The sequence below is a fragment of the Balaenoptera ricei genome, chromosome 3 (assembly GCF_028023285.1).
Source record: "Balaenoptera ricei isolate mBalRic1 chromosome 3, mBalRic1.hap2, whole genome shotgun sequence".
Lineage (NCBI taxonomy): Eukaryota > Metazoa > Chordata > Mammalia > Artiodactyla > Balaenopteridae > Balaenoptera > Balaenoptera ricei.
Window position 1 is genome coordinate 164,232,040 of NC_082641.1, and position 139,531 is coordinate 164,371,570.

Here is a 139,531-nt window from a genome sequence, read left to right on the forward strand (position 1 = left end):
TTCCACTCAGCTGGGAAGCACCCAGCTTGGCTCCTGAGAGAGCTAGGAACGCACTCCCCTAATGTTTACTTTATGAATAAAGTGACAGTGCTTTGTCCCCACCTACTAGAACCAAATGCTGCCTCAGGCCCTAAGCACCGGTGGCCCATGGGCCTGAGAGCACAGCCCAGGCTGGGTCCCTGCCATCAGCTCCCCAAGTCTCACCCCCAACCCCAGAAAGAGCCTATGACCACCTCCATCACAGACCACAGACGGGGACAGGACAAGAGGGGTTCAGTGTGCACCCAGGGTCACCTCCATGACTGAGTGCACTCCTGGACTCCAAGATCAGGGGGTTCTGAGCTAGGACCCTTACTTCAAGCCCTACCCAGAGAGATGAGCTCCACCCAGGAGAGTGTGGCAGGGCCTTGCCCTGGGATGTTTGTATGCCTTCCCTTCACAAGTGAGTGGCTGGCATAGAGGTGGCTTTAGATTGAGGTGTGACACTGGCCCTCTGGACACGACCTCAGCAGGCTTCCCAGGAGGGCCTAGCCCAGGAGCAGTCCCAGGGACTCAGGAAGGAAATCAGGCCATGTCACGTGGACCCAGCTGTCAGCACAGCACAGTGGGCACCTCACCCAAGAGAGCAGACAGAAGCCCAGCAAAGATCAGGAGCCAGAGGCCACTTTGTGGCCAGGCCCTGTGCCTGCCTGTTCAGGCCTCTCTCACTCCTCGGGCACCTGCTGTGTTGCCTATACCCCGCGGCTGCAATGCCCACTGTCCCGGCCTCGTTTTCACTTTCATGGGCAGAGTCCCTCCTGACAAAGGCAGCTTTTGGCGGTAGTGGGTTTGCTGTTATTTTTACCTCTATAATAATTCTAAATGTGAATACGGAAAAGACCCCCACTGAGTTTGGACATTTTAACTTTACAATATCACTGGTTGAATTTAACCACTTTCCCTTGGCGAATGTCTCAACCCAGGTGTCAGCCATCTGGATGCCTGCCTGTTCACCCAGCCCAAAGTGCACCCACATCTTGTGGGAACCAGTGCCCCCACTGTGCCCAGTTCCAAGTGGTGCTGCCCTTCTGGGCTACTCTGGTCCTGCCTGGGATGGATGCGCAGGGCTGCGCTGAATGTCCCCACCTGCCCTCACTCCCCAGAGCACCAGAGACTCCAGGTGTGAACAGGAACTCGGCCAGCGAGGGCACCATCCAGGAGCATCTTAACAGGCAACAGTGTATTCCCACCTCGGGGTCCCTCAGCCCCTCCCACGTCCCAGGAACCTTCTCTTCTCTCCTCCTCTCAGGCCCCAGCCCTTCACAGGGTGCCCACCCACCCCCTTGTCCCACCTCCCCTCCTCCCCAGTCTCACACTCCTATTCATTTCTACCAGAGAGCCATGAGTCGCCTCCTTTAGAAGGAATCAGGCCAAGGGAACACTTGAGTGTCCCTTGATTCTGTCCTAATGTCACCACTGCCCCTTGGCATCGGGCCCTGCTCTGAGCCACGCATTGTCCTAGGCCCTGGAACATGGCAGAGTCCCTGTCCCCACAATTCCCATTGTAAGGAGTGACATGTGGGTGGAGCTCTGTACAGGAGGAAGATTGGTGTGGAAGGCCTTGGGTCAGAAGGAAGGAGGGACCTGGTGGGGGGGTGGAGGTAAAGAGGAGAGGCTGGCAAGAGTCCTGGGAGCAAATTAGGAGTTGGTTTCTTGTTTTAAGGTGAAGCTTAGAGAAAGTGGTGATGAGCTCTGACTTACATTTATGCTCTGAGAAACACACCTCTTGAAGGAGCAGAACAGGACCTCCTGGGAGCCGGGTGAGGCCTGGGTGGGGAGAGTCTGGGCTGCACCAGGGTGGGCTGTGAGTCCCTGACCTTGATGTTCACTGTCAGTAGGGGGAACAGCTTCCAGCACAGACACTGGCCTCCCCCACCCCCATGGTGGATCCTCCAGGCCACTTGTCCCTAGGAGGCCTGGGCCAACTCTTGAGGCCGGGCACCTCAGCCCAGATAATCAGCTACAGAGAGTGTCCGAGGTGCTGGCCAGTGCCCATGTCATGGGGTCCACCCCACCAGATGTCCACATGCAAGTTCAAGTTCAGAGAGGGAACGTCAGCATCACCAAGAAGGAGGCCTGCCCTGTGGACCCCTGAGCGAGGCCTGGGTGCCGTGAGCCACCAGGAAGAGAGCCTGGGCCAGGCTGTGCTCTGAAGGCTGTTCGCAGCTGAGAGTGGAGAATGTGGCACCCTGAGGCTGGGTGGTGCTGGGCCAGGCACTGCCCCTTAGGGCCTTAGTTTCTCATTTGTGACTTGCCACCTTGCCACCTTGATTATGAGATAACAATTGAAATGCACCTAGGAGTGACCACACTAAGGAGGAAGCCCTGCCCTCACCAAGTCATGTCCTTCAAAAGCAACATTAAAAGTCAACTGGGAAAGACACTGTCTGCAGTGGTATCCAACCCCAACACCTCCCCTCCATGGACTCACCCACCTACCCATCCCCCAGATACCCACTGCTCCATCCACCCACACATCCATCCACCGACCTGTCCATCCATCCACCCACCCATGCATCCATCCATCTATCCATCTATCCATCCATACATCCATCCATTTCCCCACCCATCCATTCATCTGTGGCTGAATAAACGGGAACTCAACCCACCCACAAATGCCCCTTTCAGGAATCCCAGAGACCTTTTGGGGCTTCAGCCAGGGAGGATGGAGACAGAGTTATTCTCAGCTAATTGGTGAGGGCTTCAGTGAGGAGAACAGACAGGGGATTTGGAAAGCCTGTTTTTTTTGTTTTTTTTTTTAATTTTATTTATTTTTTATATTTTTATTTTTGGCTGTGTTGGGTCTTCGTTTCTGTGCAAGGGCTTTCTCTAGTTGCGGCAAGCGGGGGCCACTCTTCATTGCGGTGCGCGGGCCTCTTCACTATCGCGGCCTCTCTTGTTGCCGAGCACAGGCTCCAGACGCGCAGGCTCAGTAGTTGTGGCTCACGGGCCTAGTTGCTCCGCGGCATGTGGGATCTTCCCAGACCAGGGCTCGAACCCGTGTCTCCTGCATTGGCAGGCAGATTCTCAACCACTGCGCCACCAGGGAAGCCCGGAAAGCCTGTTTTTAGAAGGATTAGGGTCAACCTGATGTTGAAAGAAGAAAATGTATCTCTTGTATGAGACCAAACTGGGGAGTTCTAGAAGTCAATGAGCAGCCTCTGAAGATCTGCTGGAGCAACTGGCTGCAGGCACCACTGCAGGGCAAGTGAGTCGTTCCTGTTCTGGACCGCAGTGGAGTGGGTGCACCTCTGTCTCTTCAGAGCCAGATGGAAACCTCTTTACTTCCCAGCTGGAGCCATAGGTGGCAAAGTTTGTCATAAGCCAAATGTGGGAGGCAGGAGGGATAATGAAGGGGCTGAGGGAGGAACTCAGAGAGGTTGGGGACAGAGAATTGAGGGCTTTGGAAGGTGGTGGGGCAGCATCTTTGAAGGTCTTGGTCACCATCCATGGGACACGGGGTCCGGTTAGGCAGGTCAGAATGGCTCCCAGGGTGTTATCTCTGGGTTGCTCTGGGCTACTGCCAGAAGTCCATCAGAGCTGGTTTGACAGCCAGGTGTGGACCACCTGGAAGGAGGCTGCCCCCTCTCCCCAGAATGGAGGGCCTGGCCCCCTTGGGCACAGGTGGGTATCATGGTTCCCTCCATGGCCTGGAGAGATGGGATTAACAGAAGGGATTGCTATTAAACCCTTGGGTTTTAAGCTGTTGAATCAGCTTCAAAGAGTCCTCACTTTAGGATGGCAGGGAGCACTTCTGTCTGTGGGTGGGGCCTTGATCTGGAGTCTGGGCCGGGACATCCCCTGGGGTTTGATCCGCCAGCTCCCATTCCTCACCTGGCAGGCAGCTGCTCCCAGTCCCAGTGTGTGGAGGCAGCACAAGGTGCTGGTCAATGGGGGACCTTCCAGTCCTGAGGGGCAGTAGAAGGCATGGGAAGAGAGCCAGGTGTGCAGACACACCTGGAACTGGCCTGGGAACCCCTGGCAGGTCACTGACTTTCTCTGAGTTGCCTTTCTTCTGACTCTTGAGGGTGATACCATTCCATTTAAGGAACGACTGCTGGCTACACCTTCAGTCCATGGATCGTAGGGCCCCACTCTAGCCCAGGCTGAAACAGGTGGACTGGACTTAATTATCTAGGACACAACTTGGCCACAGCCACTGCAGTCAGCACAGCCACTTAGAGCAGTGCAGCCTGGAGGAACCTCATGGGAGACCCCTGGGGATAAGTGGCTTGTCCCCCGAGCCTGAAACAGTGTTTGAGGTTTGGTACTGCTGGCTGCCGGCTTGTCACCCCAGGGGGACACCTATCTGAAAAACCAGAATTTCAGGCTTTGCTTAAGCCATCACTTTCACCAATGCCGGGAACCCACACAGCAAAACCACATGGATGGCAGCTGACCCTGTCCACCCTACCCACAGCAGGGTTTTGTGGGGAGGAGTGCCGTGGACAGGAAAGGGGAAGAAGGAAGTAGTCGAGGGAGCCCAATCAATATTGACCCAAGGGGAGCTGCCCATGCAGATGGGAATAGACATGTTGGTAACACAGCTCAGAGCCTCAGGGCCCAGATGACTGAGCTATGAGGAAGAGAAAGGAGCCCAAAGTGGGTTGTTGGGACAGATTCATGGCATGACCATGGGCAGGACACCACAGCTCTGAGCCCAGCAACCCTCCTGCTCTGGCCCTGCCTCCAGCCTGCTTATCTTCAACCACCCCGACTTGTATAAGAGAAAGCCCCGAAGCCTTGCTGGGATGGCCTCATCTGGGCTCCCAGGAGAGCCCTGGACAAGTCCACATGAGTCATGGTGACTACTCGGGACAAGAGAAGGAGGGGTCTCCTGGTTGGCTGGTGTGGAAGTCCTGGCCCAGGAGGACTTCCCTGGGAGGGGACAGGGTGGCCATATGGACAGGGGGAGTCTCTGAGTCCAGGCTATGGCAAAGGGACCCCAGGATCCTGGGAAGCCCCTCAGGATTGCCCGTCCACGCCCAGCCTCTGTGGGAAAGGAGCACAGAGGAATGAGGAAGGGCACCATGAGAGCTGTTTCCAGGCTTGTGTGTGCATCGACTTCAGAGACTGACAGAGGAGAAGTTTATACTTGAGGAACATCACAGATACAAGGAGAGTACACCATAGTGAGTTATCGTTAAAAAAAAAAAAAAAAAGTGGGCATTAAGGACCCTCCAGTGATGTGCAGTAACCAAGGCACCAGCTGCCCACTGATGTGAAAGGCGCAGCTGGGTCCGCCCACCCAGAGCGGCCACACTCCTCACTGAGAGGTGGAATTGGTGTCCACAGTCCTTTCCAGTTTGCTTAATAATTTACTTAGCCAGGTTCTCAGACAGGGCTCAGAAACACAGATGCTGGTCTGACAGAAAGAGAATGAGAAGAGAATAAGAGAGCTCCTGGGGCCTCACAGGAAGGGGTTGCCTTGCAAGGTGGCCCCAGCCCAACGTGAAGGGGCTGCGGGTCTTGCTGCCTGTGGCACAGCACAGCAACAACTGCCAGACACCCTCCCCAGGTGTTTGCTGAAGTCAGAGCCACAGGGGAGGCCCAGGCAGATGCTGATGGCTTCTGCTCGCCTCTGCACCCTCGCCCTGTGCCAAGTGGGCTCCAACATCCCTCTGGGACCCTCTACTGACCTGGTGGGGAGGAGGTCATGCAGATCTTGGAGGATGTGGTGGCTTGAGAAGTACCCCCAAACTATCCAGGTCCTAATTCCTGAACTTTTGAATGTTACCTTATATGGAAAGATAGTCTTAGCAGACGTGATGAAGTTAATTACCTTGAGATGAGGAGATTATCCTGGAATATCCAGTGAGCCCTGAATGCAATCACATGAAATCTTATAAGAGGGAGGCAGAGATTTCACACACACACACATATAAAAGGAGGAGGCAATGTGACCATGAGGCAGAGATTGGAGTGGTGTGGCCACAAGCCAAGGAATGCTGGCAGCCACCAGAAGCTGGGAGAGGCCCACAGAGCCTCTGTGACAATGTGCTACGTGTCCTCCAGTTACTTCTACTCAGGGTCGATGGCTTCTCCGTGAGCTACACGATGCCCAGAGCTGAGGACCAGCGATGTACTTAGGGCCATGGAAAGGTTTTCATTTTAATTTCTCTTTAAATCAAAAAAATGTCAGAGTAATGAATACGTATATATAAAATAATGTATCCAGCCAGGATTATATTTTTTTATTGAAGCATAGTTGATTTACAATGCTGTGTTAATTACTGCTGTATAACAAAGTGATTCAGTTATACATATATATACATTATTTTTTAAATATTCTTTTCCATTATGGTTTATCATAGGATATTGAATACAGTTCTCTGAGGTATACAGTAGGAACTTGTGGTTTATCCACTCTATATATATAAAAGCTTACATCTGCTAACCCCAAACTCCCACTCCATCCCTCCCCCAACCCTCTTCCCCTTGGCAACCACAAGTCTGTTCTCTATGTCTGTGATTCTGTTTCTATTTCATAGACAGGTTCATTTATGTCATATTTTAGATTCCACATATAAGTGATATCATATGGTATTTGTCTTTTTCTTTCTGACTTCACTTAGTATGATAATCTCTAGGTGCATCCATGTTGCTGTAAGTGGCATTATTTCACTCTTTTTTATGGCTGAGTAGTATTCCATTGTATATATGTACCACATCTTCTTTATCCATTCATCTGTAGATGGACATTTATGTTGTTTCCATGTCTTGGTTATTGTGAATAGTGCTGCAATGAACATGGGGGTTCATGTATCTTTTTGAATTATAGTTTTGTCCAGATATATGCCCAGGAGTGGGATTGCTGGATCATATGGCAATTCTATTTTTAGTTTTCTGAGGAACCTTCATACTGTTTTCCACAATCAGCCTGGATTATATTCATCTTTATGCTAACACAGTCATAAACTGTATATTTTAAACAGTTTTTATGGAAGAAGACACCCACCTACTAAGGCAAAAGTGCCCGGGGCCCACAAAAGGCACAATGCAGGCCTTCTTCCTCTTATAAGTAATTGTCATGGGGGCTTCCCTGGTGGTGCAGTAGTTAAGAATCCGCCTGCCAATGCAGGGGACACAAGTTCAAGCCCTGGTCCGGGAAGATCCCACATGCCATGGAGCAACTAAGCCAGTGCACCACAACTACTGAACCTGTGCTCTAGAGCCCACAAGCCACAACAACTGAAGCCCGTGTGACACAACTGCTGAAGCCCACTCACCTAGAGCTCCTGTTGCTCTGCAAGAAGAGAAGCAACCACAATGAGAAGCCCATGCATTGCAACGAAGAGTAGCCCCCACTCACCGCAACTAGAGAAAGCCCGCATGCAGCAATGGAGACCCAACACAGCCAAAAATAAATAAAAATAAATGAATTTTTAAAAATTGTCATGGACGCTCCCATAGGGTATTTTTGTTGGCATGTCTGCTTATATTTGTAGGACTAATTTCTTTTTTTTTAATCACACACACACACTGTATTTTATTTTTACAAGAGATAAATAAACTGACACCAAGCATTGTAAATGGATGACCACAACAAAAGCAACAATGATTGCAATTACCAAACATGAAACACACTCATACTATGTCATAATATTGACATTCAGTCCAGTAATCCTCCACTGTAACAGCTCCTTTACCTTGCAGTGAAAATTGATTTGTATATTTTTTGCCTCTGAGTTCTTGTGAGATTTTTTTTTATTCAAACAGAAAGTCACAAAAATTATAATCATCCTCATCAGTTCACTCAATCACATGTAATTAATTTTCTTTTTCATCTTGATCTTTTGTTAGCACTTTTATGAATTCATCAGTTTTCCATTAGAGTTCTGAAAATGCTTATTCATTCAGTTCTGCAGTATAGTCAGTTAATAGACAACTGTACTTGTCAGAGTCTTTTCCATGAATTCCTTGAAGATGAAACACTTTTATAGGAACATTTTTGCAAAAGCATCAGAGTACACCCAGAACTGTCTGTAAATGACAAAAGACTTAAAAATGACCATGGTTAAAGATTTAATAAAAGCTCATAATAATGCAACTGACAAGGAAATTTAGTTATTTCTGAGATATACATTTTAAAGTAATAACTAGAATTATGACTTATAACATTATACCAGAACATATAAGAGTTTTAGAAATTTCATGTAATGTCTGAAACATTTATATTAACATATTTCCATACAAATAACCCAAAGAAAGTTTAGTATTAGTTGTTTTTTTGTTTGTTTGGTTGGTTGGTTTTTATACTGCAGGTTCTTATTAGTCATCAATTTTATACACATCAGTGTATACATGTCAATCCCAATCGCCCAATTCAGCACACCACCATCCCCACCCCACCACGGTTTTCCCCCCTTGGTGTCCATACGTTTGTTCTCTACATCTGTGTCTCCACTTCTGCCCTGCAAACCGGTTCATCTGTACCATTTTTCTAGGTTCCACATACATGCCTTAATATACGATATTTGTTTTACTCTTTCTGACTTACTTCACTCTGTATGACAGTCTCTAGATCCATCCACATCTCAACAAATGACTCAATTTCGTTCCTTTTATGGCTGAGTAATATTCCATTGTATATATGTACCACAACTTGTTTATCAATTTCTCTGTCAATGGGCATTTAGGTTGCTTCCATGACCTGGCTATTGTAAATAGTGCTGCAATGAACATTGGGGTGCATGTGTCTTTTTGAATTATGGTTTTCTCTGGGTATATGCCCAGTAGTGGGATTGCTGGATCATATGGTCATTCTCTTTTTAGTTTTTTAAGGAACCTCCATACTGTTCTCCATCGTGGCTGTATCAATTGACATTCTCACCAACAGTGCAGGAGGGTTCCCTTTTCTCCACACCCTCTCCAGCATTTGTTGTTTGTAGATTTGCTGATGATGCCCATTCTAACTGGTGTGAGGTGATAGCTCACTGTAGTTTTGATTTGCATTTCTCTAATAATTAGTGATGTTGAGCATCTTTTCATGTGCTTCTTGGCCATCTGTATGTCTTCTTTGGAGAAATGTCTATTTAGGTCTTCTGCCCATTTTTGGATTGGGTTGTTTGTTTTTTTAATATTGAGCTGAATGAAATGTTTATATATTTTGGAGATTAATCCTTTGTCCGTTGATTCGTTTGCAAATATTTTCTCCCATTCTGAGGGTTGTCTTTTCGTCTTCTTTATGGTTTCCTTTGCTGTGCAAAAGCTTTGAAGTTTCATTAGGTCCCATTAGCTTATTTTTCTTTTTATTTCCATTACTCTAGGAGGTGGGTCAAAAAAGATCTTGCTGTGATTTATGTCAAAGAGTGTTCTTCCTATGTTTTCCTCTAAGAGTTTTATAGTGTCCGGTCTTACATTTAGGTCTTTAATCCATTTTGAGTTTATTTTTGTGTATGGTGTTAGGGAGTGTTCTAATTTCATTCTTTTACATGTAGCTGTCCAGTTATCCCAGCACCACTTATTGAAGAGACTGTCTTTTCTCCGTTATATATCTTTGCCTCCTTTGTCATAGATTAGTTGACCATAGGTGCGTGGGTTTATCTCTGGGCTTTCTATCTTGTTCCATTGATCTATGTTTCTGTTTTTCTGCCAGTACTATATTGTCTTGATTACTGCAACTTTGTAGTATAGTCTGAAGTCAGAGAGTCTGATTCCTCCAGCTCCGTTTTTTGCCCTCAAGACTGCTTTGGCAATATGGGGTCTTTTGTGTCTCCATACAAATTTTGAGATGATTTGTTCTAGTTCCGTAAAAAATGCCATTGGTAATTTGATAGGGATTGCATTGAATCTGTAGATTGCTTTTGGTAGTATAGTCATTTTCACAATATTGATTCTTCCAATCGAAGAACATGGTATATCTCTCCATCTGTTGGTATCATCTTTAATTTCTTTCATCAGTGTCTTATAGTTTTCTGCATATAGGTCTTTTTTTCTATTATTCTATTATTCTATTATGTCATTTAAAGCTTCTGTTTCCTTATTTATTTTCATTTTGGATGATCTGTCCCTTGGTGTAAGTGAGGTGTTAAAGTCCCCCACTATTATTGTGTTACTGTCGATTTCCTCTTTTAGAGCTGTTAGCAGTTGCCTTACGTATTGAGGTGCTCCTATGTTGGGTGCATATATATTTATAATTGTTATATCTTCTTCTTGGGTTGATCCCTTGATCATTATGTAGTGTCCTTCCTTGTCTCTTGTAACATTCTTTATTTTAAAGTCTATTTGATCTGATATGAGTATAGCTCTTCCAGCTTTCTTTTGATTTCCATTTGCATGCAATATCTTTTTCCATCCCCTCACTTTCAGTCTGTATGTGTCCCTAGGTCTGAAGTGGGTCTCTTGTAGACAGCATATGTATGGATCTTGTTATTGTATCCATTCAGCAAGCCTGTGTCTTTTGGTAGGAGCATTTAATCCATTCACGTTTAAGGTAATTATCGATATGTATGTTCCTGTGACCATTTTCTTAATTGTTTTGGGTTTCTTTTGTAGATCCTTTTCTTCTCTTGTGTTTCCCACTTAGAGAAGTTCCTTTAGCATTTGTTGTAGAGCTGGTTTGGTGGTGCTGAATTCTCTTAGCCTTTGCTTGTCTGTAAAGCTTTTGATTTCTCCATTGAATCTGAATGAGATCCTTGCGGGGTAGAGTAATCTTGGTTGTAGGTTCTTCCCATTCATCACTTTAAATATATCATGCCACTCCCTTCTGGCTTGTAGTGCTTCTGCTAAGAAATCAGCTGTTAACCATATGGGCGTTCCCTTGTATGTTATTTGTCATTTTTCCCTTGCTGCTTTCAATAATTTGTCTTTAATTTTTGTCAAAATGATTACTATGTGTCTCAGCGTGTTTCTCCTTGGGTTTATACAGTATGGGACTCTCTGCACTTCCTGGACTTGGGTGGCTCTTTCCTTTCCCATGGTAGAGAAGTTTTCGACTATAATCTCTTCAAATATTTTCTCTGGTCCTTTCTCTCTCTCTTCTCTTTCTGGGACCCCTATAATGCAAATGTTGTTGCGTTTAATGTTGTTGCAGAGGTCTCTTAGGCTGTCTTCATTTCTTTTCATTCTTTTTTCTTTATTCTGTTCCACAGCAGTGAATTCCACCATTCTGTCTTCCAGGTCACTTATCTGTTCTTCTGCCTCAGTTATTCTGCAATTGATTCCTTCTAGTGTAGTTTTCATCTCAGTTATTGTATTGTTCATCTCTGTTTGTTTGTTCTTTAATTCTTCTAGGTCTTTGTTAAACATTTCTTCCATCTTCTTGATCTTTGCTTCCATTGTTTTTCCGAGGTCCTGGATCATCTTCACTATCATTATTCGGAATTCTTTTTCTGGAAGGTTGCCTATCTCTACTTCATTTAGTTGTTTTTCTGGGTTTTTTTCTTGTTCTTTCATCTGGTACATAGCCCTCTGCCTTTTCATCTTGTCTATCTTTCTGTGAATGTGGTTTTTGTTCACAGGCTGCAGGATTGTAGTTCTTCTTGCTTCTGCTCTCTGCCTTCTGGTGGATGAGGCTATCTAAGAGGCTTGATGGGAGGGACTGGTGGTGGGTAGAGCTGACTGTTGCTCTGGTGGGCAGAGCTCAGTAAAACTTTAATCCACTTGACTCTTGATGGGTGGGGCTGGGTTCCCTCCCTGTTGGTTGTTTGGCCTGAGGCAACCCAACACTGGAGCCTACCTGGGCTCTTTGGTGGGGCTAATGACAGACTCTGGGAGAGCTCAAGTCAAGGAGTACTTCCCAGAACTTCTGCTGCCAGTGTCCTTGTCCCCATGGTGAGCCACAGCCCACCCCCTGCCTCTGCAGGAGACCCTCCACACTAGCAGGTATGTCTGGTTCAGTCTCCCCTGGGGTCACTGCTCCTTCCCCTGGGTCCCAAATGAGCACACTACTTTGTGTGTGCCCTCCAGGAGTGGAGTCTCTGTTTCTCCCAGTCCTGTTGAAGTCCTGCAACCAATTCCTACTAGCCTTCAAAGTCTGATTCTCTAGGAATTCCTATTCCTGTTGCCAGACCCCCAGGGTGGCAAGCCTGACGTGGGGCTCAGAACCTTCACTCCAGTGGGTGGACTTCTGTGGTATAAGTGTTCTCCAGTTTTTGAGTCACCCACCCAGCAGTTATGGGATTTGATTTTATTGTGATTGTGCCCCTCCTACAATCTCATTGTGGCTTCTCCTTTGTCTTTGGATGTGGGGTATCTTTTTTGGTGAGTTCCAGTGTCTTCCTGTCGATGATTGTCCAGCAGCTAGTTGTGATTCTGGTGTTCTTGCAAGAGGGAGTGAGAGCACATCCTTCTACTTCGCCTTCTTGGTTCCTCCCCTAGGAGTAATTTCTTGAATTAGATTTGCACAGAGGGAGACTAACGAGGTCCAGATTTGAAGAGTTTAGACCCCTGAGGCCTCTTCAAATCCCACAAGGGATTTCTATTTTCTGAAGGCCTTTGTAAACTGGCAATTTTTTCCCCTAAAGTCTTTTCTTGTCTTCTATCAATAAATCATTGAAAATTTCAGAACAACTTTAGTCATTACTTGTTTGGGAAAACATGGGTCTTGCTTTATCTGTGCTTGATTTGACAGTGGTCATTAGAAGTGAAAAGCTTTGCTCCCATCAGTGAGAGGAGAGCAGGAGAATGGAGCTGCTAGGGAGACACCAGAGACCTTTTCAAATTTAATTCTTGTCATTTCCCGTTAAGCATAGTAAATTCAACACATGTATTCACTTTACTCTCTCCCAAAAATCTACTGAAAATGGACTTAACAATAATTTTTTTTAAGTTGTAAATCCACAAGGGCAAAGAAAATTGGAGATAAAACAGTGACAAAACATGCCAACAAATTCTTGAAAGATAAAAAGTGGATAGAGGTCTCTTCAATGAACTGATTATACACATGCAAAAGAATGAAGTTGGACATATATGGACGTGCACTCACTCCCTCTTGCGAGATCACCGGAATTACAACTAACTGCTGAACATTTGTTGACAGGAAGACAGTGGAACTCACCAAAAAAGATACCCCACCTCCAAAGACAAAGGAGAAGTTACAATGAGACGGTATGAGGGGCACAATGAGAATAAAATCAAATCCCATAACCACTGGGTGGGTGTCTCACAAACTGGAGAACAATTATACCACTGAAGACCACCCACTGGAGTGAAGTTTCTTAGCCCCACCAGAGAATCAGACTTTGAAGGCTAGTGGGATTTGATTGCAGGACTTCAACAGGACTGGGGGAAACAGAGACTCCATTCCAGGAGGGCAAACACAATGTAGTGTGCACATCAGGACCCAGGGTGAAGGAGCAGTGACCCCATAGGAGACTGAACCAGACCTACCTGCTAGTGTTGGAGGGTCTCCTGCAGAGGTGAGGGGTGGCTGTGGCTCACCGTGGAGACAAGAACACTGGCAACAGAAGTTCTGGGAAGTACTCCTTGACATGAGCCCTCCCAGAGTCGGCCATTAGCCCTACCAAAGAGCCTGTAGCCTCCAGTGCTGGGTCGCTTCAGGCAAAACAACCAACAGGGAGGAAACTCAGCCCCACCCATCAGCAAACAAGCGGATTAAAGTTTTACTGAGCTCTGCCAACCAGAGCAACACCCAGCTCTACCCCCCACCAGCCCCTCCCATCAGGAACCTTGCATAAGCCTCTTAGATAGCCTCATCCACCAGAGGGCAGACAGCAGAAACAAGAACTACAATCCTGCAGCGTGTGGAATGAAAACCACATTCACAGAAAGATAGACAAACTGAAAAGACAGAAGACTATGTACCAGATGAAGGAACAAGTTAAACACCAGACAAACAATTAAATGAAGTGGAGACAGGCAACCTTCCAGAAAAAGAATTCAGAGTGATGATAGTGAAGATAATCCAGGACCTCTGAAAAAGAATGAAGGCAAAGATCAAGAAGATGCAAGAAATGTTTAACAAAGACCTAGAAGAATTAAAGAGCAAACACCTTGAAGAATTAAAGAACAAACAAACAGAGATGAACAATACAATAACTGAAATGAAAAATACCCTAGAAGGAATCAATAGCAGAATAACTAAGGCAGTAGAATGGATCAGTGACCTGAAAGATAGAATGATGGAATTCACTGCCACAGAAGAGAATAAAGAAAAAAGAATGAAAAGAAATGAAGACAGCCTAAGAGACCTCTGGGACAACATTAAGTGCACCAACATTCTCATTATAGGGGTCCCAGAAGGAGAAGAGAGAGGGAAAGGACCGAGAAAATATTTGAAAAAGAGATTATAGTTGAAAACTTCCCGAATACGGGAAAGGAAATAACCACCCAAGTCCAGGAAGGGCAGAGAGTCCCAGGGAGGATAAACCCAAGGAGAAACATGCCGAGACACATAGTATTCAAATTGCCAAAAATTAAAGACGAAAAATTATTAAAAGCAACAAGGGAAAAATGACAAATAACATACAAGGGAACTCCCATAAGGTTAAGAGCTGATTTCTCAGCAGAAACTCTACAAGCCAGAAGGGAGTGGCACCATATATTTAAAGTGATGAAAGGGAAGAACCTACAACCAAGATTACTCTACCCGGCAAGGATCTCGTTCAGATTCAACGGAGAAATCAAAAGCTTTACAGACAAGCAAAAGCTAAGAGAATTCAGCAACACCAAACCAGCTCTACAACAAATGCTAAAGAAACTTCTCTAAGTGGGAAACACAAGAGAAGAAAAGGGCCTACAAAAACAAACCCAGAGCTTCCCTGGTGGCACAGTGGTTAAGAATCTGCCTGCCAATGCAGGAGACACGGGTTTGAGCCCTGGTCCAGGAAGATCCCACATGCCACAGAGCAACTAAGCCCATGCACCACAACTACTGAGCCTGCGATCTGGAGCCCCAGCCACAACTACTGAGCCCACTTGCTACAACTACTGAAGCCCATGTGCCTAGAGCCCGTGCTCCACAAGAAGAGAAGCCACTGCAATGAGTAGCCTGCTCACTGCAACAAAGTGTAGCCCCCACTCGCCACAACTAGAGAAACCCATGCACAGCAATGAAGACCCAATGCAGCCAAAAATGAATAAATAAAATAAATAAATTTATTTGTAAAAAAACCAAAACAATTAAGAAAATGGTAATAGGAACATACATATTGATAATTACCTTAAGTGTGAATGGATTAAATGCTCCAACCAAAAGACACAGGCTCACTGAATGGATACAAAAACAATACCCACTGTCTACAAGAGACCCACTTCAGACCTAGGGACACATACAGACTGAAAGTGAGGGGATGGAAAAAGATTTTCTATGCAAATGGAAACCAAAAGAAAGCTGGAGTAGCTATATTCATATCAGATAAAATAGACTTCAAAATAAAGAATGTTATAAGAGCAATCCAAGAAGAAGATATAACAATTATAAATATATATACACCAACATAGGACCACCTCAATACATACAGCAAATCCTAACAACTATAAAACAAGAAATTGAAAGTAAGACAATAATAGTGGGGGACTTTAAAACCTCACTTACACCAATGGACAGATCATCCAGACAGAAAATGAATAAGGAAACACAAGCTTTAAATGACACAATAGACGAGATATATTTAATTGATATTTATAGGACATTCCGTCTGTAAACAGCAGACTACACTTTCTTCTCAAGTGCACATGGAACGTTCTCCAGAATAGATCACATCTTGGGTCACAAATCAAGCCTTGGTAAATTTAAGAAAATTGAAATCATATCAAACATCTTTTCCGACGACTACGCTATGAGATTAGAAATCAATTAAAGGGAAACAACCGTAAAAAACACAAACACATGGAGGCTAAACAATACGTTACTGAATAACCAAGAGATCATTGACAAAATCAAGGAGGAAATCAAAAACTACCTAGAGACAAATGACAACAAAAACACAATGAGCCAAAACATATGGGATGCAGCAAAACCAGTTCTCAGAGGGAAGTTCATAACGATACAATCCTACCTCAAGAAACAAGAAAAATCTCAAATAAACTATCTAAACTTGCACCTAAAGGAACTAGAGGAACAAGCAAATCCCAAAGTTAGTAGAAGAAAAGAAATCATAAAGATCAGAGCAGAAATAAATGAAATAGAAACAAAGAAAACAATAACAAAGATCAATAAAACTAAAAGCTGGTTCTTTGAGACGATAAATAAAATTGACAAACCTTTAGCCAGACTCATCAAGAAAAGAGGGAGAGGACTCAAATCAATAAAATTAGAAATGAAAAAGGAGAAGTTACAATGGACACTGCAGAAATACAAGTATCCTAAGAGACTACTACAAGCAACTCTATGCCAATAAAATGGACAATCTTGAAGAAATGGACAAATTCTTAGAAAAGTATAACCTTCCAAGACTGAACCAGGAAGAAATAGAAAATATGAACAGACCAATCACAAGTAAGGAAATTGAAACTGCAATGAAAATCTTCCAACAAACAAAGTCCAGGACCAGATGGCTTCACAGGTGAATTCTATCAAACATTTCAAGAAGAGCTAATACCATCCTTCTCAAACTGTTGCAAAAACTGCAGAGGAAGGAACACTTCCAAACTCATTCTACAAGGTCACTATCACCCTGATACCAAAACCAAAGATACTACAAAAAAGAAAAAAATTACAGACCAATATCACTGATGAATATAGATGCAAATATCCTCCACAAAATACTAGCAAACAGAATCCACCAACACAGTAAAAGGATCATACACCATGATCAAGTGGGATTTATCCCAGTGATGCAACGATTCTTCAATATACACAAATCAATCAATGTGATACACCATATTAACAAACTGAAGAATAAAAACCATATGATCATCTCAATAGATGCAGAAAAAGCTTTTGACAAAATTCAACACCAATTTATGATAAAAACTCTCCAGAAAGTGGTCATAGACGGAACCTACCTCAACATAGTAAAGGCCATATACAACAAACCCACAGCAAAATTTTCATTCTCAATGGTGAAAAACTGAAAACATTTCCTCTAAGATCAGGAACAAGACAAGGATGTCCACTCTCGCCACTATTATTCAACATAGTTTTGGAAGTCCTAGCCACAGCAATCAGAGAAGAAAAAGAAATAAAAGGAATACAAATTGAAAAGAAGAAGTAAAACTGTCACTGTTTGCAGATGACATGATACTATACATAGAGAATCCTAAAGATGCCACGAGAAAACTACTAGAGCTAATCAATGAATTTGGTAAAGTTGCAGGATACAAAATTTACGCACAGGAATCTCTTGCATTCCTATACACTAACAGTGAAAGATCAGAAAGAGAAATTAAGGAAACAATCCTATTCACCACTGCAACAAAAAGAATAAAATACCTAGGAATAAACCTACCTAAGGAGGTAAAAGATCTGTACTCAGAAAACTATAAGACACTGATGAAAGAAATCAAAGATGACACAAACAGATGGAGAGATATACCATGTTCTTGGATTGGAAGAATCAATATTGTTAGAATGACTATACTACCCACAGCAATCTACAGATTCAATACAACCCCTATCAAATTACCAATGGCACTTTCCACAGAATGAGAACAAAAAATTTTACAATTTGTATGGAAACACAAAATACCCCAAATAGCCATAGCAATCTTGAGATAGAAAAATGGAGCTGGAGGAATCAGGCTCCCTGACTTCAGACTATACTACAAAGCTACAGTATTCAAGACAGCATGGTACTGGCAGGAAAACAGAAATACAGATCAATGGAACAGGATAGGAGGCCCAGAGATAAACACACGCACCTATGGTCACCTAATCTATGACAAAGGAGGCAAGAATATACAGTGGAGAAAAGGCAGTCTCTTCAATAAGTGGTGCTGGGAAAACTGGACAGCTACATGTAAAAGAATGAAATTAGAACACTCCCCAACACCATACACAAAGATAAACTCAAAATGGATTAAAGACCTAAATGTAAGACCAGACACTATAAAATTCTTAGAGGAAAACATAGGAAGAACACTCTTTGACATAAATCACAGCAAGATCTTTTTTGACCCACCTCCTAGAGTAATGGAAATAAAAATAAAAATAAACAAATGGGACCTAATGAAACTTAAAAGCATTTGTACAGCAAAGGAAACTATAAACAAGATGAAAAGACAACCCTCAGAATGGGAGAAAATATTTGCAAACGAATCAATGGACAAAGGATTAATCTCCAAAATATATAAACATTTCATTCAGCTCAATATTAAAAAAACAAACAACCCAATCCAAAAATGGGCAGAAGACCTAAATAGACATTTCTTCAAAGAAGACATACAGATGGCCAAGAGGCACACGAAAAACTGCTCAACATCACCTAATAATTAGAGAAATGCAAATCAAAACTACAGTAAGGTATCACCTCACGCCCATTAGAATTGGCATCATCAGAAAATCCACAAACAACATGCTGGAGAGGGTGTGGAGAAAAGGGAACCCTCTTGCACTGTTGGTGGGAATGTAAGTTGATACAGCCACTATGGAGCACATTACGGAGGTTCCTTAAAAACCTAAAAATAGAATTACCATATGACCCAGCAATCCCACTACTGAGCATATACCCAGAGAAAACCATAATTCAAAAAGACACATGCACCCCAATGTTCATTGCAGCACTATTTACAATAGCCAGCTCACGGAATAACCTAAAGGCCCATCGACAGACGAATGGATAAAGAAGATCTGGTACATATATACAATGGAACATTACTCAGCCATAAAACGGAACGAAATTAGGTCATTTGTAGAGACGTGGATGGACCTAGAGACTGTCATACAGAGTGAAATAAGTCAGAAAGAGAAAAACAAATATCGTATATTAATGCATATATGTGGAATCTAGAAAAATGGTGCAGATGAACCGGTTTGCAAGGCAGAAATAGAGACACAGATGTAGAGAACAAACATATGGACACCAAAGTGGGGAAGGGGTGGTGGTGGTGGTGGTGCTGGTGGGATGAACAGGGATATTGGGATTGACATATATACACTAATATGTATAAAATAGATAAATAATAAGAACCTGCTTATAAAAATTAAATTAAATTTTAAAAAATTAACTCAATAATGATCAGTGACCAGACATCCCTGGTGGTCCAGTGGTTAAGACTCCAGGCTTCCAATGCTGGGGGCACAGGTTCGATCCCTGGTCAGGGTAGTTCCGCATGCTGTGCAGCTCAGCCCAATAAAGAAAAAATTAAAACTGATCAGTGACCAATCAAAATTGATCAACATAAAGAACTCTAACACTCACAACAACAACAAAAAACAAACAATCCAATTAAAAATGTGCAAAGGACTTAAACAGAAATTTATCCAAAGAAGATAAAGAAATGGCCAATAAGAACATGAAAAGATGCTGATTGCCACCAGTCATTAGGGAAATGCAAATTAAAACTATAATAAAATACCATTTCATAGACATTAGGATGGCTACAATAGAAAAAAAAAAAAACCAAGAAATAACGACTGTTGGTGAGGGTGTGGAAAAATTGGAACCCTCATACATTGCTATATTTATATAGCAGTCCAGGCCCTCTGGAAAACAGTCCAGGATCTCTGGAAAAACAGTTAGGAAGTTCTTCAGTAAGTTAAACATAGAATAACCATGTGACCCAGCTATTCCACTCCTGGGTATATATCCCGATGAAGTGAAAACAGGTACTCAAATAAATAGTTGTACATACATGTTTATAGCAGCACTATTCACAATAGCCAAAAGGTGGAAACAGCTCCCATCAATGGATAAGTGGGTAAACAAATTGCAGTATATTCTTATAATAGAATGTTATTCAGCCATAAAAAGAAATGAAACACTGACATATGCTACAGCATGAACAAACCTCCAAAATACTATGCTAAGTGAGAGAAGCTGGCCAATACAAAAAATGTTGTATAATGTATGATTCCATTTATATGAGATATCCAGAATAAGCAAATTCATAGACAGACATAACCAATTGCCGGTTGCCAGGGGCCAGGGAGGAGGCCGGATTAGGGAGGGGTTGTTTAGTGGGTATGAAGTTTCCTTTTGGGGTGATGAGATGTTCTGGAGCTCAATAAAATTATGGTTGCACAACACTGTGCCGCTGAGTGGTTTGCTTTGAAATGGTTATTTTTATGTTATGTGAATCTCATCTCAACAATAATTTCTTAAAAACTTTATTAGATGAACAAAAGAACAATCATTTCCTGCGGGTTGGAAGGTGGATGGATTGGCAGCCCACAGTCTGCACAGGGACTGCCCCGTGCAGGGCTCAGGGAGGCCATGCAAGGGCTGGAAATGGACTGGCCAGTTGACGGTCCTATGAGGGGGGAGCAGCTGAAGGCCTGTGTCCCCTTCCCACCCCACACAGCCAGCTGACCTCCAGTGTCCCATCCTGGTTGGAGCCTGTGGTTGACTCTCTGGGGAAGTGGAGGGTAATGGGACTCACACAACCCAGGAGAGAGCAAAGGGAATTCCCAGGATGTGACAGCCATGAGAACCCCTTCACTGGAATGGAGCAGGACAGAAGTCTTGACAAAAGCATCTCCATAAAAAAATCTACATCCCATAGAGGACCCTGGTGATGAAGCTTTCCACTGGAGAGTTCGGGAAGAATCAGCAATTAGCAGCAGGGAAAACTCCACAAATAAAACATGAGGAACTTGTGTTTAATATCAGAAAAAAAAATTTACAAAAAATGTTTTTAATGTAACCTCATTAAGTACTTTAATTCCCCTTCTCATCGCAGATGTAACAAATATTTGCTTGCCCTGGCACCAAGAAGCAAAGGTGAGAGCCAGTTAGGTACACAGTGATGGTGGTGTGGCTCTGGTGAAGAAGGTCACGGAGGTTTAGATCCCAGCAGGCCCTGCCTCTGTAATTCCAGGTCAACTCTTCAACCATCTTCCCTGGCTGAGCCCTGGCCCTCATTAATTCATTTGATCCAGAAGGTCAGATAAAGCACTAGAAAAAGTCATCTGCCCCTAGTGAAGCCTCTTTTAGGATTGGGGTGCCATTAGATGGGTTTTGGCCAAGAACGCAAGGAATTCTGTCTTGCTTCAGCTGTCCATTTGGGACCCCCAAGGAAGCAGTGGCAAAAAAACCCAAAACACCAGTGTATTTTGGGTCCTGAACTCATAGGTCTGATATGCTGGATTGTAGCCCAGAGCCTAGATTGCAGGCCTAAGGAGCTGCTTCCCTGGTCCTGTAGCTGCGAGAGAGAAGAGCCAAGGCACAGAGAAGGCCAACACTGGATGAACGACATGCACCAGGAAAAAGAGGAAGAACAGCAGGCTGACTACTGAGGGGACCCACCATCAAACCATCCAAGGCAGGGAACTGGCTGGCAGGAGCCATCTTTTGGGGGAGGCAGTGGCTGGGGTGGGGGGCAGGGAAGCAGAGGGGCTGAGATCTCCTTCCCCTGTAGGAAACTTGGTCCATTTTTTCTTTCTTCTGTAAACCCAATCTTTCTCACAGCTAAGGGTGTGACTTACTGGGCCTTGGGGGTGTCAGGACCTACTGATCCTGGCCATTAGGGACATGGCTGTGGCTCCTGGTATCCTAAGGAAAGCTGCTTAGATGCAGCCCGAGAGCCGTGAAATGGGTCAGTAATTACGTCGATTCTGAGGACCCACTAACCCCGAATTCTGCCATGTTCCAGTTCTGATTGGGAATCATGCTCAGTTGTGTTGTCCAAGCTCTATAGACAGGGTTGCTCTTTGACCACCAGAGGACGAAGGGGTCTGGGTGAAGCCGACAATGCCACGACCTGCAGTGTGCCATTTGTAGGAGTGTAGTTCTCTCTGCAGTCCCCACAACAGAATGTCAGCTGAAGAAAGTCCTGACTCAAGTCCCCACGGCAAATGGCGGTCTGACCTCAGCCCTCCTCAGTCTTTCCATGTGGCTCTCCCAGACCAGAGACCCCCCCCCTATGCCCACCACTGCTGGCCAACAGTGGGTCTGGGGCACTTCACCTGTGGGTGGACCTGAGCAGTCGGGGGCCCCTGGGAACAACTGACACTTCTCCCCAACCCCAAGCTGGTATGAACCATACCTGCTCTTGCAAGACCCATGTCCCCAAGTCTCAAAGGGACAAGAGGGCATATAAGAACATTCCGGCACCAACCAGCACCACTCCCAACACACACACACACACACACACACACACACACATACAGTGAGGAAATTTTACTGACAATTCTCAGCTGCCCCAGCCACTTCTCCTTAGGGCAAATATTCTCCATCCCAAGCGGAGGTGGTGCTCCTGGGAGGGGACATAGTGCAGGGGACACCACGTCCCTGTCTTGGGCTGAGAAAATGGCAGGAGACTCATGTTGATATGGGGAAGAGGAAGGTGGGGAAAGACAGAATCTCCTCAGTTTGAAACTGGGAGAAACCTCTCAGCTGTGTCCACATTTTCCTTACCCGCCTTGTGCTATCGTCCCCACTTACCCCAGAACCAGTCTCCGCTTTGGGGAGCCCTCAGGCCTTGGTTCGTGGCACCTCGCCATGGGCCCCTGATGGTGGTTCTACTTGTCCCCCGCTTCCACTCCAGCCAGTCCTGACCCTGCTGCCTCCGCACCTTGGGCACCAGGCTCCTCATGCTGGTCCGTCCAGTGCCCTGGAGGAACCAGGACATTCCTCTGCTTACCACCTCCCAGGGCTCCCCATCCCTCTGCGCAGGAAGTCTTGCTCATCCCTAAGGTCTTCAAGCCCTCTGGGGTCTGCCCCACCTGAGCCCTCAGGCCTCCTCTCATGCCCCTGCCCACCCCAGTTTCTTTTCTTTACCCACCAACACCAGGCTCTCCCACCCTTAAGCTGGTGCAAGCACGGGCCCTAGTCTGGGAACATTCGTCTGCTCTCTGCTTCATTCTTTAAGGCACAGCCCAGATGTCTCTTCCTCTGGGAAGCCTACCCTTGCTTGCACAGAGTTCACCTCTCCCTCCACTCTTACGCCACCTCCTATGTCCTTCTGTCCAGCTACCTCCTTGCTGGGCCCCAGCTCTCTGCTTATACAGCTGCCTCTCCCAACCGGCCAGGTCTGCCTGGACTCAGCACAGGCCAGCTGTCAACGAGGGAGGGAGTGGGTGGCCAGGGGTGCTGGTTAGGCTGTAAAGGCACCCTGGGCACCTCCTGTAGGAGACACGCCTTCAGCAGGCCTCCTTGGGGCCCCAGGTCCCGGGGAGCAGTTCATCTTGTGGACTTAAAAAATTATTCACAATCTAAAAGTTGAGAGTTATGTTTTATTCAGCAGAAAGTTTTAGGACTTAAGCCCAGGAGGCAGCATCTCAAGTAACTCTGAGAAAACTGCTCTGAGGAGGCGAGGGGGGAAACCTGGTTATATAGAAGTTTTGCAACAAAGGGCAGGTGGTCGGGAACATCAAAAGTTTATTGTAAATTAAAGAAAACCAGATATCCCAAGTTAAGGAATTTAGCGCTTTTCTATATATGGGAAGATGCAAGAGTCTGGGCTCACTGAAATCATTCCTTTGATATGTGCCTCAGCTATCTGGAGCCAGTATCCTGTATTTTCACATTCTGAGTTTCCTCAGGGCTCATCGTAGGGAGTGGCTGCAGTCTGATGGCTGCTAAATGGCAGGTATTCTTTCCTTCCTGAGTTTCCTCAGGGCTCACCAGCTCACATTCCTAGAGGCTGCATTTGCTGATGACTATGACATCTTTTGTTTAATGATATGGCAGGAAATATTCCATTTCTCAATCTCTACTTGTGTTTGCAGCTGCTGCTTTCTTCGTGAACTTCATAGCCAAGCCTGTGGCCCCACCTTCGTCTGCCCTCGCCCCTGCCGTGGAGGCCAGGGCTGGGGCTGCAGCCAACCCCTTTCTCAAAGGCTTCAACCCTCTGAAGTTCATCCTGGCCAGCCTGGGAAACCCAGTGGAGCATCTCGCGGAGGGCTCCAGGAAGTGTATGGCTGAGCTGGGCCCTGAGGCCATGGGGGCCCTGAAGGCTCTGCTGGTAATGTGGGCACCCTCCCTGTGCCAGCAGCCCCCTCCAGCCATCCTCCAGCAGAGTGGAAGTACTTCACTCCTCAAAATCCTACAAGAGGCATCTGGGTCCTAAGTCAGGGAAACCTCATTTCCCACCCCCAGGAGGAGCTAGCTGTTCCTGGGCAGGAATCAGGATGATGGTCATATCTGAACGGCAGGGGGGCTGTGGAGGTCCGGAGGGGTAAGGTACTGGACGTACCTGTCACAGGGGTGCTGCCCATGACTGTCCCAGCACAAAGTATGTGTCATGACCCACCTGGGAACCCTCCCCAGAGTTGCAGCTGTACCTTCCTGCCTGAGGTCCTTCAGGTGTCTGTGGTCTCGCCTCACTCTCCCAGTGGCAGTGGCTGGAGGGGGAGCACACTCAAGCTTGGCTTTTCCTTTTCAGGGGGCCCTGACGTTCTCTGGCTGAGCTGAGGCTGGACTATCCCAGCCTGGGGACAAGATGCTGCCACCTACAGGCTGGGGACCTGCTGCCCAGCCCTGAGCATTCGTACTCTTCCCCTATTCTCTCAATAAACATGGATGAGAGCAGCTTTGGGGTTGATGTCTTCTCACCTTTATGCTAATTCCCGTTCCTCTCCCTGCTGTGAACAATAGTGAAGGAAGAGGGGCCTCAGCCTGGGGCTAAGGCTGGGTTGGTCCCTACACCTCAGGAGGTACACCATGCCTCAGATTATGTGTGAGAGAGAGAGAGAGTGTGTGTGTGTGTGTGTGTGTGTGTGTGTGTGAGAGAGAGAGAGAGAATTATAATTGACATGTGATAGGTGGCATAGAGCCAATAATGAAAGGTGACAGGGATCAGGCAAGCATCTGTGTTAAACTGGATTTGAAAATTAACTTGGAGCCTTTTTCCCTTTTAGGCTCATTATTTTTTAAATTAATTAATTTATTTTTATTGGAGTATAATTGTGTACAATGTTGCATTAGTCTCTGCTGTACAGTGAAGTGAATCAGCTATATGTATACATATGTCCCCTCCCTCTTGGGCCTCCATCCCACCCCACCCCACCCCGATCCCACCCATCTAGGTCGTCACAGAGCACCAAGCTGAGCTACCCATTCTTTATAGCAGGTTCCCACTAGCTATCTATTTTACACATGGTAGTGTATTTATGTCAAACCTAATCTCCCAATTCATCTCACCCTCCTCTTCCCCACTGTGTCCACAAGTCCATTCTCTACATCTGCGTCTCTATTCCTGCCCTGCAAACAGGTTCATCTGTACCATTTTTCTAGATTCCACATATATGCATTAATATACGATATTTGTTTTTCTCTTTCTGACTTACTTCACTCTGTATGACAGACTCTAGGTCCACCCACATCTCTAAAAATGACCCAATTTTGTTCCTTTTTAAGGCTGAGTAATATTCCATTGTATATATGTACAACATCTTTATCCATTCATCTGTCGATGGGCCTTTAGGTTATTCTGTGATCTGGCTATTGTAAATAGTGCTGCAATGAACATTGGGGTGCATGTGTCTTTTTGAATTATGGTTTTCTCTGGGTATATGCTCAGTAGTGGGATTGCTGGGTCATATGGTAATTCTATTTTTAGGTTTTTAAGGAACCTCCATAATGTGCTCCATAGTGGCTGTATCAATTTACATTCCCACCAACAGTGCAAGAGGGTTCCCTTTTCTCCACACCCTCTCCAGCATTTGTTGTTTGTGGATTTTCTGATGATGCCCATTCTAACGGGTGTGAGGTGATACCTCACTGTAGTTTTGATTTGCATTTCTCTAATTATTAGGTGATGTTGAGCAGCTTTTCGTGTGCCTCTTGGCCATCTGTATGTCTTCTTTGGAGAAATGTCTATTTAGGTCTTCTGCCCATTTTTGGATTGGGTTGTTTGTTTTCTTAATATTGAGCTGAATGAAATGTTTATATATTTTGGAGATTAATCCTTTGTCCGTTGATTCATTTGCAAATATTTTCTCCCATTCTGAGGGTTGTCTTTTCATCTTGTTTATAGTTTCCTTTGTTGTGCAAATGCTTTTAAGTTTCATTAGGTCCCATTTGTTTATTTTTATTTTTATTTCCATTACTCTAGGAGGTGGGTCAAAAAAGATCTTGCTGTGATTTATGTCAAAGAGTGTTCTTCCTATGTTTTCCTCTAAGAATTTTATAGTGTCTGGTCTTACATTTAGGTCTTTAATCCATTTTGAGTTTATCTTTGTGTATGGTGTTGGGGAGTGTTCTAATTTCATTCTTTTATATGTAGCTGTCCAGTTTTCCCAGCACCACTTATTGAAGAGACTGCCTTTTCTCCACTGTATATTCTTGCCTCCTTTGTCATAGATTAGGTGACCATAGGTGCGTGTGTTTATCTCTGGGCTTTCTATCCTGTTCCATTGATCTATATTTCTGTTCTCATGTCATACCATGCTGTCTTGCTTACTGTAGCTTTGTAGTATAGTCTGAAGTCAGGGAGCCTGATTCCTCCAGCTCCATTTTTCTTTCTCAATATTGCTTTGGCTATTCGTGGTCTTTTGTGTTTCCATACAAATTGTAAAATTTTTTGTTCTCATTCTGTGGAAAGTGCCATTGGTAATTTGATAGGGATTGTATTGAATCTGTAGATTGCTTTGGGTAGTATAATCATTTTCACAATATTGATTCTTCCAATCCAAGAACATGATATATCTGTCCATCTGTTTGTGTCATCTTTGATTTCTTTCATCAGTGTCTTATAGTTTTCTGAGTACAGGTCTTTTGCCTCCTTAGGTAGGTTTATTCCTAGATATTTTATTCTTTTTGTTGCAATGGTAAATGGGAGTGTTTCCTTAATTTCTCTTTCTGATCTTTTGTTTTTAGTGTATAGGAATGCAAGAGATTTCTGTGCACCAATTTTGTATCCTGCAACTTTACCAAATTCATTGATGAGTTCTAATAGTTTTCTGGTAGCATCTTTAGGATTTTCTATGTATAGTGTCATGTCATCTGCAAACAGTGACAGTTTAACTTCTTCTTTTCCAATTTTTATTTCTTTTTATCCTCTGATTGCCATAGCTAGGACTTCCAAAACTATGTTGAATAAAAGGGGCAAGAGTGGATATCCTTGTCTTGTTCCTGATCTTAGAGGAAATGCTTTCAGTTTTTCACCATTGCGAATGATGTTTGCTGTGGGTTTGTCATATATGGTGTTTCTTATGTTGAGCTAGTTTCCCTCATTGACCACTCTCTGGAGAGTTTTTAACATAGATGGGTGCTGGATTTTGTCAAAAGCTTTTTCTGCATCTATCGAGATGATCATAATGGTTTTTATTCTTTAATTTGTTAATATGATTTATCATATTGATTGATTTGTGTGTATTTAAGAATCCTTGCATCCCTGGGATAAATCCTACTTGATCATGGTGTATGATTCTTTTAATGTGTTGTTGGATTTTGTTTGCTAGTATTTTATTGAGGATTTTTCCATCTATGTTCAACAGTGATACTGGTCTGTAATTTTCTTTTTTTTGTAGTATCTTTGTCTGGTTTTTGTATCAGGGTAATTGTAGCCTCATAGAATGAGCTTGGGAGTGTTCCTTCAGCTGCAATTTTTTGGAAGAGTTTGAGAAGGATGGGTGTTAGCTCTTCTCTAAATGTTTGATAGAATTCACCTGTGAAGCCATCTGGTCTTGGACTTTTGTTTGTTGGAAGATTTTCAATGGCAGTTTCAATTTCATTACTTGTGATGTTTGCTCATATTTTGTATTTCTTCCTGGTGCAGTCTTGGAAGGTTATACCTTTCTAAGAATTTGTCCATTTCTTCCAGGTTGTCCATTTTATTGGCATGTAGTTGCTTGTAGTAGTCTCTTATGATCCTTTGTATTTCTGCAGTGTCCTTTATAATTTCTCCTTTTTCATTTCAAATTTTATTGATTTGAATCCTCTCCCCTTTTTTCTTGATGTGTCTGGCTAAAGGCTTATCAATTTTGTTTATCTTTTCAAAGAACCAGCTTTTAGTTTCATTGATTTTTGCTATTGCTTTCTTCATTTCTATTTCATTTATTTCTGCTTTGATTTTTATGTTTTCTTTCCTTCTACTAACTTTGGGTTTTGTTTGTTCTTCTTTCTCTAGTTGCTTTAGGTGTAAGGTTAGGTTGTTTATTTGAGATTTTTCTTGTTTCTTGAGGTAGGATTAAATTGCTATAATCTTCCCTCTTAGAACTGCTTTTGCTGCATCACATATGTTTTGGGTTGTTGTGTTTTTGTTGTCATTTGTTTCTATGTATTTTTTTGATTTCCTCTTTGATTTCTTCAGTGATCTCTTGGTTATTTAGTAGCATATTGTTTAGCCTCCATGTATTTATGTTTTTTACAGTTTTTTTTTCCTGTAATTGATTTCTAATCTCATAGTGTTTGTTGTTGTCAGAAAAGATGTTTGATATGATTTCAATTTTCTTAAATTTACTGAGGCTTGATTGTGACCCAGGATGTAACCTGTCCTAGAGAATGTTTCATGTCCACTTGAGAAGAAAGTGTATTCTAATGCTTTTGGATGGAATGTCCTATAAATATCAATTAAGTCTATCTGGTCTAATGTGTCTTTTAAGGCTTGTGTTTCCTTATTAATTTTCTGTCTGAATGATCTATCCATTGGTGTAAAGTGGAGTGTTAAAGTCTCCCACTATTATTGTGTTACTGTTGATTTCCCCTTTTATGGCTGTCAGCATTTGCCTTATGTATTGAGGCTCTCCGCTGTTGGGTGCATAAATATTTACAATTGTTTTGTTTTTCTTGGACTGATCCTTTGATCATTATGTAGTGTCCTTTCTTGCCTCTTCTAATGGTTATTTTAAAGTCTGTCTTGTCTGATATGAGTATTGCTAGTCCAACTTTCTTTTGATTCCCATTTGCATGGAAAATCTTTTTCCATCCCCTCACTTTCAGTCTGTATGTGTTCCTAGGTCTGAAGTGGACAGAATATATATGAGTCTTGTTTTTGTATCTATTCAGTTAGTCTGTGTCTTTTGGCTGGAGCATTTAATCCATCTACATTTAAGGTAACTATCAATATGTATGTTCCTATAACCATTTTCTTAATTGTTTTGGGCTTGTTTTTGTAGATCTTTTTCATCTCTTGTGTTTCCCACCTAGAGAAGTTCCTTTAGGATTTGTTTTAAAGCTGGTTTTGTGGTGATGAATTCTCTTAGCTTTTGCTTGTCTGTAATGCTTTTGATTTCTCCATCCAATCGGAATGAGATCCTTGCTGGGTAATCTTGGTTGTAGCTTTTTCCCTTTCATCACTTTAAATATGTCCTGCCACTCCCTTCTGGCTTGCAGAGTTTCTGCTGAAAAGTCAGCTGATAACCTTTTGGGGATTCCTTTGTATGTTATTTGTGCCTTTTCCCTTGCAGCTTTTAATATTTTTTCTTTGTATTTAATTTTTGTTAGTTTGATTAACATGTGTCTCAGCATGTTTCTCCTTGGGTTTATCCTGTATGGGACTGTCTGTGTTTCCTGGACTTGATTGACTACTTCCTTTCCCATGTTAGGGAAATTTTCAACCATAATCTCTTCAAATATTTTCTCAGGCACATTCCCTTTCTCTTCTTCTTCTGGGACCCCTATAATTCAAATGTTGGTGCATTTCACGTTGTCCCAGAGCTGAGACTGTCCTCATTTCTTTTTATTCTTTTTTCTTTTTTTGCTCCACAGTTTTTTCCACCATTATATCTTCCAGCTCACTTATTGGTTCTTCTTTCTCAGTTATTCTGCTATTGTTTCCTTCTAGTGTATTTTTCATTTCAGTTATTGTGTTGTTCATCACTGTTTGTTTGTTCTTTAGTTCTCTAGGTCCTTGTTAAACATTTCTTGTATCTTCTCGAGCAGTGCCTCCATGCTATTTCCGAGATCTTGGATCATCTTTACTATCATTACTCTGAATTCTTTTTCAGGTAGATTGCCTATTTCCTCTTCATTTATTTGACCTTGTGGGATTTTACCTTGCTCCTTCATCTGGAACATATTTCTCTGTTGTCTCATTTTGTCTAACCTACTGTGTTTATGTTCTCCTTTCTGCAGGCTGCTGAGTCATGGTTCCTCTTGCTTCTGTTGTCTGCCCCCTGGTGAGTGAGGTTGGTTCAGGGGCTTGTGTAGGCTTCCTGGTGTGAGGGACTTGTGCCCATGCTCTGGTGGGTGGAGCTGAGTCTTTTCCCTCTGATGGGCAGGGCCACGTCAAGTGGTGTGATTTCAGGTGTCAGTGAGCTTAGTACGACTTTAGGCAGCCTGTCTGCTGATGGGTGGGGCTGTGTTCCTGTCTTGCTTGTTGTTTGGCCTGAGGCGTCCAGCACTGGAGTTTGCAGGCAGTTGGGTGGAGTTGGTTCTTGATGTCGAGATGAGGACCTCCAGGAGACCTCACGTTGATTAATATTCCCTGGGACCTGAAGTTCTCTGTTAGTCCAGTGGCTTGGACCTGACACTCCCACCACAGATACTCAGGCAGAAAGAAAAAAAAAAAAAGCAACAAACAGAAAAGAGCAGAACAATAACGAAGAATAAAAAGTAAAATAAAATTAGAAAAATAAAAAATGTTAGGAAAAATAACAATAAAAATGGAACAACAACAAAACAGAGCCACAACAGCAAAAAAATTAAAAAGAAAATAAAGAAAATTTTAAAATAAAAAATAAATAAATTAAAAGATAAGAATAAAAAAAGAAAAAGAAAAGATAAAAAAATTTAAAACTCCCTGGTGCCTCCTGTATCAGTGTCCTTGCCCCCACAGTGAGCTACAGCCAACCAACCCCTGACTCCTCAGTAGGCCTCCAAGACCTCTAGGTGGGTCTCTGGACCCGCTGTGTCAGCCCCACCTCTGCATGTGTTTCTCTCACCAGCGTCTATTCCTGAAGTTGGACTGGAGCACATGTGCCTGTGCAGGACAGCTGGGATGCAGGCCTCCACAGTCATGCCTGCAGGGGCTGGTGCAGCTGGACTAGGACTTGGAGGGGGACAGCCTTCAGCCTGCCGGGACCCACATGGCCAGAGACCCTGTCAGGGGCATCACTCGGGCTGCCAGTTCCCACAAAGCCAGAGGAGGCTTTGGTGGGGCTGGGGCTCAGGCCCAGGATCCACTCTGCCAGAAGAGGCTGTGTCAGGGTGGTGTGTGGGCTCTTGGGACCTGCACAGCCCACAGCAGCTTTGTGGGGGCTGGTACTCAGGTCCACCAGGACCCATGTGGCTGGAGGAGGCCCCAGCTGGTGCAGGGTTCAGGCCTGGGACCCACGCAGCTGGAGGGGACCTGGGGGGCGGGGTTCCAGCCAGAAGAGGCCTTGTGGGGGTGGGGCTCAGACCTGGGATTCATGTGGCTGGAAGTGGCCTTAGTGGGGCAGGGGGCGGGGGGGGTGTGTTCAGGCCCTGGACTCCATCAGGCTCACCAGGGCCCGAGTGGGCAGGGGAGATGCTGGCTGCATCCTCTCAGATCCCCCAGTCCCCCAAAGATCCCTCTCCATCCCCGCTGATACCCCATTATGAGTGGGCCCCTCCGATCATGGGAACTTCTCCTCTCCCCCAGTGCCACCTCAGGGGTGCAGGTCTTGTCCTGCCTCCACTTTTCTTCCCCTCCTCCTTCTCTCCCACATCCTACCTGGTCACACATGGATTCCTCCCATCCCCTAGGATGTCCGAGGTCCCCCACCAGCACCTAGTAGGTGCTCTACTTGTGAGGAGACACGAACTCCACATCCTCTTACTCCACCATTTTGACTGTACCCCTGCATTCTGTAATAACTTTAAATGTAATAACTTTAAAACTTCAACTTTTATAATCTATAAAAATATTGCATCACAATTTCTGTACACCTGAAACTAATATTTATAATATTGTTAATCAACTATACTTCAATTAAAAATTTTTTTTAAAGAAACATATAAACCAAACTTTGTTTTCAGTGATGGTATAATCAGCAGAGAGGAACTATTTCAAGTAACACAAAAACGTAGTAATTTGGAACTCTGCATCCTGTACCCCAAGGACAAGAAGAACTGTAAAAACAATGAAAGTTTTCTGATTGGTGTCATTGCCATACTGAGGTCATTCTTTGCATATTCTAAGTCAAATGAGTAATTATGTTAGTGTCATTGAAACCTGAGATTTCTGGCAAAGTTGAAAGAAGATGTTGATATGAGATGATTAGAGTAAAAACCTTATAGCTCAAGATTTGAACTGGAAGTATAATTATAATTGCCTGATGTATTTTATCCTTAGGGGGAAAAAACCCCTCTTATCTCTGTCTCCTAAAAGGACCAAGAAACTGACTAATCCCATAACATGACTAATGAGAATTGTGGCCTCTAGATAACATTTCCCACTAAAGGAACCAAGAATCTTTGGAGGAATGCCTGGTTCGAGGCCGGAAGCAGGAAATGTGAAAGATGAACCTGGAACATCTTTCCATACAGAATAGAAGGAGGCTACCAAACACTATTGGGATTGTGCCAAAAATACACAGGGACCAGTTTGACTAAAGCTTCCACTGGCCAAAGATGGGGTAACTTGAACCTCAGTAATGGTAGTAAAAACAATGGATGAAATTCACTAAATATGTTCAAATCCATATGATTTTGATACAGGGGAAAATAGTCTATGTGGCAACCATTAGAGACACAAGGAAATTAACTCAATATTCTGAAAACTGATAAATATTTTTAAAAGAATGCTTATCACTTTGAAATATATACTGAAATATTTACAGATTAAATGATGTGATGTCTGGACTTTGCTTTTAAATAACCTAGGGTGTGCACAACATGTGGGATAGTTGAAACAAGATTAGCTATGTAATGGTAATCAAAGCTTGGTGATGGGTGAATTGAGTTCATTCAGTTGTTCTCTGGACTTCAGTATACGTTGGAAACATTTCAAAATACAAAGTCAAAAAATGAAAAGATTAAAAGTGAGAGAATATACACAACACATATAACTGATAAAAGGTAAGTATCCTGAGTATGTAAAGAATTACGTATCAGTCAGAAAAGGACAAAATCCTCAATAGGCATAAAATCATAAGAGGAATCTGAAATATAATTGAAACCACAATGAAATATTATTATATCCACCAGACTGCCAAAAATTAAAAATCAGACAAAAACAAGCATAGGCTAAGTTGTGGAACAATGAAAAATACTCACAAAGTGCTCGTGGGAGAGTAAATGGGAACAAACACTTTGAACAGAGTTAAGCATACCTAGTAAGTCAAACATGTGCATGCTCTATCAGCTAACAATTCCAACCCTCAAGTTTATACTCCAGAGAAGCTCTTGTACTCCAGCAACTACCAGAATGTTCAGAGCAGAATGATTTGTACAGGTGGGGGGAACGTGGAAGAAAACTAGAAACAACTCAAAGACACTTGCAGAGAAGAATGAATAAATATATTTTGGAATATTCACACAATACAATATCATACTACAGGGAGAACAAATTAACTACAGCTATTACAACTGCATGCATTAGCATGAATTAATCTCAAAAACATAGTGACCAAAGAATTCAAGTTGCAGAAGAAATCATACAAAATGAATTCATTTATGTATTATTTTTGAGATAATTAATATACCATAAAATTCACCCCTTTAAAGTGAATTCAGAGGTTTTAGAATATTCAGTGTAGTGCAGTCATCACCACTACCTAATCTCAGGACATTTATATCAGCCCCAAAAGAAACTATACCCATTAGAAGTCACTCTTCATTGGAGAAATATTTATTCAAATCCTTTAACCATTTCTAGATTGGGTTGTCTTTTCACTGTTGAGTTGTAAGAGTTCTTTATATATGCTTGAGACTAGACTCATACATGATTTGCAAATATTGGGTTGTCTTTTTTTTCCCTTTGAAGCACAAAAGTTTTTAATTTTTTAAAATTTATTTTATTTATTTATTTTTGGCTGCGTTGGGTCTTCTTTGCTGCTCACGGGCTTTCTCTAGCTGTGGCGAGCAGGGGCTACTCTTTGTTGTGGTGCGCAGCCTTCTCATTGTGGTGGCTTCTCTCGTTGTGGAGCTCAGGCTCTAGGCACGTGGGCTTCAGTAGTTGTGGGGGGCGGGCTCAATAGTTGTGGCTCGCAGGCTCTAGAGCACAGGTTCAGTAGTTGTGGCACACAGGCTTAGTTGCTCCGCAGCATGTGGGATCTTCCCAGACCAGGGCTCAAACCCGTGTTCCCTGCATTGGCAGAGGGATTCTTAACCTCTGTGCCACCAGGGAAGCCCAAAATTTTTTAATTTTGATAAAGTCCAGGTAATCTATTTTTATCTTTGGTTGCTTGTGTTTTAAAAGGTGTCTTATCTAAGTTAATTATTGCCTAATCTAAGGTCATGAAGATTTTTACCTGTCTTTTCCCAAGGGTTTTTGTAGTTTTAGCTTTTACATTTAGATTTTTTGATTAATTTTGAGTTAACTGTATATGGTGTGTGGTAGAGGTTCAACTTCATTCTTTTACTTGTACATATTCAGTGGTCTAGCACCATTTGCTGGAGACACAACTCTTTTCCCTATTGAGGTGTCTTGGCACCTTTGTTCAAAATCAATTGAACAACGTAAGAGTTTATTTCTAGGCTCTCAATTCAATTCCATTGATCTATATGCTTTCCTTATGCCAATACCACACTGTGTTGATTACTGTAGCTTTGTAATAAGTTTTGAAATCAGGACGTTTGAGTCTTCCAAATTTGTTCTTTTTCAAGATTAGCTGTTGGGGTCCCTTAGGTTTCCGTATGAATTTTTAAGATCAGTTTGTAAATTTCTGCAACAAACAAAAAGCCAATGGGATTTTGTTAGGGATTGCATTGACTCTGTAGATCAATTTTGGGAGTATTGCCATCCTAACAGTATCAAGTTTTTCAATCCATAAAAATGAAATGTCTTTCCATTTACTTAGGTCTTTTTTCAATGTTTTCAGTGTACAAGTCTTGCATTTCTTTTGTTAAACTTATTCCTAAGTATTTTATTGCTTAACGCTATTGTAAATGAAATTGTTTTCTTAATTTGGAATTGTTCATGGCTAGTGAGTAGAAATACAATTGATTTTTGTATACTGATCTTATTATCCTGTAATCTTGCTGAACTTACCTGTTAACTGTAACAGCTTCTAAGATTTTCTATGTACATTATGTCACCTCCAAATATAGTTTTACTTTTTCCTCTCCAATCAATTTCACTGTTATCTGATTCATCAGCATACAATTGTTCATGGTATTCCATAATAATCCTTTTTGTTCTGTAGGGTTGGTAGTAATGTATCCTTTTCATTTCTGATTTTAGTAAATTGAGTGTTTTTTTCTGTACAGTATGGTTAAAGGCCCATCAATTTTGCTGATCTTTCCAAAGAACAAATGCCATATGGTTTTACAAACAATAAAAAATGCCTTTTATTTCACTTTCTTGCCTAATTTCCCTGGCTAGAACATCTAGTAGAATGTTGAATATAAGTCGTAAGAGTGGACATTTTTTTTTTTTTTCTTCCTGATCTTAGGGGGAAAGTCTTCAGTCTTTCACCATTAAGTAGGATGTTAGCTGTGGGTTCTTTGTAAATGCCTTTATCAGGTTGAGGAAGTTCTCTTCCATTCCTAGTTTGGCAAGTGGGTTTTTGTTATTTTTAAATGATGTGTTGTAGAATTTTGTCAAATACCTTTTCCATGCCTAATCTGATAATCCTGTCATTTTGTCCTTTAAACTATTGATATAGTGTATTACATTAATTGGGGATATTAAGCCAAGCTTGCATTCCTGGGATAAGTCCCACTTGGTCATAGTGTCTGATCCTTTAACATTTTGCTGGATTGTTTTGCTAGTTTCTTAAGAATTTTGCATCTATATTCATAAGTGATGTTAGTGTGTGGTTTTCTTTCCTTATGATAGCTTTGTCTGGTTTTGATATTAGGGTAATACTGGCCTCATAGAATGAGTTAAGAAGTGTTCCTTCTTCAGGTTTTTGGAAGTTTGTGAAGAATTGATATTCTTCTTAGAATTCCACCAGTGAAGCCATCTGGGCCTGAGCTTTTCTTTCCATAGTTATTTTCATTACTAATTCAACCTCTTTACTTGTTTTAAGTTTATGCAATTTTTTCTATTTCTTCTTGAGTCAGTTTTGGTAGTATGTGTCTTTCTAGGTATTTGTCTATGTTATTTAATTCATTAGCATAGTATTTCATAATAACACTTCTTCTGTAAAGTTAGTAGTAATGTCCCCCTTTAATTCCTGATTTTAGTAATTTGAGTGTTCTTTGATCAATTTTGCTGATCTTTCCAAAGAACTAACTCTTGTTTTGCTCCTTTCTCAATTGTGTTCCTGTTCTCCACTTCATTATTTTCTTTCTTCTGGTTGCTTTGGGTTTACTTTGCTCTTTGTTTTCCAGTGTCTTAAATTGGAAGGTTAGGTTGTTCTTGTTTTAATAAATCTATGTATTTATAGCTATAAATTTCCCTTTAAGCAGTTTTTGCTGCATCCCACCAGGTTTGGTATGCCTTTTCATTTATTTCAAAGTATTTTCTAATTTCTCTTTTGAGTTTTTAGACCCATTGGTTTTAGGAGTGTATTGTTTAATTTCCACATATTTCCAAAGTTCTCAACTTTACATCTAACTTCATTATGATTGGAGAATACACTCTATATGATTTTAGTTCTTTTAAATTTTGAAGCTTGTTTTATGATGTAGCCTATGGAATACTGAATAATGTCCCATGTGCACTTGAGAAGAATGTGTATTCTGGTGTTGTTACGTGGAGTGCTCTACACATATCTGTTAGGTCTAGTTGCCTTATAGTGTTGTTCAAGTCTCTTATTTTGTTGATCTGCCCAGTTGTTCTATCTACTGAGAGCAGGGTATTAGTGTCCAACTGTCATTGCTGAATTGTCCATCATTCCCTTCCAGTTAGTTTTTGTTTCATGTAGCTTGGGGTTGCTTATCATTGGTGTTGCTCATCATTACAGACTGCCCCCTTTTATTTCTAATAACATATTTTGTTTTCAAGTCTATTTTATTAGTATAGCCACTCCAACTTTCTGATAGTTTAGTCACATCCTTTTCCATCCTTTTACTTTCACTACTTGTATCTTTAAATCTAAAGTGTCTCCTGTACACAGCATATAGTTGGATCATGTTTATTTTTATCCAGTCTGATCCCTTATTTTTTGACTGGATTAATCCATTCACATTTAATGTTATTATTGGACTTTTGCCTACCATTTAACTTCTTTGTTTCAGTGTCTCACGTCTTTTTTGTTCCTTTATTCCTTATTTACTTTTTTGCATTGACTATTTTCTAGTGTAACATTTTCTTTCATAATTTTTGCAATTTCATAATTGAGTTCATAGTTGAAAAAGTAGACTCAAATATCCAAATTGCTCCAAATATACTTCTTTTCCCATAACTGAATCAACTACTCAAAAAATCATTAAAACATTTTTTGGATCCATATCAACAAAATGTTTTTATATGAACCTATTTAACATTTTAGCAAAAGGTTATCAATTTCTCTCCAAGTTAAGAACTTTTCTGCTCAAGTAGTAATTCTTGTGTCAACTCTAGATTAAATCAAATTCAAAGGGAGGGGTATTTGCATAATTTCAAAAGCAACTCTAAGCTTATTCAGTGTCAACTAAGTGTTTTTCAAATTTTCCTGGTAGCTTTTGCAGCAAATTTACAAAATGCTAATTACAATGAAAATTTATAATGTCAGAAACTATGCAAAATCAGCATTTCTTGATCCGCATCATGATGCTTCAATTTCAACATAAAGTTTTGTACCTGTGAAGGTCACAAATAAGCTTTTCCTTTCCTTGGAGTTTTAATTTTGGTTTACTCATATACAGTGTGGTATCAGCAAGAAAGTGTGTATTACACTGACATGTTTTGCTCTTGATTACTGAATACTTGGCATTCCTTTTGTTGCAAGAAAATCTGAAACTGGAATAGAAATGTAAACCATTGTTAAAAATTCTTAATAATTCAACCAATGAGCATTAGTAAGGAAGACAAGATTGTTAAATTGTCTTTTATCACAAACTGGTTATGGTTCCTGGATTTGAACCTATATATACTGATCAATTTTAACAATGGTGACACTTTTCAGAGTCTGTTTCAGAAAACTTATTTGCAATAAGCATCTAGGTGAAACAAAACAGTAAGGGAAATCCAGGCTCATTAAAAAATTCCAAGAGATCCAGATTTTTGCCCTAACATAGCAGAAGCACTTTCTGTAGTGATAATTTTTTCTTTGTAACTAGCAAAATTCTTCTGCAGATGTCAAAGATGCAAAAACATGCCACAAGTGATTTTTTTTTAGGCTGAGAATTCATATTTTTTTGTAAAATTGGAACTCCTTTAATACAAAGCATACAAAGTATTAACTGGGCAGTGTCTTTTACATCACAGCTCATCTAAAGATAACATAGTTTGTTTTTCAATTTTGAATCAACTAATCTTTAGTACTATTAGAAAGGTCTTATATTCTATAGGTAATTGCTGGCTTAACAGAAGATATTTTTGTAAAACACTTTCTTTTCCTCATAATTTTCTAACAAAATTTCCATAATAGAAACCATAAATCCAACAGAAAAATTGTTTTCTGTGCATGAATACAAGCTCTTTTATAGCTGGCCAAGTATATAAGCTCTTATCCTGTTATAAACTGTTTAAAAACTTTCTGTTGGACTTTTAATTCTGATTTCAGGTGATTAATTTCATCTATTCTTTTTTGACTGTTGAAACATTAAATTCAATATACATTTGAAGAAAATGTATCTTAATATTGTTCACTTAATTTTTTTTACACGAAGTTTTTCTTCTGCTCTGGTGCAGCATATTGCAATAATCATTCATCATAAAATTCATGGTATTATCTTCCAGTCTTTTCCAGTTGTGGTACTAGCTCAGTTCTATATCAGTAGAACTGATTTTAAATTTAATAATTTGTTCATATTTTTTGAACTAGAAAACATAATTTAATTATATTAAAATGAATATAGGTATCTCAATTTAATTACTAATTGTGACTTACATAGGCACAGTAACTCATGCTGTTTGAATAAAATATTCAAATGAACACATTACTTTGGTTAGTAAATCATTGTTAGAATGGAACCAATTCTTTGACATCAACTGATGTGTTTATGCATAATACAAACAAGCAATACACTGGTTCCTTATCTTACACAATGCAACAGATAAAGGGAAATATGGTCCTATCAAAATTAATAGTTTCATTTAACAAAAACCACTTTACAGTTCCATTCACACTAGCCATATTTCAAGTGCTCAAAAGCTATGTGGTTAGAGGGTACCATATTGAACAACACAGTCTAATTCATTGCATGAGGGGAAACTTAAGTGGGTTTAGAATTGCTGGATTCCTTCCATTTATGTACTTCTCTATTGAAGCATCTTCTAATGAATAATCTTACCTAGTGATCTCTGACAGGCAGTCTTTTTACACATAAGGCATTTTCAAGAATACAAAAAAGCCTAAAGGAAACAGGCTGAAATAATCAAATTAGCATCAAGTGCTTTTATTATTTTCCAGAATTACTTAACTGTCTTAGTAGGGGCACATTGGATCTCTCTTGCAGACTAAAATCTGAATGAATTATAATGGGAAATGAAGTCAAATGCAGTTTGAGAAACAAATTTGTTTGACTAAATGTTTTGGTGAGGTCAGTAAAGGAAAAACAAGGCCCTTGGTGATAAAGACATGAGATGTTGAGTCAGGATTTGCCTAATGGAAATAATGAATGAATGAACAAAACTCACTTACCTGTCTTTTCTCCCATGAATGAGGCAGGAATCAAGGTTTTTATTGATTCTATTTCCTAAATGTGTCAAGTTTCCCTTCATTTCTACTCTTACTGCTCTGCAAGCTGTCCTCAGCTTATCATCTGTCAACTGGACCACATCAGAAACCAGCTAATTAGTCACTGTTTTAATCCACTCTCCACAACACTGCTAGAATGACCTTTCTAAACACAAACTACTCCCATTTAAAACCCTGTGTGGTTCTTTACCACCACCTACAGGATGAAGTTCATACTTCAGTACATGGTTCAAAGTTCAAAGGTGCCCACTGTGTTCCAGACACTCCACTAGTGCACTTCCCACTGAAAGACCTTCATCATGTTCAAAATCCATTCCATTCATAGCTATACACATTTCACAAAGGCACTTAATACAGCTCCTATTACTCATCCAGTAAACAAGTTCTTAGTCCTTCAAAACCAGTTCTACAGTCACCTGGAAGGCTTTATAGACCCATGTAGACAGAGATTTGCTCCCTCCATACCTGGTGTATCTTTAGCACATTATAACACTAGATTATAATGACCAATGAACAACCTGAAGTCAGAGAACGTCTGATAAATCTCTATTTCCAATCTAAACATCGTATCTGACAAGAAGAAATTCTAAATAAGTACTGATCAGTATGGTGACTAGGAAAAGTAGATTAAGGACAACTCTGATTCATCGCAATGGACTAATTACATATAGTCCTCCCACTCATCAGGTCTGTTCAAAGTCACCACTAGCAAGCATCTTGTTAATGGGGAGGGGAGATGGTAACTCCCTATATAAAGCTCAGAATGTGAGCATATACCCCTCACACCTACATCATTGCTCTGAGAAGCAGCCACCTGCATCAGTATGAATATTAAAAGGAAAGCAAGTCCTGCATTTTGCAGCTTTCTTCTGCCTGAATTTGATCACACCAGCGTCCCTTTTCAATGTCTTTCATGGATCAGGCTTTCAAGAATTACACAAAGCTTGGAAAAAAATAGCACTAGCAGGACTGCCATGAAGGGGAGATACTGAAATCACCAGGGCTATAGGGTTGGCAGTCAAAAGTCATTAATAAATTAATGAAGCAGTCATGCTGAGTTGGCTCTCTGGGACCCCACAGCTTAAATTCACTTTGCTAGTAAGCCTGAAAAGTATCTGGCAGTAGGAGCTCTTGAGACCACCACCTCTAGTAGTCAGTCACATTGGTGTAGTGAACAAAGTTTCTCACAATGGGCCCAAAATAATTTAATAGCTTTTGAGTAGATTAGAGTGAACAGAAGTGTGCAGTTCAAAGAAAATGAGAAAATGGACATCTCCCTATTCATTTGATTTATTAAACTGTCAATGTTGCTAAAGTAACTGTAGAAACTGGTCTTCAAGTCACCTGGTAATCCAGCAGTCTTCTCAATTCCTAGCTATAGACTAGTTGGTTAGACTCATTTGAGGAACAATCTATTTAGAACATTTTTTATTATTTGGAGCAAATTATTAACTTATAGAAATAGCCTAAAATTCTTGTAAAATTCTAGTAAAAACTATCTTCTATAGGATTCTTATAATATATAACCTGTATATTAAAATTGCCTTTAAAGTATTTATGAAAGCTTATTTTAAACTCAATTTAAATTTGAATACATAAATAATACTCAAAGAAGGGAATTCTCAATATATATAAAATTGTTACCTAAAACCTAAAAACTTTATTGCATATATTTCAGTTCATGTTTCCTTAGACACTTGTTCCTCTACAGAACATTAACTAGAATTTATAAATATGGGCATATTTCATTAATTTCTACAACATTTTTTTGGCAATCATAAGGAAGAACAAGACTTCTGTTATAGAGATAAAATTATATATTAAGGATTAGGTAGAAAATGCCTACTTTAAAAACTGGACATCTCAGCAAACGTTCATTTTATCTAATTGTGCTGTGATTTTAAAGGATTTTTTTCCCAGCATCTATATAAAAATTTACATTTATTTGTTAAAGAAGTAGTTTCTAAAAATGGACTCAATGCTCTGAAGAGTTGGGAAGTCAGACAATTTTAAAGTTTATATATACAACAAACTATACATGTAACAATTAAAACATTTAATGAATTAATATAACCCCACCAATACAATGTTTGCTACTGTATTAAAAGCATTTATTCAAAATATGTCAACCTCCTTCCAAAGGATGAAAGACACATGAGCCCATTTCTTATACTATGAGGTATATGGTAACAAAAACAAAATTCCTAAATACAAAAGGATCATCAGTTGCCTAAATATAAAATTGAACTTTGGCAAACATATGAGTGTTATGCAGAATAACACAGCCAATTAGGAGATCCTTAAGTTTGCACCATCTCCCTATATATATCATGGCACTGTCCCCATTCACTCTTCCCTTTCAAAGGGTGAGTTATAACCCTGTCCCAGATGACTCAGAATTTTAAATAGGTGGTCTGCTGATTAACACATATTTTCTCAAACCTCAATACTACAGCTATACAAATTACACTTTAAAAATATTTGAAACAGATAATTGAATTTATTGGTTGACTATGAGTAGGAAAATACATCGGTAAAGAAAAGAGACCCTGTATATAAATATAATACTAGCTAGTTACAATTTGACCAAGAAGGTTCCACTGAAAAGAAGAGTAAAAGCCCTTGTTACCACCAGTCCATAGGTCATATTCAGTTTCCCACTACCCTTATCAAAGAGCTGCCTAGGCAAATGGGACATTCTTTGAGCTTAGTGCAGATAATGTGCTGGGTTTTGTTACATGAATGGTAAACAAAACTTAGTCCAGTGCATTACACAATTTAATGTACTGTAAATAAAGACTAGATATTCTATTTTAAACACTACTTCAACATACTGGTTACTAAAATTTATGTAACCAAAAAGAAGAGCAAAGTGAACATCTCAAAATACTGTTTACAAGTAGGGGAGAAACACTTGCTAAAGGTTTTCTTTGAATTATCTGCAGCATTTGTACCGGGTATTCTTATTGGTTCATTAAAAGAGCAAATTGCTATAACTGTTTTGCTTAGGTTGGCTTTTATACTTATATAGCATGACCCCAAAACCTTAAAAGTCACTATGGAAACTAATTCCATAAGTTTAAATAGTAAAAAGTGGAATACTAAAATTGGAATTTATTATTGAAAACCAGAAATCTTTTAAGAGCTTTGAAATTTTAATTTCAACATTTAGAAGTGCATTCCACCCAATTTAATAATGTCCTTAGGTTTCCAAGTGCTAACTCAAAATAAGTTTTCCTGGCTGTCACCAAATCAAGTAAAAATAAAAGCACATTTCTTGGAGATGTTCCCTGCCTATCTTCTAGGACTATTAAAGTTGCAATCAACAATTTATTTCTACAACTTTAGTTTAAATTATGCCATAAATTAATTTTGATGAACATTGTTTAAATTCTTAAAGCATAAATAATTATCACTAATACAGTAAACTGTACTTCAAGAGATTTACAAGGAACTGATCGCCTCCAAATTTCTGATCATTAAAAACAGAAAATATACCCCAAATTTTCTGTAAAACATTCATAAAATGGATTTATCCAGAAAGAATACTGAAATTACATTATGGCAACACCACATTAAATGTATTTGTTACAGAATTTTTGAAGAAAACCTATACTGTGAAAACATACTAGTTTTTATTGCATTTTAGGGAGTATGGATTATTGGAAATTATTCAGGACACAGAAAATATTTAAAACACAACTGCTTGCTTAACAGTCTATTTTGGTGTGACCATTTATTCCCTATAGACTTAAAATATTTTTCTCTCTTTTAAAGGTTACAATTGTAGATCTACACTCTTGGTTCAATTTATCACTATCTAATAAGGTGGAGAAGCTGTTCAAACTGACCCACAGAAGGTAGTCTGCCACAGAATGCAGTCTGCCTAGAAGAGGCAAGAACAAATATTTTCAAGACGTAACAGGCCATTATATCTTACTATGCTGCCACCAAATTCAAATATTTTGTAGACAATAACAAACACAGATGAAAACATTTTGTGTAAAGCTCAAACCTTTAGCATCTAACAAGTGCACTCTAGTTCCAGCATCTATGAAAAGAATATATCCTCCATAAACAGAGTAAGTGCTTCTCCCCTTCCCCTTCCATAAAGCTCTCTGGACCTGTTATTACATAATGCAGATCATAGGAAAAGCAGTTTCCTTCATCTCATCAGTCCAACCAGCTCCAGCTTGCCCTTGCTGGAAATTGTCATGATGCACATTACCAACACAGTGTTTAGGATAAATGAGTAAACACACCTTTTATTCACACTTTACAAACAAAACAAAAAACCCAAAAAGAAACCCCATAAAAGTTATGCATTGGTTCTATATCAGTAATACCAACTTTCCAATGTACTGACTATAGACTGGATGTGTTCGGTGCCAGCACAACTTAAAACAAAAAGCAAAAAATAAAAAACCATCACAACAAAATGTTAAAAAAAAAAAAAAAAAAAAAAAAAAAAACCTTCAAAGGAAAAACCAGGTCCCAGACAAAGATTCAAGATCAAAACCTTTTGGAGAATTTTTTCTTTTTTTTAAAGAAAAAGAAAAAAAAAAAAAAAAAAAAGAATCATTTACTTAAACAGTATGTGATTTTATTTTCTCTTAAAAACAGAATAAGCACATTTAAGTGCTAAACATTTTCATAAAATTTTAAGTCATTATCCAAAATGACTCACTCTCTGTATAAAAACTGTTATTAACATTCAACAATTTCTTTTCTTAATGCTCACATACATGGTGTCCTTTTGCTCCCCTGCCTGCAGTTGAAACAAAAGCAGTTAGATCAAGTTCCCTGTGAATTCATTTGATTTTTTTGAGAGAACGAATGAATGAGAACAGAACATATAGGAGTTAACTTTGCAAAGTTAAAGCTGGCTTTAATCTCTACTAACAGCACTATGGGCAAAATACAAGGTATAATATAACTTTTATCTTGGTTGACATGTTAAAATGACTTAGTCACTTTTAAAATGATCTGAAGTATTGTCTTAGGGACCTGTTTTGAAAGTACATCTCATTTATTTTATACTGCTTCATAAACGGAAAATTACTTTTTTTTTTAAAGGAATGATTTCTAAAAAACAAGGAAACTAAGGAATACATGGAAAACAAAAAGAATTCACATGATAGTAGTACTCTGGGTGATGAACAGCACTGTGCAATGACACCAAGAAGCAGTGCTTGGGTCTGGTGAGTAAAGACCCAGGGACCCACCCTATGAACATGTTCCAAAATGTGATATTCAATGCTTCACAATGGAAAAAAAGCCACAGCCCATACAAAAGCATTTTCATAAAACTCTGACAAATGTTAAACAGTATTTAAAAATATAAAAGAGGATGCACAGATTTTCTCTGCATGCACAGGCAGTGCTTGGTGAGAACAAATTCAGGCAGGCACAGTGGAGATAGGACAGGAAATGTCTCAAAAAGGAGTTAAGAAGCTGTCCCTAAGCAGCTGTAATTCTGTAACTTAAAAAAGCTGAGGATTTAAAAATATCAGAATGTACATATATCAACCATTACATTCAGTCCATAATGCCTACAGATCATTCACTGCTCAGCTTATCTGTCCTGGTAGATAGTTTTTTGTAAAAACCCAGGAATTCATGGGTAAGTTGCCTCTGGTCCAAGAAAATGTCCTAAACTTTAAACAGATTTAGATTTAAAGAGCAATGTTCTCAATTTAAAAACAAAGTAGTACAAAAGGGCTAACAAAACCCTAACAGTGCAAATCATCAGCAGAGAAAGTCTGTTGCAACTTCTTTTACAAGCTGGCCTTTATAACACATGAAACAGGTAAAAAAAACTTAGCCTTAGATTACAATACAATCATTTCCAAATCTGATTTTTTTAGTACAAAATTTCATAAATCAGGTCTTCTATGGATCATATACAATCATAAAGGCTAAATTTAAATTCTATATTTTACAAACAAGTCTGAAAAAGGAGGGAGTAAAGTATGGAAGAATGATCTCTGGATGTTATTACTGGCCTCAAAAAAGTAGTGCTACAGATTTCTGTGCAAAGAGAATATGCTGTTCAAACATTTTCCTATTTCAAGGCATGAAAATATTATATTGGATAGAAGAAACAGGAAAATTACTTGTAACAAATTAAAGATAGGTGCAAACACACCAGTCCCTGTCTAACAGTATATAAAGCATATCGGGCTCAGAATTTGTCTGTTTGCTAGCACCTGGCTTTCATACTATATCCTTATCAAATAATCAGATTGAAAACTCAAATTATCATAAAGAAAAAAAAAATCCCTAGTGGCCATACCTCACTCCCCTATATTCAGATTTTTTACGAGTTTATGAGTGAAACTGAGGTCATCCTCTGAAGGTACTTGACTACCTCCTGCCAGGAAGGTGAATGCCGTTAACTTGGGGCAGGAAAGGCAGTAAGAGCTCCAGTTGTGCAAAAAGTGAGAAGTGGTCAGAGGGGATGAGTGGGTGTGGGCAGCCGCTGATATTGTTCTCAACTAGCCAATGGTGGTCCAGAGGTCCCAGGATGCCTAAAGTGTTCAGCTGAGGTTTAGAATAGAAGATGTAGTCAATTATACCCTGAAAAACAGAAGGTAAAAAGAAAAAAAAGACAAGGCCCCACATAAGATAACACTTGAATACTGAGAACTTTCAAGACATATCCTTAGAGTCAAACAAAGAAACTTATTACCCTGTAGGAAAAGGCAATACTACCTAAACCAAATGGCATCCCCAAATGTGAGAATGAAGAAAGTTTAGGGATGATAATCATTCTTCCTCCTATCTGGATCTTTTCAAAATCTTTAACAAGACCTAAAGAATCCTTCATGACAGGGCCTCTGCTTCTCTTTCCTAACTTAATTTGTGACACTTTTCCTTGCTCACTACTCCATTGCCATACTAGCCCTTTTTGGGGAGTAGGGAGGTATGTGTGAAGTAGGGTACATTCCTTGTAGGCACCAAGCTCTTTCCTGCCCCAGGGCCTCCACACATGTCTGGAACACTATCTTCTACTTGTCAACTGGCTAACTCCTTCTCAACCTTCAAGTGCCAAGTTTAATCACTTTCCCAAGGCCTTCCTGAATCCTGCCCTCACCCACTTAATAGTTCCTACCACCTCTGATTCTTTTCCCTTGCTAACGCACACCCCAAGGTGTAACTATATACTCATTTGTGTGGTTGAGACCTATCTCTCCCACCAGATCATGATTCCACGAGGGCCAGGCTGTCTCTGCTCTTAACACCCTCAACAGTACCCTGGCACAGCATCTGGCACACAGCTAGGTTACTCCTGGTTTGCTCCTTTCCTCCCTATAACTGCCTCCCTATAACTTCAGACTCTCCTTTACATGCTCTTGGCCAAGAGCATTTAAGCATGTTCAAGAGTCTTCTTCCTAACTTTCTATCAGGAGCAGGAACAAGAGGAAAAAAAAAAATCCCTAATCTCTCCCACCTTTTAATTATCACCCTCACCTCCTCTTCAATCAACCTGCTTGAAATAAGAATCTAAAAGTTGGTTTTTCCTACAGCATTGCTCAGTTATTCTCCAACTCATCATATTCTAGTTTCTCTGACTAGCTCTCCAGCGAAACAACTCTTATCAATATCTTTCTGAAGCTTAACACTCACACCTCTTTCCCTAGAAAGGCTTTCTTTCCTTGGCATTTAAGTTCCTATACTGTCCTGGTTTTCCACCTCTCTGGTTACTGTCATTTACATGTTAGTTTTCCCCAGTCTACTCCAGTCTCTCTTCAACTCTACACACTCATCTGTTCCCAGGGTTAAATCATTATCTACAGTACTGTGGATCCTCCAAAGCCAAATAAAAAAAAATTGTCAGTTTTCAACAGTTTCTCAAAGGAGTCTAAACAACCTCCCCTCTAAAATTAAGAACCAGTTAACACAAGTATTTACACTATTCTAATAGACAATCTAACCCGAATGATTATTTTCTCAGCAGGTTAGAAATGGAAAACTAGGATTTTAGAGAGCATAAATGCAAAAGGTAGCTAAAAAGGACAGTTGAACTCAAGTCCTAAACAACCACAGATAATAAAAATGAGGAGAATTACTAAGGAAAAGGCTCCATGTTGTAACAAGGCATATAAATAATATATATACTAGAAATTTAAAAATGGCTAATAATAAACGACATTTGGGTTCTCAAGCAGTACAGTTTCAGTTAAACTGAAATAGAGATGGAACACCTCATCTCAACTGACAGCAAATTAAATATGATGGTCCTGCATATCCAGCTGTTAGTAATGAGCCTATATAAAAAAAAAAAATTGTCCCAAAAAGGTGACAGTTAACTCAGGATTTACTATCATTATTTCATCTGATTTCTCACCTTGGAAATGATTCTAATAGGTATCTATAAAGTAGGGATGGGACTCTAATCACATGGAATTCTACATTAAGAGTAATAAAAGAATGCTGCTGTCAACTAATTCGAGATGGCTTAATCCCATTCTGAGCATTAACATTTAAAGCCATCATAAAGTTACAATACACTTTAAAAAAATGAAGGCTTTAAAAGTTTATTATCTCTGAACTCACCTTAAAATCAAACGTGTAATTCGTGTAAGGCATCAGGCCACTCTCATAGGCACTCTTCAACTTGAAACCATGAGTGATCCTTCCATTGGTTGTCCCATTTTTCCCATTACAGCTGAATTTTGTAAGACTTTCATTATATCTCAGTTCCTTAAAGTCTTTATGATTTGTTTCTACTCCACCAGTGCTCAAATATTCCACAACACCTATAATGAAAATAAATGTACTTTTTGCACTGTCAAGTATAATACACAGTGTACAACACATAACTAAAAACAATTCTGTAGTAAAGTTTTAAATCATACATAGTCCCACTTTCTAAAATGTTTCACTGTTTTTCACATTTGCCAAAACTTGTATAAACCCATTTTTACATGGTTTTAATCACAGTATACTGAATATTCTATACTGTATCACATGAACTTATGTTCATATGTCTTCTCAATTATTTTTTTTAATGATTGCATAATACAACTGGGCTGATGTATAGTATTTAAGCTAGTTCCTTATTTTTTTTTAATTCATGTTATTTCTACCTTAAAATACAAAATGAATACTATAATCAACATCTTAGTATGTAGGTTTCTGCTATGCTTAGTATAAAATACCAAGATTAGGATTCATTGTGCCTAAATATACATTGGGTTGGCCAAAAAGTTCTTTCAGTGTTTTCTGTAAGATGGCTCCAGTAGCACTTAACTTCATTCGAAACGATTTTGTTAGATTGTATGTGACAGCTGTCATATCAGCGTGCATTTAAAAAAAAACTTCTCAAAATTGGTGAATTTTTGTGTAGCCATTTTAATATTGAAGATGGAAGAAAAAAAGCAACATTTTCAGCATATTATGCCTTATTATTTCAACAAAGGTAAAAATGCAACTGAAACGCAAAAAAATGATTTGTGCAGTGTATGTATGGAGAACGTGCTGTGATTGACTGAACGTGTCAAAAGTGGTTTGCAAAGTTTCGTGCTGCAGATTTCTCACTGGATAATGCTCCACAGTCGGGTAGATCGGTTGAAGTTGATAGCGATCAAATAGAGGCATTAACTGAGAACAATCAACATTGTACCATGAGGGAGACAGCCAACATACTCAAAATATCCAAATCAAGCGTTGAAAATCATCTGCACCAGCTTGGTTATGTTAATCGCTTTGATTTTTGGGCTCCACATAAGTGAAAAAAACCTTCTTGACCAATTTCCACGAGTGATTCTCTACCGAAATATAATGAAAATGTTCCGTTTTTGAAACAAATTGTGACGGCTGATGAAAAGTGGATACTGTACAACCATGTGGAATGGAAAAGATCATGGGGCAAGCAAAATGAACCACCACCAACCACACCAAAGGCCGGTCTTCATTCAAAGAAGATGATATTGTATATATGGTGGGACTGGAAGGAAGTCCTCTATTATAAGCTCCTTCCGGAAAACCAAACGATTAAATTCCAACAAGTACTGTTCCCAATCAGACCAACTGAAAGCAGCACTCGACAAAAAGCGTCTGGAATTAGTCAACAGAAAACGCATAATCTTCCATCAGGATAATGCAAGACTGCATGTTTCTTTGATGACCAGGCAAAAACTGTTACAGCTTGGCTGGGAAGTTCTGATTCATCGGCCGTATTCACTAGACATTGCACCTTCGGATTTCCATTGATTTCAGTCTTTACAAAATTCTCTTAATGGAAAAAATTTCAATTCCCTGGAAGACTGTAAAAGGCACCTGGAACAGTTCTTTGCTCAAAAAGATAAAAAGTTTTGGGAAGATGGAATTATGAAGTTGCCTGAAAAATGGCAGAAGGTAGTGGAACAAAACGGTGAATATGCTGTTCAATAAAGTTCTTGGTGAAAATGAAAAATGTATACACACACACACAGCCAACTCTGAAAGAGTTACAGAACAACTTCACCATCCCTGGACACTATTTTTCCAATATGCGAAGCATAAGATGGGTTCTGCAAATATTTAACTTTCATTTAATTAGTTAACAAGACTGGACATTTTCCCATGTGTTTGCTATTAAAATACTATATTTTGTAACATGGAAATAGGTCCTAAGATCTGCATTATTTGACAAGAGTCTCTCTTGGCCCCTCAGATACTTTGTAGCTAAAAAGAGGATGCAAAGCATGTAGAGAAATTGCCGGTAATCCCCAGCTGGCTTTGAAAGAAGAATTATGGATCTTAGACACCTTTATTTCCCCTGAAAATGAATTTTAACATAGTTTCTAACTTATTATCTATTCTCTCATCTATTGTGATAGCAGTGATGTGCTACTGAATTTAACCACTCCAAGGGTGTGAATGTGTGTGTGTGTGTGTGTATGTGTGAATGTGCGCATTCTTGCATGCATGTAAGTCCAAGGAAAAGTATTCTTATGCATGTGAGAAAGTATAAACAAGGAGCTAAAAGACAAAAAGAAATACTCAGTTTGATATTACAAGGACTATGGTTTTTACTCACTGTACTATCTATGGAAAAGTATTTAAGAATAAGGCTTTCTGTAATCTTCTACTTTGTGATTAAAAATCAAGATTCTTGATCTTTTTTTGTTAAAATCACTTGCCTGATCTGTGTAAATAAAAAACTCTCAATTTCCACCTAAGGTGTATTTTTCTAATCAAGCCCACCAAAACTGGAGATCCTTTAATATATGGTCAAATTTAAACTGGATTTTATTACCACATGCTGGAATCCCAAAGAGTCTGTCTTAATAACCTTTTCAGAGTGTGCATTACATATAACCTGGGGATAATGAAATACAATTATATGTTCTTTAATAAGTTACTTCAAGTTATCACCTACATGTTTACTGAAGATGATTAACATCCTTCCTCCTGAGGTTTTTCATAATACCATTTCATTTTCAAAATGGTTCCCCTACTCCACAACACATTTTTTTTAACCTGATTCATAGCTGCCACTATAAATTGAATTTTCATTTTGACTAAATTTGTAATTATCAGAAACAACACATTACAAAAACATTTTAAGTCAGTAAGTATTCTATATAAAATAGAATTGTTTTGTTTTGTTTTTACCAGAGTCCGGCAAAGAATTAAGATCTGCACACAACACCAGTGGAATAGTTCCAAATTCTCCCAATGCACTGGACTGGAGGCTTCTCGAGGCTTTATCAATGATGTTCTTCACTTCTGAGAGGAACATCATTGTTTGAACCAACTTCACATCAGAGTATTCAGGGTCCCAGTGCATATGAGCATTAGCCACGAGAATAAGTTGTTTTTCTGTTCCAAGATGTGGCTTTCCAGCTATATTAGATAAAAAGAAAACAAACAAACAAAACCTGTCCATAACCCCATATATGCTCACAGGGTCTGAAAGCAAGTAATATCTCAGAATCTTGGGAATAATAAAGAAGGCTAAAATTTAGTTAACAATCTCCCACCTGATGACTGATCTACCCTACAACAAACCTGAGAAATAGACATCTAACCTCTCGGTTGAGTACTTCCAGCATAGGGTATTCACTACTTGAACAGAGACAGCCCATTCTATTTGGGACAGCTTGATTTTTAAATAGTTCCATCTCCTTAAAACTTCTGGTCTTCTAGATGTCCTAAATTGAGCATCATAAAATTAAATTGACACCCTTTTTCTTAAGATATATTTAAGATAGTCACTAAGTTCCATCTTTCATCTTTTCTATCCCTCAGATTAAATATCCCCATTTCCAGCTGTTCCTCAAGTGACAGAAGTTTTCAGTTCTTAGCATCATGGTCACTCTAAATATACATTTAATTTGAAATAAGTGGTCCATTTCTCCAAAACTCAAGACCTTTAAAATAATGACTAAAAGGTCAGGAAGAGAAGAAGTCAGCATACAGAATATTCTTGTTGCCAAGAAATTATATAAGTGTATGGAGTTTTTCTCTCTGAGCAGTCATTTTAACTAATATTTACTTCAGCATTTTATGTGAAAAATTCTTGAGGAGAAAAGAAAGCTGTTTTTTTCCTTTGGCTTTACCCCTTTTAAGATTTGAAATACTTTTCTGGGCAATGCTTCCTCATCTTGAGCTTTGTGGTAAAGATAAATGGATATAAGGTTTTAGAATCTAAGATTTAAATTCTGAGTTTCTTCAGGTGTTAGACAAGACTATTAATATGTAACAAATTTTCTGTTTTCTATTAAATTTTGGAGGTCAATTTCATAGGAAGTGGAAAGGTCACTCACATGACATTTCAATCAATTCTTTTCGAAGTTCTAGCAGTACAGCAACTCCAATGTTATCTTTTGTCATGACTCTGTTCAGCATAGCTTCAGACCCTTCTGAATTTGCCATTGCTAGCTGATTAAATTCAACAGTGTGTTTCTGAACCAAAGTAAATCTAAAACAAAAACAAAAATAAAAACACACACATAAATATAAAATTGAGAATACCAAGACATTAGCTTTGTGGAAAATGCAATCTTCCCAAACTTCCTTAACAGATATGATGGCATGTAAATTACATTATGGAAAATCCTCCACACTTAACACCAAGCTTCCCATGTCCATTTAAGTTGTTCTCAGTCTGTTACGGATACAAATAACATTTTGATAAACTTTTACAACTTAAGATAAGATAATGTAGTCATCTTCTGTTTAGGTTTCACATTGGAAAATTCCATCTTATAATTTTAAAATAATTCTCTTCCTAAGTACAGGCTTAAGAATCTCTCCACCATCCCAGAGGGAATGCAATTACAAGGTGTTTCAAGTAACAGTTGGAGTTAAACCCTAGCAAACACCTGAAGAAACAGCAGCACTTTCAACATGTCCTCCAAAACACTATTTCTGATGAATCAAAACAAAACCCTCTAAGTCAACAGTACTGTTTTCTTGAGTAATAATGTAACGCCTCATTCTCTTACTTGCCAACTAATTTCCATTCCCTTGGCCCCCACCCTGCAAACAGAGAAAGTTTTCTTTTTAAGAAATAAGATGACTGGGAATTCCCTGGCAGTCCAGTAGTTAGGATTCTGCACTTCCACTGCAGGAGGCAAGGTTCGATGCCTGGTCTGGGAACTAAGATCCTGCATGCCATGTGGCTCAGCCAAAAAAAAGAAAAGAAAGAAAGAAAGAAGACGACTTACTTTTCTGTCTTAAAGAATATTGCACAGCCATCAACATGTTTTCTTTCTTGTTCTGACATTGTCCTAGCTCTAGATTTAGGACTAAAGAATCCATTATAGCCACGTTCTTTCAGTTCTACCAGAAAAAAACTGTAATACTGTTCTGTTTCAACCTCCTGAAAAATTGTAAATAGCAGAGTTATTTCATAAGACAAAAATCAGTCCTATGCATTACCTTTATATGTACAGTTTGAGAGCTTAAAATAATTTCAAAGGACTGATCTGCAGAATGAAGAATTACATTTTTTTGATGTAATTTACCTGAAACCAATCAGAACACCTACTTGTCATTTTACAGGTACCAGTTGATAAGGTCAATTCTTTGTTTAGGAGTAAAGAATAGAAAGACATACACCCCTGTACATATATATTTCCTTATATTTTAGAATTGGCGTAGAACAAAAATCAGAGAGGTAACAGGAACTCCACAGATCAAATTTCATGCCACAAGGAGAGTGACTTGCCCAAGGTCATCTAAGTTATTATGAGAGTTGGACTGAGAACCCAGTTACTGTGCACCAGGTTCAATGCCCTTTCCACTTTGACCTAACTATTCAATTACCACTGGTAGTAAAGCAAAATTATACCTTGATAGTGCCACAATTTCAGTAACATTGCCACCCAATTAAAAAATAGTGTACAGGGGCATCAGGGAGGAAAAAGTAAACATTTAGCTGTCATAGCAAACACTTAAAACCCAGCTTAACCCATTTGCTTAATTTGGCAGCACACTGCTACAAAGCACAGCAGGCAGTGAATGCTCCCAGAATTCACTAAATACAGAAAAAGTCCATATTTTAAGAACTGCTAAAGCTAGGACTTCAAATGTGTCAGTGTAATGCGTTCCCAAGCTGTTCCTTGCTTGATCAATGTTGGGGCATTTCTGCAATTTAAACAAGTGCTCTTCTGATGACTCACCTGAAGACTTATGACATCAGCATTGCAACTCAAGATTTCTTGAATAATGGCCTTTTTCCTGTAGTCCCAATTTAGTGCCCATGATGGACAGTAGCCATATAACTGCCGGGTCGCATATTTATCACAAAGAACATTATAGCACATGACAGAAAACAAGGCTGTAGGAAAGATAACTTTACTTATTCACACACGTGGCAGAAAAAAAAAAACATAATTAATTTCAATAGTTTTCACTTAAATGCTAAGTTTGACTTTATTCATTCAATATATATTCACTGAAAAGCTACTATATGCCAGACATGGCATAAGTAATGTTAGAAAATAAATGAAGGACAGGTATGTGAACAAATTATAATATAAATAAATAATGTGTCTCCTGCTACAGAGGTACACACAGAAGGTTCAAAAACTAACAGAATACGATCTTAAGTCCTTCAGCCTCTAAGACCAGGGCTCCTCATTTCTATGTTCCCTCCACCACTTCAACAATTGTTAATGTAGAATGTGGAAATCTGACAGGTAGTTTTCTTAACAGGCATCTCTACTTTTCTTCTACAGAGCAACTACTATTAATTCACATGAAAGAAAAGGGGTATTATAGACCAAATCCTGTTGCACACATCACAGAAGTGCTCAAACTATTTTCATAGAATTTTAAAAGGAGATTAGAGGTCATTAGTTCGATTTCTCTTTCAAGTAGGTGTTTTGGCTATCTTAAACTTTTGTATTATCAAATACATCTGGAACACAGTACAGTTTGGAAACTTACAGTATAGAAAGATTTTGGTGTATTTATTATAACTGAATTTGATCAATACTTTAGAGCAGAGTTCCTCAACAGCAGCACCTCTGATCTCTAGCCACAAGATGCCAAGAGCACTTCTACCAGTTGTTAACAATCAGAAAATATCTCCAGGCATTGCCAAATGTCTTCGGGGGGATAAAATTGCCTCTGGTTGAGAAGTACTGCTTTATACCAAACTTTCCGTACCATAGTATAGAGGCCAGGTAAACAAGTCTTCGTTATTATCTCCCAAACCAAATCAACCTTAAGCATTCTACTGTAACACTGCCCCAAATCTAAAGCATACCAACAATACTATTAGGTTTACAAAGAAAAAGTAAAAATAAGATTTAAAAAATTAGGCTACCAACCAGTTGGCCGTGTTCTGTCTGGTTCTTGTAACATAATCCAAGATCTTGGAGGTGGTTGTTCTGTTGAAACTAGTTGAATATAAAACACAAAATTAAACAATATTCTTACATGTCTTTCTAAAAAAAATGGTTTAATCAAATGACCACTTACTTCTTTTTGCAGTACCTGCCAAATTATCAAGCAAATAGTTCAGTAGCCTTCTTGTTCCATCTGGTTCCAGATAGAGGTTCAATATATCCTGGGTAAGTGGATTTCCTGGAAATGTTTTTTAAATAGGTAAAATGAAACCAAGACAAATACTAAAATATTTCAAAACTGAAAAATATACCAAAATTATCAGATCATCTATAACAATGTATATTAACTATATATATTAACCATATATATAACTGTATATAAAAAACTATATATTAACTCAACATACCAAACTAGAATATTATTTTTTTCAGCTTTTGATGTGAAGAATAAAAATGATTCATACCACATTCTATAGAAGTATCCAAAAAATGATTATTAATAGACTGATGTCAATATAGAAGATATCTAATAGTGCTCTGCATCTGACCCTGCCTCATCAACACTTTCATAATGATCAAAAGAGAGTAAAACTGGATTGGGGAAGAGGTGGAAGAAGGATTAGGCAAAGGAAAGGTGAGAGCCAATATAATGAATCACAGAATCAAAATTTAAGAACGCTACAAAGTTAATAAGAAAACAGCCTAATGACAAATGCAGTCTAGCACTTAGAATTTTTAAAATTCTAATGAATAAAGTAACAGGATGGGACAGACTTGGTTTAAGATTAAGCCACTAATGAAGGGGAAAACCCCAGGGCAGTGATCCAACAGTAAATTCAATCACTGTTTCATAAGTGCCAAAAATGAAAGCAAATGCAATGATTTACATGTATTGTTAATAGTCTCAAATTCTCTCAGAAGGACTTCTTATGTACAAGTAACAGCACAGTACACTGTTTCAAAAGCAAAGTTCCTATCCATGCTCCATTTTAAGAAAGACTAATAAATTCTATAGATGGAAGATAGGTAAAATGATGAGAGATCTTAGCCATTCCAAATTAAAAAAAAAAAAAAAAAAAAAGGTATGGAATATAAGAATGATCACCACACAGAGAAAAAAGCGTTTTTTTCCTTTTCTCTTGTGAAAGAGTAGACTCAAAAGGCAGAATGAGGACCAAGCTCAGAATAGAAGTGTTTGTTAAACATTAGAATTATTTAAGATGAAATGCCCTGACCTGTGAGGTAGTGGAGTATCCTTCATTAAAAGCTGGATTACACGGATGGGAAGAATCCTAAGTTAGGATTTTAAGAACTGTAAAGGTAAAAACATGCTCCTATAAGTGCAAAGTATATATTTGTAGGAAGACAAGTAACAATAGTATCATTCCCCATATGTGTACAGTTCTTTACAGCTACCAGAGTCCTGAAATTTTCATTTAGTCACAATCCTTTGAGACAGGTAGCTATAACCTGAAAGTTACCAGGACCTTGTTAAGGATATCTCGAGAAAATGAAGTCAACCAAAAAACTTCTCAGTACCAGGTAAGCATACCATTCTAACTAGACCCACATTACTGCTGTATTTTTACTACTTTCTAGTGCAAAAGTATTTAAAGGTAACTGCTGAGTACTTATAACTATGTGATGATCCTCCCTTCTAAGATCTTTCTATAAAATTAAAAACGATCCCCAAACCCAAACATCTATTTTTGACTCTCTAATAAATGCATGAAGCCAAATGGTATATTTCCTCCAACATCTGCTTGTTCTTTGGAATTCCTTTAAATTTAAAATTAATCTACTTTTCATTGCCTAGAAAAATAATACACATAGGGTAAACTTAACAAGTACAATACAATTCTGGAATTAAAACATGATATTGAGTCTCAGAACTAAGGAACAAAAGTGAATGAGAGAAGTCGTTTCTGGAAAGATGAAGTAAACATACTTTTCCCTATTTCTCCTGCTGAATACAACTAAAATCCCATTAATTATGTGTAAAGAAATGTAAGACTCTGAAATGCGGTAAGAAGGCAGAATGTTCAGAGACCTCAGGACCTGAGGAACAACACAGTGGTGAATTCCTTGGGTTTACTCTTTGTCTCATATATCCCAGACACAGAGCTAAGAAGCCAGCAACACAGACACACCAATGGGTACAGAAAAAAAAATTCCAACAAAAGCCAAAGGGCCAGGAAAGGGCAGCCTAACAAAACAAAACTTTTAGATAGTAACAGCTCTACTACAGCTAAACAAAAAGAAACATACATGGCATCCTCTCTACTCATGCCAGCAAAGACCAAGCAGGGAGCTTAGACTTCCACCCTTATGAGGAAGTAAGGAGGTACTCCAACACCCCTAGCAGGGTAGGGTCAGAGAAGGCCAAGAAGGTAGCTGGGACTTTTATCCCCTCCAGGCAGTAACAAGCACCTCCTCCTCTGCCCTGTGGTGTCAGCAGAGACCAAGAAGGGAAGCCTGGACTTCCACCCCAACCCGCAGTAATGAGGTGCTCTTCCGCCTCCTTTCTGGGGATGACATCAGAGGAGGCTGAGGAGAGTCAAAACTTTTACCATCTCCCACCAGTAATGAGGTCACCCCAATGCAGTGACTATGGAGACCACATAAGGAGCCAAAACTGCCACCTGCACCCAGCTGACCCTCAGGTGTCAACAAAGGCTAAGTGGAATCTTAACTCCTGCCTCCCCTGGCAGTAAGGAGATGGTGTTCTCCATTTTCCCTGCCACAGCAGTGTTAGAGAAAGCCAGCAAAAAGGTTTAAATAAGATCCAGAGTCTTATAACATAATGTGAATATGTCCAGCTTCAAATGAAAATCACTAATCATACCAAGAACCAGGAAAATTTCAAACTGAATGAAAAAGATAATAGATTCCAACACTGAGATAATAGAAACATTAGAATGATCTGAGCAAAACAGAGAAGGCATGATAAAAATACTTCAATGAAAAATTACAAACATGCCTGAAATAAAACGACAAAAAAACAAGAAGACTCAGTAAACAAAAAGAAAGTTTTGGTAAACAAATGAAATGTAAAAAACCAAATGGAAATATTAAAACTGTAAAATAGGATAAATGAAGTAAAAAACTCAGTTGGATGGGTTCAACAGCAGAATGGAGGGTCAGAGGAAAGAATCAGTGAACTGGAAGATATAACACTAGAATTACGCAATCTGAACAACAGAAACAGATTGAAAAAAATAAATGAACAGAGAGCCTCAGGGACCAGTGGAACTACAACAGAAAATTTAGCATTCATGTCCTCAGAGCAACAGAAGCAGAAGAGCACAGGGCTGAAGAAGTACTAAAGAAATGGTGAAAGCTCCCCCAATTTGGCAAGAAACCTAAACCTATAGATTCAAGAAATTCAAACAGGACAAACCCAAAGGAATCTATACCAAGCAACATCATAATTAAACTTCTGAAAACTAAAGACAAAGGAAAAAATCTTGAAGGCAGCCAGAGAAAAACAACCTTATCTGTAGGGGAAAAACAATATGAATAACCACAAATTTCTCATCACAAACCAGAAGAAAGTGGCATGGTATTTTTCAAGTGCTGAAAGAAAAGAACTGTCAACCCAGAATCCTATATCCAGTGAAAATATCCTTTGGGAATGAAGGAGAAACAAAGACACTTTCAGATGACAGAGAACTAAGAGACTCTGTTGCCAGCAGACCCTCCCCTAAGAGAACCATTAATGAAAGTTCTCTAAATGGAAAGGAAATGATAATAGAAGGAACCCTGGAATATCAGGAAGGAAGAAAAAAGATTATGGTTTAATAAAGGGGGGGGGCAAATATAATAGGCTTTCCTTCTCTTAAGTTTTCTAAATCATGTTTGGCAGCTAATTGGGGGAGCAGGCAAATAAAAGGTCATAAAAAGAGTTATGGTTTTTATACGTCACTCAAACTGGTAAAGTAGTAACACCAGAAGACTGATAAATTAAGTTTATACACTGAAATACCTAGAGCAACCACTGAAAAAGATAATTCAAACACATCACAGACAAATTAAAATGGAAATGTAAAAAGATGCTCAAGTAACCCATAGGAAAGCAAGAAAAAAACCAGAAAAACAAAAGGAGAACAAACAGAAAACAAAAAATAAAGTGGCAGATGTAAGCCCCAATAAATCAATAATTATAGTAAATGTAAATGGTCTAAATAAACCAATTAAAAGACAGAAAATTGGCAGAGTGGATTTAAAAACATGACCCAACTATATGCTATCAACAAGAAACTCACTTCAAATATAACAATATAAGCAGGTTGAAAGGAAAAGGATGGAAAAAAATCATGCAAACATTAGTCAGAGGAAAGCAGGAGTGACTATATTAATATCAGATCAAGTAGATTTCAGAGAAAATCACTACACTGCGAGTGGCCTTATATAACGATAAAGGGCCAATCCTCCAAGAAGAATTAGCAATTCTAAATGTGTATCTATCAAACAACAAAACTGCAAACTATTTTAAGCAAAAACAGTTCCATCCAAAAACTGATGGAACTGAAAGGACAATAGAGAACTCTACAATTACAGTTGAAGATGTCAACACCCCTCTCTCAAAAATTGATAGAACCAGACAAAAGTCCACAATACCATCAATCTAATAGATACTAGACAAATATATTGGTTCTAATTGCTATTTATACATCATCTACACAATAACAGCAGAATACAAAACTCTTGTCCAATGCCAAGGGACAAATACTAGGACAGATCATATCCTGGGCCATAAAACCAAACGTCCACAAATTTAAAAGAACTGAAATTATGTAGAATGTATTCTTCAACCACAATGGAATGACACTAAAAATCAATAACTGAAAGACAACAGGAAAATCTGCAAACACTTGGAAAATTCTGAATGATCCATGGGTCAAAGAGGAAGTCTGAAGGGAAATTTCAAAATGCACTGAGCTAGTGAAAATAAAATTTGTTGCTGGACACAGCTAAAGCAGGGCCAAGAGGGAGAGTTACAGCACTAAATGCATACATCAGAAGAAAAAAGTCCCAATTCAATAATCTAAGCTTCTACCCTAAGAACCAAGAGAAAAAGAGTAAAACAAACCCAAAGAAAAAGCAGCGTAGAAATACTAAAGAGCAGAAATCAGTGAAAATGAAAACAGAAAAATGGAGGAAAAATATTTTAAAGCTGTTTCTTTGAAAAGATCAATAAAACTGACGAACCTTTAACCAAGACTGATAAAGAAAAAGAGAGACAAAAATTACCAATATCAACAACGAAAGGGGGATAAGGCTATCACTACAGACCCTACAGAAATCAGAAGGATAAGGGAATACTATAAACAACTCTACATACATAAATTTAACAACACAGATGATATGGGCCACTTCCCTGAAAAACACAACCATCACAACTCACCCAGTAGATAATTTAATAGCACTACACCTAGTAAAGGAAATGAATTCATAATTTTAAAACTACCAGAAAAGAAATCTCCAACCCAGACTGCTGCACTGAAAAATTCTACTAAACATTTAAAAAAGGATTAACTCTAATTCTACAGAATCTCTTCTGGAAAACAGAAGATGAGGGAACACTTTCAAATTCATTTCATAAAGCTAGTATCACCTTGATACCAAAACCAGGCAAAGTGAGTATAAAACAAACAAAAAACAAAACTACAGACAAATATCTCTCATGAATACAGTCAAAAATCATTAAAACATTAGCATACACTTATCAGCAATAAACAAATTATACACCATGATCAAGCGGATTTTATTCCAGGAATGCAAGCCTGGTTCAATATTCAAAAATTAATTACCAGGCTAAAGAAGAAAAATTATATATCACATCATATCAACTGATGGAGACCAAACATTTGACAAAATTAAATACCCATTCATGATTTAAAACTCTCAGAAAAAGAAGGATAGAAGGAAAAATCCTCAAATTGATAGGGCATCTACAAAATACCCATGCTAACATTATACTCAATAATGAAGACAGAATACTTTCTAAGATCAGGGAAAAGGGGGGATGTCTGCTCTCACAACTCTTATTCAACACCGTGCTGCAAGTTCTGGTCAGTGCCATAAGGCAAGAAAAAGGAAAGAAAAACATACATATTGGAAAGAAATAAACTTCTCCCTATTTGCAGGTGACCAATTTTCTACATAGAAAAAAATTTTTTAATTACCAAAAAATCTACAAAAAATAGAAAAACCAACTCCTAGAACTAGAATTGGGTTCAACAAAGTAGAAGGATACAAAATAAAAATACAAAAATCCATTATATTTCTATATACTGGGAATGAAAACATGGACAGCAAAATTTAAAATACATTATCAAGTATAAATCTAACAAAACATTTACAGGACTTTTATACCAAAAACTACACAACAGTGATGAAAAAAATCAAAATCTAAATAGATGGAGAGACATAACACGTTCATTGACTCGAAGACTCTACATACTAAAGACGTCAGTTCTCCCCAATTTGACATACAAGTTATCAAAACCCCAGTAATATTTTTTTGTAACTATAGATAAGATTATTCTAAAATGTATATGGAAAGGCCAAAGAATTAGAATAGCTAAAACCATTCTGAAGAAGTAGGCTATAGAGGAGGAATCAGTGTATCTATTTCAAGAATTATTACCCTATTTCAAGTTCCAAAAACTACGTGATATTGGCAGAAACACAGACACACAGATCAATGAAAAGAACAGAGAATCCACACAGATTTGTCCAATTGTCCAGTGCAAAAGCAATTCAGTGGAGGACAGACTTTTCAACAAATCTTGCTGGAGCAACTGGACATGCACGAGCAAAAAACAAACCTTGAATTAATCCTCACGTCTTTTCACTCAAAATGGATTACAGACTTAAATGTAAAACAAAATCATAAATCTTTTAGTACAAAAAACTGGAGAAAATCTTTGGGATCTAGAGCTATTTCAAAGAGTTCTTAGACTTGACATCAAAAGCAAGAGCCATAAAAGGAAAAACTGAAAAACTGGATTTCGTCAAAATTAAAATTTTCCTACATAAAAGACCCTGTGTGGTATTGTGATTTATATTAAGAAATATATATTTGGTTTTCATCCACTGTTCCTGGCACACATATCCTAAAACCTCTGATATTTCCTAAGTGATCAGAGTGATAAAGATGCCTCGTTATGTTAATGAGGTGACTTTTGGCCTTACCTGAAAGACGGGGCTGGTTGCCAAGAGAACCCACTATGTGATTAGAGAGTTGGAACTTTCAGTCCCACCCTGCTAAAGGGAGAGAGGCTGGAGGTTAAACCAATCACCATCAATGGCCAATGATCTAATCAATTATGCCTATGTAATGAAGCCTCCATAAAAACCTGAAAGGATGGGGCTCAGAGACCTCTGGGTTGGTGAACATGTGGAGATTCAGGGAGAGTGGTGTGCCTGGAAGACGGCATGGAAGCTCTGTGCCCTTTCCCCATAACTTGGCCTATGCATTTCTCCAATTTGGCTATTCCTGAGTTATATCCTTTCACAATAAACAGGTAATCTAGTGAGTAAATGGGTTATCTGAGTTCTGTGAGTCACTCTAGCAAGTTAATCAAACCCAAGGAGGGGGTCATGGGAACCTCCAATCTGTAGCTGGTTGGTCAGACACACAAGCACAGATGACAACCTGGGTTGTGACTGGCATCTGAAGTTGGAAGGAAAGGGGAAAGGGGCAGTCTTGTAGGACTGAGCCCTTTACCTATGGAAACTGATGCTATCTCTAGGTAAGTAGTGTCAGAACTGAGTTGAATTGTAGGACACCCAGCTAGTGTCCTAGAATTGTTTGTTGGTGTTGGGGGAAATCACCCACCCACCCTCCCACCCTATTAAGTGGATGAAAAGACAGGCTATATACTGGGAGAAAATATTTGCAAATCACATATTTGACAAAACCATAGTATCGAAAATATATAAAGGACTCCCAAACTTCAACAGCAAAAAAGTAAACAATCCAATTAGTGCATGGGCAAAGGAATAAGAAATATTTCACATACAATGCTATACAGAGGACAAATAAGCACATGCAAAGATGTTCAGTACCTTTAACTGTTGGGGAAATGCAAATTACAACTACAATGAGATATCACTATCCAGCTATCAGAAAGGCCAGAATAAAAACAGTGACAAAATCAAGCCTTGGTAAATTTAAGAAAATTGAAATAGTATCAAGTATCTTTTCCGACTACAATGCTATGAGACTAGATATCAATTACAGGAAAAAAATCTGTAAAAACCACAAACACATGAGGCTAAACAATACACTACTAAATAACCAAGAGATCACTTAAGAAATCAAAGAGGAAACCAAAAAATACCTAGAAACAAATGACAATGAAAACACAACGACCCAAAACCTATGGGATGTAGCAAAAGCAGTTCTAAGAGGGAAGTTTACAGCAATACAATCCTACCTCAAGAAACAACAAACATCTCAAATAAACATACTAACCCTACACCTAAAGCATTAGAGAGAAGAAGAACAAAAAAACCCCAAAGTTAGCAGAAGGAAAAGAAATCATAAAGATCAGATCAGAAAGAAATGAAAAAGAAATGGAGGAAACGATAGCAAAGATCAATAAAACTAAAAGCTGGTTCTTTGAGAAGATAAACATAATTGATAAACCATTAGCCAGACTCATCAAGAAAAAAAGGGAGAAGACTCAAATTAATAGAATTAGAAATGAAAACGGAGAAGTAACCACTGACACTGCAGAAATACAAACGATCATGAGAGATTACTACAAGCAACTCTATGCCAATAAAATGGACAACCTGGAAGAAATGGACAAATTCTTAGAAAAGCACAACCTTCTGACATTGAACCAGGAAACTGAAAATATAAACAGACCAATCACAAGCACTGAAATTGAAACTGTGATTAAAAATCTTCCAAAAAATAAAAGCCCAGGACCAGTTGGCTTCAGAGGCAAATTCTATCAAACATTTAGAGAAGAGCTAACACCTATACTTCTCAAACTCTTCCAAAATATAGTGGAGGAAGGAACAATCCCAAACTCATTCTACGAGGCCACTATCACCCTGATACCAAAACCAGACAAAGATGTCACAAAAAAAAGAAAACTACAGGTCAATATCACGGACGAACATAGATGCAAAAATCCTCAACAAAATACTAGCAAACAGAATCCAACAGCACATTAAAAGGATCATACACTATGATCAGGTGGGGTTTATCCCAGGAATGCAAGGATTCTTCAATATACACAAATCAATGTGATAAACCATATTAACAAACTGAAGGAGAAAAACTACGTGATCATCTCAATAGATGCAGAAAAAGCTTTCGACAAAATTCAATACCCATTTATGATAAAAACCCTCCAGAAAGCAGGCATAGAGGGAACTTACTTCAACATAAGAAAGGCCATATATGACAAACCCACAGCCAACACCGTTCTCAGTGGTGACAAACTGAAACCATTTCCACTAAGATCAGGAACAAGACAAGGTTGCCCACTCTCACCACTATTATTCAACATAGTGTTGGAAATTTTAGCCACAGCAATCAGAGAAGAAAAAGAAATAAAAGGAATCCAAATCGGAAAAGAAGTAAAACTGTCACTGTTTGCAGATGACATACTATACATACAGAATCCTAAAGATGCTACCAGACAACTACTAGAGGTAAGCAATGAATCTGATAAAGTAGCAAGATACAAAATTAATGCACAGAAATCTCTTGCATTCCTATACACTAATGATGAAAAATCTGAAAGAGAAATTAAGGAAACACTCCCATTTACCATTGCAACAAAAAGAATAAAATACCTAGGAATAAACCTACCTAAGGAGACAAAAGACCTGTATGCAGAAAACTGTAAGACACTGATGAAAGAAATTAAAGATGATACCAATAAATGGAGAGATATACCAAGTTCTTGGATTGGAAGAATCAACATTGTGAAAATGACTATACTACCTAAAGCAATCTACAGATTCAATGCAATCCCTATCAAACGATCAATGGCATTTTTCACAGAACTAGAACAAAAAATTTCACAATTTGTACAGAAACACAAAAGACCACGAATAGCCAAAGCAATCTGGAGAAGGAAAAACGGAGCTGGAGGAATCAGGCTCCCTGACTTCAGACTATACTACAAAGCTACAGTAATCAAGATAGTATGGTACTGGCACAAAAACAGAAATATAGATCAATGGAACAGGATAGAAACCCATGCACGTATGGTCACCGTATCTTTGATAAAGGAGGCAAGAATATACAATGGAGAAAAGGCAGCCTCTTCAATAAGTGGTGCTGGAAAAATGGACAGCTACTTGTACAAGAATGAAATTGGAACACTCCCTAACACCATACACAAAAATAAACTCAAAATGGATTAAAGACCTAAATGTAAGGCCAGACACCATCAAACTCTTAGAGGAAAACCTAGGCAGAACACTCTATGACATAAATCACAGCAAGATCCTTTTTGGCCCACCTCCTAGAGAAATGGAAATAAAAACAAACAAATGCAACCTAATGAAACTTAAAAGCTTTTGCACAGCAAAGGAAACAATAAACAAGACAAAAAGACAACCCTCAGAATGGGAGAAAATATTTGCAAATGAAGCAACTGACAAAGGATTAATCTCCAAAACATACAAGCAGCTCATGCAGCTCAGTATCAAAAAAACAAACAACCCAATCCAAAAATGGGCAGAAGACCTAAACAGACATTTCTCCAAAGAAGATATACAGATAGCCAACAAACACATGAAAGGATGCTCAACATCACTAATCATTAGAGAAATGCAAATCAAAACTAGTGAGGTATCATCTCACACCGGTCAGAATGGCCATCATCAAAAAGTCTACAAACAATAAATGCGGGAGAGGGTGTGGAGAAAAGGGAACCCTCTTGCACTGTTGGTGGGAGTGTAAATTGATACAGCCACTATGGAGAACAGTATGGAGGTTCCTTAAAAAACTAAAAATAGAACTACCATACGACCCAGCAATCCCACTACCAGGCATATACCCTGAGAAAACCATAATTCAAAGAGTCATGTACCACAATGTTCACTGCAGCTCTATTTACAATAGCCAGGACATGGAAGCAACCTAAGTGTCCATCAACAGATGAATGGATAAAGAAGATGTGGCACATATATACAATGGAATATTATTACTCAGCCATAAAGAGAAACAAAATTGAGTTATTTGTAGGGAGGTGGATGGACCTAGAGACCGTCACACAGAGTGAAGTAAGTCAGAAAGAGAAAAATAAATACCGTATGCTAACACATATATATGGAATCTAAAAAAATAAAAAATGGTCCTGAAGAACCTAGGGGCAGGACAGGAATAAAGACACAGATGTAGAAAATGGACTTGAGTACACCGGGAGGGGGAAGGGTAAGCTGGGACAAAGGGAGAGAGTGGCATGGACATATATACACTACCAAATGTAAAACAGAAAGCTAGTGGGAAGCAGCCACATAGCACAGGGAGATCAGCTCAGTGCTTTGTGTCCACCTAGAGGAGTGGGATAGGGAGGATGGAGGGAGGCGCAAGAGGGAGGAGATACGGGGATATATGTATATGTATTGCTGATTCACTTTGTTATACAGCAGAAAATAACACACCATTGTAAAGCAATTTTACTCCAATAAAGATGTTAAAAAAAAAAAACCAACAGTGACAATACCAAACGCCAATAAGGATGCAAAGAAACTGGATCACTCATTTATTACTGGTGAAAATGTAAAATAGTACAGCCACTCTGGAAAACAACCTGGCAGTTTCTTTAAAAAACTGACCATGAAACTAACCTATGACCCAGCAACTGCACTCCTGGGCATTTATCTTAGAGAAATGAAGACTTACATTCACACAATAACCTGCTCACAGAATGTTAACAGCAGCTTCATCTGTAACAGCAAAATACTGGAAACCACCCAGATGTCCTTAAATAGGTCAATGGTTAAACAACCTGTGATACATCCATACCAAGGAATACTACTCATCAATATAAAGGAGCAAACACCCAACAACCTGGGTGAATCTCCAAAGAATTAACCTTGGGTGGGGGGAGGGGAACCCAATCTCAAAAGGTTACACACAGCATGATTCTATGTATATATTATTTTTGAAATAACAAAATTATAGAAATGGATAACATATCAGTGGTTGTCAGAAGTTAAGGAGTGAACTGGGGCAAGAGGAAAGCAAGTGTGGCTATCAAAGGGCAACATAAGGGATCCTTCGGTGATGGAACTGTTCTGTACCTTGACTGTATCAATGTCAATATCCTGGTTGTGATGCTGTACTACAGTTTTTGTTTTGTTTTGTTTTGGTTTTGTTTTGTGTTTTCTGGCTGCGGTGGGTCTTCGTTACTGCGTGCAGGCTTTCTCTAGTTGCAGTGAGCGGGGGCTACTTTTTGTTGTGGTGCGCGGGCTTCTCATTGCGGTGGCTTCTCTTGTTGCGGAGCACAGGCTCTAGGTGCGTGGGCTCGGTAGTTGTGGCTCACGGGCTCTAGAGTGCAGGCTCAGTAGTTGTGGCACATGGGTTTAGTAGCTCCTCAGCATGTGGGATCTTCCCGGACCAGGGCTTGAACCTGTGTGTCCTGCATTGGCAGGCGGATTCTTAACCACTGTGCCACCAGGGAAGTCTATGTACTATAGTTTTGAAAGATGTTATCACTGGGGGGAAATTGGTAAAAGGCACATGGATTGTTCCCTGCATTATTTCTTACAGGTTCATGTAAATCTCTTATCTCAAAATAAAAAAAATGAATACACTATCTAAGGTTCTAGTCCTATCTTTCACAGTAGAACAATTTTGAAGAACATGGAAAAATGTAAAAAAATAAAAATAAAAGGGACGCATGCTAGCCCTATGCAATCAACTTTAAAGAAAATGATATGAACTGATTCACGAGGCAGAAATACTTTGGCTCTGTACAAATGGATAATATAGCAAATAGATGTGATTTCTGAACTAAGTGATACATTTTCTCTTCCAAATAATTAAGTGGTGCCATGAGAAATCATGAAAGAAGTTTTCAGAGAGCAAGGAAAATGTAACTGTTTTAAGAAGTAGCTAGCACAGCATTAAAGTGTAAGTTGCAAAGCTCAGGAAAATAACATAGGATTTATCTTAAAAAGGTGAAATCAAGTGAAAAGACTGCTATTGTAGACAGACGTGTAACAATGTCCAACAGAATAGCTGAGATAAACAAATTATCTCGGTGAAACTATACTTCCAAGAAAGAAACATAAAGGCATAAATGTCCAACAGTAAAGGATCTTTCTGAAGTGGAAGACCAAGGACTAATCAAAAACAAATGTGCCATAAAGACTTCCCTACCTGGCCCCAGCGTTTACTTAAATCAGTGTGAAAATTTGTGAACAATGACCCTAACTTCAAATAAAGTTTGTAAATCCTTAGAGAAATGAATACAGATTAAGGTTTATAAAATATATACTATAAGATTACAAAACCTTGAACCAGAAGGACATACAACAGTAGCTGCCTCTGGGACAAGAAAGAGACTAGAAGAGGAACAAAGAGGGCCTTAATGTTCTGTAATGTTCTATTTCTTTTGCATTAAAAAACAGACACAAAAGTGACAAAATATTAATTGTTAATTCTGGTAGTCTGTATATGAATTACACTTTGCTACATTTTATATTTTTGTTTTTCAAATTTAAAAATAGGAAAATAAGAATAAATTAGACTTATCATGGGGAGATACAACAGAAAAGGCATTTATTTGCAGCTCACATTTCCCTGACTTCCATTTTAAGAGGCCTCAGCCAGTATAGCCCATACAGACAAAAACTTTCCAAAGAATGATTTATAAAGCTGATGTTTGTTGAACATGGTTTTACATATATTTGTAAATGTATTATTTGCATTTTTCCATTTGTTTTTGTGAACAATACCATTACTTTTATAATATGAAATGGATTTACAGAAATAAAACCTCACTTTATAACTGTATTTTTAAGAAATAAAAGTACACTTCTTGAAGACTTCATCACGTGATTTTTTTTTTTGGGCCACACCACATAGCATGTGGGATCTTAGTTCTCCCACCAGGGATCAAACCCATGCCCCCTGCAGCGAAGGGCAGAGTCATAACCACTGGACTGCCAGGGAAGTCCCCCTGTGATCTTTTTTAAGGAATCAATTATAGAGTAAGCTGGATACATCTACAAGACTGGTGAAGAACCACAATGTGATAAAAAAATTTATAGGTTTTGACATATTATTAAAATGGGACTTTTAACCTTGCTGGTTTAAAAAAATATTTCCCAATAGTTCTTACTAGGTTAATTATGTCCCCGAGTTCTAACATATTAGTAAAGTCCTTATAAATCAATTTTATTTTTGATTTTTAAAGAAGTGCTTAAATACTGGTCTTTATTAGAGGATCCAAATAGATCAAAATTTTCTACTTGCTTTCTGCATTTTGTGAGAATCTCCATTTTTGAGATTTGAACATAAAACAAAAAAGCTGTTTTACAGCATGATGAAATAAAGTCTGACGTCAGGAATGTATCACCAAAACACAGAGGTGACTAAAAGAAAGGCTAGAAAAGCAAGGCTGGGCTAGGAGCAAAAAATAATAAGAAGACTAGCAGACCATCTATAGGTGAAAAAGAAAGAAAACCATTGGACTGTATCTAACAAAATGATGAACTCTGGGGAAGAGTGAACCTGCCAAATCCCTGGCAAAAGGATTCCCTTTTATGGCTTCTTTAGACTCAAAGACATACATACAAACCACAAGAAGCACAAATATGGGAAGTCATACCTTTCAGGCCTAAAGTCTGCAACTGAAACAGTTTTCCCAGCTCAAAAGGTAGAACTCGTAACAGGTTGTTATTTAAATGGAGTTCCCTGTTGATGTAAAAATTCCAGGAAGTCAGAAGATATATTAACCTTTAACTAACAGCTAAAATCAACAATATAATTTCTAGGAATATAAGATATAAGTTCCTAAGAATACAAAATTTAGTATTATATGCCAATGTCTAGTATAGTGCTTCTTAAATCATATGTGGTTAAAAAAACAAACAAAAAAAAAAGACACAACAAAAAACCCCAAACTGCCACAGACCAATACATTTGTAAAACACAGGAAAAAAATCAATTACTATAAAAATGTGATGAGAAAAAAAAAAGACCAACAAAATATAAGCCTCAATTTTTTTAAGGGTATTGGATTCAAAAGACACTTGCTGTGTATCTCACTGCAGGCTGGTGACACAGTTTGAAAATGGCACAGTCCAGATACCACCCTGAGAGCAGAACTGGTCTAGCATACATGGAGGTCTACTACACATGTTTAAGAAAGTGGAAATGATAAAACAGCCTAACATGTGAATTGTTAAAAGAAAATTTAAATGATCATACAGTACCAAATCAAAATAGTTTATGGCAGCTGCACAATACGTTTATGATTAATAATACTAAAGTTTCACTTTAGAAATAATGGCAGCTATATTAATAACTACTGATTATTTTAATGATTTGTTTTGTATAGAAAATATAACTATGAAAGGAATCTTCAGTAGGAAAAAAAGAAAGACCCAATATTAAGATACTGGCAATGTCCTATGATAAGTTTTATTTGTCAATTTTTACATGTGAATGAGAACTACTGATACTTCTATAGCCCTTGGTTCTTGGAATTTAAATGAAGCTTGGTTACCACTGAGTAAACCAGAGGTTGGTGAGGCCATAAACTGAGTAAGAAAAACTCACTCTGAATACTTGGTTCCTGTTTATTTCCAAATATATCACACAGGAGAGGAGGTCCTTTAAGTAAATTTGGTTCAGGGGATTAAAAATAGTCATGGTATATACCCAATAATTAAGCCTAAAAAATGTCAAAGGGCTGGAATGGAAGCAATAGAGGTAAAGAAACTCTCACAAGGTCCTTATTCCTTTTTATTATGCAGCAAATGATAGAAGGCAGCAGAAAAGCCAGTGGAATTTAAAAAAAAAAAGGGGGGGGGGTAATACGAAATGGGGCAAGATTTTCTATTGGGATTAACATAATAGCTGGAAATTGGCTTTATATTCAACCTGGGTAGATCTCATCTATCTTACAAAACAGAGGTTACAGCAATTACCATCTACTAACACCATATGTACCAAGCAGTGTTGCTAGTAGTTTCTTAGCCATTATCTCAAATATCTCTAATCTCAGCCTTAGTTAGGTCATTATCATAGCAACTTCACGGATGAAGAAACACTCCACAAGGTTGTAAGAAGCTTGCCCAAAATCACACAACTTGTAAATGACTGAGTCAGGTTTCTAACCTGAACTCTGTGTGACTCCACATCCTATCCACCTCCTATAGTCCACACTATAGGCCTCCATATTCAATCACTAATTCTAGCTTCTTTCAAGTCCTGGCTTTGTTACTATCATGCATACAAGCCCTGGGATGGCCAAAATGGGATCATTAATTGACAATGGCTTCCTGGATCCCATATTAAGGATGGTATAGGGCCCCAGAATTTAGTGGGGGAAAAGCATCTGAACTGTCTGTCACAGGTGAGTGCATAAATGGGATAACACAAGTGCCTTCTATTTGTTTGCCCCACTTTGTCCAAAATATTTGTTTCAAAAATAAAGTATATTACACAAAACAGCAATAAAATAAATTTTAGGCAATGGATCTATTAGCTGACATTCAATTTTCCCAGAAAACTTTACCTGAAGAACATAGTCATGTTTAACTATGTTCAAATATCATTAAATTGACAATGTCATTTCCCAACAAAGTGGTGTTTCCTAACAATATAATAATATATTCTTTTACGGGGTATATAGCTATGTACTAAGTTGAATCTGTATACCTGAGTGATACCATGTTTCCGAGTTCTGCCGGTAAACTCCGGATTTTATTAGAGGACAGGTCCAGATACACCAGATTGTGAAGCTTGGCAATGTCTGAAGGAATGCGGGACAGGGAATTGTCACTTAGATATAAAGCTGTCAAGTGAGTTAGTGACCACAAAGATGAGCTTAAGCTTCTTACTTTTCCTGTAAAAGAAGAAAAAAATGGGGTAAGAATTATATAGTGTTCTATACCAAACGTAAAATAGATAGCTAGTGGGAAGAAGCTGCATAGCACAGGGAGATCAGCTTGGTGCTTTGCATCCACCTAGAGGGGTGGGATAGGGAAGATGGGAGGGAGACGCAAGAGGGAGGAGATATGGGGATATATGTATATGTATAGCTGATTCACTTTGTTATACAGCAGAAACTAACACACCATTGTAAAGCAATTATACTCCAATAAAGATGTTTAAAAAAAAAAGAATTATATAGTGTTCTCTACAATTTGGTCCCTGGATTAAGTAACATTTTAGATATTTTATTGAGTAATAATTTTTTTTTAATAAATTTATTTATTTTTGGCTGTGTTGGGTCTTCGTTGCTGCACACGGGCTCTCTCTAGTTGTGGCGAGTGGGGGCTACTCTTCATTGTGCTGTGCGGGCTTCTCATTGTGGTGGCTTCTCTTGTTGCAGAGCACGGGCTCTAGGCGCGCAGGCTTCAGTAGTGGAGAGGGGGCTTCAGTAGTTGCGGCTTGCGGGCTCTAGAGCGCAGGCTCAGTAGTTGTGGCGCACAGACTTAGTTGCTCCGCAGCATGTGGGATCTTCCTGGACCAGGGCTCAACCCGTATCCCCTGCATTTGCAGGTGGATTCTTAACCACTGCCGCCACCAGGGAAGTCCCATATTGAGTAATAATTTATCACACAAAAAATTGTGAGAAAGGGGTCAATAGTAGAAACCTTACCGATTCTAGAACAATTCACTGCTATGATTAAGTTATAAACTCTCCACTTGGCAGACTAAAAAAAAAAAAAACCCATTTAAGGCAATATATCAATATTTAGATTCCATTGTTATTTTTAAGAATACAATAGTTAAGACTTTATCCTTTAAATTAGCCTCAGCTATGACAAGAAAAAGCATGAATAATTTATAGTAATGATAAGTCCAATATTTCAACATGATTTGGACTTATACAAAAAAAAAATCAAATCTAGTATCTCAGAGGCTATTCATATCTATACTCCAGAAAACAAGAATTTTGCCTAAATACAGAAGGTACATGAGATATTCTCAGCTTAGCAAACTTTTAAAACCAAGAGTACCAAAGTAATAATTTCATCAATAATCATGTAATTAGACAAATCTGTACTGTATAATTAAAAGGAAAAATACCTGCACAGAAGCATTTCAGATATTAAGTCATAACTATACATAATCAAACAGTAACAGACACAGGATTCAAGAGTCAAAAGTAGTGACTAGAAACAGAATAATTTCTTTCAATGCAATATTAAATCTGTACTTTGACAGTTCTTGATAAGATGACAACTGTTTCTAAATTCACCTAAGAATTTTCCCCATAATATCTTTAATAGTGCAGGTTATAGTCTGAGAGAGAATGAAACAAATGGATGTAATGAAAATATAAGTCTTTGAAAACTGATTTTCTATTGGCTGAAAAAGCAGTCTAGAGACTTCTAATCAAAATGGAATAACAGGGACCAAATTTACTATCCCACCTGAACAATTATAAAACCAGACAATATACATGAATCAACAAATATCAGAGATCAGACACCAATCAGCACAGGAGAGTGATCCCTGAAGGATGGAAAACAAACAAGACAGGCCAACAGCAGCACAGGGAGGGGATTCCAGGGAAAGAACACTGATCTCCCACAAGTTCAGGACACAGAGCAAATGTCCAGGGAAGCCAGGATGACTAGAATTTACAAAGGCAGAGTACCAGAGAGGAGAGAGATGAACAGAAAGGTCTGGAGATTTGAGGTTCCCCTCAAGCTGTCAACTGAGTACTGATCACCATATGCATGTGAGAAATTGCCTGACCCAAAGGGAAAAAACACCCAAAAGGAGTAAAGGTCACAACCCCTAGGTTCACACATCACCCAGGTTCACACATCACTCAGTAAAGTAAAATTCACAATATCTGGCATCCAATTAAAAATTACTAGGTATGTAAAGCAACAGGAAAATATCCATAATGAAAAGTCAGTCAATTAAGACCAGTCCAGAAAAGATAATGATGATAAAATTAGTAGACAGACATTAAAAGTTACTTTAATTATACTCTATATGGTCAGAAGCTAGAAGGCTAAACATAGTAACTAGTGATACAAGATAGCACGCTCAAATTGAACTTCTAAAGTTGAACACCATGGTTAAGAGAAAATGGGGAATGACTGCTAATGTGTTGAGGGTTGCTTTTGAGGACAGTGAAAATGTTCTCAAATTGACTATGGTAATGGGTGCACAACTCTGTAAATATATAAAAACTACTGAATTTGCACCTTAAATGGGTGAATTGTGTGAATTATACTGTTACCAAAAGAGAGGCAGACAGACACACACACACAGAGGTAGAAAAATTTCCACATTAACGCACTGAAGGAAAAAAGTCCTATCGACCTAGCAACCCAGAAAAAAACTTTCAAGAGTGATGGCAAATTGCAAGATGAAAAGAGCTATGGAGATGGATGGTAGTGATGGATGCACAACATTATGAATGTATCTGATAAAAAAACCTTCCCACAAAGAATATTCTAGAGCCAGAAGAGTTCATTGGCAAATACTACCAAACATTTAAGGAAGAATTAATATCAATTCTACACAAATTCATCCAGAAAACTGAAGAGGACACTCTCCAACTCATTCTATAAGGTCATCATCATCCTGACACCAAAACCAGACATAACTAGTACAAGAAAACTACAAAATGACATCCTCATGAACATAAATGTAATCTGACAAAACAGATCCAACAATATATTAAAAGGATAATGACCAAGTAAGATTTGTGCCAGAAAAATGCTAGGTTTGTTGAACATTCAAAAAATATAATTTAAAAAATGTTTTCTCAGAAAAGAAAATCATCTAAATAAATGCAGGAAGAGCGTTTGACAAAATCAGCATCCATTCCTGATTTTTAAAAATCTCTCATACCAGCTGATTTTTCAGCAGAAACTCTACAGGCCAGAGGGAAGTGGCACAATATATTTAAAGTAATGAAAGGGAAAAACCTGCAACCAAGAATATTCTATCCAGCAAGGCTCTCATTCAAATTTGGAGAAATCAAAAGCTTTACAGACAAGCAAAAGCTAAGCTTTACAACAAACCAGCTTTACAACAAATGTTAAGGGAGCTTCTCTAGGTGAAAAATAAAAGACCACAACTAGAAAGAAAGTTATGAAAATGAAAAAGCTCACCAGTAAAGGCAAGCATACAGTAAACGTAGGAAATCATACACACACACAATCCTAGTAGGGAGGCTAAAAAACAAAAAGTAGTAAAATCACTATGTCCACAATAAGCAGTTAACAGATATGCAAAAAACTAAGATGTAAAATGTGATATCAAAAACAGTAATTGTAAGGGGAGGAGAGTGAAAATGCAGGGTTTTTAGAATGCATATACACTGCTATACAAACCTCATGGTAACCACAAACCAAGTATCTATAATAGATATACACACAAAAAAGAAAAAGGAATCCAAACATAACACTAAAGACAGTCATCAAATCACAAGAGAACAAAAGAAGAAAAGGGAAAAAAGACCTAAAAAACCAAATCTAAAACAATTAACAAAATGGCAAAAAGAATATACATATCAATAATTACCTTAAACGTAAATAGACTAAATGCTCCAACCAAAAGACACAGAGTAGCTGAATGGATGCAAAAACAATACCCTATATATGCTACCTACAAAACACTCACTTCAGAACTAAAGACACACACAAAGTGAGTGAATGGAAAAAAGGAATTCTACCCAAATGGAAACCAAAAGAAAGCCAGAGTAGCAATACTTGTATCAGACAAAACAGACTTTAAAATAAACATTGTTACAAAAGACCAAGAAGGACACTACATAAGGACCAAAGGATCAATCCAGGAAGAAGATATAACAACTGTAAATATATACGCACCCAACATAGAAGCACCTAAATATATAAGGCAAATATTAACATACATAAAAGGAGAAATCAACAATAACACAATAATAGTAGGGGACTTAACACCCCACTTACATCAACGGACAAGTCATCAGAGAGAAAATCAATAAGGAAACAGAGACCTTAAATGACACATTAGACAAAATAGACTTAATTGATAAATATATAGAGAATTCCATCCAAAAGCAGCAGAATAAACATTCTTTTCAAATGCACAGGGAACATTCTCCAGGACAGATCACAGGCCAGGCCACAAAACAAGCCTCGGTAAATTTAAGATAATTGAAATCATATCAAGCATCTTTTCTGACCACAATGCTACGAGATCAGAAATCAACTACAAGGAAAAAAAATGCAAAAAACACAAACAATATGCTATTAAACAGTCAATGCACCACTGAAGAAATCAAAGAGGAAATCAAAAAAACCTAGAGACAAGTGAAAATGAAAATGAAACTGAAAACACAATGATCCAAAACCTATGGGACACAGCAAAAGCAGTTCTAAGAGGGAAATTTATAGTGATACAAGCTAACCTCAGGAAACAAGAAAAATCTCATATAAACAACCTAACCTTACACCTAAAGCAACTAGAGAAAGAACAAACAAAACCCAAAGTTAGTAGAAGGAAAGAAATCATGAAGATCAAAGCAGAAATAAATGAAATGGAGACTAAAAAAATAATAAAGATCAATAAAACTAAAAGTTGGTTCTTTGAAAAGATAAACAAAATTGATAAACCTTTAGCCAGACTCATCAAGAAAAAAGGGGAGAAGGCCCAAATCAATAAAATCAGAAATGAAAAAAGGAGAAGTTACAACCGATACCACAGTACCACAGAAATACAACAGATCATAAGAGACTACTATGAACAACTATATACCAATAAAATGGACAATGTATAAGAAATGGACAAATTCTTAGAAAGGTATAATCTCCCAAGATGAACCAGGAAGAAATAGAAAACATGAACAGACCAATTACCAGTATTGATTTTGAATCAATAATTTTAAAACTCCCAAGAAACAAAGTCCAGGACCAGATGGCTTCACTGGTGAATTTTACTAAATTTTTAGAGAAGAGTTAACATCTAACCTTCTAAAACTATTCCAAAAAATTATAGAGGAAGGAACATTTTTAATCTCGTTCTATGAGGCCAGCATCACCCTGATACCAAAATCAGACAAAGATATAACAAAAAAAAGAAAATTACAGGCCAATATCACTGATGAACACAGATGCAAAAATCCTCAACAGAATAATAGCAAATTGAATCCAACAACACATTAAAAGGATCATACACCATGATCAAGTAGGATTTATCCCAGGGATGCAAGGATTTTTCAATATCCACAAACCCATCAATGGGATACACCACATTAACAAATTGAAGAATAAAAACCATAAGATCATCTCAATAGATACAGAAAACACTTCTGAAAAAAACCAACATACATTTATGATAAAAAAACTCTCCAGAGATTGTGGATATAGAGGGAACTTACCTCAACACAATAAAGGTCATATATGACAAACCCACAGCTAGCATCATACTCAATGGTGAAAAGCTGAAAGCATTCCCTCTAAGATCAGGAACAAGACAAGGATGCCCACTCTTGCCACTTTTATTCAACATAGTTTGGAAGGCTTAGCCACAGCAATCAGACGAGAAATAAAAGGAACCAAATTAGAAAGGAAGAAGTAAAACTGTCACTGCTTGCAGATGACATGATACTATACATAGAAAATCCTAAGGATGCCACCAGAAAACTACTAGAGCTCATCAATGAATTCGGTAAAGTTGCAGGATACAAAATTAATATACAGAAATCTGTTGCATTTCTATACACTAACAACAAACTACCAGAAAGAAATGAAAGAAACAAAGTCATTTTGCATCACATCAAAAAGAATAAAATACCTAGGAATAAACCTACCTAAAGAGGCAAAAGACCTGTACTCCAAACAACTATTAGACCCTGATGAAAGAAAATGAAGACGACAAAAACAGATGGAAAGATATATCATGTTCTTGGATTGGAAGAATCAATAATGTTAAAATGACCATACTATCCAAGGCAATCTACAGATTCAATGCAATCCCTATCAAATTACCAATGGCATTTTTCACAGAACTAGAACAACAAATTTTAAATTTGTATCAAAAGAGAAAAGACCCCGAACAGCCAAAACAATCTTGAGAAAGAAAACCAGAGTGGGAGGAATTATACCCCCTGACTTCAGACTATACTACAAGCTACAGTACTCAAAACAGTATGGTACTGGCACAAAAACAGACACACAGATCAGTGGAACAGGACAGAAAGCCCAGAAATAAACCTACACACTTATGGTCAATTAATCTATGACAAAGGAGGTAAGACTATACAACAGAGAAAAGATGATCTCTTCAAAAAGTGGTGTTGGGAAAACTGGACAGCTATATGTAAATGAGTGAAATTCTCTAATACCATGTACAAAAATAAACTCAAAATGGATTTAAGACCTAAATGTAAGACCAGACACTAAAAAACTCCGAGAGGAAAACATAGGCAGAACAATCTTTGACATAAATCGCAGCAATATTTTTTTGGGATCTGTCTCCTAAAGTAAAGGAAATAAAAGCAAAAATAAACAAATGCAACCTAATTAAACTTAAAAGCTTTTGCACTGCAAAGGAAACCATCAACAAAACAAAAAGACAACCTACTCAATGGGGAGTAAATATTTGCAAATGATATGACCTATAAGGGATTAATATCCAACATATATAAAAAGCTCATACAACTCAATATCAAAAACAACCAACCTGATTAAAAAATGGGCAGAACTGATTAGTTTTCCAAAGAGGAAATGCAGATGGCCAACAGGCACAGGAAAAGATGCTCAACATCTATCATTGGGAAATGCAAATCAAAACCACAATGAGATACCCCTCACACCTGTCAGAATGGCTATCACCAAAAAGAACACTAATAACAAATGTTGGTGAGGATGTAGAGGAAAGGGAACCCTCCTACACTGTTGGTGGGAATGTAAACTGGTGCAGCCACTGTGGAAAATAGTATGAGGTTTCTCAAAAAACGAAAAATAGAATTACCATATGACGCAGCAATTCCAGTCTTTAAACACTAATTCCAAAAGATACATGCGTCTCAATGTTTACAGCAGCATTATTTGCAATTGCTAAGACATGGAAGCAACCTAAGTGTCCATCAACAGATGAATGGATAAAGATGTGGTATATAGATACAATGAAATACTACTCGGCCATAAAAAGGAATGAAATTTTGCCATTTGCAGCAACATGGATGGACTTGGAAGGCATTATGCTAAAGTGAATAAGTCAGACAGAGAAAGACAAATGTTGTATGATATCATTTATATGTGGAATCTAAAAAATATAACTAGTGAATATAACAAAAAGGAGGTACACACTCATAGATATAGAGAACAGCCTAGTAGTTACCGGTGGTGGGAGGGCGGGGGCGATATACGGGTGGGAGGTACAAACTACTGGGTGAAAGACAGGCCACAAGGATGTACTGTACAACACGGAGAATATAGCAAATATTCTATAATAACTGTAAATGGAGTGTAACCTCTAAAGATTGTATAAGAAATTTGAAAAAATTTTTTAATAAAATGAAACTTCTTGTACACTAAAAAAAAAATTTTAAACTCTCAGTAAGCTAAGAATAGAGAGCTTCCTCAATCTTGATAAAGGGCATCTACAAAAAGCTTAGTGGTTAAGGGATAAATCCTTTCCCTAAGGTCAGAAACAAAGCAAGAATATCTACTCTCACCACTACCATTCAACATTATACCAGAGGTCCTAGCCATTCCAAGAAGACAAGAAAAATTAAAAACTGAAAAGGGAGAAGTAAAGCTCTTTATTTGCAAATACCAAATAATCTATTTAAAAATCCTATGGAATCTATAAAAATTCTACCAATATGTGAGTTTAGCAAAGCCGAAGAACGAAAGATCGATATACAAAAATACCGTATTTCTGTATGCTAGCAATGAACAATCAGAAATTGAAATTTAAAAATCACAACATTTACAATTATTTACTGAATATCAAAATTATGAAACATTTAGGGGTAAATCTGACCAAAAAATGTGCAGAACCCGTGTGTACTAAGAACTACAAAACGATGCTGAGAGAAATGAAAGAAGTCCTAAGTAAGTGAAGAGAGATACAGTGTTCACAGATCAGAAGATTCAATATTGTTAAGACGTTAGATGTCCCCAAAGTGGTTTACAGAGTCAACACAATCCCAATGAAAATATCAACAAGTTTGAAACTGGCATGCTGATTTTAAAATTCATATGAAAATTCAAAGGACTTAGAAAAGCCAAAGCAACTCTGAAAAAGAACAAAGCTAAAAGACCAACATTACCTGATTTCAGGACTAATTACATAAAGAACTCTCAAAACTCAATAAAAAGAAAACAACCTAAAACAGGTAAATGACGTGAACAGACACTTCACCAAAGACGACATAGAGATGGCAAATAATCACATGAAAAGATGCTCAACATGAGTAGTCATTCGGGAAATGCAAATTAAAACCACAATGAGATACCACTGCACACCCAGAAGAATGGCTGAAATTAAAAAGACTTGCCTTGCCAAGCCTTGGTGAGGGTATGGATCAAAGACATGTAACAGGAATGTAAAATGAGACAACCTCTTTGCAAAACAGTCTGTCAGTATTTTTAAAAGTTAGACATACACCTACCATATGACCAGTTCCATTCTTAGGTATTTGCCCAAGAGAAACAAAGCTATGCCCACACAAAGACTTACACATAAAATGTTCACAGTAGCTTAATTTGTAATAGACAAATACTAGAAATCATCCAAATATGTTCATCAACAAGTGAATGATAAACAAATGTTGGCATATCCAAATAATGGAATAATACTCGATAATAAAAAGAATGAACTACTGACCAACAAAAATGGGTAAATCTCAAATTAAGTAGATAAAAATAAAAGAGTACATACCTTATGACTTCACTTACATAAAAATTCTACAAAATGTAAAGTAATCTATGGTTATAGAAATCAGAACAGTGGTTGCCTGCATATCGGAGAGGGGATGAAGAAATGAGGGTGGCAGGGAAGGATGGATTACAAATTTAGGGGAATGATGGGTATGTTCATTCTTGAATGTGGTGATGGCTTCAAAGATGTACACGCAGATCAAAATACATCACATTACTCAATTATTACATGTCAACTATACCTCAATAAAGTTGTGTAATAAAATCTATCGTGATCTAAGAAGGTGTTTTTCCTTACTGTATAATAATTAAGAGTAGAATATGTGACACAGACTATTTGTAAACTCAATTTGATTTACTTAATTTTCAGGTCATAAAACTGAAACACACAGCTAATATTCAATATGAATAAAGCACTTAAAATATAATAAACTATTTACTGAGAGCCTACCACGTGTTTCAGCCCCCTACACTCAAGGTACTACTTAAGAAGAAAAGGTAAAAGGACTTGAGAAATGTATTTTTATACTTCAACTTAATTGGAAGGATATAAAATTCTCAAACAATAAGGTAGACAAAAAGAAAACCAGAAAGTCTGTGAAGAAGGGAAGGGAAAAAAAAGTCAAGTATAAGGAATCATGTATAAATACATCAATCATACAGGGGTTGGAGACAGAAGGGAAGGGAAGACTCAGATCTCTACCATACGCCAAAAAGAAAAATTCTGGAATAAATTTATAAACACCAAAACCCAGAAAAGAAATGGAAGAGAATATATCTAAGCATAACTCATATCCTAGAATCCAACAATGAAAGCACTGTCAGGTTTGAATTCATTAAAATTTAAAACCTCTACAGTTGACCTTTGAACAATGTCGAGGCTCCACACGTAACCTGCAGTAAGTCCTCCGTATCTGCAGTTCTGCATCCTCGGATTCAACCAACCTTGGATCGTGTAGTACTACAGTGTGCATTTACTGAAAAAAACCTGCATATAAGAGAGCCTATGCAGTTCAAACTGGTAATTTCAAGGGTCAGCTGTATATGGTGGAGATGCCAACATGTTTGGCAGCCAAAGAGATAACATCCATTAACTCAGCCAACTTTCAGTGACTAGTATACTGGTGTGGGGACAGAATGGTAAATAAGACAAAGTTCCTACCCTCAGGATTTTTTATGTGAGCTCCATAATAAAAAATAAAACAAAAAGTATGGGCTTCCCTGGTGGCACAGTGGTTAAGAATCCACCTGCCAATGCAGGGGACATAGGTTTGACCCCTGGTCTGGGAAGATCCCACATGCCGTGGAGCAACTAAGCCTGTGCGCCACAACTACTGAGCTTGTGCTCTAGAGCCTGAGAGCCACAACTACTGAGCCTATGCGCCTAGAGCCCATGCTCTGCAACAAGAGAAGCCACCGCAAATGAGAAGCCTGCGCACCGCAACGAAGAGTAGCCCCTGCTCGCCACAGCTAGAGAAAGCCGCGCGAAGCAACAGAGACCCAAGGCAGCCAAAAATAAATAAATGAAAGAAATTTTTAAACAATAAAAAATAAAACATAAAACAAAAAATTAAGCAATCAGCAATAGGAAAATGAACAACAGATAAGAACAAGTAAATCAATCAATAAAAAACAAAGGATCAGTAATTTTAAAAAGTTCATTTCAGTAATGAAAGAGATGCAAATTTAAATAAAACACTTCTACCTATGCACGTAGCGAAATAAGAGGATTAATACCCAGTAATGACAAGGCTAAGGGGGAAACAGATGCACTCATGCATTATGGGAAAAATACAACCATATTTTAATCCTGTAGTAATAGCTACTAAAATTTTAAATCTGAATATTCTTTGCCCCACCACAATTCCACAATTAGAGGTTTACCTTATGAAAATGCTATTCAAGTATCCCAAGATATATACTGTTAGTAGTAGGGAAAAATTTGGAATAACATAAATGATAATTAATAGGGCATACTTAAATTTTGGATCACATATACAATGCAATTCTGCAGCCATTAAAGAGGATGCAGTAGAGCTATATACATTGATACGGAAAGATGTTTTTTTAAAAAAAAGAAAGTAGGAAAAAAGCAAATTTCAAAGCATTATATTATAGTACTCCATTTTTGAAAAAATTTTGGTTTAAAAGATCAAAGGTTAGGGGCTTCCCTGGTGGCGCAGTGGTTGAGAATCCGCCTGCCAATGCAGGGGACACGGGTTCGAGCCCTGGTCTGGGAAGATCCCACATGCCGCGGAGCAGCTGGGCCCGTGAGCCATAATTACTGAGCCTGCGCGTCTGGAGCCTGTGCTCCACAGCAAGAGAGGCCGCGATAGTAAGAGGCCCGCGCACCGCGATGAAGAGTGGCCCCCGCTTGCCACAACTAGAGAAAGCCCTCGCACAGAAACGAAGACCCAACACAGCCATAAAAAAAAAAAAAAAAAAAGATAAGGCAAGAACCATCCACGATGCCTCACTCAGAAGCAACACTTAATATTAAAAAAAAAAAAAAATCAAAGGTTATAGAAGCAAAAGAATGTAACATACTGTAGAGAAAGATAAATCTCTACTGGTAGAACTAGGTAATCCAAGAAATTAAGGTTCCTAATTTTCTGGTAGAGGTCAATGAACAAGGAAGACAACTTTTGAGGTTCTGATGACATCTATTTACTTCTCCATAAACTGAACATATTCCTGAGCACTCAAAAATTTGCATTCAATTTTAAGCAGTTTAGTGACTTGAGAAAAGCTGGGATTATCCTGGTCTAGGTTAAGAGCCCTGTTTTGATAAGTAATTTCATTCTAAAGTGCCCAGAATCCTTTATTGCTAAATATCAGGAGACAGAAAGAATCTAATTAGTGCTCCCTGAAATGAGAGGGGTGATTAGCAAACACTAAAGAGATTAGGTGTAATCAGGGTTACCTACAGAGAGATCACTACCTCCACATTTGCAGATACAAAAAAACTCCGAAATCTTGACTAAATCTCTAAAACTCTGACATTGTAGAAGAAATAAGAATTACAGCTGATCTTCATTACTCCTGGATTCTGTATTTGCAATTTGCCCACTCCCTCAAATTTATATGTAATTCCCAAATCAATTCTTACAACGATTTCACAGTCATTCACAAATATGCGCAGAGTAGTAAAAATTGGAGTTGCTCAAGTTTCCAACTGAGGTCCAACAAGGCAACACTCCTTCTTCTTGTTGCAGCTCTCACAATGTAAACAAGTATCTTTTTCACTATTTAGTGCCACAGTTTTTGCATTTTTGTGCTTTCTGAGTGATTCTGATGAATAAAATGGCCCTCAAGTGTAGTGCTGAATGCAAGGCTGTGTGATGTGCCTTTAGATAAAGTTTCCTTCAGGCACAAGTTACACGGCTGCTGGCCATGAGTTTAATTTTAATGAGTGACAATATGCATTAAACAAGGTGTCTTTAAATAGAAACACACAAAACAGCTTAAGTACTGATCAGCTGACAAAAATGTTACTACCAGAGGTTCATAGGAACCTAACTCTTTATTTCCTCTGGGAGTAATGGTTCAGTATTTGCTAACTCAGGTAGTTATACAGAACATAACTACAGCGAATAATGAGAATCAACTATAATTGGAAAAGGTGGTAATTTGAATTTTTCTGCAGTCACAACTCCTGATGAAGTCCAAGACTAGGATTTCAGGCTCCTAGCAAGGGAAACTGCAACCTCACAAAAGAAAGACTCTGTTGTAAGATTTGGAAAGAAACTAGATTAAATTACACAAAGGGTGCTAAGGAAAACATTTGGCAGATTAAATACAGCAATAATGCTTAGTTTAAAAATAGCAGCGTTGACAAGGGAGGAAATGAACTTAATGCACCAAGTGTTAAGTTCGTATGAGCTAACAAATGGAAGTTTCGATCCATAAAGGAAAACACAATTGCAAAGGTACATACACATCGTTGAACTGTGGTGGGAAGGAATTCATGTCCTCATAGCAACAGAGAGATGCAGCTTGTACAAATTAAACAGATCTAATTTAAGTAAAAGATTATACCTGAAGGTAGTAAGCCTAGAACCTGAGAATGGAAAGACTAAGGCCAAATATTTAGGAAGAAGACAAAAAGTGAGAGAAAGGGGAGAATGTTAGTTCAAAATAAAATGACCACCACAGTGTGATGTAGAAAAGAATGATGCATTCAAAGTCAGGGGACTTACATTTTACAGTTCTGTGCTCTACCACTAAGTAGCTCTACCAATTAACAACTGCCCTTAAGAAAAGAAGATGTTTTTTGCAAAGCTGAGTCACTAACATCTAAACTAGTTAATCTCCTCACACTTTTCTTAAAAACATAACATTTTTTAGATGAACATGCTTATTAAATAATACAGCACCATTAAAAAACAAAATTCTATCACCCAGCATAACTACCATTATATCACATTCATATTGTTAATATAAAAAATAAATAGGAATCAAAATGGACTGAACTATACATGCTTCTTCAATTTGATTTAATAAAAGAAAAAATGAAAAACTAATGGAACTATATAGACCTTCAAACTTTTTTTTCTTTTTCTTTTGCTACAAAAGATTTTCTAAAATCCCTCTAAGGTTAAGAGAAGTTCTAAAAAACATTAAAGGTTAGAGTCTTTATAGTTTTAACTGCATGTTCCACTTTTAAACTTGACTCCCTAAAATAAAACAGAAAGAGATCATCGCTTTACATTTCTTCCCACCGAGTCATTACATTACTTCTGTCAAAATTACAAATGCATATACCATTTGATCTACAAATATATCAGCAGAAATACAAAATAACCTACAAGGTTATTCACTACAACACTGTTCGTCACAGACTGACCATCAGTACTGTATCACTGAAATAAATTACAGTACACATGTGATAGAATATTATGGAGCTTAAAACATACAGGAAAGCTATCTATATACTTATTTAGAAATCGCTCCAAAACATGTTACATTAAAAAAAAGAGCACAGTGCAGAAATATGTATATACTACCTTTTGAATTAAAAATAAGGTATGGAATAAGAATCTATTTTGTATATGCACAGAAGGACTCCAAAGGGATGCAAAAGAAATTAATAAAGCTGTATGTGAATGGCCACATGCCTGTGCATGCTAGGAGGTATAAGACGGGGATGAGAGACTTCCACTGTATACTTTTTTATATTCTCACATGTCCCCTCTTCCTGAGATGTGGTTAACTCTGCTTTCCCCTGACTAATATCATTAACTCAGGAGTCAGCTATTCTAAGGATGCTTTCCATGATTCCCCCTGGTTCAGACAATCTTAAAGATGATAAATGGTTCAAGCTTTCTCCCCTGTATTTATCATGGTTTGATAATTACCTTATTGTGGGAATTTCCTCCTATAGCCTGCTGGATTCGTGAAATCTTATGTCCCATCAGAAGTTTCAGAATAAATGAATGAATGAGTGACATGTAAGTGACTCCAATGAGTTCATGATGGCCTCAGAGCCACCATTCAGTACCTGTTGCCTCTACTTGGGTTTCCCTCCTCCCCTGTTTACCCACCCCCACTATGAACTTCCATATAGCAGACACCAGGGTTGTCCAGGGGGTGAGCAGATGCACAAGCTGATAACACAATGAAAGCTACCTGGCTCTGGAGCTATACTTCTCACATTACCAAGACAGAGCCAAATATAATATTTAAATTTCTTTTTAAATCAGAAGTATTTGATCCAGAATTTGAGAGACATGGTCTATCACTCTCCAATGGAAAAACAGTAAGTGTGAATACAGGTTACTTTCATGATAAACTCAAGCTTTCAAAATGTTGGAAAATGTCACAAAGTAGAAAAGACTAATAGGCAGCCTACAGCCAGGGCACCTGATTCAAAGATCATTTAATGACTACCAAGGAGTCCAGACCCAAGCCCCTATTTCCTGGAAGGTTCCTGGATGTGGCTCTGGTTAGTACATTCTCCTTGCCCTACACTGCTACTTCAAGAGGCTGGAACAAGTAGTTGTTCTGGGATACAGATGTATCTCAAAAACAGGGAACCAGTGTTGCCCCCATACAATGAAAAAACAATTAAGACCACCACCAAATGAGGAACCTGAGAGTTGTCTGGTATCTGCAGATTCTTTAAGCAGAATTTTCAAATCTGTGCACATCTAGATTTCAGTTTCCTATAACAAGAGAGTAATTTGTTGTTGACCAATCATCCCACTGGGGGGAAAGAAAAACTAGGTAAAAATAGAGGAAAACCCCCCCAAAAATGAGCTCAAAAGCAATGGAGGACTACAGAGGCAGCAAAGACATGAGAGACAAAGAACCTGGAGGAAAGGGAAGCAAATAGAAGTAATGAGCGAGACACATCCCACCACATTACTTCTGGAAGAATATGTTAAATCACAAGCAGTAACGAGCGAGACACATCCCACCACGTTACTTCCGGAAGAATATGTTGAATCACAAGCAGCAGAAGCAAGTAGATGAGGTGAAAGCTGGGGCTGAAAGGCTGAGGTGTTGAGCACAACTTCAAGTCCTCTTACAAATTTGGGAAGACAAAATGGGAACTGAAGAACCACCAAAGTATTAGACTCTGTTAACCATCAAGATTGCAGTTGGCATCTATAAATGAAATAGGGGTGACCCTGAAGTAAGTCAACTCTTATAACCACTGAACACCAGGCTTAAATGAGATGAATGAATCCCTGATTAGATTAAGGTCACCCACCCATTCCTATCACAACTGCCTGACAAACACAGAAGCAAATTCACTCCTAAGAAAGAGAATACCATCCAGACCATCAAATTATTCTACCAATTCATATATAATTGCTAGTATTTAATAAAAATTACCAGACCAAGGGAGTGAAAAACAGAAGAAAAAGAGAAACAACAAAACAGAACCCCCAGGAGATTCAGATACTGGAGTTACCAAACACAATTTAAAAAAAAAAAAAAATTGATAGACTTACATTTTCAGCAAGATAGAGTAATATGGACTGGATTTACCCTCCCCCCTAAAACAACGAAAAAACCGGACAAGTAAATGAAAAACTGAGTTTCGGACACTGGACACCAGGCAGCACAGGACAGTGATCGTCGATAGATGGGGAACAAACAAGGTGAGCCCTTAAGACTGTTCCAGTTTACTGCTACAGTTTCCAAAAAGTAATGCAGGTAGACAGAAACCAGGTGGCGTCTGCTGATATTATGTAAGTTGAGGAGATAAAGCTGCGAGTCCAAAGATGCCAAGGTGGCTACAGTTCACAGGGCAGAGGGCCAGAAAGGAGAGACTAAACAGACAGAAAGCTCTGGAGATCAGAAGAGAATACTCCCACCCACCCACCCACCCAGCCACATTATCACAACTGGGAGGAATTTAGTGCAATTCAGTAACGAGTGCAAAGTGTCCACAGTAAGTCTGAAAGTAGTCTGGGACCCAGAGATTCTCCAAACTGACCAGCCAAGGCCCCACACTGGAAAAAAAAGCTCCAAAAATGGAAATAAAATTAAATAGGACAGGTATAAAAAGAGAAGAAGGGAAAAAAAGGTCCAGATAAAAATGAGAGACGGGAACAGAACCAGAAAGTTTCAGAAAACAATTTCCCACATTGCGAACACTCTGCAAACAAACAAAACACAGAAGAGGGAGCTCGGAAGTTAGAAAAAGTATCCTGAATCACAACTAGAAGTTCAGAAAAACTAAATTTAAATAAAAATGAACAACAGAAAAGTTTTAAGGTCAAATCCCATAAAAGTAGTTACATATTTTTAAAAGATAGTATAAGAAAAAAGAGTGTAAGGACTAGAGTAACTCCCTATAGACAACAAAAACATAACACAAACACACCCCAAAAACTATCACCTACAATTTCAAAATGAGCTGAAAGGTATTAAGAAATGATAAAGCAATAAAAGAACATATATTAGATTTAGAAAAACTCAGTAAAGGAAAACTACACTACAAAGAACTTAATAATGAATAACCACACAAGAGAACACTTTTAGAAAAGAGAAAAATTGTTTTAAATCACAAAGGAAAAAATAAGAAAGGATTAAAAAACCAATCACTTTCTTATATACCAGAGATAAACAAATGGAATTTGACATTAAAAACACAATACCATTAGCACCTCCCAAAATGAAATATTTAGTTATAAATCTAACTCAGAATATTGTTCCCATGAGCCCTTTCTAAGGAAACATCTAGAGAACAAGCTTCCAGAAAACCAAAATAGGAGGTACTGAATATAGAGTTACTTGCAAAACTAATTCTAAAGAGGAGGGTTTATGCAAGTTAAATGGGAAAGCTGATAGCATGTAACGGCTACATACTATGACAATGTAGACTGAATACACCTATTTAATTGGGGGCGATAAAACTCATATTACTGGCGGTATTGTAAGATTATGATGTGTGTAATATGGGATAAAGCAATTAAGTAATTATGGGATACTCAAACTCCAGCATCCCATGACCCTGAGAACTAGGACTCTCAGTATGAAAGAAGATATAGATGTAATTATAAAAAAGGTTAGTTAAAACTCCTGTTATTCTGAATTTGAGTCAAAAATAGTATATTTTCTTAAGATATTTTAATTTTAAATATACAAATATATTTTATAGCTTTAAAGATATTTTATCATAAAAGTACGTATATATTTTTTATCACATCTTTCATCATAAATGTATATAACCACATACACATATGTCAAATTTCCTAGCACAGTCCAGTGAAAAGACCTACAAACAACGACCAACCCAGTAGCAACGAGCACTCCTAGCAGTAGATATTATGGTCTTGAAATAGCATTTCCAAGTAAAACAACCAATTCTTCCTTGGGAAAAAATGACATACTTCATGTTTGAGGCAGGAAATACAAGATGAGGCAAGAAAATCTTGCCATTTAATCTTTCCAGATAGCAAGGAAACCACCAAAGACAACTAAGGTTATGTCAAAGAACCCAGAAGTCATTTAAAGAATCTCTCCCATTTGCCAACAACAGGACAATTTTAAGCAACAAAGTAAGAGTAATCGTGACAACTCATGGCATAAGTTTGAAACCAAATATACTAGTTAATAATGATACTTTAAAAATCTAACTGGTCACCCTCAAAGGACAATAGTTTATCCTGAAAACTAGTAAATAAAAGGAAAGAAATAAGCATTCTTTTCTGCCTTTCCTATACAAATTGTACCTTGAGTAATCAATTAATAAATGAGGGATTAAATCAACAATACTCCAATATAAAATAAAAATTAAATTTTAAAAAAATGAAGGAAAGTATCTCTTTACAGATGCAGCTCACTTAATTTAAAAAAAGACAGAATATCGCTATTTTGCAACCCTCAAAGAATTAATGGCTCTAGGCACTGCACTGAACATCAGTAGGAAAGGCGGCCTTTTTACCTTATGTGCCTCCTGAAGTAAAAGGACAATACCACATACACAACACAACCTTCAGTCCTGTCAAGGGTCTTAAATTCTGAGTCTGATCAAGCCTCTGCATCCTGCTGCCCATATGGATGAGAAACATGTTGAAATGCATGCAGCAAAATATAGACTGTGGAGTAACAACAGGTCAAACTGCTCAGGTTCAACAGATAAATTGTAAAGGAAAGGATGGAGGGGGAACATGTAAACTAAGACATATCAAATAAAAAAGGGGGGGACTAAACTAAAATGCTTAGGTGTACATAACTTGGTGTTAAAACTATAAGGAAACAAAAGAAGTGATTACTATAAAAGTCAGGGTAACAGTTACTTTTGGGGAGCAGGGAAGGACTTGTGATTGGCTGTGGTGTGGAAGGGGTTCTGGGATAAGTGAAAAACTTCTAATTCTTGACCTGCGTATCATAAGGCTTCTGGCCTTATAATAATTCACTAATATATCTGTGTGGTTTTCTTGAGGATTTTTTTTTTTTTTTTTTTTGACCGCAGCACGCAGCTTTGTGGGGGGAATCTTCATTCCCCAACCAGGGACTGAACCCGGGCCCTCGGCAGTGAGAGCTCAGAGTCCTAACCACTGGACAGCCAGGGAATTCCCAGTTTTCTTTATCTCTGTTTCATTTTACAATAAACAAGGCTTTCTTTAAACAGTAAATGATTAATAGTAATTTGGCTTATCTGGTTACCTCCAAATGGCACAAGGATCTAACCACCCATCTCCCTAGAACCAGAAGAGTATATTAGATTACTGCAGGTCCAGGATTCAATGACCTCAGATCCCTGGAACTTTGTATCACAGGATCTGAAGGAACTGATGCTAGAGCATATTCATGAAATAACTGTCTTAGCGTGAAATGAATTCAGCCTTGAAAATTTCTACACACAGGAGTTTATGTATTAGGGATTGACTTAAGACAATAAAGTGGCCTTCCTGATAGTGGCTTTGTTAATTATAAGGTCTTGTTCCACAGACCTATTCAATCAATAGTTTATCCTCCATGATACTTGGTAAAGATAAGACTTTGTTAAGAATGTTACTTTAGAGGAATCTTTCCTCTTCCTTCCTATCTTGTACACAGATTTCTTCCCAAAGTTTAGAGTAAGCAGAGAACAGTGACTCAAAATTGCCAAGGAGTTGCCAACATGAGGTAGAGGGAGGAGAGAGTGAAGAATCCCCTTAACCTCAGACATACAATCTCACTGACCTAAGTGAGCACTTTCTAGATTACCCAAACTTTCTAGAAGCAAAGGACTTGTAATTCAAAAACTGCTAATACAGACTGAAAAAAAGAAAAATATAGTTAAATACCAATCCGGCAGAAATTAAAAGGGGAAGTTGGAGTGGTGACCGCCTGTGCTTCAAAGGCTCCCCTGACACAGAAAATCAAATTTGACAGGAGAGGCAAAAGAAGAGAGAAATTTCACTCTCCATCACACCATACCAGCTCTCCAAAAATCGAAGAGGGAGAAAAGGAGAGACCCATGTGGGCACCGACCTCTACCATGGCTGCAGAGGAGGGTGTTTAGGTTTACTCAATAGATTAATCAGAACTCTTGAGCTGACAAGGGAGAAATACTATCATCATTACTTCCTTTTTGCTTTCTGTATAGCACCCTTCTGCTTAGACTTGGCAGTTATATTTTGTCTATTAGTTATTTACACTGGTATATTCCCTTCTTCTCACTCCCTAATATGCCATAAGCTTCAGAATGAAAGGGAATATGTTTTTTTCATCTATATATTTTCCATATGCCTAGTATAGCACCTGGCAAAATGTTTTACACATAGCATATACTCAGTATGTTTGCTGCATTAAATTAAAAAAAAAAAAAATCAAGGGCAATCAGGTGAAAGAAGAGAAAACTTGCTCTGTATTATTTCAGAAGGCAAAAACCAAGACAAACTAGAAGGAAAGTATGGGGAGGCCAACATGAACACAAACTTTCTTTAGCACTGGTTGCCTTGAGAAGTAATAATGTCCCTTTGCCACTTTTGAAGACTACATTAAAGGTAGAAGGGAACTTTGAGAGCTGCTCCAATCACTTTTAAGATTTTGTTTCTGAATAAGTCTGTCCCCAGAGACTAAGACTGAAAAGCAAATGAAGAAAATAAGGAGAAACAAATCTATCCCAGAACCTATAATAGAACCGGCATTTCCCACCTCATCGGAAACCTGTAATTTGATAATGTAAAAGCTCTATCCTACTTTATTAGAGAATTAAGTATCAGAACAAACCTTTGTACACTAGGCATTTCACATGTGTTATTTTCATTCCATCCTTGATATTATTATCCCCATTTTATAAAAGGACACTGATAGTGAGAGAATAAGCAATGAATGGGTTTTGAACTTTGATTCAAACCATGGTCTTTCTACTGAACCTTCCAGCTTCTAAGATAAATTAGCACTGGTAAAATACAACACTGCTTTCCTTGCGTATTAGCATTAGAAAACAATTTTCTACCATATCTTAACTTCCATACCATAAATTTTTGCTTGCATGTCTTACCACTTATTTCAAGCTCCACCCAATGTGATTTCTTTCCATTCGCTGCTTCCTCAGAGGACATAATTGTGTACATCCTCCGAGGGTCAGGGGGCTCATATTTTTCTTTGGGCATGCCTGCTGAATTAAGAAAAGAAACCAATCAATACTCAGAAGAATCAAATAACTGAAAATAACATCTTTTTAAAAAGTAGACACCCATATTATATCTCTAAACACAATTTCCCACTAAAAGGAACTAGGAGCTCCTTGGAGAAATGGAGGATTTCAGGTCTGAGATCGGAAAAATACAAACAAGCCTGGACACTAAGAAAGATGCTGTGGCTGTGAAGGACACAGGAGCCAGCTTGCAGCGGTCCCACTGGCCACAGATATGACAATCTGAACATCAAAAGAAAGACTACGAGTCATTTCAAACTGCATGAATCCAAAACTTTAACAAGAAAAAAAAACAAAAAAAATGCAGTCACCCGAAAATTGGAAAATAAAGGGAAAGAATCAAGCATTTATCCTGCATTTCTGGCAGAAACTAGATGAGGAAATGTTCTTAACAGAATTCTAGCTAATAAATGTAAAAAGAGTTACATAATTAGAAAAAACACTATTTCACAATCTCTAATGAAAAAATGGATGACCATCCATGGTTAATAAAAGCATTAGGTGAAAAAAGTCCAATGAAAAAATTTTAAATAGATCAGGCTGTAAGACCTCAACCCAAGGATCGATCTCAGTATTAGGACAACTAGACTTAACATGCCAACACTATGTATGCTCTTGCCCCTTCATCCAAAAAATTAAAAGTAAAATTGAACCTGAATCAAATCAGCCTCTCTAGATCTGGTACCAGTTTACACTAAGTAAGGGAGACAGAGGAACATGTTAAAAATAACACGAGACACAACAATGTGAATATACTTAACACTACTGAACTGTACACTTAAAATGATTATTAAGATAGTAAATTTTGTTATAATTTTACCATGATTAAAAAATTTTTTCTTAATTTAAAATAATGCCACAAGAATACCGCCAGCCAGACACAGACCATGGAAAGTTCAACATGACAGAAGACCCAGTTTCTTCCACAAATGAATGACATGAAAAAGGGGGAGTAAGAGGAAGTTGATATTAAATGACTTAAGAGGCACAACAATCAAATGCAATGTATAGACCTTGTTTGGGTCTGATCTGACCAAATCAAGTGTAAAAAACATTTTTGAGAATTGGACAAATTTGAAGAAGAACTAAACCTAAGTTGATATTGGGACTATTGTTCATTTTGCTTGTGGTTATTTTTAAAATTCTTATTCTTATAGAAACATTCTGAAATATTCAGGTGAAATGAAATCTCACTTCCTTGCATATTCTCCCAAACTCCTTGCCCCAGTCTCACTTCACCTTATGTGTTTGGATGAGCCATAATCTGCTCTAACCAAGTCTCTACCTACTCTGGATACCTACACAGCTAAACAAAGTTGGAGAAAAACCTAGCATCATGTGAATTTAAAGTAAGCCAGTCAGCAATCACTTACGTCAAATGGACTTACTGTTGAACGGGTTCGAGGTTTTAGTTTTACAAGAAGAAAAGAGTTATGGAGATGGATGATGGCGATGGCTGCACAACATTATGAATGTATTTAATACCACTGAATGTTACACTTAAAAATGGTTAAGATGGTAAATTTTACATTATGTATATTTTCTACAATAAAAAAAATGGAAAAAAGTTAAAGCAACTTTCATTATGCTATGCTGCTCCCCTAATGATGAGAAGTAGAGCTATCTTTCAAACATAGAAATGGTTTTGACCATGTAGTCAAAACACAGAAGGAGATAAGTAATCCTAAAAAGCTTTTTGAAGAAGGTAAAAATATAAATGGTGAGACTAATCATCTGCACAAGAAACAGCACATTTTTTTGTTTTCTCAAATATTGTTAATAAAACTGTTCTCCTACATGTTAATTTCTCTAAAACAGAAATACAGTGCCTGAAGTTTTTAGACTAATACAAAAAATACCTAACAGAGAGAGCTACACAGTCAAGAATTGTTCCTGTTCCATCTAGAGGACAATCTGGTGAAGCAAGTGCCCATTCTGAATCATATGAATATACCAATAATAACAGAATGCTGTGTACGGCTACCAGAGCTTGATGACAACATCCCTTAAGATTCCTTAAGATCACCCAAATGCCACTATTCTGACTAGATTTTACTTACGACCGAGTGATCTTCACTGGCTTTTCCAAATAGAATTTAATAATGGTAAGCTGCTCTCTCCAGCTGAGGTTAGTATTTTGAGTTACTATTAATTATTAATCATTTGACTTCTTAGTGAAAGTTCAGAAGTCTGATTTAGCACTCTCATGTGAGCTTATTTAGTGTGAATCAATGTCCGGAATTTGATCACGCTTCAGAGAATAAATAAAAGTATTACTGAACTGAAATCTGAAATCCAAGCCCTAGACCTGGGGTCATTCCATCAAAGAGTCATGATTTCTGCCTAAGCAGCCAACCACTCCCTCTCTTGGTTTTCATGACATATGATGTGTTGCCTTAAAATTTAAGAGACAGCTCATTACTTGAAAGCAGTGAGATCATCTTATTTTCCGAATCCCTGACAGTGCAGATTAGGAAGTGGGGGGAAAAAAGAATATGATAGAATAAAAGAAACGGCAGCAAATTGGACAATCAAGCCCTTCTGAGGAGCATATCTGCCCAGTGAGCAACCCTACCCATTTTTCTTGGAGTCCAACTGAACGTAGTATTGGAAACTAGGTAGAGAAAAGGATATAAGAATACAAACAGGGGCTTCCCTGGTGGCGCAGTGGTTAAGAGTCTGCCTGCCGGTGCAGGGGACACGGGTTTGAGCCCTGGTCTGGGAGGATCCTGCGTGCCGCGGAGCAACTAAGCCCGTGAGCCACAATTGCTGAGCCTGCGCATCTGGAGCCTGTGCTCCGCAACAAGAGAGGCCGCGACAGTGAGAGGCCCGCGCACCGCAATGAAGAGTGGCCCCCACTTGCCACAACTAGAGAAAGCCCTCGCACAGAAACTGAGACCCAACACAGCCATAAATAAATAAATAAAGACTTTCTTAAAAAAAAAAAAAAAAAAAAAAAAGAATACAAACAATTTAGGATTTTTCCCAAGGCTTGAAATCAACAAGCAGATCTTACTCTCTAAAAAATACAGTATGTCACTGCAGATTACTATCTAAAAAGAATAAAACGTTTCCAAAATAGGCTTGAAAACTGTCAAGTAGAATTAAAAGACTTTTAAAAAATAGCTAGGCCAGAGTCAGCAGGTATACAGCCCCTGACTAGTCAATCTCTAACTCCTCCAATCCAGTGCCAAACATCACTACTGATCCTGGCAGCATAAAATCTGTCCCTGATCTAGATCTCAGAGAAACCGTTTTTCAGTATCTTAGAATAATTATTTACCTTAAAGAAATACAGGACATTATTTACCAGCATAGAAAGATATGCTTTCATTATTAAACATTTTATGAAATGGCTTAAAAAATACACAGGGGAGGGGGGTAAGAGGGAAGAAGCAGGGGGGCGCAGGGCAGGGGAGAGACCATAAGTGCAAGTCAGCCACCATTTGAGGCAGCTTTTAAACTAAGAAAATTGGTACTAAATAGAAAGATTTAAGTCTTTATCCTTTCAGTGGGTACTGTATTTCAGAGTCATCAAATAGCCCCAGGTGAAAAAAAGTCCTATTTTACAAAAGAATAAATGAAGAATGAAAGAATTAATAAAAAACAAAAACATCATCATTTCATAATTCCTAATGAGCCTTTTTAAAACAAAGATTTATAAACTGGGTTAAAACCATTAGATGAATCATTGGCACTGGCATAATGCTAAGGTTAACACCACCACCCAGATTGCTTTTTGATTATAAGGTAGAAAATGTTCAAGAGAGGAATAAACTGTTACCCCCTTCATCAATCTTCCCAACACTAATGGGGGTAGAACCAGATACTGTGGGTCTTCGGATCTGACAGAATATGAAATACACACCAACAATGTTTACCTTGATTAAGAACTAGAGGAACTAGCCAGATGACACCAAAGAAGCAACTGGAATGCAGGACTTTCTGCAGGGTAACTGGTCTGCTACCTTTAACAAGCTGGTGTCAGGACTATTCTAGACTTAAAGAGAATTAAGGGATATATAGAATGAGATGCAATGAATGGTCCCTATATAGGATCCACAAATCTGCAACAAAGGACATTCTGTGGACTGTTGGAGAAACATTTAATACCTAGTTCATATTTTGAAATATTAATGAATTATTATGAGATCATGTTATTTTGGCAATGAACAAAAACGCGTTTCTTGTTAAAAGGCACTCTGAAGTTAAATAATTTATTTAAATTGTATTGGCCAGATTTTTTTCCAAGGGAAATGAGGCTCAGTTACAGCCAATCTTAACTGACAAGATAAAATGCTAAATTCCTCTTTTCCTTTCCTCGCTTGTTACACATTCTCCTCCATTCTTGGTGCTTTACTTCTTTCACATACACAAAGGAGAAAAAAAGGAAAGGCGCAGAGGTAAGGAAGGGAGGGGAGAAGGAAGAAATAAACTCATGCGCAGAAAAATCCTTTTATTTGATGATCGGGAGCCTCACAGAGCTACAAGTTATGGAATATATGAAAAGGTAGTGCCACTAGCCTTGGTGCCAATTTACTTCTTCCTATCCAAATTTTCACTACGTCTTACCCAATTTTTCACTAAATCCCACTGATTTTTACCTCTTCAGGACTTCTAAACCTGTCTTCTCCATTTTCACAGCTACTGAAGTTAATTTACACCCTCATTTCTCAGCTACAACTTTTAAACAACCTTCTCTATACCTTCCTGATAGATGCCTGCTCATGTCACTCTCCTGCTTAAAAATCTAAGATGGCCTTTTCTGCCTACCTAGCTAAAGCCCTAACTTCAAAGTCCTTTACAATCTGGATTTAGGCAACTATTTTCTCACTCATCTTCAGCCACTGACACACAAGTCACCCTATAAAATCCTAAATTAATCAAAGCAAACCTACTTCTAAGACATAGTCTTTCAATAACACATGCTAATCCCTTTACCAAAGGGAACCTTCACCCTCAATTCCTACTCACCCCCTTCACGGCAACTCAGGTTAGATGTCAGAGTCCCTGTAAGCCCTTCCCAACAAAGGCACAAGTTCACTACTCTTTCCTCTGCACACCATACACTTACTACAGCATCTATCACCCCAGTTTGTATCTCCCAGTGTCTTGTGTAAGACCTAGCACGTTGTACTAATAAACTGGTCTAAACATTCTTTCCTTCATGAATCAAGATCAGGTTTTCAAAGAAAAATCCAAAAAAAGCAATTCAATACATCCGAACCATGCTCCCTTAAGGGAGCTTTCTTTACAGAATCATTCATTCAACAAATATTTACTAAGCACCTTCTGCCTCTATGTGCCAAGCACTCTGCCAGGTTCTGGGAATAAAGAATAAATAGGAAATACGTACATGATCTTGGATCTTAATCTACTGGGGAGTGCAAACAAAAATCTTACGATGATGTAATCACACTACAACCCTTTTTACAAACATCACTCTAATTTAGGACTTCTTCCCTACCCCTCACAAACACAGGAGTTTATCATTCCCTGCTCTGAGCTATTCTGAACCTTGAAGATATTTCTAATGTTATATTCTTTAATCCCACCTTAATTTTTTTTGACATGTCTCATTCACCTACTCTAATATAGGCTCTTTGCACTTACATTTTAAATATTTTTATATTTTCAGAGCCTGGCAAATAGTGTTTGGTGAATACTTAAAAGAATTCAAGGGGATAAGCTGGGACAGTAAAAAAAAGCAAACATTTTGTAAGAGACAAGTATGCTAACAGAACAGTGCCCATGTTACCAGGAGTAAGAAAAACTAACATAGGCCTCTAATCTTCAAGGCAAAATCTAGAGAAACCAGACAGAAAGGACCTAAGTGACCAAAGGCTGAGAATATTCGTTCTAGGATAGGCTGGGATATGAAGCAAAGGGACAAACTTAAAGGTAAAACTGTATAAACATAATCTTAGTGACACGCTATGGCAAAATAAGAGCAAACCTCAAACGGGGGGGGGGGGGGTAATGGCAAAACTGTGTTGGAGTGCCTATCTGCCACACTCTGCACTAGGCACATAACAGCTAACATGTTTTGAGCACTCACCAACTGGCAGGCCCTTCACATACATTATCTCATTTAACCCTCAGGACTCCTATGAGTAAATACTATTGTATTATTCTCCATACATAAAGAAAGAACGGTCCAGAAAATGAGTCATTTACCTGAGATCACAGAGATCCTACTGGCACAACTGTGATTTTAACCCAAGTCTGATCCAAAAGTCTATGTTTTCAAGCACTATGCAATAACTTACCGGTGATTACCTCGATTTAATTCTCATAACGATCCATGAAGTAGACACTATCCTCATTTTATTTTGGATGAGGAAACTGAGACTCTGAGTTTAAATAACTTGCCCAAGGTTGCACACACTTAGTTAGTAGTAGAGCTAGGATTTGAACCTGGGACAATCTAGCTGCAAAGCTGTACTCTCTAACACCAATGCCTCACACAAGTCTAGAATTCTGTCACTGATGAAACCAAGATCTTGTGTTCATTCTCCAAATATTATGTTGCTAAGACCATGAGCCCCTGAGTTTCCCTCTCAGATGTACCATCTTTCCAAACTACTCTTCACCTGTATTCTCTACTCCCAAACTCTGCCTAATACTTAACACAGCAGACCTCAAATGCTATCCTCTCAGGACCCTTATACTCAAGTACCTCAAAGACCTTTCAATTGTGTGGGTTATATCTATCAATATTTACCATACTAGAAATTAGAAATAAGGAATTTTAAAATATGTATTAACTCATTAAATATAATAAACCTATCACATGTTAACATTTTTATGAAAAGTAACTACTTTCAAAAACAAAGTAAAATTTTGTGAGAAGAATGACACTGTCTTACATTTTTGCAAATCTTTAAGGTCTGACATGCTAGAAGACAGCTGGATTCACCTATCTGCTCTGAATTCAATTCATCAGATATTACACATCATTTTGTCAGTCTCTGGAAAACTCCACTGTATACGTATAAGAGGAAGAGAATGAAAAAGGCAAATAATCGTGTAATATTTCTAAGAACTTAAGGTTTCTGTAGCCACCTCCTCCTGCCTCCCAAAATCTCAATTCCTTAAATCCTTTTCTCAAGTAGAATAAGAATAAATTTAAGTCCATATTGGTTTAACTAAAATTTCCAATCAATAAGACCTCTGCGAAAAAAGATTTTAAAATTATGATAAAATATTCCTCCAAAACAGAGTCAAACAGCAGATGTAGTAGTTAGTCTAAGCTCTAAAAGAAGACCGGCATACCAATCTGCATCCGCAGTGCCCAGCCAATAACCAACAGCCCATAAGAATTTACTAGACTGCTGTTAAAATGCAATTCTAATCATGTGCCTGTGCCTAATAACACAAGTGAATATAAAATACAGTCAGAGAGAAGCCTGAGTGTACTGCAACACCACAGGAAACTACCAATTTTGAAGGTAAAAAATGGTCAAATACTAGCAATTTCATTCAACTCAATAAATTAACTCAAAATATAACTATAAAGATACACTAAGTTATAGGTCATCCACAAATTTCAACTTAAAACACAAATACTTCTTAGCTTAAAATTTTTAATTTCTATATTTTAAGTCAAATATAAAGTATAGAACAAAAGAACATATTAGGACAATTATGATTTATGATCTAGCCAGCAAAGCTGAGGGCCCACTAACATTAAGTCAAACCATGATTTGTGTGATGAAACATCACCGAGATCAAAAAGGAAAGGAGAGGGAGCCATCGATATTAAATCTGTTCTCTTAGTATGAGACAAGCAACCGTCTAGTTTACACCTCCAGCAATGATGGCCGCCAACAGAAATCTTTTCATTTCTTTCTTATCTTTTGACAGTTTCCATAATCTATTTGCTCCTCCCACTCTTACAATCACAGTATTCTAGCTACCCCTATCTAGTTGGAATTTTGGCTTTTTGAGGTATTCAACATTTATTGTAGCTGCTAATTCATGTATACAATCATTTTGGGAAGTTCTAACATAGTAGCAATCAGTTTTGACCCACTAGTCTTTTTTTCCCCTAAAAACTAAGAAAGAAAATTAGTCATGAAATGCTGACCTTATAAATCATCAAGAAGCCTTTAACAACTCCAGAATATTTCTCTCACAAGGGCTTAAATGAACTCTCTGACCCCAGTTTCTTGACCCCGCCCCCTTCATCCAGCCTTCACATTTTTACTATGTCTCCTGAAAAAGTATGTCACACACACAATTTCCCCACCCCATCCACCTAAACTCTCAATGAATCCCTATTATATACAAACGAAAGTCTCAACACTTTAAGAAAAAGCCTATGACTATTCACAGACTGTTTCTGGCCACTCCTCCTGTCCCTTTCATCTTTGCATCCTATGATTCACAGTCCAAGTTGTATGTAACTTGACTTTGCACATGTTCTTTCTTCTCACTAAAAGGTCCTACTCAGTCTAACAAACCTCTATTCAACCTTCAAAGCTAAGCTCAAAGACCTCTGAGATGACTCCCTCAAGTTTCCCAAGCAGAATTAGTTGCTCCTTCTTTAGCATACCCCAAATGCTTTGTGTATTCCTCATTACTATATAACCTGATGAGCACTTTATTGGTTCATTTGTTTTTCTCTCCATACCATTATAAACCCATTTAGAATAAAAGAGCATAAGCCCTATTAGAGGAGCAAGTCTATAATGGTGCCTGACACATGGGTGTTTCCAGTATTTTTGGAACTGAGTTTTAGCCCTATTTTAAAATGCTGTGTTCAAGTATAATCACTTCTGCTGTATCACTTATTCTGAAAATAATCTGTTCCAACGTAACTGATATATTAGAAAATTAGAGCTTAACACAAAATTCCCATTTGCTTATGTGTGATTTTGTCTGTGAAAAAAACTAGATGAAGGTAGAAACCTGCCCCCAGCTGAACTGAGCTGCATAGAAATACACAAAATACACACACCTTAAAACACCTACCAGCTACATCAGTTCACTCTGTGTGTGTGCACATGAGCTGAGCCACACCCACCCACCTCTGGTGTTATTATACCATTCCATTTGATTTCAGGTAACCCTCCTTCTACCACTGTACAGTAACTCACAAGCAGCAACCTTTCTGATGCCCATTAACACAAGCAAACCAGGTCTTTTTCAAGGTAAAGTGACACATTTATTGTACTATTTATGTATACCATAACCATTTAACATGTGTAAAACTATGCTACCATTTTTACCAGGTTCCTTTTTATTAAAATAAGTCACTGACAAAATTTTGAGTGTTGTGCCTTAGTTCCACTTTTCCCAAAAGGCCTGTAGTTTTTACTGCACAATTTTCCATATCATAGTGATTTTTAGGAACCTATATGTTGCTTTACAGCAGAATTGACTATATAAATTAACAGCTGTATGAGGAGTTCTTAGGTTTTAAGAAATTTTCAATATTTCAATTCCAATAATACACAGAAGAGAAAACTCTGCCCTCTCCCCAATTTCACAAAATGTTTACAGTCCATATCCTCACAGACCATCAGGATAGCCATAACCGTTAAGCTTGGTGGCTCTCACTTCTGGTGAGCAGAGAGTTGATTTTTCCAGCTTAAGCTCTACAGTCTGCCTAAGCCTAATTCAGAAGACAAGTTCTGAATGCCTGAACTTTCACATGTACCATTATATGGGTTTCATTTCTTTTATTGCTCTTAACTTTTTTCCGAAACATTTTGATTTTAAATTACCCTGTATTATAGAGCAATTGAACCGAGCCCTCAAGCCCACTATAAAATGGATCAGACACAAAAGACCCTATATCCAAGTTTAAAATAGATTCGGAGTCACTAACTCCATAGTATCTCAAATGTGACTTTTTTATATGTATGGATCCACTTAATTCTCCGCACTGATGCCCAAATGATCTCTAAATCACCTTGTTCCCCTAATGAAAAATATTTGGGCTCTCTCTTTTGCTATTGGATAAAGATATAAACCTCACTTTTAGCTTAGTAAGTATGGTTCTTCAAAATCTAGGATGGACACACCTTTGCAGGCTCGTCTCCAGTCACTCTCCCTGTTTCAGTAACACATCGATATTGGCCTTACCCCAACACTTGGCACCTCAGTGCACCCACAGTTCCTTTTGTCTGAAATGACCCCATCTCTCCAGTTTGACAAACACCTATTCCGTGCTATTTTCTGTAAACTGCTCCCACACATTCTACAAATTTCATCATTCTCTCCTGTTCTCCCCACAGCACTCTGTACACCTACTAAGACTACAGCAACAAGAAAACAGCAAATGAGTGTTATTCATTTTTTAATTCCCAGGGTCCAACACTATGTCCAGCATATACTATTCCTTGCACATAACTTATCAAGAAAATAAAAATGGATGAGGGAGAGGTAAAGCCCAGAGAAGGGTAAGATTAAGGCAGTCTAAATAAGTCCCCATCTTACATGCAAATAAACACTTTAAAAGCAGCTTCCCAACCAGTATACCTTCCATATGGGAAAGTTACAAGTGTGCTGAAGAGGGCCCTCACCTCTCATGGCCCAAAGGCTACAGCTGTGAGCAACCATGACCATTTATTCCAGTATGCCTTACATATATTATCCCTTTCTGTTGCACTATGAGATGAAAAAGGTTTATGCTTTAAATATAAAAAAGGCTAATATGAACATGGCGGAATGCCTACGCATTAACCAAAATGCATTACTTATAAACCATAAGTACAGAAGCAAATACCTTTATTTGTAGCCAGGACCAAGTTCTGTAACCAACTCATATCTGTTCAAGAGTCTGAAAAGTTTTACTTTGCCACCAAGGTTTAAGAAACCTGAAAATACCTACAAATCAAACAGGCATTCAAAAGAGCTTCCTCATCTATGTTACCATTGATCAAGACACTTCTGAAACTATGCAAAATCTTCTGAGTCTCACAGGAAACTTTGTCTTTTGTCACATCCTCGTTTTTTGACCATTTCATTAAGTATCTTATTCACCAACTGAGAACTGACCAGACTCAACTACCTCAAATAACTTCCAGCCATTAAAACGCACTCCGCCCTCCCAAAAAAACTAATCTCCATCAAGTACCTCACTCTCATGTGCTCTCACATTTACACAAAACCTGGTGCTTTCCCTCTTAACTGTAGTATCTTGGGCAAGTCACTTTAACCTTTCTAGGCCTGTTTCCTCAACAGCAGCTATTCAAATATTTTGTTTAAAGGAAGTTGACTGGACTAGATGACTGGTCTAAAAATATTAAGCAATTTTTATTCTAAAAGTCATCACTTCTAAAGACTGCGATAATTGCTCTGATAGCAATTACAAAACAAGTCTTCAAAACCTTTTGATCAATGGACATAGCTCCTAAAGCCTACAAAACTGTTTTGGGATGATAAATTCTAGAGCACTGTGAAAAACACAAAGTGCTATTATATGCCATTTTATTTTTCACTTGTTCATATTCACTCTCTTCCTCTCCAAAATTAAAATCCCCAGACACAAAGAGGCAAGATTCCGCACTACCACTAATGGGGCAATCCACCTGGAAAACAGGTAAGTATGGGAACTCATGTTCAAGGAGATTATTTAAACGTCAGCTTAACACAATAACAAATCCAAAAAGGACAAGCAAGATGACCATTCACAATGCTGTCATTTGCAGTAACAGTTCAAGAAGAGGTTACAGGTGTTCATTAGCAGGCTCTTAGAAGCTGTAGGAGAAAAAGTCAAAAAAAAATTTTCCAAAGAAAATAATGATTGCTGTTTAGAAAAAAAGAAAAGAGATACGATTCAGGTTATTACACAAAACTTCACGTAATTAGAACTATCTCTGAGTCCTCAGCATTATCATAAATCTCTTCATCTGGTGCTAAGGGCTTCTTTAGCCATGTCATTCCCATCCCCCCACCCCACCCCAAAAATTTGCGTTAAACTGAATTTTAAATACATTTGGGGGAGGGGGTAAACAGTTGGTTTCCCGCTTTGCGGTAACTCCGAAGTTCCACACTCCACTCCGCGCAATCCCACACCGCCACTTCTCCAAAGTTGCCACCCATCCCAGCCAAGAGTCCCGGACACCAACTCCCCTCCTCCGGGTGACCAGAGCCAGGGTCGACAGCCAGGGCATCCCCCAACCCTGGCGCCCCCGCCCCCGCCGTCAATCAACACCCCCCAGCCCCGGACTCGGCGCGGGGGCGCGGTCCGGGGACCAACTGGATGGCGACAGCCGCGCGTCTAGGGACCCCCAACAGCCACCATCTCCTCCAATCTTCGGGCCCGCTGCACGCAAAACTCAAGGTGCTCTTGCTCGAGTCCCCCCCGCTACGGTCCCGGGGACACGACCGAGAGGGGCCCGTGGGCAGCCAGTGTGGGGAGCAGCGCCCAGCCGGGCCTCGGGCTGGTCTCGCTCACCTCTTGGGGTGCGCCGCCTTCCTCCGCCGCTGCCGCCGCCTCCTCCCTGTGAGTGCAGCGGGGTCTGACCTGTGGAACCACCATACCAGTCCCGCCCGCTGCTGCAGCGCCGCCGTCGCCGCTCCTCTGCCGCCTCAGCCGCCGCTCTTTGTTCTCCCTCCGAGATCCACCGCGTCAGCCGCCCGCTTCAGCCGCCTCGATGGGCCGCCACTACGGCCTCCCGGCCTCTCGGCCTCTGGCCTCGCCCTCCTCGCTGCACCCACTGCTGCCTTCGCCTTCGCGCAGCCGACGCCGCCGCCACCGCCGCCGCCGCCTCCTCCTCCTCTGCGCCCCCCTCGTTTTCATTGAAAGCAAACAAGCATCATGGCGGCGGCCGCCGTCCCACCCCCTCCCCCTCCGCCCCCCCCCCCCCCCACCTCAAGCCTGCGAGCGCCGCGACCGACGCTGCCGCTCCAACATCCCGGCCGCCCATTGGCCGCCGCCGCCGGGCGCGACCATTCAGCATCCGGGGAGGTCGCTCTCCGCTCGTCCCTCTCTTCCCCCACCCCCGCGATGGGGAGCAGTGAGCCGGCCGGGCGCGCACCGGGGTCAGACCTCCCTCTCCTCTTCCCGCTCTCCTCGCTCGTTTCCTGCCTTGTCGCTTCTACTTTCTCTTCTTCTTAACGCTCCTACGCTTTTCAACTAGCTCTTTTTTTTCTTTCTTTCTCTCTTTTTTTGTCTCAGGCTGTTCATTTTTGTTCCTCTCTTCCCTCTGTTTCCTTGATCTTCCTCCCTTTCGTTTCGCCTATCAATTACATGGAAACAGGGACAAGCTCTCAGACTTTTGACCCTTAGCCAGTATCCTGAGCTGCCTAAAGACAAGACATTCAGTCGTGAACAGTGGCGTGATTCATCCTGCCTCAGATATGAAGAAAAAACTAATTAGTGGCACGTTTCGGTCCATTAATGGTCATTCAGTCCAGTAAATTCAGGGACAATTCTGGTGGGATCCTAGCCCAGAGTAACTGTCCGCAGCTGTGTTCAAAGAGCAAGATGTTCTATTCAGGTGGAGATTGAAAATGAGCAGAGAAAGGATTGATGATGCTTGCATCAGTGCACATTAGTTGACTGGTGGTCAAGGTCCTGTGCTGGGACCAAGGCAAAGAGACGAATCAGGCCCCGGCCTGCCCTGAGTAAGCTCACAGCCTAGGGACAAGAGATACACCCAACAGACTGTTAAAACCCATTAGAGGTGCATGAGGACAGGCATGGCCTGAGGAAAAAAGAATAGCTGTCCACTCACCTACATGGCAAACTAGGATGGGCTCCTCGCTCTTTCCTGGAAAACCAACTCTGAAGAAATGAGAGTGAAACAGGTTCCAGGAACTAACAATAGCAACAAAATGAGACACCCTCTCTTGCTATACTGGGCTAGAGGATATGGGAAATGGTTGGCTGCTGTTGGGGCAGAGGAGAGCTAGAAGGGCAAGGAAAAGATTGAGACCGTAGGACTCCTGGGCACGGAAGCTTTTCAAACAGTTGCTAATCAGGGAAGGGAGGGGTTGCAGAGACAAGGGAGGAGCAGCCAAGAAATAATAGTGCAGCCTTGGGGCAAGGTCCTGGTACTACCTCAAGGGATACACGTAATAGTATCTTTGAGCTCTTTACAGAACTAAAACCCCCAACAAATAGAAGATGTCAGCATTCTTCATTCCAGAGAAGACCACTTGAGGCCAGATTAAAGGAACCAGAGAAGCTCATCAAGAGATTACCAGAGACCAGATTAAAGGAGTGAATGACCTGCACACACCCTAATCTTATCAGCAACCCTGCCCTTGAACCATTGCTATAAAACTCCTCACCAAATCCTTCTAGGTTGGGACACACAGTTTTTCAGGGGCACAACCCTGCTGTGTCCCCCCTTTGCCTGGCAAACCAATAAAGCTATTCTTTTCCTCTTCACCCAAAACTCCAAGATTCAATTCAGCACCAGTGCACGAAGGCTGAGTTTTCAGCATCAACGGTCCAGTCCTCTAGTGTCAGAGGACACTAGACAACAGCAGGACAACATGAAAGCCCAGGAAGGGTAGGGGGTTGCTAAGAACAAGTGCAGACTGACTGGCTGCCTTTGGGCATCCCTCCACAGCCTCCAACCCCAGGCTTCCGAATACTGGGGTTGTGCAGCCCCTGTGCTCTACAAAGTGTCACCAGACTGAGGGAGGAGCCAGTGGCACTCTCTGCCCCCCATGTGAATGCTGTGCCCTGGCAACCTGTGCTCCAGCCTGGAGAGAGGGGTGAATTTTTGTAATTCATCTGCCCAGAAGGAGCTACTTCTCGTGATTGGTACCATGTGTATGGGGGCAGGGAAGTCCAGTTGCATAACAAAAAAACTTGCATAGAACCACAAGTTTATTACATCTCATTACTCTAGTGCTCCAGGTCTCACTTGGGGTCTCTCATGCCTCTACTGAGATGGTGGCTGGGGTTAGATTCTGGCACCTCCATGTCCCCAACAAGCCCTCCCTGTGTAGTGTTTTATCCTCCCACTTTTCTTTGTGGCTTCTCTCCAGCAGGTTATCCTGAACATCTTTTATGGCAACCCAGGGCTCCAAGAGAGAGGAAGTGCAAGACCTTTTGAAGAATGTCACTTTCTCTGTACTCTATTGGTCAAAACAGTCACAAGCCCAGTCCAGATTTAAGAGAAGAGGACATAAGCAGTGCAGGAGCTGCATGCACATAAAGGGAAGGAGAGACTTATTTGGGGCCATCTCAGTAGACTAGCTACCACAGAGAAGGAACCAATGGTGGCCCTGCCTGTGCACATCCTGTTCTTTCTGAATATCTGAAGAGAACCCCACCAAATGCCTTTCCAGATCCAGATCAAAGTGCCCCTCATATTAGGCAAGACCTCCCTGTGTAAGTTATAAAACCCAAACTCAAATAGGCTTGACGCAGAAAGAGGTCATTTATGTTCAGGTATCACATAACTGAAAAGTTCAGGCATCTTAAAATATCAACAAGAATCAATCCAATCTCACTCTTCCACCCTCCACTCAGCTTTCCTCCCCACTGGCTTCACAAGGGCTGTGCAACCAGGCAGGAAAGATGGCCACTAGCATCTACAGGCTTAGATTCTAACAGCTCCAGCTGCAAATGCATACCTACTTCACTTTATTGTGCTTCACAGATAGCGCATTTTTTACAAATTGAAGGTTTGTGGGAACCCTGCATTAAGCAAGTCTATTGGCATCAGTTTCCATCAGCATTTGCTCACTTCATGTCTCTATGCCATGCTTGATAATTCTCACAATATTTCAAACTTTTTCATTGTTACTATATTTGTTATGGTGATATGTGATCAGTGATCTTTGATGTTACTCTTGTAATTGTTTTGAAGCACCACGAACTGGGCCCACGTAAGACAACAAATTTAATGAGTGTTGTGTGTGTTTTCACTGCTCCACTGACCAGCCTTTCCTCTGTCTTTATACCTCTCTTCAGTCCTCCCTAATCCCTGAGACACAACAATATTGAAATTAGGCCAGTTAATAACCCTACAATGGCCTCTAAGTGTTCAAATGAAAGGAAGTCACACATCTCTCACTTTAAATCAAAAGCTACAGATGATTAAGCTTAGTGAGGAAGGCATGTCAAAAGCTGAGATAGGCTGAAGGCTAGACCTCTTATGCCAAACAGTTAGCCAAGCTGTGAATGCAAAGGAAAAGTTCTTAAAGGAAATTAAATGTGCTACTCAGTGAACTGATGAATGACCAGAAAGTGAAACAGCCCTATTGCTGATATGAAGAACATTTTAATGGTCTGGATAGAAGATCAAACCAGCCACAACATTCCCTTAAGCCAAAGCCTAATCCAGAGCAAGGTCCTAACTCTCTTCAATTCTATGAAGACTGAAAGAGGTGAGGAAGCTGCAGAAGAAAAGTTTGAAGCTAGCAGAGGTTGGTTTACAAGGTTTAAGGAAAGAAGCCGTCTCCATAACATAAAAGTACAAGGTGAAGCAACAAGTGCTGGTGTAGGAGCTGCAGCAAGTTGTCCAGAAGATTTAGCTAAAATAATGAATGAAGGTGGCTACACTAAACAGATTTTCGATGTAGACAAAACAGCATTATATTGGAAGAAGATGCCATCTAGGACATTCATAGTTAGAGAGGAGAAGTCAATGCCTGGCTTCAAAGCTTCAAAAGACAGGCAGACTCTCTCATTAGGGGTTAATGTAGCTGGTGACTTGAAGTCAATGCTCATTTACCATTCCAAAAATCCTAGGGCCCTTAAGAATTATGCTTAATCTACTCTGCCTGTGCTATATAAATGGAACAACAAAGACTGGATGACAGCACATCTGTTTGAATCACAGTTTACCAAAAAAAACTACTATTGAGACCTACTGCTCAGAAAAAAAGATTCCTTTCCAAATACTACTGCTCATTGACAATGAGCACCTGGTCACCCAAGAGCTCTGATGGAGATATACAACATTAATGTTTTCATGCCTGCTAACACAACATCTATTCTGAAGCCCATGGATCAAGAAGTAATTTTGACTTTCTAGTCTTATTATTTAAGAAACAGATTTTGTAAAGCTATAACTGCCATAGATAGTGATTCATCTGATCGAGGCAAAGTCAATCAAAAACCTTCTGGAAAAGTTTCACCATTCTAGATGCCATTCATGACTCATGAGAAGAGGTCAACATATCAATATTAGTGGGAGTTTGAACAAAGTTGATTCCAACACTCATGGAAGACTTTAAGGGGGTTCAAGACTTTAGTGGAGGAAGTAACTGCAGATGTTATGGAAATAGCAAGAGAACATGAATTAGAAGTAGAGCCTGAAGATGTGACTGAATTGCTGCAATCTCATTATAAAACTTAATGGATGAGGAGTTGCTTCTTATGGATGAGCAAAGAAACTGGTTTCTTAAAATGGAATCTACACCTGGTGAAGATTCTTGAAATGACAACAAAGGATTTAGAATATTACATAAACTTAGTTGATAAGGCAGCAACAGTATTTGAGAGGATTGACTCCAATTTTGAGAGAAGCTCTTCTTTGGGTAAAACACTATCAAATGGCATTGCATGCTACGGAGAAATGATTCATGAAAGGAAGTCAATCAATATGGCAAACTTCATTATTGTCTTATTTTAAGAAATTGCCACAGCCATCCTAGCCTTCAGCAATCACCACCCTGATCAGTCAGCAGCCATAAACATCAAGACAAGACCCTCCACCAGCAAGAAGATTATGACTTGGGCTTCCCTGGTGGCGCAGTGGTTGAGAATCCACCTGTCAATGCAGGGGACACGGGTTCCAGCCCTGGTCCGGGAAGATCCCACATGCCTCAGAACAACTAAGCCCATGCGCCACAACTACTGAGCCTGCGCTCTAGAGCCCACAAGCCACAACTACTGAAGCCCGTGCGCCTAGAGCCCGTGCTCCGCAACAAGAGAAGCCACTGCAATGAGAAGCCCACGCACCACAACGAAGACCCAACGCAGCCAAAAGTAAAAAATAAATTAATTATTTTTTTTTTAAAAAAGAAGATTATGACTTGCTGAAGGCTTAGATGGTTAGCAATTTTTAGCAGTAAGGTATTTCTTTTTTTTTTTTTTTAAGTCTTTATTGAATTTGTTACAATATTGCTTCTGTTTTATGTTTTGGTTTTTTGGTCGCGAGGCATGTGGGATCTTAGCTCCCCGACCAGGGATTGAACCCGCACCCTCTGCATTGGAAGGTGAAGTCTTAACCGCTGGACCGCCAAGGAAGTCCCAGCAGTAAGGTATTTCTTAATTAAGGTATGTACATTTTTTTAGACATAATGCTATTGCACACTAAATACACTACAGTGTAAACATAACTTTTATATGCACTGGGAAACCAAAAAATTTGTGTGACTCACTTTAACATGATATTTGCTTTAGTGCAGTGGTTTGGAACTGAACCCACAATATCTCTGAAGTTTGCCCATATATAGTTTTTTTCCCTAAGATTAAACCACCTTATTCATTGTAATAAAAAATAATTTGTGGTCATGGTTTAAAAAAAAAAGACTAAATTACAGAAAGGCATGAATAAGAAAGTGGAGGTCTCATCCCTGGCCCGACTCCAGCCACACTCCTCAAAAATTTGAATTGTTTACAAGGCTTTGGCCTTAAATAACAAAATAAAATAAAATAAACAAACCGAAACATTCTCAAACATGCTTACTGAATAAGAATATTTACTGAATCCCGTCACTGAAAGTCCAAATGTAGGGCAGCCTTTAGGGTTGTTTGATTTAAGGCCTACAGGCAGATTGATCATTGATACTGCCCTGGGCAAAAAACATTTTGTTACTTTGCTGCTTATTATGGGATATGGGGTGTTGGAAACCTGACTTGAAGTAATTTAAGCAGAAATAGGAGTGTATTGGCTCAGCATAATACTAGCTTCTCTAATAAACAGATACAAAATTTCTTGCTTATGTAACCATTCTGCAGGCGATTTTTCTTCCTAGTAGTGACTCAGGGGCCTAAACCCTTTCCTCTTACGCCTCTGTCATCCCTAGGACAGGGGTTCTTATTCTGAGGTCCATGTACCCCCAAGAGATCTGTGGATAGAAGTCAGGGAGGGGTGCAGCAAACCCAGATGGGTCAAGTTTAGCTTTTCCTGCCATTTTGAGTCTAAATAACAAGCCCCAGTAGGATGTGACTATAACCAATGACAAACCTCAGCCTGATGTTTTCATATCCTCTCACGGTTGTACAATAGAGATCTTTTCCTCCAATTTCATTTTTTCTTTTTTAATTGAGGTAAAATTTACATAACTTAAAATTAACCATTTTAAAGTGCACAATTCAGTAATGTTTACTACAGTCACAATGTTGTGCAACCATACCTCTCTCTATTTCTAAAACAGTTTCATCATCCTAAAAGAAAATGTTAGGTATACCTAGAAATATCATTTTCACTCATTTACGACTTTGAAAATGTGGTAGATATTAGACCCACCAGTAGAACATGCATTTAACATACTATTTAAATGCATAAATACTATTATGTCATAATACTTAAAATATTTTGGTAACTGTATTTCAATATAACTGGTTTCCTTTGTAATCCTATGTATTGGGTTGGCTAAAAGTTCATCTGGTTTTTTCCTTAAGATGACTCTGGTAGCTCTTAGTTGTCTTTAACTTCATTCGAAACAATTTTGTTAGATTGTATGTGACAGCTGTCATATCAGAATGCATTTTAAAAAAGCTTCTCAAAATTGGTGAATTTTTGTGTAGCCATTTTAATATTGAAGATGGAAGAAAAAAAGCAACATTTTTGTCATATTATGCCTTATTATTTCAAGAAAGGTATAAATGTAACTGAAATGCAAAAAAAGATTTGTGCATTGTATGGAGAAGTTGCTGTGACTGATCGAATGTGTCAAAAGTGGTTTGCGAAGTTTCGTGCTGCAGATTTCTCACTGCACAATGCTCCACAGTCGGGTAAATCAGTTGAAGTTGATAACGATCAAATTGAGACATTAATTGAGAACAATCAACGTTTTACCACCTGGGAGATAGCCGACATACTCAAAATATCCAAATCAAGCATTGAAAATCATTTGCACCAGCTTGGTTATGTTCATCGCTTTGATGTTCGGGTTCCACATAAGTTAAGTGAAAAAAACCTTCTTGACCGTATTTCTGTATATGATTCTCTACTTAAACGTAATGAAAACTTTCCATTTTTGAAACAAATTGTGATGGCTGATGAAAAGTGGATATTGTACAATAATATGGAACGGAAGAGATCGTGGGGCAAGTGAAATGAACCACCACCAACCACACCAAAGGCAAGTCTTCATTCAAAGAAGGCGATATTTTATATGTTGTGGGATTGGAAAAGAGTCCTCTATTATGAGCTCATTCCGGAAAACCAAACGATTAAATTCCAACAAGTACTGCTCCCAATTAGACCAACTGAAAACAGCACTCGACAAAAAGCGTCTGGAGTTAGTCAACAGAAAACGCATAACCTTCCATCAGGATAACACAAGACCGCATGTTTCTCTGATGACTGGGCAGAAACTGTTACAGCTTGGCTGGGAAGTTCTGATTCATCTGCCGTGTTCACCAGACATTGCACCTTTGGCTTTCCATTGATTTCAGTCTTTACAGAATTCTCTTAATGGAAAAAATTTCAATCCCCTGGAAGACTGTAAAAGGCACCTGGAACAGTACTTTGCTTAAAAAGATTAAAAGTTTTGGGAAGATGGAATTATGAAGTTGCCTGAAAACTGGCAGAAGGTAGTGGAACAAAATGGTGAATATATTGTTCAATAAAATTCTTGGTGAAAATGAAAAATGCGTCTTTTATTTTTACTTAAAGACCAAAGGAAATTTTTTGCCAACCCAGTATTTTATTTTATGCTTTTTTTAATTAATTTTTTATTGGTGTATAGTTGATTTACAATGTTGTGTTAGTTTCTGCTGTACAGCAAAGTGATTCAGTTATACATATACATATATCCACTCTCTTCTAGACTCCATTCCCATATAGGTCATTACAGAGCACTGAATAGTGCTATACAGTAGGTTCTTATTAGTTATCTTTTATATATAATAGTGTGTATATGTCAATCCCAAACTCCCATTTTATCCCTCCCCCCCTCCTTATTTTATCCTTTTAAAAAACATTATTACAAACAGGGCATCTGCCAAGAGGCTCATATCATAAAAAATGTCAAGAACTCCTGCCCTTGGTTTGGAGCCCTCTGTATCCACTGGTAAAGAGAGGAGAGATGCGGAGAAAGCACAAGTGCTTCATAACTAGCTCAACCTCAAGTCACTCGCAGCACTTCTCCTCACACTCCATTGGCAAGAACTAGTCACATATCCCCACCAAATGTGAAGAAGACTTGGGAAAGTTTTTCACAAGCTTGGAAATAACTTACTCAGTTCCATCTGAGCAGCTGCTTCTCAGCAACAATGAAAGGAAAAAAATGAATTTTTTTGAGCAGATAAATATCTCTGCCACTGTCCACCCCTGTGACTACCAAATATCCCCATTTATGCTTCTTCCAACAAATGGCACCTATTCTTCCTGTCCCCAAAGAAGGCCCCATCCATTGCTGCAACCTTCCCCTTAGTCCTTCTTCTTTCCTGCTGCCTAGAACGTGGAGCTGCTGTCTTGGACCACGAGAATGAGGCCCATGATATCAGAATAAGAAAGGGAGCTGAAAGAAGCCTGGTTTCTGAACATTTCATGGAGCAGACACCACACCAGTTCTAGGTTGAATTCCTCCAAAATCATGGTAATATTTGGCAGGAGATAAGATTGATGCCCTGTCACACAGAAACCAAAAGCTTACTGGCAGAAAGTAGATTGAGAGTGTTGCCTTACAAACTAAGTTGATTAATTTAAAAATGGCCTCAGATTCATTAAGCTGTGAAATTGGGTAATGAGCAGACCACAAAGGCAGATGTTGCAAGTCTTAAAATTTAAAAACTATGTCCAGGCAGACCTTTGGCTATGGATACTGTCACATGGAACTAATAGGATGAGAGTAGACTGGAAGCCTACTAGGTTTTTTAGGGAAATGTCAAAGAAACCACCTACAATCCTAAAATTTTTTAACCCCAAAAGAAGTGCCCAATCTCCCACACATGCACCAGCAGGAAGCAGATGTTTTAATTCCCAAGTCTAATGTGACCATGAAAGAAAATATAACTGCCAGAAGGCAGGGGCAAAGCTTTAGAAGCCAGTGGACAAAGGACTGCTAGGTGGGCTGATCAATAACACTACTTCCAGAGAAGGGAGACTGTGGTGTCCCTAGAAAACCAAGTGGGCAAGAACCAGTGACTGCTGTATGTCTACCATCCTCCCACTTTCTGAATTAGATTGTGTTTGTTTGTTTGCTACAATTGTCCTATTCCTACTGACAGTTACATGTTCTGTGTGTTGGAGGCAGTCGTCTTTTAGTTCCCAGGTTACTGGACCACAGCAAGCCACATTGGGACCTGCTGGCTACTCTGAGCTACACCAGCCTCTATGTTGCCCCCTTGGGGAGAGTGCTCTGTGTATGGGAAGAAGGGTGCACATGGATATATAGGAGGCCAAAGAGAGAAGTTGTACCAGGACTGCAGGATAACTCTTTTTCCAGCACAAAGATGAAATTTCCCACCCTCCCTTTACTTGCCAGCATTCTTAGAGTTGAGTAGGAATAAATATCTAGAAAGCCCTCTGCTTTACTCGCAACAGAAAACAAACCCTCAGAGTAGGGAGGGGCAGACACCTGGCTAAGCAGAGGGAGGGAGAGAATCTGAGGTCTAATTTCCTCTCAAAGTGCTTTCTCCTGTCCTTCTTGATCTTATCCTCCCCTACACTTAAAACAAAAAGTATAAATTTCAGGTGCAGCTGTAGCTGATGCCAATGTCTGAGACCTTTGAAGATTTTGAAGTTTTGTTTTGTTTGTTTTCCTTCACAGGAGTCCCCTTCCCCTTAAAAAAAACCTTTTCATTTTGAAATAATTATAGATTCACATGAAGTTGCAAAGAAATGTGCAGGGAGGTCCCATGCACCCTTCACCCTACCACCCCTGATATTTACATCCTGCAAAACTACAGAACAATATCAAGCCCAGAAAATTGACATTAGGTACAGACCATTGAGTTTATTCAGATTTCACCAGTTAATACATGCACTCGCGCACGTGTGTGTGTGCGTGCGTGCGTATGCATGTGTAGCTGTATGCAACTTTGTCACATGTGTACCTTCATGGAACCAACACTGTACTCAAGATACTTAACTGTACCATCACTTCAAGTCTCCGTTGTGCTCCCCTTTACAGTCACATCCTCCCCTCCCCAGCCAGCCCTGGCCTGGTTAGCCAATTACTAATCTCTGTAATTATGTTCTTTTACAAATGTAATATAAATAGAATTATGCAGTATGTATCCTCTTGAGGTTAGTGCAGCATAATTTCCATTATGTTCATCTGAGATGTTGCATGTATTAATAGTTCCATCCTTTTTATTGCTGAATAGCATTCCATGGTATGGATGTGCCATAGTTTCTTTAAACATTCATCAGTTGAAAGACATCAGGGTCATTTCTATTTTGGTGCTATTATGAATAAAGCTGCTAGAACATTCACGTGGAAGTTTCTGCATAAAAACAAGTTTTCATTTCTCTATGCTAAAAGCCCAAGAGAGTAGTTGCTGTTCATATCGTAATTCCATTTTTAGTTTAATAGAAACTGCCAAACTATTTTCCAGAGTGCCTGTATGTTTTAATCATATTCTACCTTGAGTGTGATATGGTGAGACCAGACACAGGTCAAGAGAGAAAAAATGGTTAATCAAAGTTCAATAGGAGAGAACAGAGCACTTCACACAGGGCCACAGAAGGAAGCAGCAGGGTCAGTTAGGAGGCAGAGGGATGGGGGAATTGTGGGCAAGCATATTTATTGTGGTTTCTGCAGGAAGGAATGGCTCAGGCAAGGTAAGCAGGTTTAGCACTGGATAATTTGAGTAATTTCAGTCAGCCCTGGGGCATAGGATCTGTCCTTGGTTGTCTGGTACCTGGCCTTGGGGTGATTAGGGCAGGTGTATAGTGGCTAGGAGTATGAGAGCCCAGGAAACTCAGTATTTGGGAGTATGGGCTTAATTGGCTGCTCAAGAAGGAGAACTGACCAGCCTCTAGCCAGGGCCTCAAAACTGGGTCAAGACAGCATTTTAAAAAATTATATTACACTGTATTATTTTACATTCCCACCAGGAATGTATGATGGATCCAGTTTCTCCACATCCTCACCATCATTTGTGTTATTACTATTTTTATTTCTGTCATTCTGAATGGTATGTAGTGATGTCTCATTATAGTTTTATTTGGCATTTTTCTAATGATGTTGAACATCTTTTCATGTGCTTATTTTCCAACTGTATATCTCGTATATCTTTATCTTTGATAAAATGTCTACACATTTCTTTTGCCTATTTTAAAAATTGGATTGTTTGTCTTTTTAATGTTGGGTTTGAGGAGTTCTTTGTATATTCTAGATACAAGTCCTTTGTCAAACATGTCATTTGCAAATATTTTCTCCCAGTCTGTAATGTGTCTTTTCATATTCATTAATAGGGTCAATTGCTCAGCAAAAGTTTTAAATTTTATGAGGTCCAATTAATCAAATTTTCCTTTTATGGATCATGCTTTCAGGGAAGAACTCTTTGCCTAATCTAGGTCTTGAATATTTTCTATTTTTTTCCTAGAAGGTTTACATTTTTCATGGTCCATGGTCCATTTTGAGTTAAAATTTGTATAAAATTGGAGGATTAGTTCAAGGCTTTTTGTTTTTGCTGTGGGTACCTACTTGCTCCAGCACCATTTACTGAAAGGCTTATCTCTATCTCTTTGAAATGTTTTGTTCCTTTGTTTAAAAGTAAATGAACATATTTGTGTAGGTCTATTTCTTCATTTTCTATCTGTTCCATTAATCTATATGACTATCCCTCTGCCAATATCATACTGTTTTTATTACTGTAGCTAATAGTAAAAACTTAACATCTCAAAGAATGATTACTCCTACTTCTTTTCTTTTTAAAATTTGTTTTGGCTATTGTAGGGCCTTTCCTTTTCCATCTAAAATTTTGAGTAAGGCTTTCTGTATCTATAAAAATAAAGTTTGTTGAGATCTTGATAGAGATTGTGGTAAATCTGTAGATCAATTTGGGGAGAATTAGCATCTTTGCTGTGTTGAATCTTTGAAATGTTGAACAAGGTATATATCTTCAGTTATTTAGGTCTTCACTGATTTCTTTCATCAGCATTTTATAAATTTTACCATATTGATGTTGTGCATGTTTCGTTAGATTTATACCTAAGTATTTCATTTCTTTGGAGCAATTCTAAGTGGTATTTTAAATTTTGGCTTCCACTTGTGTGTCATCAGTATATAGAAATACTTTTGCATGGTAACTTTGTATCCTGCCATCTTACTGAACTTACTTATTAGTTCTAGATGATTTTTATACATTCCTTGGAATTTTCAACATAGACAATCATGTTGTCTGCAGGTAGAGACAATTTTATTTCTTTCTTTCCAATCTGTATGACTTTTTTTTTTTTGCCTTTTCTTGCCTTGTCACAGTGTTTAGAAATTCCAGTATTATGTTGAGTAAGAGTGGTGAAAGCAGACATCGTTGCCTTGTTTTCTCAGTCTTAGAGGAAAAGTCATGCCATTAAGTATGATGTTAGCTATTGGTTTTGTAGATGCTCTTTGTGAGGTTAAGTCCCCTTTTATTCCAGAGAATTTTTATCATGAATGGTTAGGTAGTTGAATTTAGTCAAATGTTTTTCCTGCATAAATTGGAATAATCATATGACCTTCATCCTTGATTTTTGAATATTTAACCAACCTTTATAACTAGAAAAAAATCCCACTTGGTTGTGGTGTATCATCTTTTTATATGTTCGTGTATTTAATTTGGTAAATTTTTCTTGAGGACTTTTGCATCTAAATTCATGAGGGATATTGGTCTGTAGTTTTCTTTGTTGTGCTATCTTTTCTGATTTTGGGATCAGAATAATACAGGCTCATAAAATTAGTTGGGAAGTGTCCTTCCTCTCCTATTTTCTGAAATAGATTAAAATCAGTTATTAATTCTTTGGATGTTTGGTAAAATACTCCAATGAGAGAATGTCTGGGCTTGGAGATACTATTTTTTCCATCCTTTTTCTTTGAACCTACCTCTGTCATCATGTTTGAAGTGAATTTCTTATAAACAACATATAGTTGCATTATTATTTTTTAATTTACTCTTCCAAATATCTGTCTTTTTTCCCAAATCTCTGTCTTTTAATTGGTGTATTTAGACTATTTACACTTAAAGCAACTGTTGATATATTAAAAGTTATAGCACCTGGTGGTGCTATAACTTTTGCTTCATCCATAAAATATAATTAAGGAAACTCATGAGGTGAAGGGTAATCTATTGTGCTTACTTCTGTTTACTAATTTTATTGTTCTTTATTGTTCTTCTTTCCTTTCTGAGGGCTCTCTTCTGTCATCATTTCCTTTCTTTCTGGAGAGCTCTTTTTAGCCATTCTTTAAGGATAGGTCTGCTGGCAATAAATTCTGTTAGATGTTCTTTATCTGAGAATGTCTTTATTTCCTTCTATTTTCTGAAGGACAGTATCACCAAATTTATGCTTCGGAGCTGACAGTTTTTCATTCAGCACTTGAAAAATTTTGTGCCACTTCCTTCTGGCCCCCATGGTTTCAGAGGAGAAATCCACTGTCATTTGAATTGCTGTTCCTTTGTAGGTAGTACATTATTTCTCTTTAGCTGTTTTCAAGATTTTTTCCTTTGTTTTTAGTTTTCAGAAGTATAATTATGATGTGTCTTGGTGTGGATTTCTTTGGGTTTCTCATATTTGGGATTCTCTCTGATTCTTGAATCTGGAGGTTTATGTCTTTCACAAAGTTTGGGAAATTTTCAGCCATTGTTTCTTTGAATGCCTTTTTGGTCCCACATCTTCCTCCTCTCCTCTGGGACCCTGATTATATGGATCCTTTAATATAGACCCACAGGTCCCTGAGTCTCTGTTCATTATTTTTTCAGTCTATTCTCTGTTGTTCAGATTGTCTTCAAGTTCACTAATTCTATCTTCTGTCATCTCCACTCTACTGTTGTGTCTATTCAGTGAGTTTTAAAATTTTGGATGTTGCATTTGTCAGTTCTACAATTTTCATTTGATTCTTTTTTTATAACTTTTTTCTTTGCTGAAACTTTCTATTTTTTCATGTGTTTCCAGACAATTTGTGATTGATTGTTGAAGCATTTTTTATGCCAGCTGCTTTCAAATCCTTGTCAGATAATTCCAACATCTGATTCATCTCAGTATTGGCCTCACTTGATCATCTTTTCTCATTTGGATAGTGGTTTTCCTGCATCTTGGTATGACGAGTGATTTTCTATAGCACCGTTCCATTTGGGTTATTATGTGAGGGAACTCTCAGTCCCATTCAATCTTCCACGTTATCAGGCAGTCACCAGGTTAGTCTGTGGGTTCTGTCTACTTTCGTAGACTTTAGTTCCAATGACAGTTTAGTTTTCTGAGCCCTGCCATGCATTCTGGTCAGCTCTGTTCTTCTGGTACTTCTGGGCTCCTGCTCAGCACTGGCTGGTGCCGTCTATGGGGGCAGGAGGCACTTACTGGGTTTACCTGCTATATCTGGGTGTCTACAGCAGAAGATACTGGGCCTGCGTCACCTTAGGCCTCTGGGTGAAGGGCATGGAGGCATAGCTTTCTTCCTGGTGGTGCCATTGCAGGGCCCACTAGTCTCTGGTTGTAGAGTGTGATCCAGCACACACCAAGACTTTACTGCTGCTGCAAGCAGATATCACCATCACCTGTGCACTGGTTGTGGCGTGAGAGCTGGTGTAACCAGGGACTTTGCTGATCTGCAGCTGCTGGTGGATCACATGGTCCATGTTGTGGTGCAGGGTTTTAATCCAGTTTGAGGTTTTAATCAAGTTTCTCAGCTTTCCTCACTCCTGGCTTATTGTTTTGATTATCTGGAGTCTAAGTCAGTTATGATTCAAATATCTGCTTTATAGCTTCCAAATTTTTATTGATGTTTTCCCCCCTCAATTCTCCCCATTTTTGTTTTGTGGGTTTATTTACCTCTTTTCATCCCTTTATTGTGGTTTTCATGGCAGTGAAATCAAATACATACAGACAGTACCCTATCCAAACAGAATTCTTACAATTCTAATCTCCTATAAATCTAAGGTCATATTCTTTCCCAATATTGCTCATTTCTGTTTCTAGCTTTTTCCCCCTTAAAGATGTATTTGTCAGAGTTTTGTCTATTTTGCTGGCATTCAAAAAATAGTTATTTATTGGGGCTATTTTTGTTTCTTATTTCATTGATTTCTTTTTTAATTTTTATTAATTTCCTCCTCTTACTCTTGGTATTTATTTTATTATTTATTTTCTTTCTAGAGTGAATGCTTACCTCATTTGTTTTAAATTTTCTGTATTTTATAAAATTTCATAAGATTGTGGTGGGTTTTTTTCCTGTGTTTTCCTTTGGTTGTACTCTATATCTTTTAATATATAATATTATTATTAACATTACTTTATAAATTAATATTTCACTCTATGTTACTCCTTTTAAAAAATAGCTACTTGTTAAATTTTAAAATTCTGGTGGCTTTAGAATTCTAGTAGGTGTGGGAGAATAAGGGTGGGGCAGGAAGAAGCTCTCTTTTTGTAATTATATTCTCAATTATTGCTTCTTGGTAAGAAAGTACTCTGCTCAATTGCTACATTTTAAAATTTACTGAGGTGCTCCTTATGGCTGAGTAAAACAATTTTGGTAAGTGTTCTGTGAGTATTTGTAGGCAGCGATTGTTTCTGTGAGAGAGTCTCATGCTTGTATATAGAAAATAAGAAAAAGAATTTTCACTGCCACTCTTGAAAAATAACTAATATTCACTGAGTGCTTATTTTGCGCCATGCGCTATTCCAGGGTTTCTCAACTTTGGTGATACTGACATTTTGCTCTGGATAATTCTTTGTGCATGGGAGCTGTCTTGTGCAATGTAAGATGTTTAGCAGCATCCCTGGCCTCTACCTACCAGATTCCAGTAACAGCTGCAGCCTCCTTCCCCAAGTTGTGACAACCAAAAATGTCTCCAGACATTGCCAAATTTTCCCTGGGTGCAAGATTGCCCTTGATTGAGACACATTGTTTACATTTATGAATTCATTTAATCCTAATCACAAACCTACTGCTACTCCCATTTTTACAGATAAGTATCTATAAGCCTAGCTTCTGTAAACAGAAGCCCAGAGAGGTTCAAAGTAACTTTCCAAAGTCACAGGGCTATTAAGCATTATTTGTAATTGCAGAAACCAAAACAAAGCAAGACCAAATCAACCTAAATGTCCTTCAATAAATTGTGAAACATGCATACAAAGGCATTTTGAAAAACTTAATTACTTGATTTATTTACAATGAGTAAATCTCAAAAACCACACCGGGAGAAAAAAGCAAGTTGTGGACATCTTTTAGGTGAGGATAAAAAATGCAATATGAGGATTCTAATTAGTCTTTCCTCAAGTGCCGGGTGGCTCCTGTTCTTCCGTTCGCATGTACAGGGAAGAAACAACCAGTATATTGTGCACAGGGCTTGCTGGCTGGCAGCTGCCACCACAGAGCTGACTTTGTCCTGGGAGAGGGCAGGTGCCCCGGCCTTGGCCAGCCTGGTGCTATTGGGCCCCACAGACAGCTAGGCTCCCGAACTCCCCCTGGGCTGGGTGGGCTTGAGGGTCCCAGGAGGTTCTGCTGCAGCCCAATTCACACACTTCCGATTCCTCTGTGGAAACCTTTAACTGTCAACACCCCCTTTCCTTTTTTTCCCTTTTCTTTTATTGAGGTATAATTAACAAATAACATTATATTAGTTTCAAGTGTACAACATAATGATATTTGTAGATAGTGCAAAAGGATCATCACAATAAGGCTAGTCACCTCTACTCTCTGAGTCTCAGTTTCCCCATCAGTGAAACAGGATGAGGATATCACATGTAAGGAGTTTTGGGGAAAATTAGAAGAGATACTCTGTGTAACGAGCCTATCCCATGTCCAAGAAGGGGACTCGCTGGTAACCTCCCTTTAGAAGCACGTGTAACTCACCCTAAGACCGCCAGGTGGGGCCATTGGCATCAGTGAAGAAGAGCAGCCAGCACCAAAGTTGGGTGGGCATCTGCATCTCCTTAATTGTTTTTGTTTTGTTGGTTTTTTCTTTTAAAATACTAACTCCCCAAGGGAGACAGAATCAGAATCTTTTTTGGGGCTAGGGCATCTGTATTTTAACAAGTGATTTTAGTCCACACTACGAAAATCTGAAACCAACTGATTGAGCACAGGGGGTGGTTTCCCTCCCAGAAACTAGCACCCAGCGAATATAGGTACACTTTATTGAGGGATTAAGATGGACTTTAAAAACTTGAAAAATTAGGGAGGGTGGGAGGGAGATGCAAGAGGGAGGAGAAATGGGGATATATGTATACGTATAGCTGATTCACTTTGTTATAAAGCAGAAACTAACACACCATTGTAAAGCAATTATACTCCAATAAAGATGTAAAAAAAAAAAAACTTGAAAAATAATTTGCAAGCCTTTCAAAATTTACATAGTGGAAATAGTCAACCTATATTTCCATAATTCTATGCGTATTTTTATTTTGAGTAAACTGATAGAAGTTTGCAGTTTTAAATTTTTTTCTTTCCCTGATTCAAAATGTATTGTCATTTACAGAGGAATGGATAAAGAAGATGTGGTACATATATACAATGGAATATTACTCAGCCATAAAAAGGAAAGAAATAATGCCATTTGTAGCGATGTGGATGGACCTAGAGATTGTCATATGGAGTGAAGTAAGTCAGAAAGAGAAAGATAAATATTGTATCATATCGCTTATATGTGGATCTAGAAAAATGGTACAGATGAACTTATTTGCAAAGCAGGAATAGAGTCACAGATGTAGAAAACAAACTTATGGTTACCAGGGGGGAAGGGGGGAAGGGATGAATAGGGAGATTGGGATTGACATATATACACTACTATATACAAAATGGATAACTAATGAGAACCTACTGTATAGCACAGGGAACTCTACTCAGTGCCTGGTGGTGACCTAAATGGGAAGGGAATCTAAAAAAGAGTGGAATATGTATATGTATAACTGATTCACTTTGCTGCACAGCAGAAACTAACACGACATTGTAAAGAAACTATACTCCAATAAAAATTAATAAAAAAAGAAAAAACCCAGAATGTATTGTCATTTAATATAACCTCTTTTTTAAAAAATCTGCTAGAGTTAAAAAATAAAATAAAAATCTTTGCTTTAAATATGTCCTATAAAATTATTATAAATCAAGTGAAAGGTGACAATGCCAGAAACATACCATTAACTTGCACTACTAGGTTAGGGTGGACTTAGGGACGTTTCCTGTGCAGTATGTGCTTTTCTTTCTTTTCTTTATGTATGATCGATCCTGTTGGTATTTTCACTATCATATTTCTCAGAGCTAAGAGGGTATGTATATTCTGGCTACTTGGGAGGGAAATAAATTAAATTTCCACACTGAAAAAAAACAAAAAACAGAAAAAACAAAAAAGGCTCTCTCTTGTTTTGGCCCAGGACCTTCAGGCCCACTGTCAGAGGGTTGATGGGATGACCCCATTAAAGTCCATTTCCTGGCTTTGATCTTGACAGTCCCTCCAGGACTCCGCTCTGTGCACATCCTCCAGCCTTGTACAGCATGAGTGGTAAGGAGCATCTGGGACAGCAGCCTGCCCTTGGTCATAACTCTGTTAGCAACTGTGGCCAAGGCGCCTGGATAAGTAATACTTCTCATGGAACATTTGATTTCTCCTAGGAACACCACTTAGCAACATGAACCAAAGGAAGACTGGTCAGGAGGTGCTAAAACAATCCAGGTTAAAGACCATGGGACCTGAACGCAGGTGTGGTAGGAGAAGGGGAGAGGGGACAGATTCAGGAAGTATTCAGGATATGGAGGGGGAGATGAGGGAGAGGGAAGACCAAAAGCCACCCTCTTCCAACTGGGCTCCAAGGACCAATAGCAGTGGGGGCTTGTCAGAAATGCAGAATTTGGGGCCTCCCAGAACTGCTGAATTAGAACCTGTATTTAGGTGATTTATGTGTACCTTAAAGTCTGAAAGCCCTGGTCTAGAGTGCTGACTACTTTTCTGGCTTTTGTGACATCACCCTGATAGAGGATGCAAGAGGAGAAGCAGGAGCCAACAGTGAGCAGGGGGTTGGGGGTGGGGGAAGATTACGTAAGTTTCATTTGGCCCTATGGGATTTGGGGGTGCCTGAGGACACCTGGGTGCAGTGTCTGGGAGGATCCTGGGGGTAGGTCCGAATCTGGCAAGAGGTGCAAGGTGTGGGAACTGGGAGCATACCTGCCATGGCTAAGTCCTGAGTGCAGATGGAATCCCTCTGGAAGGGTGGGTAGCCCTGAAGGATTTCCCCAAATCCATTTACTTCTTATTTCCACTGCCACCACCCTGGTCCAAGAACGTCATCGTCACCAGATGACTGCCATGGCCTCAGGTATGTCCCAGGATCCAGTCTTAACCTCTCCCATTCTCCCCACCCACAGCAGCCAGAATAAGTTTCCCAAACACAAATGGTTCCTACACATTTCCCAGGAGTCTACCCGTGGCTTCCTATTGATCTAAGAACAAAGCCCAAACCTGCTACCAGGTCCTCAGCACATGCAACCTGTCCCACTCTGCCTGGACCTCTCCCCACTGCAAGCAGCACCAGCCTCCTGCCTTCCTGCTGCATCTCAGGCCCACTCAGGAATGCCACAGATTTCTGTAGCAGGCTCCTTCCCCACCTCCCCACCTCAGAGAGGCCTCAGCTCTCATCTCCATTCTCAGCACACTGATCATTCCCTTCAACACCATGTCAAAGTTGCCATGGTGTATTTGCTCCTTCCCCTGCTTGTCTGTCTCCCCCACGACTGTCAGCTCCAAGAAGTGAGGATGGTGGGTGCTCTTTTCTCCATGAGTGCCCAGCATACGCTAGTTTTTCTGCCAGTGTTGAGTGATTCACTGACATGTTCCAGGAACCAGAGAAATTCCAGGTTCCTGTGGTAGGAGTGGTCAGGAAATGATTCCTGAAAGGCCTTCCTGAGATAAAGCTGGAAGGAGGGACAGAAGCTCAGGGTTTTAGTAAGCTGTAGTTTGTAAGTACAGACTATTTCAGGCGGGGTCAATTGTGAGATGAGATGGAAATGTGCTTATGGAGAGAGAAGAGACTGACCTATAAAGGCAGAATCGTGGAAATGACTGGAGGGGTTCAGGGATGTGAACACAGAGGGCCTCAAACACCGGGTGACCATGTCGGGCCCAGGAAACCCCAGAGGCCTCTGAGTGGGATCCAGCTGATACTCCTGGGCCACTCCTGATGCCCTGCCTCCTGACCTGACCCTGCCCTTTGGGTCAATCCACAGCACAGCTCTGACCCTACTGGCCCAAGCTCACCTTGGCTTCTGTGCCCCTGACTCCTGTTGGCCTTCCCGACACTCAGACCTCCCGTTCTCCAGGTCAGTAATTACAACTGCCGCAGAGGTTTGCCCTTTCCCAGAATGAGCCCATCAAGCTCCTCCTTCCACAGCCCAGTGTCAGCAGTTAGCAACCCTGGGCTGCTTCCAGCCTGCTCCCACCTGCCTGGCCCTTCGGCTGCTTTATCGAATCCTTGAGTTCCAGTTCTCTTGTCTGTAAACTGGGGTGAGAATGTCTTCTCCCTGACAATGAGAAATGCTTCTCTTACCTTCCATACTTCAGATCTTCTGGGCCAGTGAGGAGGGGGCCTGCTGGGGCTGACCCAGGACCAGAAAACAGTTCCCATGAGCCCTGAAATTTGACCAGAGACATTCCTTTCTTCTTGCACAACAGCTGGATGGGGTGGCCCCCTTTGTCACCCTCTCCCCTTAGCTCTGTCGATTCTTATCTTGAGTGCAGGGCAGGGCCTTGGCTCAGGGTCCCAGGTTCTCCTCCCTCCTGTTAGTCCTCGCAGCCCACCTCCATCTCTGCCAAAAGCAGAGTGTGCCAGCTGCCCATGGGTACCCGCCCAGGGCTTCCAAGCTGTGGCGAGTGCAGGAAGAACAAGACAAGACCCATGATAACCTGGAACTATGCAGGGATGGAAATTCTGGGAAACAGTTTTAGTTTGGCTAACTCGACACGATACAAATCTATCACACTTCAACACAGAGAAGCCACTGCCTTGGTTTCCCTCCAGTCACTTGGGCCCCTGGCCTCCATGCCAATTCACAGGTCTCCTGGTCCAGACACAGTCACACAGACTGAAGATCCGCAGTAGTCAGGGCCCGTCATCAATTCTTGGTGCACAGCGGCATTCTACCTGTATCTATACTCCATATGCTTTCAAGGAAACAATGCTCTGAGGAAGGCAACTGAGGCCATTTCCCCAGGCAGGCTTACTTTTCTGAAGAAAGGGTCCAGACCTGCTGTAACCTTTTCTTATGAAAGTGTTCCCTCTTTTTCTCTGGAATAGTTAAGTGAGATGATTGCAATTTCTTCCTTAAATGTTTGGGACAATTCACCAGCGATGCCAACTCGGCCTGCAATGTTTTGTAGGAAGGTCTTAAATTATAGATTAAATCACTTTAATATTTTAACTCTTCATATTTTCTATTTATTCTTCTTTCCATTTTGCTAAGTTGTGCTTTTCTCAGGAATCTATTGTGTCTAGATTTTCAAATTTATTGTCGTAAAGTTTTACATAACATCTTATGATATTTTTAATGTCTAAAGAATATGAGATCCTGCCATTTGTGACAATGTGGATGAACCTGGAGGACATTATGCTAAGTGAAATAAGCCAGACACAGAAAGACAAATATTGCATGACATCACTGACATGTGGAATCTAAAAATGTTGAATACATAGAAGCAGAGAGAACAGTAGTTACCAGAAGCAGGGCGGCGGTGGGGGATATGAGATGTTGGTCAAAGAGTACAAAGTTACAGTTAAGTAAGGTGAATGAATCAAGTATGCACATTATAGTTAATCATACTGTATTGAATACTGGAAAATTGCTAAGAGAGTAGATTTCAGGTGCTCTCACCACACACACACGCACACACACACGCACACACACACACACACACACGGATAACCATGTGAGGAGAAGAATATGTTAATTAGCTTAACTGTAGTAATCATTTCAGTATGATTTGTATATCAAAACATCATACTGTATACCTTAAATATATATAATTTTTATTTATAAAAAAGAATATGTCGTAACATTCCCTTTTTCATTACTGGTTATTTGTGTCTTTTCTTTTTTTTCTTAATCTCTCCAGGTGTTTATAAATGTCAGAATCTTCTAATAGCTAATATTTTCGGTTTCTAAATTCTCACTATGTGTATGCTTCTTTTATATTCATTCATTTTTGCTCCTATCAGTATTACTTCCTCCTCTTATTTTCTTTGAGTTTAATTTGCTATTCTTTGCATTTTTGAAAGCCTGCTTATTTTCATTTTAGTGGGATGTTTGTATGGAGCAGAGGTCTAATGTGTGTGTCAATCTAGCTTTTTTAACTAAAAACCTAGGTTTATTTATAATATATAAAACTGGAAAATAGTTAATTACTCAGCCTTAGGCCTAACTCAAGGTCACAAATATTTTCTCCTGTGTTTTCTTGTAGAAGTTTTATACTTTTGTGTTCTACATTTAGTCTCAGATCCATTTTTTGTTAATTTATGTGTAAGATGTGAGGTATATGTTGAGGGTTTTTTTTCTCCCAATATGAACATCCAATTTTTCCAGCAACATTTGTTGAAAAAAACTATCCTTTTTTCACTGAATTGCCTTCACATATTTGTCAAAAATTAGTTCTCCATACACATGTGAGTCTAATTTCTCAACCCTATTCTGTTCCATTGGTCTATTTCTCTATATGCAAATACCACACAATTTTGATTATGTAGCTTTGTAAGTAGTATTAAAATCAGGTAGTGATAGTATTCTAATTTCGTTCTTCTTTACCAAAGTTATTTTGACTATTTTGTGTGATTTTAATATTTTCCTAAATTTTACAATTTTTTAAATTGTCAATTTCTACAAAAAGCCCTGCTGGATTTTTTAAAAAACATTTATTTATTTATTTCGTTGAGCCAGGTCTTAGTTGCAGCAGGAGGGCTCCTTAGTTGTGGCATGTGGGCTCCTTAGTTGTGGCACATGAACTCTTAGTTGTGGTGTGCATGTGAGATCTAGTTCCCTGACCAGGGATCAAACCCAGGCCCCCTATATTGGGAGTGTGGAGCCTTATCCACTGTGCCACCAGGGAACTCCCAGCTTGCTGGATTTTAATTGGGATTGCTTTGAATCTATAGGTTAATTTGAGCAGAATTAATATGTTAATCTGCAATAGTTCATTGCTAATATATAGGAATAAAATTGACTTTTGTACTTGGATCTTGTATCCTGCAACCTTGTTAAATTCATTTATTAGTTCCAGTAGCTTTTTTATAGATTCTACCAGATTTTACATAGATAGACAATCATGTGGTCTCTGAATAAAGACTTTTACTTCTTCTCTTCCAATCTGGATTGGTTTTATTTCTTCTTCTTGCCTTAATGAACTGGCTAGAATCTCCATAGTAAGAAATTGAAGATTTTAAAGTAGCATTTTTAATGGCAACAAAAAAGTGAAATACAAATAAATCAAACAAAAGATGCATGACACCTGTGCACTGAAAACAACAATACATTGCTGACAAAAAATTTAAAAGACCTAACTAAATGGAAAGATATACCTTGTTCATGGGTAGGAAAATGAGTTGATCTATTCAGTCAGTCATTACACCAGAGGAAATATATGGGTGTCAAATAAGCATGTGAACAGTTGCTCAACATCATCAGTCATTAGGAAAATGTAAATTAAAGTTATGATGTGATGCCAACACTCACCTAACTGAATGGTGTATTATAAGGACTTGACATCTTTGAGCCTCATGGGACCCAAAAGGCCTAACTGTGAATTCCCTGCTCTTGTCAGACATGCCCCCATCCAGAGGGAAAAGCTCCCCACCCAGCTAGCTCCTCTATCAGCTAGACCAGCTACACCCCACCCAGTCCACAGCCTAAGTGGTTTCATCTCTCTGCTAGCCCATGAAGTTATTCAAACAAGCCAATCACAGCCTCCCACAGGAACAAAGGGTCAGTCCACACTCTTGTCACTACAAATCCTGCCTCCCACAGCCCCTGCTGGTTCACTGTGCTCCTGAGTGCAGGCCCCATGTGGCCCCACATGGCATATAACGTCCTCTTCCCCTGGGCTATGAGTATATGTGACTAATAAACTGTTGTCTATCTCGTCTGTCCAGTGTTAGGTGTCACGTGTTTGGCCATCTCATGCTACTTAAGGTGGGGTTCCCTCCCTTGCCAACAGGGTGAATAGGAGACAATCGGAACAAATGGCTAGAATTAAAAAGACTAACCATACCAAGTGTTGGCTGAGATATGGAGACACTAGAACTCTCAAAACTGTTGGTAGGAATGTCAAATGGTGTAATAATTTTGGAAATAAGTTTGGCAGTTTCTTAAAAAGTAAGATATGGATGGCATTACAGAAAATGGTAGAGTAGGAAATTCTGGGGGCCCATCCTGTCCCCAAAACACTGAAAAAATTGGCAAAAATTTCTAGAAGCAACCTTATCAGAACTGTAGAAAATAGTCAAATATTTACAGCAACCAAGCAAAAGCTTAACCAGAAGAAAGACCACTGAAACATGATGGGAGAGCTTTGTGGCAGTTTAACATACCCTTTCCCAATTCCCTCCTTGGAGTGGCAGTAGTTGGAAACAGCAGTCCACATTCCCAGTGTGGTACCCAGGAACAGAGTGAACCCTGTTCCCAAGGATGTGTGGTTGCCTATTTTGACATATCTATGGGGTTCCCTGAAGGACCAATGCAAGGGACTTGCCTTTGTTTTGCCAACTTCAAACTCTCTCTGGGTGGACAAGTGGCTGCACTGAGGATATTCATCAAAAACATTGAAAGGCAAATGAACAAAGTTGCTACCACCTGAGGAGGAAAATAACAATTGGGGCAAACAATAGACATGCCAGAAACCTGGGAAGAAAAGCTAGAGGATGAGATACTCTGAAGAATAAGGGCTTTGAAAAGCTCCCACATATAATGAGGGACCTAAAAAAACTTGTGCATACCCAAGGAAAGATTTGTGCTTAGAAAATTCCTGAGAAAACCCTAAGCTTTTACCTCTTGATGACCTTAGGCTCTACAAAAGCATGAAGTGAAGGCCAAGGTGAAGTTGTAAATGACCTTGCTAAGCATTGACAGGGTGCCTCAACACAGAGACAATCTGCAAAGACCTGAACAGTATTTTGTTCTTTTTTCTTCTCTCTGTCTCTTTCTCTCTCAGCTCAAGGCATTTGAAAAAATTTCTACTTCCAAAAAAAAAAAAAAAAAATTTCTACTGAACCACTAGCTGATGCCTAACTTAAAGAAACAGAGACTTGAGAGGCCACACATAACAAAGAATACAGTCTTTACAAAAGTAGTTTTAAAAAGTCACTAAACAAGCAAGCAGCTGAAACTCACAGCAAGCAACAACAAAAAATCCTGATGAAGAGGTAGAATCTGATTTCCAGATTACCACAGCATAGTATTTTAAATGCCCACTTTTTTAAACAACAACAACAAAAAATGAGTCATTCTAAAAACCAAAAACTATGGCCTATTCACAAGAAAAAAAAATTAACAGAAAGTGTCCCTGAGGAAGCATACATATTGGAATTACTAGAAAAATACTAATTTAACTGTCATAACTATACTCAAAGGAAAAAAAAAAAGAAAGAAACTATGGACAAAGAGCGAATGGAAACCAGGAGAAGGATGTCTCAACAAATAGAGAATATTGATAAAGAAATAGAAAATATAAAAAGGAACCAAATAGAAATTTTAGAGATTGCTTTAGACTGAATGTTTGTGTCCCCCCAAAATTCATGTTGAAACCTAATCCTCAATGTGAGGTGGAACTTTTGAGGAAAAGGAGTGCCCTCATGAATGGGATTACTGCCTTTATAAAAGAGACCTTGGAGAGCTTGCTTGCCCCTTCCACCATATGAGGGTATAGTGAAAAGATGGTAGTCTGTGAAACAAAAGGTGGGCTCTCATCAGACACCAAATCTGCTGACATCTTGCTCTCAGACTTCCACCCTCCAGAACTGTGAGAAGTAAATTTTGTTTGTTCATTTGTTTTTGGCTGTGCTGCATGGCTTGTGAGATCTTAGTTCCCCCACCAGGGATCGAACCCGTACCCCTTGCAATGGAAGTATGGAGTCCTACCCACTGGACTGCCAGGGAATTCCTCCTAAATTTTTTTGTTTAAAAGCCATCCAGTCTATGATATTCTGTTATGGCAGCCCAAATGGACTTAGAGATGAAAAGCACAAAACCTAAAATGAAAAATTCACTAGTGGGGACCAAAGCAAATTTGAGCTAACAGAAGAATAATAAGAGAACTTAAAAATAGTTCAAATAAACTAAATGTCTTACAATTAGAAAGAAAACAGAATGAAGAAAAATTAACAGATCCTACGAGACCTATGGGACACCATAATGCATACCAACATATGCATCATAGAAGTCTCAGAAGAAGAGAGAGCAAGGAGCAAAAAGAATATTTGAGGAAATAATGGATAGAAACCTACCAAATTTAATAAAAATATGTAAATTTACACACCTGTGAAACTCAACAAATTCCAGGTGGGATAAACTCAGAGATCCACACTGACACACATAATGAAAATATTGAAAAACAAAGACAAAGAGAGACTCTTGAAAGCAGCAAGACAGAAGTGACTTGTCACATATAATGGAACCTCAATAAGATTAATAGGTTATTTCCCATTAGAAACCATGGAGACCAGAAGGTTGACATATTTAAAATGCTGAAAGAAAAAAAAAAACTGTCAACCAAGAATTTTTTTATCTAGAAAAATATAGTTTAAAAATGAAAGAAAAATTAAAACATTCCTAGATAAATGAAAGCTGAGGGAGTTCATTGCTAGTACAACTGCCCTACAAGAAATGCTAAATGGAATTCTTCTAGCTGAAATGAAAAGACATAAACAGTAAGTCAAAGTCATATGAAGAAATAAAAAACACTGGTAAAGGTAAACACATAGGTAAATATAAAAGGTAGTATATTTGTACTTTTGGTTTGCAACTCCTCTTTTTTTCCCTATATGATTCAAAATACAAATACATAAAACAATGGTTATAAATCTATGTAAGTGAGCACACATGTATAGAGATGCAATTTGTGACAATAAATAAATAATAAAAGGGGATGGATGGACATATACAGGAGCAGAGTTTCTGTATTCTGTTGAAGAGAAGTTGGTATTAATTCAAACTAGATTGTTATAATTTTAACATGTTAATTGTAATCCCCAAAGCAGCCACTAAGAAAATTAACTACAAAGTATATGGAAAAGGAAATAAAAAGGGAATCAATAGTACACTACAAAACATCAATTAAACACAAGAGAAGGCAGTATTGGAGGAAATGAGGAACAAAAAAGGTATGACATAAGGAAATAAACAGAAAAATGGCAACATTAAGTTCTTCCTTATCGTTATTACTTTAAATGTAAATGAAATAAACTCTCAAATTAAAAGATAGAGGTAGCAGAATGGATTTTTTTAAAAAGTGATCTATCTATATGCTGTCTACAAAAGACTCACTTTAGATCCAAAGACACACACAAAAATTGAAAGTGAAAGGATAGAAAGAGATATTCCATGCAAATAATAACCAAAGGAAAACTGAAGTGACTCTACTAATATCAGAAAAAATAGACTTTAAGTAAAAAAATTTTACAGGAGACAGAGAATGGCATTATATACTGCTAAAAGTTTAAATCTATCCAAAAAGATATAACAATTATAAACACCTATGCACCTAACAATAAAGCTCTCAGGCACACTGTATAAATAAAAATACAATACAATAATAGTTGGAGATTTCAATACACCATTTTCAATAATGATAGGAATGTAAGCAAAACAAAAAGACAACCCTCAGAATGGTAGAAAATATTTGCGAGGGATTAATCACCAAAATATACAAACAACTCATGTAGCTCAATATCAAAAAAACAAACAACTCAATCAAAAAATGAGCAGAAGCTCTAAATAAACATTTTGCCAAAGAAGACATACATGGCCAAAAAGCACATGAAAAGATGCTCAACATCTCTAATTATTAGAGAATTATTAAAGAAATGCAAATCAAAACTACAATGAGGTATCACCTCACACTGGTCAGAATGGCCATCATCAAAAATCCTACAAACAATAAATGCTGGGGAGGGTGTGGACAAAAGTGAGCCCTCCTACACTGTTGGTGGGAATGTAAATTGGTATAGCCGCTATGGAGAACAGTATGGAGGTTCCTTAAAAAACTAAAACTAGGACTACCATATGACCCAGCAATGTCGCCCTTAAGCATATACCTAGAGAAAACCATAATTCAAAGAGAAACATGTACCCCAATGTTCACTGCATCACTGTTTACAATAACCAGGACATGGAAGCAACCTAAATGTCCATCAACAGAAAAGTGGGTAAAGAAGATGGGTACAATGGAATATTACTCAGCCACAAAAAAGAACAAAATAATGCCATTTGCAGCAACATGGATGGACCTAGAAATCATCATACTTAGTGAAGTAAGACACAGAAAGACAAATATCATATGATATCACTTATATTTGGAATCTAAAAAGAGGGTACAAATGAACTTAGTTACAAAACAGAAGTAGTCACAGATGTAGAAAACAAACTTATGGTTACCAGATGATAAGGGTGGGGGGATAAATTGGGAGATTGGGATTGACATATATACACTACTATATATAAAATAGGTAACTAATAAGAACCTATAGTATAGCACAGGGAACTCTACTCAATACTCTGTAATGGCCTATATGGGAAAAGGATCTAAAAAAAAGAGTGGATATATGTATACGTATAACTGATTCACTTTGCTCTACACCTGAAACTAACACAGCATTGTGGATCAACTATACCCCAATAAAAATTGTAAAAATAAAACGATATAACAGTTATAAACACATATGCATCTAACAATAAAGCCCCCAAGCATACCAAACAAAAATTGACAGAATTGAAGGGAAAATAGATAGTTCTACAATAATAGTTGGAGACCTCAATACACCTCTTTCAATAATGATAGAAACATGAGACAGAAGATCAGTAAATAAATAGAATACAGTTAACCCTTGAACAACCTCAGTTTGAACTGCATGGGTCCACTTATATGTGGACTTTTTTCACTAAATGCATACTACAGTACTACATGATCTGCAGTTGGTTGAATCCACGATGTGGAAGTGCAGATACAGAGAGCTGGCTGTAAAATTATATGTGGATTTTCAACTGTGTGGAAAGTTGGTGCCCCAACCCCTGTATTGTTCAAGGGTCAACTGTACTTAAACAATAGTATTAACCAACTAGACCAAAGAGAAAATATACATAACAGTCCATATAATGACAGCAGAATACAGTATTCTCAAGTGCACATGAACATTCTCTAGGGCAGACCATATATTAAGCCAGAGAATAAGTCTCAAGTAATTTCAAATGATTAAGATCATACAAAGTACTTTATTTGACCACATGGAATGAAACTAGAAATCTATAACAGAAGGAAAATTCACAAATATGTGGAAATTAAACAACATGCTCTTAAGCAATAAGTTAAAGAAGACATTACCAAGGAGATTAGAAAATACTTTGAGATAAATAAAAATGAAAACATAAAATACCAAAGCTTATGAGATGCAGTAAAAACACTGCCCAGAGGGAAATTTATAGCTGAAAAAAACCTACATTAGAAAAAGAAGGTCTCAAATCAATAACCTAACATTCAAACTTAGGAAGTGAGAAAAGAAACAAAGTAAAACTAAAGCTAGTGGAAGGAAGGAAATAATAAAGATTAGGGTGAAGTGAAATGAAACAGAAGATACAAAAACAACATAGAAAATCAACAAAACCAAAAGTTGGTTCTTTGAAAAGGTTAACAAAATTGACAAACCTGTAGCTAAATTAGCTAAGAAAAACAAAGATGCTGATTATTAAAATCAGAAATAAAAGTGAGAACATTACTACCAACATTACAGAAATTAAAGAGATTATAGAAGAATACTACGTACCATGAATACTACATATGCCAACAAATTAGATGAAATGGACAAATTCCTAGAAACACAAACAACTGACTAAAGAAGAAATTAAAAATCTGAATAGACCTGTAACAAGTAAAGAGATTGAATTAATACTTAAAAACCACCCAGCAAAGAAAAGTTCAGGACCAGGTGTCTTCACTGGTAAATTCCACTGATCATTTAGAGAAGAATTAACACCACTTCTCAAACTCTTCCAAAAAAATAGAAAGGAAGGGAACACTTTGAACTCATTATATAAGGCCAGCATTACACTGATACCAAAGCCAGATAAAGATATAACAAGAAAAGAAAAGTACACACCAATATTTCCTATGAAAACAGATGCAAAAATCCTCAACAAAGCACTAGTAAACCAAATTCAGCAGCTATTAAGAGGGTTTTACACCATGATCAAGCAGCATTTGTCCCAGGAATGGTTCTGTATGAAAATCAATACAATACACCATATTAATAGGATGAAGGATAAAATGACCATCTCTATTGGTGCAGAAAAGGTGTTTGATAAAATGTAACACCTTTTCATGATAAAAAATGCTGACCATACAGTAATACAAAAGACTAGGAAGAGAAAGGAACTTTCTCAAATTGATAAAAGCCATATATGGAGACCCATCAGCTAACAACATATTCAACAGAGAACTGATCCCAAAGATCTGGAACAAGACCAAGATACTTGTTTTTGCTGCCTTAGTCAACATTGTACTAGAAGTTCTAGCAAGAGAAATTAGGCAAGAAAAAGAAAAAATGATATGCAGTTGGAAAAGAAGTAAAACTCTCTCTATTCACAGATAACACCATCTTAAGTGTAGAAAATCCTGAAGAATCAAGAAAAAAAAAAAAACCTGCTAGGACTAAAGAAAAAAAAACCTCAGTAAAGTTGCAGGATAAAAAACACCCCAAAACAAAAATATACAAAGACTAGTTGCATTTCTGTATACTATCCTGAACAATCTGAGAAGGAAATTAAAAAAAATAATTTTATTTACAATAGCATCAAAAAGAATAAAATACTTATGAATAAATTTAATCAAGGAGGTTTAAGACTTGCACACTGAAAACTACTAAACATTGCTGAAAGAAATTAAAGAAGACATAAATAAATGGAAAGACAACTTGTGTTCATGGGTTAGAAGACTTAATATTATTAAGATTGTAACACTACCAAAAGCAATCTAGAGATTCAATGCAATCCCTATCAAAATCCTAATGGCATTCTTTACAGAAATAGAAAAAAATCCTAAAATTCATATGGAACCACAAAAGACCCTGAATAGCCAAAACAATCTTGAGCAAGAAGAACAAAGCTGGAGGCATCACAATTCCCCATTTCAAAATATGTGATAAAGCTACAATAATCAAAACAGTATGATGCTGGCATTAAAAACAGACATACAGACCACGAAAAGAATAGAGAGCCCAGAAATAAGTCTAAGCATCTACAGTCAATTGATCTTTGACTAGGGTACCAAGAATACAAAATGGGAAAATGATAATTTCTTAAATAAGTAGTGTTGGGAAAACTGGGTATCCACATGCAGAATAATGAAGTTGGATAGTTATATCACACCATACAGAAAAAGTCAAGCCCAAATGGATTAAAAACTTAAACATAAGACCTGAAACCATAAAACTACTAGAAGAAAACATAGAGGAAAAGCTTCTTGAAATTGGTCTAGGCAAAGATTTTTTGGAAAATGACACCAAAAACACAGGCAACCAAACCAAAAAGAAAGTGTGATTTCATCAAACCAGAAAGCTTCTGCCCAGCAAAGGAAACAATCAACAGAATGAAAAAGCAATCCATGGAATGGGAGACAATATTTGCAAACCATATTTCTAATAAGGGGTTAATACCCAAAATAAAAAAGGAACATGAACAACTCAATAGCAAAAAACCAAATAACTCAATTGAAAGATGGACAAAGGATGTGAATAGACACTTCTCAAAGTAAGACATAAAAGCAGCCAACAGGTGTATGAAAAGATGTTCAGCTTCACTAGTCATTAGAGAAATGCAAATCAAAACCACAGTGAGATATCACCTTATATCTGTTGAATGGCTATTATCAGAGAGATGAAAGATAACGAGTGTTGGTGAGGATGTGGAGAAAAGGGAACCCCTGTACACTTTTGGTAGGAACGTAAGTTGGTATGGCCTTAATAGAAAACATTATGAAGTTCCTCAAAAAATTAAACATAGAACTACCTTATGATCCAGCAATCTTTCACTTTTGGATATATATGCAAAAGAAATGAAATCAGAATTTCAAAGAGATATCTGCACTGCCATGTCCATTTCAGTATTATTCACAGAAGCCAAGTTATGGAAACAACCTAAATGTCCATCAACAAGTGAATGGATAAAGACAATGTGAGATATATACATACATACACACACACATATATATATATATATATATATATATATACACACACACATACAGAT

At 38.6% G+C, this 139,531-nt stretch overlaps 1 protein-coding gene across 9 annotated transcripts; it reads right to left on the bottom strand.

The window, feature by feature from the left end:
- Positions 1–44,448: 44,448 nt before the first annotated feature.
- On the bottom strand, positions 44,449–106,540 carry CNOT6 (CCR4-NOT transcription complex subunit 6). 9 transcript variants are annotated; one of them, XM_059917876.1, is made up of 12 exons: positions 106,221–106,540; positions 93,656–93,769; positions 72,515–72,701; positions 70,458–70,543; positions 55,769–55,873; positions 55,618–55,686; positions 54,463–54,635; positions 53,506–53,660; positions 52,603–52,757; positions 51,449–51,679; positions 48,404–48,606; positions 44,449–46,423 (listed from the first exon to the last, which is right to left on the bottom strand). In XM_059917876.1, the coding sequence occupies exons 2-12, from the start codon at positions 93,765–93,767 to the stop codon at positions 46,211–46,213; spliced, it is 1,689 nt and encodes a 562-aa protein (XP_059773859.1). In that variant the 5' UTR covers positions 93,768–93,769; positions 106,221–106,540; the 3' UTR covers positions 44,449–46,210. The 9 variants fall into 9 exon arrangements, with proteins under 9 accessions (XP_059773859.1, XP_059773862.1, XP_059773861.1 ...); XM_059917879.1 differs by having other exon boundaries at positions 54,463–54,620; positions 55,784–55,873; positions 93,656–93,772; XM_059917878.1 differs by having other exon boundaries at positions 55,784–55,873; positions 93,656–93,772.
- Between the last annotated feature and the right edge of the window lie 32,991 nt (positions 106,541–139,531).

Coding starts and splice junctions, on each gene's coding strand:
- CNOT6 (XM_059917876.1), bottom strand. CDS start 93,767: ATGCCCAAAGAAAAATATGAGCCCCCTGACCCTCGGAGGATGTACACA. Junction 55,874..70,457: donor GCAGACTTTAGGCCTGAAAG/GTATGACTTCCC, acceptor AAACATTTCCAG/GAAATCCACTTACCCAGGAT. Junction 46,424..48,403: donor ATTACACGTTTGATTTTAAG/GTGAGTTCAGAG, acceptor TCTGTTTTTCAG/GGTATAATTGACTACATCTT.